This window comes from Dermacentor andersoni, chromosome 5 (genome assembly GCF_023375885.2).
Source record: "Dermacentor andersoni chromosome 5, qqDerAnde1_hic_scaffold, whole genome shotgun sequence".
NCBI lineage: Eukaryota > Metazoa > Arthropoda > Arachnida > Ixodida > Ixodidae > Dermacentor > Dermacentor andersoni.
The window spans coordinates 166,224,591-166,366,396 of record NC_092818.1 but is presented as its reverse complement, the minus strand read 5'-3'; the positions used below and the strand labels follow the sequence as shown (position 1 = coordinate 166,366,396).

Here is a 141,806-nt window from a genome sequence, read left to right as displayed (position 1 = left end):
GCTTGCAGCCTCAGCTGCTCAGACTCCTTAGACAATGTGGAGAAGTGCGTGCGTTGCAGGCAGCGAAACTGCCCAAGCAGAAGAAAATGCAGGACTATTTTATGCAAAACTAAGCTGTTTCATCAATAAAGCGATTTTATAAATGGTATCCTTCTATGTCATCAAGGTCTTTAGCAGGCTTATATCGAACTATGCTCTATATTGAACTGATAGGCGTTTTTTTTGCGCGTTGAATATAGCCGGATTCAACTGTATCATTAGGGGAGACCCAGGTAATAGTAACCCCACACCGTACCATGAACACCACCCGTGGCGTTGTCTCGGACGATGATTTGCTCAAACTGACAGAGCCTGAACTCTTGGAGGACTTCAGTGAGCAGAATGTTACCATTTCAGAAGAATTAAGATAAGGCGGGATGGCAAAGAAATCGTGACCAAGCACCTGATACTCTCCTTCGGCTCAAGTCTCCTGCCCGAGTCCATCGAGGCCGGGTACATCAAGCTTTGCGTTAGGCCATTAGTGCCATATCCCTCCGATGTTTTAAACGCCAGCGTTTCGGCCACAGTTCAGAGCTGCCAAGGTCGCCAAACTTGTGCGAAATGCAATGCCCATGAACGCACCTCTGAATCTTGCGAGGACTCTCTCCACTGTGTAAACTGTGATGAAAGCGTTTTACTCCGGCAGCCAGCAACTGTGCATTGCGCGTCTGCGGTGCACCCTATCTTCAAAGCGATCTGCATCGGGGACTTAGTTGATGGTAGCTCACACCTTTGTGCGTGCTGCATTCTCGTCGTCCAGTTTGTGTGGAAAATAGTGTTTGCATGTTTATATGGCCGATGAAACTACTATCCTTACTTCGTGTAGCTGTCTACACATTTGCTATCGCAATCTATGGTTGCTATCGAATGATTAATCGTCAACTCATATATTTCCTTGAACTGAACAATATGCTTGATCCCTATCAGTGTGGAATCAGAGAAGGGCAGTCCACAGCTGGTCATCTTGTGTGGAATGAAGGAAATATCTGATGCATTTGTACATAAACAGTTTTTCTTATCGATGTTCCTCGATATGGAGAAGGCCTACGACACAATGTGGCGTTACGGGATCTTGCGAGACTTGTTGGGAATGGGCATACGTGGAACTATGTTAAACATACTAGAAAGCTATATGTCCAATTGTACCTTCCGCGTGAAAATAGGCAACGTATTGTCGCGACCTTTTATACAAGAAATTGGTGTACCCCAAGGAGCCGTGCTTAGCTGCATGCTCTTTATCGTGAAGATGAACACGCTTCGTGCTTCATTACAACCAGCCATTTTTTATTATGTCTACGTAGACAACATACACATAGGTTTAAAATCCTGCAACCTTGCAGTGTGTGAGAGGAAAGTACAACAGGGCTTGAACAAAGTGTCCAAATGGGGAGATGAAAATTGATTTAATGTGAACCCCAACAAAAGTTCTTGTGTGCTTTTCACAAGAAAGGGCTCACTGCAGATCCCAATATCGAAATGTATGGGCAACAAATACCTCTGAATAAAGAGCATAAGTTCTTGACTCTAACCTAACTTTTATTCCACACATAAAATATCTCAAGGTGAAATGCTTAACAACAATGAACTTACTGAAAATTTTATCCCACACAACATGGGGCAGCAACAGGAAGTGTTTAATGAATCTTTACAGGGGCCTCATTCGTTCATGATTGGACTATGGTGCCATGATGTGTCATTCTGCCGCCCTGAGCACGCTAAAGATGCCGAATCCCGTCCACCATCTGGGTATCCGGCTGGCCACTGGCGCTTTGAGAACAAGTCCCATTGAAAGTTTATCCGTAGAATCAAATGAGTGATCACTCCATCTGTGGAGAGCATACATCAGCCTAACATATATTCTGAAAGTTCATTCTAATCATCAACATCCGTGTTCTAATACTGCTAATGATATGATGTGGTCTGCACGCTTTCGTAATCGTTCTTCTGTAAGACAGCCTTTTTCACTGCATTTGAGGGAGCTTAGCGTTGAAATGGATGTCCCATTCCTCGAACATACCTCCAGCTAAGCTGCTACCGCCTTGGGAGTGGCAGCTGATAGAATGTGATATATATTTTCTACAAATTACAAAGCACGCTCCAGAGATTGAAATCCGAACGCATTTCTTTGAACTCCAGTACAAGCACTCCTGCACAGAATTCTACAGACGCATCGAAGTCACATGCCGGGGTGTCCTATGCAGCCGTTGGTCCGTCCTTCTCAGAATCCGGAGTACTGCACCCGGAAACAAGTATCTTTATGGCTGAGGCCCATGCTCTGCTTTGTCGGCTGGGAAGCATATGAGGAAATCAAAACTCCAAAAAGCGGTTATATATACAGACTCTGTAAGCGTCGTGCAGGCCTTCATGTCACTCTGCAAGCACAAAAATCCAGTACTTAAATGAACTATTTTATCTTATGTAAAGCGTATATATCTGACCAGCATGTCATATGCCGGGCGCCTGGCCATAGGAGCATCGAGGGTAATGTTCTGTCAGACAAGATGGCCATGTCAGTTGCATCACAAGCTATTAATCCTACCGCTGCTGTACCTGTGACAGATCTGAGGCCTTTCTTACGAAGGAAACTGCGAAACCACTGGCAACGCTTTCGGAACACAGAAACAAATAAGCTACACTTAATAAAACCACAATAAGGTTTCTGGCCCTCCGCAACAAAATCACGCGTAACAGATGTCCTATTCTGTCGTCTCAGAGTAGAACACTCATTTGGCACCCATAATTTTCTACTCACTGGAAATGAACCTCCAACCTGTGGTAGATGCGGGGAGAGGCTGACCGTCCTTCACGTCCTCCTGGAATGTCAGGAACCTGGGAGACATTTTCCTCTAGCATACCGGCAGCACATCCCTCTTCATCCTGTCATGTTTCTCGGTCCAGAACCGTCTTTTGATACTAATACAGTCCTAGGTTTCCTAAAAGATGTTGTCTTGCATGTTATTAGCCCCATACATTCGTAGCGCTTCGTCTCTTCAGGGGATGCCACAATAGCACATGCCTTCAGGCCCTTCTGTTTCAAGGGCCCTGGTGAAGCGGTAGTGCTCCAGCCAATTTTTTCATCTGACATATTTTGTATATTGTATTATTTTTTAGCAATGCATTTTCATGCTCATAGTACACGTCATTATTCATTGCCATAGTCTTGTTGGACGTAGATTTTACGCACTTTACAGCGACTATTTTTAAGGCCCCTTTACAACCACGTCACATCAACTTCGTAGAATTCATCACTCTACTGCGAAGTCACTAACACTGGTATGGCGCTCTTTGGCCATAACTGGCCCTTGCGCCAATAAACAACTCGCATTCATTCATTCATTCAATAACAGGATTTCACATTGCTTGCTAACAGAATTCTATGGTCATGTGTTATGGGCAGTGTGTGTCACGACCTTATAAAGCCAGCAGGCAATGAAGCCAAGGGAAGCATAGAGGTAATTAGCTATGGTTAGGTTACAGCTAATTACCACAGCTAATTACCCCTATACTTTCCTTGGCTTCACTGCCTGCTGGCTTTATATGGTCGTGATTAACAAAACTCAAGCCCCTTCGTTCCAATTCTCCAGGTACAATGTATGGTAACAATAAAAGTTACTTCAGTGTAGACATTTCTGGCAAAACCTCCTAGCATTATTGCTTCTTTGCTGTGTTCACTGGGGTCTGTAAAAGGTGTACTTCCTAAATTTCTATGCTTTTGCCTTCCGACAGTGTGCTGTGCTGCCTGGATATGAGACATTGTAGGGCAGTTCATAGGTGCCCACTTGATAGTGTTGCTACATTGCGACATGTGTCGAACTGTGAGCAGCTGTGTGTTGCCAACTTCTTTTTTAATACCTGTCTTTATTTTCTTCTTTGCTCATTGCAGCTTGTGGAAGTGCATCCAAAAAGGATAATTGTGGAGCTTCTGCCACAGATGATGCCTGTTTTGCTTAAGGTAACCCTTATGACATTTAACTCCCATTGTTTTAAATGAAAAAGCAGTGTAACAGAGGTGCCCAATTTTTGTAAATTACAATCATAAGAAGCCAAGAGACAATGATACCAAGGAAACCTTAGGACAAATTACTTTTTTAATTGAAATGTAGAAATGATACATAAAGGGAATAAAGTGGATGAATAAACTGGCCTCAAGTGGCTTACGAACCCATGTCTTCACATTATGTGTGTGATGTTCTTACCAATTTAGCTATGTTGTGCCTTTTTCCCATCCACTTTCTTGAGTATTATATGTGTGCTAGATCTAGGACATAGGAGTGTTAGCCAGCACCACAACTCATAGCTTTGGTGGGGGATGTAGAACATCCTTTAACATGTGTTGTCAAGTGGCTGTCAGCTTGGTTTTCCCTGTTAATGTAGATGGCCCTGCTTTCTAGCCAAAGGAGAACCTGAAAATGCAAAATATAAAAATGATGATTAGGTAGCACAGCTGACCACTTACCAATAGTAAATTAAAATTTAAAATTTTTTTTATATATGTAATGGTAGAGGAAAGGAATGTGGAAGTTTCTTGTAGGCTGTCCAAATACTGTTATTGTGCATGTGTTTTGAATTGGTCATGTCAAATTAGTGTATGCATTTTTTTTAATATATGCATTTCAAAGTGGCATGCCAATGGCAACCAAACTAATGCTTTGAAAGAGCTGTCATATAACTGTTGTTCTTAACTTTCGTTTGTGGATTCCACGATTAAGTGTCGTGCTGTTGACCTTGGACTGTATCAGGCCATGCCCCACACTTAAAGCGGATTGCAGTGATTTGCAAGTTGAGAGATGAGAAAACACTCATAATTAGTGAAGCAGTACATATGGCTATGAAACAGTGCGCATGTGTCAGCAAGCCATTGGTGGCCCTATGTAATAAGGAAGTAAGATTCTTGTAAGAAGGAAGCATGTACAGTGAAAGTCAGTGATTGGTCAGGGTTTTTGTGAGATTCTCTTTTCATGTGAACTTTCCATGTAATCTTTTTGTATGCATGTATAAGCATTGCATACCTACCAATCATTCGTCAGTTGTAAGTTGGCACTTGACTTATCCCATTTTCATCCCCATGTTGCCTCTTGTGCTGGTCATGCTCAATATGGATTACCAACGAGCCCAGTCAGCATCCTTGCTAAATGACCGAAGACTTTCTGAAATCTAACATGAGCACAAATCCTAGGTGTAACATTTGAAATGCTTAAATATTGAGTGTACAAAGAAGGCCTGCACTGATGCTTTCCGGAGAACCTGCATAATAAATTGTTTTAGGTATGAGGTTGGCAAATACCCTAATATCACCAAATCAAATAGTGAACGTTCGAATAATTGGTTTTGCGAATTGAATATCTACTATTTGATTTTAGCAAAGAGCAGGTGCAAATGGGGCTTGCTCTTTACCGTTGGTGCCTGCTACGTGCAGAGCGTAATCATGTGATGCACGGTCGTTTCATCTGTCGCGCAGATTTGCCTTACAATAACCCACCTGCCATAAAGTTGGTACAGCCCGTCGTCATCTGTGGACAGACTGGACAGCAAAAGTTTTCATGCAATAAAAGATTACCACAATACAGGTCCACTATTAAACTGAGAACCCCATTGGTATTCAGCATAACAGAATGTCCCTAATCCATTTGACTCGGTGAAAAGCACCAGATTCTATTCAACAGAAATTATATTAATAAAAGAAAAATCCGGACCTTCATATACTGTAACTGAGCTCTAATCAGTGGTGGCATACTAATTTGGTGTTGCCTTTGATAAGAGTAGACCATACTTGATTTCTATGGGCCCAATTTACGGATAGCTTGCAACACTCCTGTTATGCAGTGCTAGGAGATTCCCAAGCATGTGCTGTTAGTTCGATCCCAACCTGTCTATTAATGTCTATTAATTTGATACCAACTGAAGCCAATACATTTCTATGGATGAAACTTTCATTATTTTGATCCTGACATTAACCTTCTCAGGGTCATTGAAACTTGGCTCGTCATCATGCACATGTCTGGCCCTAGTGGTTATCGCAGAGGTGACGTCAATAGTGACAGCGTCAGTCTCAGCGCCATTTCATTGTCAGGTTCAGCGTGGTTTGCCATCTGTCAAAGATTCAAAAATCTAGAGGGTCATGGCAAGCTTGCGCAATGTTGCTCCTCGAGTATTCCCACACCCCTAGTAAAAAAGTTCGGTGTTACTCCCCAGTTGTGGTCTCTGTCTTGCCCATTTATTGTGTTGTAACAATAGAAGAGTCATTCATGTTCGGGCATCGCAATTTTGGGTGTCTAGTGAAGCCCCATTTATTGTGCTTTCTTTTCATTTGCAGGCGTATGATCACAGCGAGAGTTCTGTACGGAAGGCGGCAGTATTTTGTATGGTGACGCTGCATGGCGTGGTCGGCTCTGAATTGATGAAGCCACACTTGGCTTCCCTTACGGGATGCAAGGTAGGCACCCTGTTGTTCATCTGCTTATCAATCAAATCAATCAATCAATCAAATGTTTTATTTCCAACAAAGCTTGCTGGGGGTCCTCCCGGCGAAAAGCTGCGACATACAGCTTGAATGTGCCTGAAGGCCCTGTAAGGGTTGGGGTCGGGCATGAAATAAATGGTAGCTGGCCCATGCTGTCGTCCAACTCATCCATGCTGAGGATATTGTTGAAGGGAGAGACTTGTTCTCATTGAGAACGAGGAATATGGGATTTATTTACAGTATCTACATGAAGGATGGAGAACATTACAGTTCATCAGTCTAGCATGACTGAAAGAGAATGCACACTCAGCAGCCGCACAACGGCTGCTTAGAAACACTCTGTCCTCCCTAGATCCCTAGGTGAGGGAAAACGGCCGTTCAACCTTCATCCAATGGGAACGTCCAAAGTCATCTTAGTCGACCTGCCTTTGAGGGGGAGGGTTTACACACTCACTTCCGCACAGGTTTCACTGAACACACCGAGGTGAGAGGGTTCTCGCAGGCAGGGGTTGATACACTTGACCTAAGCAGAGCTCTTGATTTCAGAGCTGACCCCGCAGTTAGACGCCACGTCTGTCCATTGACTGTGACGATTTCTGGGGCCCGTGAGAAAGCACTGCAAAACACCCTTTTCCAGGAGTTCCCATGCTCCAAGTAGACTGTGAAGGCGACAGCGAGCCAACTAACAATACTCGGTCCGCCAAACGTGTCTAGACTTGCCGGCGCCGTTGAGCTGTCCGAGGAGGCGCATTGTTGACTTTACAAAGGGACTCATCGCAGTGAGCTGGGAAGGGTTCGAAGGTCACTTCTCCGAAGATCGCCACCCCTGTAGGTCTAATAAAATAACTGCAGCGGGCTGGGAAGGGTTTGCAGTTCAGTACCCCTGCAGGCCGATCGTAACAGCCCTCACATGGCAGCAGTAAGTCAACATATGGAAACACTGATCTATTAGGATATACAAATACAATGGGTCACATTTACCTTAATTACAAAAATCACATTTCAAAAATATGTTTACAAAAATACACTCTAATTTGTTTTTGAGTCAAGGTACTTATGATAACATTTTCTTTACCAAATTTATTTAACAGTGAAGGTAGCGTGTGTCTTAGCTACTGCATGAGGTAATTTGTACGCCTGTATGGTACTGAGCACCTGTCTTCGCTGCGGGTACGCGCATCATTTCTTTCACGTTCTAGTCGTGACATATGTTTCAATATGTTTTAGAATTTTTGGAGCCGAAGGAAAAAGAATACAGTAGGCAGTATTCATTAAGGTTAGCTACTCGTATTATGTTATAACTAAAAAAGTTGCGCAGTAGAATGGAAGTAAGGTACATTCGCTACATGTCAAAGTGCTCGTTTTTTAGTTGAAGAAGTGCATGAAAATTACGTTTCGTGGTGGTAACCGATACAAGTGCACAATAATTCAGATATGATTCAAACAAAGCATAATATATATCTGCAACTTTACTTTCTCTGGAAAAGAAATGACTGCAATGGGACAATGCACCTGCGGCAGATGACAATGATTTCATAACTAGTTCAATGTGATATGTCCAGTTCATATCTTCTGAAAGCGTAGTGCCCAATACTTTGTATTTGGTCAGAGTCTCAATGGGCGTGCCATCCAACAATAATTCTTGATTTAAGTAAGACTGCCTGCCTCTTGCCTTGAATAATATGGCCTTTGATTTGGAGCTATTAATTGTTAGAGCTTTATCACAAGACCAACTCGACAAATTTCAAAGGATACTGCAAGATCTCTGTAGCAGATCACCAAGATCATTGCCACTTTCACAAAGGTGCCAAAGCCAAGTTCAGTTGAGCCTTGATATGATGAATACGGATGTAGTGAATTATAGGTTATAACAACATACACTAGAACCTCGTTCATACGTTATGAAAAAAAAAAATGTGAGACAAAAACTTGCCAACTGGGAAAACATACAATTTGAAGTAACTAAAAATTTGACATTCAACCATTGTTGACATCTACGTAATAGAACGCGCCGTGCAGATAGCTGTGGCATGAGATACCAATGCGTGTCAGACCGGTGGTGCTCTGGCAGCCAGAGACGTGTTTTGCTGTTTTCCTATTGCATGGTGTTTTAAGAGGGCGATGGGAAACCGAAACAAAATCGAGCTGGTGGGCGAAGCCAGATGCCGCCGCGCCGGTGACATTGCGCCGCCTGCAGCAGGGAATGGCAGCGCATTTCTATTATTGCCTATTAACATTGTGCGATACACTACCAATGGCACTACGCACCATGTGGTGTAAAACAGATAGGTGAAGATAGGTGGAGATTTGCTGGTACCGGAATAAGAAACTGTGTGCGCTGTTATTTCCATGCAAGACGGGCGGTTATATACTGTTTTCATCGCACGCACCTTGTGCCTTTTCTTGTTCACATGGGATCTAGTGGCCGGAAAATGTATATAATCGCAGTCTGCAGCAGGAAATGGCGGTGAGTTTAGGTTATCGCCTATTAAAAGCGTGCACTACGCTTCTGACAGCATGACATGCTCTGAAACAGATAGGCAAAGATGCTTATCGCAGTAGGATTGCCGGTGATAGCCGTAAATGCCACATGCGACAGCCCCAGAGAAGTTTTGCTGGTACCGAAATAAGAAAACTGAGTGCACCCCAGCATTCTCAAGTGAGACGGGCAGTCAAGTATTGTGGTGAAGCTGTTGCAGTGGGCAGCTGTATACTGTTCTCAATCGGGCGCACCTCTCCTGCATTTTCTTGTTAACGTGGGATCTAGCGGCCGGGAAACATATTATACGATCACGGTTTGGCGACGTACTGAACGTTAGTGCCGAAAAAATTGTATTCTGGGAAGATGTGAACATATAAAGAATGAGCATAACTCTGTTGGATAATTTTTTGTTTAGGCTTATGCCTCAGGAGCGAAGGAGAAAGACAGCTGATCCGAAGTGATGCTGGAAAAGAACCGCGAGCTGTGGCTTTGCGTGCCACGACTAGGCACAGTCTTTATTTTCTTCTCGTGCGGGCACGCTCTATCAGAGTTCTAGGCACTGTGCAAGGGAGGGCGCTACATTTGTGTGCTCGATTGAGAATGTTGGCACTGGGAATACGTACATAACGGGAGCATATCAAGGAGGTTGTTCTGTATATGTAAAATTTGGAAGGCTATGCTTTGTCAGAGCATTCTACTGCTGTAACGAAACTGAAAATTTATGATCCAGTACAATGTTGGTTAGAGCAAAGTGAATATGTGCTTGCTCGCAGCACAATAGTAGTATATATATTCTGGCAGCAAAAATGTCAGATACTCAAGAAAGGCAACGAGATATGGCACTTTCTAAATGTTCATGTGCATTATGGCCAATGGCTTGGCTTGGCTGACCATCAAACGGCAAGCCAATGTGACTATCCCATGTGGCCACACTACGGAGCAAGAATTTTTCAGGAGGCAAAACAGCACTCCTTCCAGCATCCCATTGAAGTCACCCGGAGGCTCGCTGGCTCAAGGCTAGACACTTCTACTCGTCAATGGATGTGCTTGTTTGTTGCACCCCTTTGCCAGCTCCAAATGCCTTGAGATTTACGAAACAAGTGTGTCATTTACGAAGCAGTTATAACATGACATTTGTTAAAATGATAAATGTAGTATTTGGAAGAGGACCTTAATGTTTTGTGATGTTTACGTAAAGTGTGATGGCAATGGTTCTCGCAGCCACAGTACAACTCGTTCGCCTTGGTTGGTAAAGTATCTTCAAATGTGGTATAACAAGTGAAGTATCCTTTGTTCCAACAAATGGTAGTACTTACCCTCTCTGCTTTAATTTTTATATGAGTGGTACTTGGTGCTATCTCTCCGTGCTTTATATGATGGAAAGAATTGTTAAAGGCCTGTGCCTGGAATCATAAACGCCTGCAATAGTGTAGCATCACCTGAAGCTGAAGGTGTTTTATGATTTGTACAACGCTGGCAAAAAAAAAGCAAGTCCATTATATGTGCTCTGCCTACTTCTGTATCATGAGCAAATTTCCGAACGAATTGATTCATTTTCTTTATTGTTGCTAATGGACTAATCACGCATAGTGCAGAAAGGCAGCAAATTTTGTCCCAACCTTCCTCAGCCCTCGATGCACCATACTGCTGGCAGAAGTCTGCAATATTCCAACACCAACCAACCTAAATGAGCCTTCCTGGTAACTGCATAACCATGTCCATTTGGTAGTCCTTGTCCCATGCAAAAACCGCTATCATGAGAATATTTAATGTGAACACATCAGTCGATAAATCAGCACATCCTAGACAGACACACACAAACATAGAAATTCTGAATGATATATTTAATGTATGGATCTGCACAATATTTAAACCAGAGGTGGGAAGGAGTAAAGAATCTTACATCTTGATTTTTGGCTCGCAAGTGAAGAAAAAGAAAAGGAAAGAATTAACCAAAATGGCTACCTTGCTCACAAATCCATCAGTCATTTTCTATCCTTGACAGCTGCTTCTGTTGGGATGTGTAGCCACTGCGGGAGTTCAGCACGGCACATTTCTGCCCCATCCTCAAACGGCATGAATAGAAAGTGCTCGCCTTTGTGGCAATGCAAGAAGCGTGTGCGTAATATCTTAGAAATCTGTGCTACCGGTGCAACACAGTAGCTTGCAAGCACAAGAGAGACGGACAAGCCAGAGAAAAGTTTGCTCGTAGGAACATATCGCACCCTAACTAATCAGAGCTATGCATCCCAAGGTCACCTACACGCACACTGCATGCGAGTGAGTGTATTTGTGGCATTGGCAGATGTCATCTACTCAGAGATACTGCTGGTAGCGCGTTTCAAGGGCAGCACAGCATATAATTTCAGCAGTATTAAGAAATTACTGCTGCTGAAATGTCCGCAACTTCTGTTTCTTGACATTATTGAATGAAATCTGGGAAAATTTACAAAATGTGGGACAGTATAACAATTTTTTTTGCTTTTCACCCATAGAAAAGCATGTAAGTGATGGGGACACGTCTGCCCCGTCATCTGTCGTACTGCCACAAAAATACAAAAATGGCATTTTCTCCTCACCCAACCACCACGCTATCACGCCACCTGTGCTCACTGTCGCCGCTAGACAGACTTTTCTGCTAAAATGGTCATGGTCATGTATTATTAGCGGTTTAAAGCACAAGTTTGTAACTTAGTGTTCACGTGCCACATGTTGGCATGGCAAGCCACTGACAGGCCGTCAAAATTGACAGGAGACTCTCTGCTGGACCGTAATAGCCATCGCACAAGCCTGATTGCCAATTCTTCTGGCCATTGTCAGCACGTATGCGATTAAGTTAAGAATATTGGATACAATTAATGTATTTTTATGTTGGATCCGACTTCATTATAACAAGATTCAGCTGTAATGTATAGACCGTTTTATAGACGAAGAGGAATGTAGCCTCAAACCGGCATGCCACACTGTTCTACTCCTCGTACTGGTATGTGCGGATTCCGTTTTCTCCCAGCAGCAGCTTGCAAAGATAGCGATTTAATTGTGAATTAGTGCGATTCTAACATTTTCTGTCTGCGATTTCTGTGATGTCAGATGAATCAAGGTCAACTGGCTACCACTCTGCTGTATTCGGCTGCAAAAATAACTTTGTGAAGCAAGGGTGAAGTGCGTCCTCAGCTGCGGTGACACCACCGCTGCGATAGCAGAGAAGCGTCCGCTTCGTATTGCCAGCATAAACAGAAAGGACTTGATGCCATCGCGTGTATGTTCGGAAGGTTTTGTTCCCAGTGAGCGCTCGGCAATGAACTAGGAATTCAGGAACCATGATCAAGCTGGAATGTGAAAGAAAGGCGAGTATTCGAGTCGTCAACTACTGTGAATGGATGAAGTTATTTCTTCGTGCACGCACATTAAACTTATTCTGTTCAAGTGTGTTTTAAGATTATCATGCTTGGCAACCAACGTTCTGGTGAAAGTTGACCGAGGACCTATTATGAAAACAATACATGCCGACTAAGAAATGCAGGTGTTTTTTTCTGTTTAACCAAAGCCACGCCTGTTGTTGTTGTTGTTGAGAGTTGTCAACAGCTTGTTGACACCTCTCGGGAAAGCGTGAAAATTTGCCACTCATCGTCAGCAGCACTTCGCCGTACACCCTCCAGCACGATCCCATATACCGGACTATAGACGGCGCTGTGGTCGCAAAATAAATAAAATAAAACGGTCTGTAAAGCTTAGTGCTTGAAGTTCGTTCTTTAAGATCTTCAGATTTGTGCAACAGTTGCCTTGAATCTCTTAGAGCCACCACTAGCTTTGAAATTGTGTCAATTTCTAATTGTAGGGTACTAAAGGCTGCACATGTTGAAACATCTATGTTGAATGTATGCAAACGATGTTTACTTCCACAAGTATATAGTATTACTCCGCAAGCACAGTTCAACAATTTAGCCGAACCTAATTTTTCGAGTGCCTCTAAAGAGCTTAGGCAGCATACAAATAGGGCAGGTGTGCTATAGTGCTGGTGAAGTTCTAATTTTGCTTTGACGCTGTGATGCCCAAACACAGTTCCACATGAAGAAAAATTGTAACAGTTTGTTCTTTTTTTTCCCCCATGAAGAATACACAAGGTGTCTACCAACCGGGAAAACTGAGAAAATCGGGAATTCTCAGGGATTTTGAATAGTCTCGAAATACTCAGGGAAAACTCAGGGAATTTATGCTTCTATCAGGGAAAATTAGCTGTAATTTGATTGAAAGGGAACGAAAGTCGAAAGAAAGGGATCGTACTGAATCGTCTTTTGACGCCGTGTCGTCGGCTGGAGGAGCTTGCAGTCAATGGCCGACTTTCCGGACGCCCGACGGCTCCGCGGCTATAGTGTACTAGAATAATGTACACTATAGTACACTATATCCGCGGCACTATCACGTACCCCATAGAATCAATGTTGTTAGGAATGGCCGTACGGGGTGGCAACGTGCCAGCTATTTCAGCCCGCTGCACGTGTTCCAATCCAACCAGACGGGGCGCACTTCAGAGAACTACGAATAACCGGCAGCCACGTGGCGCGGGGTCAGCTCAGGAATGTGCTACCCGCCAGCGCCACCCTTGACGGAGCAGAGTTCTACAAAGCCCCCCTGACTTCGGCTCCGGACCTTTACACCTGTGTGTGTGTGTGCAACACGAGTATGTGAGCCCGCCTCCTCCAAAAGGACGGGTCATCTTCGGTGACGTCGAACAATGACTGGACGAACGTTTCCGTTCGCTTGGAATCAATGGGGGGGACAAGTGCTTATAAGCTGCGGTTGTCGGCTGCGTGAATGTGCTCGTTGTCGTGCTGGAAATGTACTAGTGAGCTGCGTGCTCGTTGTCATGCTCGAAATGTACTCGTGAGCTGCGTGCTCGTAAGCTGTTTGCTGTATGTTAGTCTTGCGGGTACCATTTGGGAGTCACGCTAGACTGTCGATGTATGTCTTGTCTACGATGTAAATCCTGTAAATAAATCCTGCTCGCCTAGCTCCTCCCAAGTTCATCCCTACAGCTACGACTGCCAAATCTGACAATGTCTAAAAACATCTGAAATTTCGGACGCAAGAGCCCTCCGCCGTCCGATTTTCCGGACTTTTTGCTGTGACCGCAGGTCCGAAACGGCATTAATCAAAGCCACCACTGCCGCCGTTTTGATTACCTCGCCACCGTGGCAAACACTAGGCCTAGCTGCTTCAAAGTTTGTGATAAAGCTTCTTGCCGTTCGGCGCCGTGTTTTTGATTGAAATAATTCGCCGCTGTAAGCAGTGGCACTGACTCCGTCTTGGTGGTCCTCGCTATTGGCTTCGAAGCTCGGAAAATACGGCGCGTTGCATAATGCTGGTTCCCAAAAGTCAGCTTTGTCTCAATACAAAGGTGTTACGCGGTGAAGCATAACAAGCGTGGGAAGGGGCAAGTGTCACGGGGCACATCATCTATTCCTTAATTATACGCGCGTCCATCCATCATCTCCTGTCACAGTACGGGCACCGATATGCCTAATAAGCGTCTTAGTAGGCCTTCCCGGATATGCCTGTGGCGATTTGAGCCTTTAATGGCAGTAAAAGACATGCATTCATTTTTACGGACTGCCCGATTTTACGGACGCTTTCGCGGCCCTTAGGGAGTCCGAAAAATCAGACTTTGACTGTACAGGTGACGAAGAGGATGTTTCGAATGGTCTGTGGCGCGAAAGTGCGGTAGAAGGAAGACGAGAACAGAAACGACCGACGCATTGAGGAATGAACGGGAAAGGAAGCCTGCCGCCGCTTTTTTCAAGGAGCTTGAGCTAAAAAAAAAGTGTTGGCTGACACTGGAATACAGGTGTTCCTCATCCAAACCGAAATAAACTCGCTAAAGCAGTGAAATGCAACACTGAGGTGTTGTGCGCAGGCTTGAGAGTATGTCAGGAGAGTTGAGGTTGACACACCAGCTGTTGAGAATCTTATTTGTGACAAAGTTCGGGCCTCACACCAATGAGCTTGCCAAAATTGATAAAAGTAGCTCATATCACCTTCAATCACGGCGTGCACATTTGTAGACGCAACCTATCTTTGTCATTTCTGTGCAGTGGCAGCAAGGAATAAAGCATGAACATTAAGCTTATAGCAAATTGAACATTCTGTTAACCTAAATTCCATTTTGATTGTGAGTGATATGTATTGTTACAGAGTATCGCTTTGGTGAAGGCACTACCATGTTTTACGTGATGCTTGATATGGGACATGTCGGTAGCAACCTTGAAATATATTTTTTATTTTTTGAAATGCTTGAGGCTAATGAATAACTTGTGCATGTAATTCGAGCGGGGGATTTAATCCTTTTTATGAAGTGTAGCTTGACTGACTTTACAATAATCAAATATTTAGTTACTCTGTAATTATGACTCATTGTAAAATGCTCAGTCATTCTATTACCTTGATTTGCTTTCAGTGGAGTCTCAAGCACTACCTATGTTTCACACATATGTATCGACAGTCTATCATAATTCGTCACTGAAGGGGATATTCGAAAATGTTTGTTTATAAATGCATCTCATTTTCATTGATATTTAAGAATGTTGCACTCGATTTGCAATGAGATTTACCTTTTTCTTTTTCAAAGTTATTTTATTCGCTTTGTATTTTACTAACCCTTCGCTACAGATTTTATTTATATACAAGATAAATGATACTCCTTAATATTCAAACTGGATTAACTCGTTTTTTAGCATGCTTACTAGAGAGTGACAGCATCGGGTGACATAGTGTAAGCCTGTCTTGACATAAAACAGAGTTCTGTGTCACTCAGGGAATTTTTCAAAGGCACTCGGGGAAAACCTAGAAAACTCTGGGAATTTGTAAATGTCAACTTGGTAGACATCCTGATACAGTCGTGGAGAAAAATTTTTTTATTTGAGTAAAAGGTATCGGTAAAGAAAAAAAGATACATAGTGTTAAATCTAGCATAATAGTAAATCTAGCAAAAACTATAAAAATGTTGGCTGAGGCGTAAGTTATTTGAAGTGTCCTTCTGGATGAAAAGTTTGAGAGGAAGTAACACCGCTGTGCCATTTGTCACGTTGGTAAACAACTTGCAGAGGCCGTGGGCTGACGGCAGCTCACAGCGCTCGAAGAAACACAAAAACTGAAGATTCCTTTTACACAAGGGGATGGGGAGGGAGTTCACACTTTTACATGATAAAGCATGCACTGTTCAAGATATGGGCCACGCGCCCTATCTCGGAGGTAATCTCTGTGGCAATTGTAAAGTGTGAACCGAGAAGTTTGGTGCTTTGATGCGCATTGCGTTCCTCGTTTCTAGTGTTGGTGGTCACGATATCTCAAGCTTCCTAGACACTCTGCGAAGCGCTCGCGTTGTGAAAGAGTTCGTAGTCATTGAGTGAGATCTGTTACCCGTGTGCATGTGACACCGATAAAACTACAAACCTTACTTCATGTAGTTGTCGCCTTTCTGTGACTTCTTTCTTTTTTTCCAGGACGGATATCCATATCTTCTTACACATTTGTTTTTAATTTGTGGGCGCCGGCTGCAAGCATAAAGTGCGGTCAGCCATGGCATCCAAGATGCAGCACACACAAATCTCAGACGCCGTGAGCCATGTGTATGCATTGCTCTCAGCGCGATCCTCACCGCACGCGCTGTCACTCATAACCGTGCTATTATGAAGCAGTCTTGAGATTTGTTTATAAGTGCTTTTATAAGATACTATCCACCGGGAATGCTGTGGGAATTTGTGAAGTTGTTGATAATGCTGAAACTTCAACAAAAGAACTTCGAATTAACGAAATTCGTCATTTAACGAAGTTTTTCACTGCAAGTACAACTTCGTTAAACCGAGGTTTGACTAATCTCAAATTATTTAAGGGCACTCTGGTACGTGGCAGTATTTTTGCTAAGAGTTATACCTGTGCCACACAGGCGAGGTTAATGCCATTAAAAGTTTAAGACCTTAAGTTTCTTAATGCCATTATTTTGATTGCTGCTACACGTGCATACTTAATGACATTAAGCGTTGCGATGGCAATAGCTGCAGTGAAACGGCTAAGTTTGCTTGCCAATCATAATACAATAAAAAACAGTTGTCTAGGGAGAAGATGTTTAAGAAATGGCATGAGAAACATTAATCGGCGTATTGTATATAGTTTACTTCAGGAATGTCATTGTTGCACCCAGCTGTAAACTGTTTGAAGCCAAAGCTATAGCTCGATGGCCAATCCATAGCATAGCCAAAGCATTGAAATTGGAAAAATAGCGCTCACAGCTTCAAAGCTGTCAAGCAGCGATCCTGAAGAATTTGACTATGTGCTCCAGTTTGTTCTGGCGTATGTGCTTCTCCGAGTCAAGCATCGTCAAGAAATTCGAAGGCTTCAGTGTGAGACCAACAAGGCAAGGAGCCGCCGTCGTGCAATCAAACAGCTTCTCCTGGCTAATGTGCTCACGATTAGTGCTCTAGCCGTGACTAGCGGCAAGATCGCCTGCTGATCTCTACAAAAATAAGGAGCTCCTTTTAAAGAAGTGAAGAATATATTAGTTCTTTTTATCTACAAGTTTGATTAATATTGTGAGAATATGATCACTACGGCCACAGCGGGGACATTGTAAACAAGAGTACGCATTCGACGGCCAAGTGAGTTGTAATAATTGTAAGAATGCACTAAGCCGCGAGAAAGGGCGGTTTTTTAAAGAAAGTGAAGAATATATTAATTGTTCTTCACTAATAATTCATTTAGTCACGTCAGAATGTGGAGACATTGGGAACGAGAGTATGCATTTGACGGCAAAGTGAGTTATGAGAACGTACTACGTCGGGAATGACATTAAGCTTTAATGCCGTTAAGCATGTCAGTGTGGCACCCCACGAATGGCATTAAAGTTTAAGGCATTAGCCAGTTAGTCATTTTCTGTGCCCGTGTGGCAGGGGTATTAGAGGGTTTTGACCTTCATATATGGTAAAGAAAATGACAAGTCGATAATGTCATGTCCGTAGGTAGTCTTCATTTGCCTGTTTCATGCCACTGAATTCGTATGTTATTTTTTCTTTTCTTGTGACAGTTGAAGCTTCTCAACCTGTACATCCAGAGGGCACAGGGCAACAGCAGTGGAAGCACACCTGGCTCCCCTTCCAATACAGCATCTTCCTCCAGTAATCCCTAAAGTGGGGATGGCCCAAGCAGCATCTCACAAGCCATGCTTCCCTTTGGGCTGCCACAATTGCTTCGCTGCTGCTTTGCAAATAACTGTGGCCCCATGCTGAGCTTTAGTTATTGCAGCAGCTCAAACAGGAACTTGGTTTTTATGTGCCGTGTGCTTCCTTCTTCTTTTTTTTTTCTTTGAGTGTGTGACTACAGCACATTTAGCTGTAAAGTACATGTCTTCAGGTTTCCATTACAATAGCTGTGAGAGAGAGCAGTGCTCCACTTTTATGTGAACAAGTTGGTTGCTTTCAGGGACTTCCATTTTGTTTTTTTCTTGATGTATTTACACATGTGTACACAACATGTACTTCAATGTCTCATTATTTTTGCCAAGAGTTGACTAGCCCTCAGCAGGGCAGATTAGTTGCACCAGCAAGTTGCTGCGGTGCAAGACTTGGCAACTGAGGGCAAAGCGTGCTCCCAACTTATGAATTTTGCCGCGACACTCATGCTCGTGCACGAACTGTGGTTCAGGCCAGTTACACTTAACATTCACCCACATTGAGCCACGTAAGCAAGCAAGAGCATGACTGCTTCACCAGTGCTACACCTACTTTTGTCCCATTAGGCAAGTTTTTGTAATATTGGACTGTGTCATGCGAGACTGCCACAATGCAGGGACAGTCTTCAGATAATGTTGTGTTCATGCGGATCACGTTACTAGTAGCCCAGTGTGCTGGGCCTAATTCTCGTCTAGCAAAACTTTTCATGTAACATGCAACGTTGGTAGCACAACTGCTGCGTCTTCTCTTCTTTGATTGCCTTTTCATGGTAGCTCTACAGGGGAACTCTGTGGCCACTGCTGCGTAGTGTCCTACTAGTTTTGTGCCAGTAAACTAGGTGCCTAGTGCTTGTGGCCGAGTGCTGATGCTGGTACCATACATTCAATCTACAGGATGTCCCATGCAACATTGACTTTGCTTTATGTTTGCTTGCTTTCATTTTGCTGTAATCAGAGCATGAAATTTCATGCCGATGGCATGCCTCAACGTTTACGACAACTCGCAATGTTCTGTGAAAAAGACTCGGTGATCAGTTATAAGTTAACCCCCTCCCCACCATCTCACCTCCCCTTCTTTGCCTGGAAGGCGTAACTTTACTTGCTGGGGCTTCAACATGAAAGTGTATGCTTTCCTACAGGTAGAGTTCTTTAAAGCTTTGTTCATGTTATATGGGACACCCTGTATATATATATATATATATATGTACACAGGTGGAGTAAGTGTGATGCAATTAGAAAAGCTGAGCCATCTAACATGCTGCTTTTTCGTGTTGAAATAGAAACATTGCCAAAACTCTCATGGCTTTCGAAGCTGCTGCTGCTTTGATCATTGTATGTTAGTCTTTTTTTTTTCTCCCTTGTTGCTGCCTGCTGCCAATGGAATGTGAGGCAGGTGAAAGAGTGATGCCATTTTTTGGTGGCCCATGCGTGTGATTGTGCAGAGTGTTTTCTACAACATGATTTAGGTTGTGGCATCTTGCCAGGCTGCCATACAATGTAGTGCCGTAGTCCTTTACCTTCTTTTTGTACTTCTTTTTATGTGTTGAGTGCTCGAAGATGCCGTATTAGAAAAAGAGAAAAAGATGGCTGTCACAAATCAAGGGCGCTGCTTTAGCCTGCATTCAGTAAGGTTGCATCTGTGTAAGAGGAAATAACATTTGTAATTGATGAGAATTGCTGCTGGCAGTTGAAGGCATTCATCTTGTGTAACTTGCACAATGCTGCTTAATGAATTTTTGTAGCTGCTCGAGTGGACTATTTATATTTGTAGTGCCAGTACTTTTCTGTTGCTTGCTTTGTCATTTTTGTTTAGAGAGGATCAAAAAAGAAAAACCTTTCATTTGCAAAGGTATTACTTGTATAGTGTACATTCCCATGCAAGTCCATGCTTCTTTTCTTTTTTTTCTACACAGTGATTAACACTTCACTGTTTGTAACACTTTGAAAGGCATGTCCTAACATCTGTTCCCCCCATTAAGACCTTTGTGCTTTTAAGATTTTATTCTGAAATGACAAGTCAGGAATAAACATTTTTACTGTCTTGATTTTTTTGGGCCTGACATGATCTTTTCTTTCGTTAGCTTTGTCAGTCACTGTCATCAATTACTTGTCAGGCAGAAATGTAGTGCGAATAAACATTTCTTCACCAGAACAAGTTAAATAATGCATGGGAGAAAAAAAGGACATAGCACAACTTGCATGTTGCTGCCTGAACATTGTTGCATGGTCAGCTGCAAGATGTGTCTAAGAACAGTTGCCATAACAACTTACAACAAACTTACGCCTCAACAGCCGTAAGTTTGCAAATTCGAGCTACAAAATAGCATATCCACACACGCGTGCTGCTCAAACTCAATGAATTTGCCCATAGTGGCTGTCTTCGAATCGGGGTGGAGTGCAATAAAATTACATACTCAGATTTTCACTACACTCTCCTGTGGTGCAGGTGCCACTTTAAGATAGTACTAAGTGCTATGAACCAGCCTAGCTAAGTGAAGTTTGTATCAAAAGTTGTTACCCTAGAATGCATTCGTAGAAGACCATGCATTACTATTTGGCAAATCTTGTATTTTATGCATTTAATGTAGTCTTTGTGCATCCGATTCAACAACATCCCCAAGAAGGATTCGTATGGAAACGACCAGAAAATTTTAATTCAGTCATTGCTACCAGCTTGGCGCCCATTTGCCTGTGGGCATGCAAGGCACATTTTTATGCTTGGAGGAAGAGAAATTAGGGCAAATTCTGGTGGACGTGCATGACAAGAGGTGGCAATCACCCCTTCAGGCACTGTGTGCACAATTATGTCCACTAATGCATCAAAAGCCCAGATGTACAGTAAATATTTACATGTTGCATACATGTTGAAACACTGATTGCACCTATGCTGCAAGATTGATATATGGAAAGGATTTTTGTAAAATGAGTTGGAAGGTACACGGCTGGGTGTTTGTTCTCCAGTGTTAGCTAGTATGTCATCAAAAGTGAAAAATGGGCGAGTTGGCATGGAAGCACTTGGATCGCTTTTGCAAGCTTTCTACTGAACTAGACATCCAACGACAATAAAAACAAGATATGCTCACCTTTCCTTGAAACAGAATCGATCAGCCTACTGCACATATGGGGTGGAGGACTTACTCGTGAATACTTTTACTCCTTTTACTATACTTTTACCAGATCAGCTGCCTTTCACATACGACACACAGCAGTAAATCCTAATTTCCCCTACGACATTAGGCTATCTGTAATCAACTCAAAAAAGCTAGATTATCCTATGAATCTTAAAACAATTTTCCAGTGTCTTACGGAGGCTTGGAAAGGTAAATTTATGCCGTCGATCTAGCATTGCAGTTGCCACCTACGCTCGTTGTTTACATTTCTTGCACCGCTACTCCTCTTCTAGTTTCACTATTCAAAGGCAAAGCATTCGCAAATATGTTTTGTTTTGTATATTTGTTAATTTATTCATTTACCGCCAATACAAGCGCTTTGTGTCTGCCGAAATGGCAACACGACTGTTGAGCAGATCGCAAAAGCAGACGACAGCGAACAGGTTATAACTAGCGCCACGCTGCTCGTAGGTTCTGTCCCTAGTGGCAAAAGGGCGAACTAGACCAGGCGTGCTGGAGCAGGGATATCTGTGTAGGTTTGGGGTTCAGTAGGTCTTGCCCATAGAGTTTCTCACTACATTATATAGTCGTGTTGCCATTGTTATAGTGAGAAACTCTATGGTCTTGCCCCATAGAGTTTCTAAATAAATACCTAGAGGGAAATGTGGCGCTAGTGTCTACGGGGGTTCTCATGAGCGCTAAACCTGGTCGGCGGAAACGTGTATGGAGGGGCTTTAATGAGCGCTGCCTCAACCTACATGGCATAGAGTTGCTAAATAAATAGCCTAGAGGGAAATGTGGCGCTAGTGTCTACGGGGGTTCTCATGAGCGTTGCCTCAACCTACATGGGAATGATGGGAAGTGCAGGCTTCGGATTGACTTCGATCTTTAGACTAATGGCGTTTGCTTGCGGCGCAGTAAACAAAGCTACACTCAAATATTATCGCGTAAAACCTAATTTTATTTCTGCAGTATGTTATCTAATGTACAACACGCTACATAAACTTTGTATCACTTTAAGATGGAAGCATGGTTTACTATGGTTTGTCACCAGGACACACCAGGGTATGCATACTTGTGCGATTATGTTCCCGATTTAACGCCAAAGAATAATTATGTATTTGTTTTTGCAACAGCAATAACAACCGTGCATGTACTTATGTAAAGGTACTCATCAAGTATTTCTGGAAATAAAAATGTTGTATTGTGAGTAAGTGTTGCGCCCTTGAGCGGAATGCTAGAAGTGTCGTCTGCTACGACGCCTGCTCGCTGCAAACGCCAGACTTTTCTCGCAGACGACAGGCACTTGCGAACTCTCTCGCTCTTCCGAAAGGCTGCGTCGGCTGTCACGATTGCTGAACGTCTTCGAGTACTTTTAAACACATTTGCTGCAGTGCTAGCTAGGACGCTAGTGGCCTCCTACGAGTATTTCATCATCATATCTTATATTGACGTACCGCTTCCGAAGCGTTATGGCGTGGCTTTGCATTTACCCATTTTGCGACACTAGACTACAGCCAGGAAGCAGCAACCTTTCCTACCACAAGTAAGTTTGTGTTCTGAAAGCCGTAAAGCATTTCACTGAGCACATAAACGAGCAATGCATAATGAAGCTCTCAATAAAGTTTGATTGTCGAGCCACTAGAAGTACAACTGTCTTGTGTCAGTAGTGCCTTCTTTTTCCTATTCTGAAGTTTCATAAAGCACGTAACGCTACAGTGTCAACCTAACACACTTAACAAACCAAGGTGCAAACGCTCAAAACATGTTCTTTCAAAGTTTACGATGCCGTCGCTTTCTCGTCAGGGCTTCTACGCCACACCGCGAAACAAACATCGTCCCAGTCGCTGGCCCAGCGCGCTATCGCCACTTCGAGCAACATAACAAAGGCAGAGAGCCTTGCGTTGCACTGTCCCACTACAGGTTACAGCAATTGCGCTTGGAGCGAAACCAAAACTGCCAAAAAAATATTTGTAGACTAGTTCGCCAGTCAATACAATGCCAATCCGAAGCCTGTACTTCCCATCGTTGGATCGTTTCCTCGTTTGGTCATTACCATGATGGTTGAACGATCGCAGCGCCAGATTTCCCTCTAGGTATACTAATATGAAACTCTATGATGCCTTGATCCTGGATGGATGGATGGATGGATGGCGGCTACACCCTTTGTAACTGGCGGCGGCTAACGCCACCTAGCCTTTTGCTCCCCCTCCTATTTTTTTTTCTTTATATCTCCTTCTCCTTAACGTTGTTGATGATGTCAATGTTTATTGACATCGTCAGGTTTTACTTCATGTATCGCTATTTAGCATTTTGCCTATCTAAGCAGAAGCGGCGAGAGAAGTTGTTTCAAAAACACGGCTGCCACGTGCGCTAAGAAGAAAAAGAAGAAAGAAGTCTGCTTAAATTTAATAGAGCGAGGCCTTCTAGATTGAAAATGCAGATCTTTAAGGTTATTCGTCTGCTAGTTGAATATGGCGGAAGCAGCTTTTTGCGCACAAGACGAGGACAAAGAAGAGGCTGAGACACACAAGCGCAGACTTCAAACAGTTTACTGCGCCCGTGAGTCTCAGCCTCTTCTCTGTCCTCGTCTTGTGCACAAAAAGCTGCATTCATGTCCTACATGGAGGAAGGAACTCTGTCCTACCAACAAACATGACCAAACTATGGTGTGCCAAAACAGTCACCTTATTGGCGGAAGCGATTTTGGAAGCCGGAAACATGTGTGGCATAGCTGTGGATTCTCTATGCATGAAACCCATGAAACTCTATGGTGGATACTACCTGTAGCAGACGACCTTCCCGTTCCTGTGCGCTCGCGTGCAACATAATGCGCACGTGTATCTTTTGCGATTACTTTGCGCTAACTTATCGGCACCACGTGGTCTCCTCTAGAGCGGCGCACTGCGATAGAGTGGGCGTGGGCACAACAGGCCACGATATTACCCGAAGCAGTGCCAGGTATGTTGCCGTCGCATCAACTAATGGGTCGACTACTGCGACCAGGAAATCAGTGGTACGTATCAGTGGTGAGAGTTAATTACTGATTAATACATTTCTGGCGCCAGGAGGCTGAAGTTATTAATGAGGAAGAACTATTTAAAATGCAGGAAAGTATGCAAGCTGAAATCTCCCCGGTGGTACTCCCAAGAGTAAGTATTTATGTACAAAACCTATATTTATTTACGGCTGCAGTACCAGTTCGTCTGCTGCACGAAATATTGCGCACGCGCTCAACATTAGCGTTATTAAATAAATAAGTAAGCAAACAATCAAACCGTGTCAAATCAAAAGAATTTCAATGAAATATTTAATTGCATTCTCCTAGCTGATATTCCTGATATCATCGCAATGTTTTCTCGAAACTCGCTCATATGGTGCCAAATAAAGGGTAGTCGATATAATTGGCCCTGCACTGGCCTCAGGAGCCAGCCACAAAATCCACGATGCCATTAAGCAATTGAATATAGGCACAATAAAACTGGCAGCACATTAAGGATACAAGTTTTAAAGATGTCTCAAAAAGATGTGAAGTTGTGCAAGTTTGGTTTTTGCTCTTGAATATTGGGCATTCTGGGTGCAAATATTAAAACTAAAACAGCTAATACAGGATGTAGTTGTATTATTTAATTTGCACTGAATTACCACACTTGCTGTTCAAGGTGATCTTACATTAAGTGATGAAATTCACTAACAAAACCTTGCCTTTTTGTTTGAAGCACTGCCGATAGCAGTAACATAATATGCGATGAGAAAGGTGAATACCTTCTCTAAGGTATAGTCGTATAAGTGTGTATTTAGAGCGAAATGGAGTTTAGTGCCAAATGTTGTGATTCACGCAATCTATTGAATGTCAGGGATACACATTGTATTTTTCTCAGTTGGAACCAAATACTTATCAGCATTTTGTGAGTACCAATTATAGGTCCCACTGAATTAGGTTTCTACTCTGAAATTGCCCTATGGTGTTATTGGACCAGAGGAGTGAAGGATTGAAGAATTATATGCAAGTGTAGTGAAAACATTACCGAAAATATATTTCGTTAGATCGCATCATTCGATACAAAAATTATGCTAGACTATCAAGTAAAAGTTTGTGAAGTAGTGAAGCTTCAGCAACATGTAATTATTGAGCAACATATGTACTTCCCTGCAGTGATGTACACTCTTGCTGTAGTCTTCTAATTCTGAAGTACAGTTCTTGAACCATAGGTAAGAAGCCTCAATGCCCCTACAACTTTTCTGTTACATTTATACATCCTGTCAGAGTGCTAAATATATTGCAAAATAATGCAAGACTGTTGCTATAGGTACTCCTGTAGCGAGTCTTTAAATATAAGCCTTATATAAGATCCTACTGACCTTGCTGCATGCTTCATTTTGTGCATGAAATGCACATATTTATTTAAGTTGAATTGTGTGAATAGTACATGTCCTAACTTTCTGTACATATTTTTCACTAGACAAAGACTTTAACAAAAATGTCTCATTATCTTCAGTGTAGCAACAGTCACACAATATCAGAGATATGAGAAGCAATGTGCTTGAATATTAATGTCGGTGCCTAATGATGGCACATCTACAGCAATTAAAGAAGAGAGAAAGCCCAAAGGATAACAGAAAATTTGCCCCCCCCCCTCTTTTTTTGACACCAAATGAAGAGCACAAGCCAAAACTGCCATCCTTTTGCACAATATGGGAGACTCCCATCACACAGAAGACGTTGCAGCTTACCTTGAGAGGCTGTTCACTGACGAGGACATCATGTCTCTTCCTTTTCAGAGGTATGTTTTATGTGCCACATATATGACTGATGCGACACAAATAACAAAAATATTTGCAACCAAAAAGTGTTCTAGGCCCACTGATTGCCAAGCGTAGAGCGCCAAGACTCATGCAGAAGTACAAGGAAATGGCTCCTGGAAAGGGCCTCTTGGAGTGGACTGAAATGCAAGGAGCACTTCTCACCAACACACTAGACAAGACGTCGCCTGAAACTGGTGTGCTTCTTTCCTCTCAACATATGTATGCACTCACAGTTAACCTATATTGCTAGTTATTGTGGCTGGCTTCTCCAGAGGCATGCAGAATGTATGGCGGACACCTTTTTGACTTACCATTAGAAAGTGTTCGCATTGTTCTGCACAGTGGCAGTGCATTCGAGGTGTCTCTAAAAGGGAGGGAGGGGGGGGGGGGGGGCAATATGGGAGGGCGGCCGACCCTCCAATATTTTCTCCTGCACCCCCAATGAAAATGGAGGGCCATGCTCTGCCCCCAAACAGAAAAATCTATGGTGTTGCGCCAGATTGTAAAAGATGCATGGAAGTTCCGGATTTAATTATATGGCTTTGCCAAATATGTTGGAGGTATGCCATCTCCATTTTCTACTTTGCCAACCACTGGGGTTCCCACATTTCGTCCAATCTGGCATAAAGAATGATTTAATTTAAAAAAAGGCTCATTACACTTGTGATGTTTAAAACACAGAGGGATGTTCAACATGAAGCTGTACGTGCTAACTAAATATTTTCCTTCTTGACTAGACCAGGCTGATGCTGTGAAATATAGTTCCTCAAAACTTGCTAAATAACTCTGCCAAGACCTCCCCGCTCCCTTTCATTTTTTTCGCCATAATTCATTGCCTCCGACACTGGATAAGAAAGATATGATTCTTCTAGCACTTACAAATTTCTTCAGAAAAGTAGCATGCTTTTAGTTGTAACCTTTAACTTCAGTGATACTTTTGTCACAAGTTGGCACACAAGCAGTGACAATGAATGCTTTAGTGACCACATGAATTCTGAATTACCCTTGATGACAAATTAACTGGTAAAAGGTGTGCAAATATTTGAAGTATAAGCAACAAGGTTCAAGCTTGGAAAAGGCAGGAAGTCATACTCAAGTCAGTCATGCAGATGAAGACAGAGGTCATATGTTAATTAAAATGTCGTTGCATTCATTACATTTATCAATTTCTATCAATACCTTATTTTGTGTTGCGCGCTGTGTTAACATGCACATATAAACCCAAGCATATCTTGAAGATTCCTTGTAGTTGCATATTAACAGTATAGTGTTGTGCTTTAGGCAACACAAGTAGGCAGCACGTTTACTGAAAGCCCAAGATTGTGGTAGCTGCAAGAGCCAGCAAAATATAGCCCGCTCAACTACACCGCTTTTTGTTGCCGACATTATACAGAATTAAAATTGTCTGTAGCATGCAGCACGAAGCTTGCAGTGTACAAGAAAGTATTTTCCAAAAAGTAACAGGCCTATTTTGCAGCCTATTTTTGCGACAAATAGCTCAACATCGATCATACTCTCACAATGTTTCTTAAACGGGCATGACTCCAACACTTGTGGGCTTCAAATTCCACAACTGAAACAGGTGCCCTAAAGTGAATAATTATAAACTGGCAGAAGTTTCTTAACTGGCTAACTGAACATTGTGATTCGTCATGCAAGTAACATCTGTATCATCCATCGAGTTATGCAGCTTAGGTGGCAGAATTGTGCTATGCAGGCAGTGGAACTCCTAAGTACTACACTTGTAACATGGCAACCTGTCTAGCAAACTCTGTTTATTGGTGTTTTGGCAAAATTATTGTTGTGACTTGATTACAGTTAAAGCTAAAACACATTTCATTTTTTTCCCCTCGGTGTCTGCCAGGACCGCACAAGTACTTCATTGGCTTCCGTTATTCCAAGCCACTGATAGAGGATACTTTGTTGGAGATTAAAAGGTAAGACTCTGCTAGTTGCCTAAACGAGATTGTACATCATTGCAGTGCGCACCATTGCACAGATTGCACACTATTGCATTGGAGTTTCACCAAGATCAGCCTTTAAGCTCAATGGGGAACTGTCATTCACAGTGGCTATAGTGACACCATAAGAATGTTTATTGTTCTATTCCACTGTACTGCACGACTGTTATTTGCCATACAAGCTTTTGTGTCCACTTATGTGCAACGCTGTGTTCCAGAGAAGGCATTGAGCATGTAGTGGCCTTTTCCCAGTACCCCCAGTACAGCTGCTGCACTACTGGAAGCAACCTGAATGCCATGTACAGATTCTGCAGCAAGCAGCAGCTGCTAAGCAAAGCAAAATGGATCTTCATTGACCGATGGCCTGTTCACAGTGCCATCACTCAGGTGAGTAAGAATGTAAGGGAATTCATGACACATGCTTCTACTAGAACACCTGTTGTAGCCAGAACATATTTATTGGTACTATTCACTATTAAAATGTTGTGTAATCCTTTTCTTTTTTTATAGTTGTGGGTAGAACAGAAGCCTCTCCAAGTTGATAGGCTCATTTTGTCTTTTAACTGACTATGATAGATTTGCTTTAAAAAAGAAATAACACACTTTTTTTCCCCTAGAATGCTAGCACCTGCTATGCATGAATAAAATTCTGAGTGAAATGAACTTTCTTTGTAATGAGCACTTTTTATTTTGGTAGAGTGGGCACAACATATATATGAAGTCACAGGCTATCTTGTCTGATGTACAGGCGCCGACAAAAGTGGTATACTCCACGCAGTCCACGCAGCGGGAGCCGGAGCAACGGCAAACTGCATCGCAATGCCATCTACAGGCAGCATTTGGGATCATGCCTGCCGATAATAAAGGGCACCCATTGGCTGTCTCTATCCCAGATGCCGCCTGTAGATGGCGTCGCGATGCAGTGTGCTGCTGATCCAGCTCCCGCTGTGTGGACTGCGTGGAGTATACCACTTTTGTCGGCGCCTGTACATTACCATGGAACTGATCTTGGATAACCTGACAGCCATATTGAAACAGGTCAACAGTGTAAATGGCAACACATAGGGTTAATTTGATTTGTCCATGTTATCTATTATAACACTCTCTCTCTTTTTTAGGCATATGCAGACATAATTAAAGAAGAGCTCAAGAAGCTTCCAGAGGATGTGCGACAACAAGTAGTTCTCCTGTTTTCTGCGCACTCTCTTCCACTGAAGGCAAGCACTAGGATTATGTGATAAGGACATATAAGTAATACTGTCAGTGCAATGGAGAGGATGGGGAACAGAAAGCATGCAAAAGTACAGTAGCACTTCCCTTATACTGCTCAAAAAAAGAAAAAAGAAAAAGAAGTATTGTCTGAGCAATGTGCTATCGAAGTTGTGTGACCTCCATTTAATTTTCAATATTTATCCACTGTGCAGATATGAACTGGGAAACCACATGAACCATATAAACACATAAACAATGTTTTCTTTTTTTATTTAGCTCTTACAAAAGTCACTTTGCCATCATTTTCACTGCAAATACTGGTGCATTACAACAGCTGCAATGAGGTTATATGAAATAGTATGTTTGACAGTTTCTGAAAGTCCAATCTTATCATTTATGAAGTTCTTCAGGGACTATTGAAAGTAAACTCATATTTGGCTTGTCCGAACCCCTTCGAAAATCATAAGTAGCCAGCAAACAATGACACCATGGACAGCATAGGGGAAATTACTTGGAGTTCCTAAATTAAATAAAGAAATGATAAATAAATGGAAATGAAAGTATGAAAAAACAACTGGGTGCTGGTGGGAAACGAACCCACGTCTCCACATTGCGCATGCAATTCTCTTACCAATTGAGCTATCGCACCGCCGTTTTCCAATCAACTTTCTCGGGTATCTATGTTTATCTTCTATAACCCCAGGAGGGTTAGCAAGCGTCACCACTCACAGCCTTGGCAGTGAATGAATTTTTTTGGGTGAAGGCAGCTGGTCAATAAACCCACACATGCTACCTGAAGGCATCAAAGCTGCTGGATTTGAGACCCTCACTATGTAATGAATGAGAAGAAAGGAAATCGAGGGGCCCAAGTTTTATTAGTCATATCATAAAAAGTCAACAAACAATGACACCAGGAGACTTAGACGGGCTAGTTGGTTTCTGGCTTGATGGAATATAGTTATAATGGCATGTTCGATCAATGGCACCAAGGATAGCACGAGGAGAATTATGTGTAGTAATTCCCTGTAATTTTACTGGAACTACAAGTAATTTCTTCTATGCTGTCTGTCCTTGGTGTTTGTTGGTTTCTTATGATATGACTAATAAAGATTGAGCCCCTCGGTTTCCTTTCTCTCTTTTCAAAAATATAATATCAAGTGAATCAGACCTTTACTGAGTCAAGCTGCTCACACAAGTTTTCAAAGCAAGGAGTCCACGAGAAAGCTGTATTTTCTTGCAGCCTAATTAACCCTGCAGCCAGGAACCAAGCAGTGCACATGTGTGTGTGTATTGCGTAGTGCGTGCATTGATTAAATTAAAGTTGTAGACAACCTATGAATAACTTTTCTTTGCATGCTTGTACCTGTACTAAATTATGCAAGGCCAACACTCACTACCTTATAGCTGAAAAAGGTAAAGGAAAAAGGTTTCACCAGAGACTGCTCACATCATTATGAAGACAACAAGAAAGAATATGAAATAAAAATTTCTTTTAATGGCTAATCAGTGGTTACACATTCTGTTCGAAAGCCTTGACAAAGCATGCGAAGCAAGGAGGTAGCCAAAGCTTGACTGACGCATGATCAAGACTTACAGTCTGTAAGATAGCAACAAGAAAAGGTGCAGGCCTCACTCTAGTAAATACAATATGTGGCTTCTCTGCCACAAAATCTTGTCACCAGCAGCAGAAGAAAAAGAATTGTGGGCTTTAACGTTCTTGAACTGCAATATCGGTTATGAGGGATGCCGTAGTGGAGGGCTCTGGAATAGTTTTGACACTCTGGGGTTCTTTAATGTGCACCCAAACCTATGTACACGAGCATATTTGCATTTTGTCCCCACTAAAATGCTGCTGCAGTGGTAGGGAATTGAACGAATGACTTCATGCTCAGCAGCAGAATTTCATAGCCACTGAGTTACCACAGCAAGTGAACAGAAAGTTGGGCTAGCGAGTAAGCATTCATGGTGCCAGAACAGCGAAAAAAAATGGAGAGTGCATAAGTCAGCCTTCTGTCACACTATCACAGAAAGAGGTATGGTTACCGGAAAGGACTTCTATTCTCTCTTTGCTTATTGTTGCTTTTACTATCGCTATCATAGTGATAGTGGAGTGGTTTGCAGGCATATTTCTGAGTATGTGTGTGAACAAGCTTACGTCAAATGTCAGCACTTTTGTGCTCTTCCTTCCCTCCGTGTGCCTGTTTTTTTTGTACTGTTTAGCTGCCATGTACTTCAGGAACCAAATGTCAGACTGCACATGCTACCTAAGTCTGCTCACATTAACTGGTGCTGCAGTGTCAAATCTGTACAATTTTCAGTCCACATAAAAGCACAAATTTCTACTTACATGCACAAGGGCTACAATGTTAACAGAGCTTGCAAGCGTATGGTACTGGCTTAATGTCCATGCTGAGGTAAGATATGTTATTTGCATGATGTGCACTCTCCAGTGTGTTCGCTTCACCCTTTGGCTCTGGTTAAGACTGTCATAGCTACTTCCTGCATTGCAGAATAAAGCTGATAATAAAAGAAACAGGCCCCCAATTCTCAGCATTTCATGTATGTATTAGCCAAACAATGTGCGTTCCTTTTATTCGAGCAGGTTGTGGACAGAGGAGACACGTATCCAGCCGAGGTAGCTGCCACTGTGGTCAGCATTATGAGCAAGTTGAACAACAGCCACCCTTATCGCTTGGTGTGGCAGTCCAAGGTAAATCAGTGCACATGTAATATACTTTAGTTTACAGTTACTATAAAGGTTTAGTTGCTGCAACTGCTGTGCTTAACAGAACACACATACACACACAAAAAAGAAGAAAGTAGACATGTTACTGTGGCCAAAGAGTACTGTGATGGTACTTTCAGGAGTCAAGTTTCTGAAAATGTTGTCAAGACAGCTAATTCAGTAGGATACTTGAAAACTCTGAATGTGCAGCTTAAGTGGCCAGAATCAAAAAGTGAACATATTGGCCCATGTTCACACAGTAAAGTGGCAAGCGTGAAGCAACACAAACATACACTAAGACATGCATCAGGCACATAGTAATTCTTAGATAAGGCTTTGCTGGAAAGGGCCACTTGTATCCAAAGTAGTGAGAGGTCAGAAAAATGGAAAGATATAAATTGGTTGCAACAGCAAAACATAACAATAAGCATTGATAACGAATACACTTTGGGTACAAGCAAAAGGGTGAAAAAAGTGCCAGGCTACTAGTGTTGCAGACTCCCTTGGCCAGATTTCCCTCAAGCATAGAAAATCTGTAAACGTCCTTAGATTTCTGTCAAATATAATTTTCTAATTTAAAACTGCCTGTTTATTACTATCATCTCTATAAAAGTGAACTTGCATTCACTTGTGTACAAAATGAACACAGAACATACCTGTCCATACTTCCAAATTTTCTATACTAAGTTAACAAATTTGAGCTCATTTTAAGCTATTACAAATGCTTATTGAAGTTTTATGAAAGATAAATTCTGTTTGCAAAAAAGTTTCATTCGTTGGTCTCTGAACCTTCAGTTGGAAGGTTCAGATTGTGAAAGAATGCCAGAAGTTCCTGAAGCAGGTGAAATTGGCAACAACAGTGTCACCAAAGAAGTCTCTGTTATCAATAAACAATGTGCTGCTTGCCTCATGCCTGGAAGAATGACAACACAAAGGTGTTGCAAAAAAATAAAAGCTGCAAGCGATTATAGACCAATTTCACTGACTAGTGTCTGTTGTGAAACGATGAAGCATATTGTGTACAGTGCAATAATGAAACACCTAGAACAAAGCAATTACTTCAGATCTGGGCTCTCGTGTCTAACACAACTTTTAGAATTTAGCCATGATCTTTTCTCTGCATTTGAGCGATGTGGTGTCATACAGCATTGAACACGAGGTGGTGCTAGTGATCAAACACTTCATGCAAGTTATATTTTCTTGGCCCACATCACACCATCACTAACTGGATTAGCGACTATTTGAAAAACAAGCTGCACAGAGTCGTCATAAACCGGCGTCAATCCGATTGTCTTGGGATAACCCACAGAGTTCTTTTTTTGGGGTTCTTATCATTCCTGATTTACTTTAACGACGTTGTTCGAGACTTAATGTGCAAGCTTCAACTGTACACAGATGATCGTGTAATCTACTATGCTGTAAATAGTTTGTCAACACTTTCTGCCATTAGGGAGACATGGAATCTACACAGTGCTAGTGTGTAAAATGGAATATCACTTTAAACACCGCAAAGTTCCATTTCATGTTGTTTATGCACAAGCACACTCCAGACATACTTTCCAGACACAGTGCCTATTGAAAGGATTAAGAAAATGTTTTACTTTCTGAATATGCATACGAATAATACTGCAGCGTGCATGTGCTGCGTGGGTCCCACACATGTCTAATCTTATCAGTAAGCTGGAGTGTGTCGAGAACCGAGCCACCAGGTTTGTTGCTCATGAATATGATTTTTGCAGCAGTGTGCTTTGTATTAAGGGTCACTTGGGTTGGTTCGCTTGTAAGAAGTGCAGACATCATGTGAAATAGGAGACAATATACAGCTTATAGTATTTTCACAAAACTGGGATGAGCCGAGAACTGTATATTTTACCACTGTACTTTGTCTCTGTGTGCTGTGATCATGACTGGAAATAAGTGAGATATCTTGCTGTACTTCTGTTTTTCAGGCGTCTTTTTAGAGCACAGCTCTTAGGTGCCCATTTCTGCGGCAAGCAGCAATGGCAGCGTAACCGAGCGAACGAGCACAGCGAAAGATGAAAGCAAACGTGGAGCACAGTGGGGATAAAAGAAGCGAGAAGGAAAGCAGAAAGGAGGGTGCAGTGGAACCATGAGGCGGAAAGTAGAGGAGGGTATGGCGAAAGCGTGAGAAGAAATGCGTAGTGCAGTGACGAGATGTCACTGGAGTAGTGCGCATCATCTGGGAGGTCTGTCGGCAGTGGCTGCTGTGAATTGCGCCCGCGCATGACCCAAGCGCTATCTCTTGTGATCTCCAGATTAGTGAGGCAGTCGTGCTGTACTTCGCTCAATTTGCAACATGCCGCATGAGACAGATTGTCCGTGCCAGCCAATATATTGTGAAATGAAAGCATGTACAGAGCTGTGCTCAAATTTCTCATTAGGGAGTATCGTAATTGTCGTTGATATTTTTCCACGCACAATTGCAACATGGAACCAATTACTTCGGTGCATGACTGTCAAACCCACGCTTCTTTCAAGGCCACATTGCATAAGATTGTTAATTAGATGCCACCTTGCTTCCTGTGATCATGTGCTGCATTTTATTCTTGACAATGTTTCACGACATTACTGACTAGTTGCTGTCGACTCATTCTTTCTCTTACTGTTACCTTTAAATTGTTATTTCTTTATGGTGTTTGTACATTCATTTATGTAATGATCAGACATATTCATACACATATATTCCATATTACAATGCCCTATTGGCACTGCAGAATATGCTAAATAAATAAATAAATAAATAAATAAAATAAATAAAATAAATAAATATTTATTTTATTAGAGCCCGAAAAACAGCCAAAGAAGATAGCAAAATGCTAGTTAAAATGCCCTTACATATTTCCTGTTGCATATTGAAGTGTTTCAATGAACCTCCACATTCATCAATCTTTTTCTGCACACTGAATCCCAAAGACTGTGCAGTTATGTTTGAAGGAATATTGCGTGCTTGCTGTCATACACAGAAAGACCATTTAAAATTCTTTAGCGCGGTACTTTGTTGGATACTTCTTGGCCATAGTCACAACCTGCAGTATTTTCCATGAGTTAAAATAGGTTTAGTCAGGAAAGTTTTTAGGAATATCCTCTGGTAAATGTGCTACGGTTAACAAAATGTCTTAATATATAACTAGAGAGATGACTGCGCCAAATGTAACCTTTATTTCACAATTACTGGTCTAGGCTGCAAATACTGGCATGAAAACTTTAAACATCACCAGATTTCAACAAAGTTTCTTTTTTCTTCCGCTAACACAACTGTGCTTTAGAGATAAAAAAAACAACAAGTTAAAGGATATAACAAAATGCATTATCAATAAGAAGTAAATAAAGACAACCTAGATGTGACGAGCCTCAAGAACAAGCGTGCAAGGATTGGTGTTGAATAAAATATTCCACTGTAAAACACAAGGCTTTCTTCACTTTGTATTGGATCTTGCAGCAGAAGTAGCAGGGCAGTTATTTAGAAACTCAGTAAAATTTTATCAGTCTTTCCCAAACTCAGAAACACAGTGAGCAATTACAGTCCAAAAGCCATGTTGAAAGCACATTCATATGTACTATCTGTATCAAAATTTTAAGGACTGCTAGAACCAAGTAAAGGCTCAATACTACCAGAGACTGGATGTGCAGCCTGTACTAGTCTATGTGATCAACATAGTACTATTGTATTATTTCTCTGGATACAGCCACAAATCACTCCAGAAATTAAGTTTTTTCTTAGATCCTACAGTCCGTAATCTTTTGACATCGACTGTACATAGTGCAATATCCAAGAGGGATTGAGGTTACAGCTGTGGACAGCAAAAGATGAGGAAATTTGCAGTCATGGGATGGGTTTGCATCCCACCACATGCATCACATGTGAAAACAAGTTAAAAGCAGCAAATGGCAACTTTTACAGGTGATTTCAGCAGAACTCCTTGTAGATACAAATAAAAGAAATTAAAACATGGGCTGCTATTGAGAAATTTACAACAAGCAAAGCAGCTGTGCTGCTTGTGTAACACCAGAAAAAAAAAAAGCTTGCAGCACATGGTGCTACAAGAACGTCACAATGACACTCGCTCGCTGCAGGTTGGCCCCATGCCTTGGCTCAGTCCCAAGACTAAGGAAGCCATGCGTGCGGTGGTGAAGGAAGGCCACCGGCACGTGATGGTAGTGCCAGTGAGCTTCGTGAACGAGCACGTGGAGACACTTTACGACATGGACGTCGAACTGGGAAGGGAGCTGGCACCCGAGGCAAGTGCAACGATGGGATGATTAGCGCAATGAGTGACAGTCTGCAGCAAAGTTAAAGTGTGGAGGCTGTACTTGAAAGTGACAGTTCTAAGGCATAGCATGGAAATATCAGAGCTAAAAGTTTTCAGCTGGTTAGGCTTTTCAGAATCTGTTGTGCAGTGGTTCACTGGTTATCCTTTCGTGAAGGCCACAAAATAGATTTGCAAACACTTGGTTTAAAAAAAAACATTCATGCTATAGAATTTAACTGCTTGCTGCTACAGTTAATGGCAGATCTTTTTTTGTGTGTGTATGTCATAAATGAAACTGGCAGTACAAAAATGAGGGAGAGTGACTCAATACAAATGTGTGTGCCATAAATGTAGCTCCTACAAATTTGTTGGGTAAACAACCTTTTGTTGAAAGCATTGGGATTGACATACATGCGAGTCAGCCGGTACACAAACTGCAGACTTTGTTAATAATTTAAAAAGCTGTAGAACAACCAAAGAGCTATAGTATATTCAAATTACGTCATGGTATAAAATATTTAGCTCTACAATAAAAATCCGAGTTACACAATTTAAATGTTCTTAAGACTCTGTCCTACAGTGAAAATAAGTTTATGATGATGATGCCTGCATAAAACCAAATAAAATTAAATTGTGGGTCTTTACGCATCAGAAACATATTATCTTAAGGCATGCCAGAGTGGACTCGAAATTAATTTTGACCACTTGGGGTTCTTTAATGTGCACTTCAATCTCAGTACATGAGCGTTCTTGCATTTCGCCCTCATTGAAATGCTGCTGCCGCGGCTGGGAAAACTACTGCCATAAATCTGTAACGAAATATGTGTTCATGGTCGCTTGCAGATTGGAGTGCTGAATTTCATTCGTGTGCCAGCCTTGAATGATCACCATGTCTTCATCCAGGCTAGTACTCTTTTTTTTAAATAATAACACATTAATGCTGCCTTTCTTCCACATGTACCAGCAATTGTCATATGTTATCACATGCAGAAAATGTTTTGTTTTTGAAGCACACTGAATAAGATAGCCCCCTCACTTAATATCTCTCAGGGGCATGTGAGTGCATATGCATGACTGACCTTTGAATGCTGCTCTCTGCAATCCCATTCAGAGATCATGAAAGGCACATGAAAGAAGACCCATAGCTTCCATTTCCAGCACAGGAATCGGCAAGATCAAGTAGAGGAAATTTCAATATCTCATGGCATCTATGACCACAGTGTTTTTTGCTTCAGGATATACGTAACGAACGAGAATGATTATTGTGGTCCAGAACTGAATAACAGCTAAAAAAAAAAAAAAAACTATGGCAAAGCACATGCATAGATCTCTAAATGAAGGGAGGATTTGATATACCACACAATATACAGCACTGTCGTGGGCGTGATGGTAGAAGGTGCCTATGCATACACCTATTTCTGTATGAGGAATAGGTATTTTGTTTGAAGGTGTGAAGTTTTGTTTCCATGATGCACATCTAAAGCCACATACTTCTAAGCCCCATTTTTCAGCCACTTGAAATTCCCAGAACAAGCAAGCTGCAGTTATGGCAGCATTTACTAGTGCAGTGCTTCTTCAGTGGTTCACAGAATGCTCTTGCAGTTCAGAAAGTGAAACATTTTCGCATCATACAGGAAGCTCTTTTATCAGCCCACACACTCGCATGTCTTCTATGTTAAATGTCAGCAGTGTTTCCGGTATTTCAGATCCATAAGCACTTGCATAAGGCAACATTTTTCCATCTTGAATCAGCCAATAATGAAAACACAGATACTAAATGAACAACTGAAATAAATTTGTGGATATACATTTCTTTATCAAAAAAACAACGGTGCAGACAGAGGAGGCTACATTTCATTTAAGAAGCAAATATAGAAAATTGTATCTGATGGGTACATCATTGCCTGAAGATATTAAAAAAACAACGGTGCAGACAGAGGAGGTTACATTTCATTTAAGAAGCAAATATAGAAAATAGTATCTGATGGGTACATCATTGCCTGAAGAATCCCCAACCCACAACATCCTATACAGGTTCCGAGGCCAGCCCCGTTACCTTCAGCAGGATTGGTGGCAGTGAAAAAAGCTTTACCAAACTACTAATATTGTGCTTGGGGCCTTGTTGCCATTTGCGATGAGCTATCTCAGGACAGTCACAATCATCACATTGGTCCCGATAAAGTAAAAAAAGATAGGGTTGATGTTGAACTAGATAGACCAGAGACATTGTCTTCACATCAGTTTGGTGTCAATACCTTCATTAGCAAAAGCCACCCTATACCTTGATATATGTAGGCTTTGATGACATTAAGGCTATCTAAAATGAAATCCTGAGATCTGAAAACAAACTATTCTATTGTCATGGTATTAGCTTGACATTTGCTCTTCTGTGCATGTTCATGTAATACAAAAAAAAGGAAATCGGATCTCCTGTGTGTCCCTCAAATGACCGCTGGGCTGCCAGAAGGGCACATAAGCCTCTCGACCATTGTAGTTGTGTATGGCACTCCTTGCATGTGACATGTAAACTAATAATTTCCACCCCTTTCTTTCAGGGCATAGCTGATTTAGTGAAGGAACACCTGACGCTCAAACAAAAATGTTCTCCACAGCTCCTCATGAGGTGTCCCATGTGCACAAGTGACACATGTAAGAACATGCGGAGGTGGATTGAGGCATTACCTTGACATTCTATATTGCCTTTACTGCAGAAATGAAGCTCACACGTGCAGGGAGTTATAAAGTCACTCAGCATACAATAGTTATGGTGCAAAGAAAGCACAAGAAATGCGTTCCAGTACATTATGGTCACTGCAAAGCTGGTTGACTGAAGCCATGTTTATTCTAGCGTTGGCTGCTTACAGCCTAGGCAATGCTTACACACTGCTCTTATGATGATGGCCTCAAGAAATTTGGTGCACGGCCAGTGTTGGGGAATCGCTAGGCATTGGTGGCACAAGGAAATTAGATTTAAAGTGTCTTGTAAGTTAAACATGAAAGCTTTGTGTGCAGTCCCAGCTGCCCTTTGGAAAACATTATTGTCCTTGTCTTCCAACTTAATCAGTACAGTGCCATCAAGGTTCATTATAAAAAGCATGTTAAATGATTAAGTTACTTCAGTGTTAGCTGCCACTACTACAAGAAATGGAAATGTGCATTTTTCTCTCTCCAATTTAATTTGTGCAATTCATATTTGTATTTTTCACTGTTAAAAATCCTCTTTGTGATTTTACCAATAAATGAAATAACGGTCTACTGCTTTTGTTATGTGTATTTTGTTACTCTGCTAAAAATTTTGTTTCGCTCACATTTGTTCCTTGCTATTAATGCTACAAGTATTAGTGCATTATAATCTCTGCATTATTGTGCATCCGGCTCTTACTTCTTGCCCTATAAATTTTATGCTACTGCAAATAAAGCATCAGTTGTTGCCACCTATACTGACTTCCTTTATTCTGTTGCCTGTTGTCTATGTTGTTCAGAAAGTTGACTTGCAGATATTCTCAGTCTTTACCATTACAGTATGAGTAACCCCTACCTTCTCGGTGTGAAAACTTGTTTTCACAGCAAGCAATATAGTCGGGCACCTCTGCAATGAAATTACTATTATAATGACGGAATCATTCGGTACCGCTTCTATTGCGAGCGGTGCATGACCTTTACATCAAAGTGACCTGTATAATGAATGATTTCGAAGACTGCCAGCACTCAATGTAAAGGCGTTGGACTGTATATGTTTCGGGCTAATCGATAGTACCAACTTGCAGACTGCTTTATGTGCTGTAAAGTTGTGCACCGGATATACCATGACAGAGGACATGGAAGCTGAACATGCTTATTCAAATGTGGGGCATATGCTAACGCAAGCAAAGCAGGAAATGCCACTAGATCAGTTTACAAAAGATGCGTCTGCATGGAATAGATATGACAAAGTACAGTCGAAGACTACATGGAAAAACAAAGAAGTAACAAGGCATCTGGTGCAAAAGTAAAATCAGTAAGCATAAACTACGTTTCGGTATTTTACATAGTTGCAATGATGGGATATCCTGTAGCTATCAATATTGAACGGGTATATGCATCGACTAGTATTTGGTCAGAGTAACTAGATCTTCGACAAAAATCACTGTCAATAAGGAAGGCACCACTTCAAAAGCTCAAGCAATAGTTTTTTGATAACAGGGTCCCAGATGCGTGCCGAGTCCGAGGAGTTGCGTTCGCATTCGACATGAAGCGCGCGTCGCTTCTACGAATTGGTGATCGGCTGCGAGCACGACAAAGAAAACGCGCAGTTACCCCGACCTCGCGTTACTACGGGGAGCACGTGCACCGTCACTGTGAACCAAATTATGGCGGAAGACAAAAGGCGTGCGTCAAAATTGAACGGTAAGAATGTCTGAAAGCGAGAGCCGAGCCACTTTCTCCCATCTAGCCTACCTCCTCACGTCGACGTCATGGGACAAATGCGTATATTGTTTCGAACGCACTGACACGAACGGTAAGTGCTCTGCCCATTATCTAAAACTAGTAGCCCGACTTTACCGTAACCTGAGCCCCTTCTTTCATGCAGTAAAACAAAGTTTGAAGCTAAGTTCAAGAAAGACATGTCTGTCATGGTTGGGGTTTTCAGAAACAGGTTGTGACGTGAATCACTTCAGCGAAAAAAACACGGCAGCGATCGAAGCCGAGAAGGTGCGTATTGTTCGCGCTACTGACGCACATGTGGATTAGCATTTCGAATGGTCGACATGGTTTAAAGCTGGCAATGAACGTTAAAAGGCAAGCGCATTAGTTGCTAAGCTGGCAAGTTCTTTGCGGGCACGGCGTTTTGCAATTCACCTTGAGAGCGCTCCTCAGGTCGGAGGCGTAGTTCCGTGGTAGGGGGTAAAAATTAGAAACTCCCCGAGATTGCAGAAGTCAACGGTCTTGCGTTCCCTGTTATTGCTTCCTAGAGTTCTTCTCGAAAGGTATTTTTTTTTTCTTCTTTTTTGTTTGTTTGCCATTTTAGAGAACCCGTCACTCAAAAGTAAACAGCCATGACTTATCGGAGGTGGCTGCCCTAAACGGGTTCAACACTACGCAATCACGTGCGGTGCCTAGTGATCTGGTTAAACACCATGAGTTTAACGACCTTGATGAGTCGGGTACGTGTAGTCCATATGATTTCTAAGCGTTTCAACCCTTTCAACTACTACGACAGCCGAGGCGAAGATGAAAGCGCTTCTTTTTTTTCTTCTACAAGGGCTTGCGTGCTTGCGTCACCGCTACCGGAAAGCCTGTTAACGTCACCGCAGGAAGTGAAATAGTTGTTCTTGGGCAAGGAACGCTAGCAGCGCCTCCAAGTCTCATCCAATCAAAAGCTAGGTTTGTCGTCACGTGACAAAATTCTGATCTTTGATTGTGGCAATCTGCTGCTCATCACGAAAGCTACGAAAGGCTGAGCATTGTCCGCTCTGGCTGTGGGCTGTTGTTCAGCGAGCGGGATGCATCTTATTTCATGAACCGTGGAAGACAAAGAGCAGTGACTCCGACGACATTGTCTGCGAGTGATGCTGTTGTAGGCTGGACACTGTTTGGCTGTGAAATCTCGTCGGATAGTTGTCTAATATACGTGGTGGACGCCATTTTCTCCTCGTCTCTCTGGTGGTGAATGTGCACTTCTCCCACAAGGAAGCGTTCATTAAACCAACCTTGTGGTTTCCTTCGGACTGTCTGTGGCTGCAACGGACTCTTCGTCGGCACCCTGTTGTTGGGATAACGGTTCTGAGCCAACGTTAGGTGAGAAAACCGCTATCAGCTGGAGAGCAAGTCAGGCCTAAAACATTGCTACGCCCAGGCGTCTAATAACGAGGCTCTCGACATAATGACGCAGCTGTATGCTTAGACGCGCGTTGGCAGTCGCGTTTTGCTTCGGTGAATCTCTTAGGTCTTTCGCGAGCTTTTCTGTATTCAAAGACTTGATGAGCAACACCAGGATATCGTAATTGTAGGCCTATTGCGCAGATTCGCTATCATTGGGGGCATTTTGGACTTCGTGTAGTGTGCATTTGTTTCGTGTTTATTACGAACAACTTTAAGGTTAGCCTTACTTCACAGCTGCCAATTTAATCTTACGGCTTTTAACTGCTAGTAGCGCCGTGGATTACAATTGGGAGATAGTGTTGAACCATTCAGCATACATTTCCGTCGCTGCCCTCGCCTGTCGCGCGTTTGTGGCCTCGCTGCCTACGTGCCCTGGACGCTGCTTTTCGTGCAGTAAGCCGCCGTTTTGCATTACGCATTCCTCGCCTACGGTGTGGAACGCGCACCAATAGGCGTGAAATGGCAAAAACTCGGAAGTGCATGTCCTGGCCTCATTGATGTGCGAGCCTTTGCTTGTTTCCTTGTTCACGTGCACTGATGTCGATGTCCGTAAACTTTTCGGAGATGCTCCTATCGCTTCTCAAGGGCAATGACTCGGTGGGTTTTGCTCGCGCGGCTGAAGAACGCATTTTACCAGCAACTTTCGATGTTGGACGAGCGTTTTGGCTGGAGGGGTCACGCTAGCCATTGTTCGTTGTTTCAGATCAGGTGATGTCCTTCACCTTGTCCTCGTTTTTCTTTGGACGCCTGTTGTCAACCAGTTGCTATGCGCTACTTATAGGAAATTTGAATTTGTTTATTGACAGATAGTTAACGTCTATGTTCTGCGAGGTACGATTCCTGTCAGTGCTTTGTTCAGGTGCGGGAACGATTGCGTCACATCAGGGGCTATAGACGTAATCGAGTTGCAGCAGAACTTCGAACAGCGGTGAAAGGACTCTGTAAATGTTCGCCTGCTTTTACATTTGCTTGCGTCAGTGCTTAAGGTAATTTCTTCGCGAAGCGGAATCTCGTACGCCACTATCGATGTTCTCAGCATTTTTCTTCGCGTCCCGTTCATTTAGCACAGGCAAGCGCCTTTCGCTACATATGGGGTGGCTGTGTGTAATTAATCGAATCAAGGGTGCTTTCAAGAATACTAGCGGATAAATTGTGACCCTATTCTATTGCTGTCAATATTGCACGCTAAACGCATAAGGCACAGCCGTCCCTGCCATTCTGTGCAGCCTTCAAATTTATCTCGATTTTATCTGAGGATATGACGGCACCCATGGAACTTCTTTATTTAAAATACCTAGCTGCTGTTGCACGCTCGATGATTTTGGCTACCTAAGCAAAGCCAAGTATACTTTGTGGCGTCTGCAGATCAGGTTGTGTACTGTGTACTTTCACATCGGTGGCGACTGTTCCACTGCCATGTGTACACGTGTTGACAGCCTGCGTGGTTTTGACAGGGGTGCAGGAACAGCATATTCCCCCTGTGCGGACGTGACTAGCGACGCTGGGTGGAAGAGGTACCATGGAGCGAGACACTAATCAGATGTCGCAAAGTGGGGCCTTGTGCCGGTCTGGTTGTGGTTTTTATGGCAGCCCAGCCACGGACGGTCTCTGTTCACAATGCTACAAGGATGCCCTGAAGCGCAAACAGGCAGCTGGTAGGGGCAGCCCAACAGGTGAGCTTTGTGCACAGTGCCTCAAGAACAGAATAAAGCTTGCTGATTGGCAGCAACCTAGAGTATTCTGGTCTCCTTGGCCATTTCATTTAAAAACTGTTGGACCTTGTTAAAGTTGTCATCTGCATATTTTGTTGTCATTGTCGAAAAGGGCAAGTTTTGCACACTACGAAACTTGAAAAAATGTACACAAGTTAAAAAAAAGTTACTTGATCATGCTGCATAGCAGTTCTTATTCCAAAGACAAAATAACAAGCAGCAGGAAATAATTGCTCAACTAATGCCAAATGTTATGTTTTGTTATGTAATAGGTGAGTGGCTATTACTGGACTTTTCATGAATGTTAGCAAGCCAACAGTCTGTTTCACTTGTACCACTGTAAGTTTGCTCACGATTGCCATTGTGCTTGCAGCTGAAGAGTGTGCCATACAGAATCCATGTGGCATCGCTGGTGCCTTTATTTACTGTGTGTCTGCAACAGATTCTGTCTGCACATGCTGTTGGTAGCAATGAAACACTTTTAACCAAGAGAGCAAGCGCAACTGTGGAGTACAGGCCATCGTAGTGCCTTCATACCAAGTGATAAAAAGCAAGAGGTTCAAATCTAGTCACCTGCTAGCTTTCTTCAAACAGTATGTGTAGGTTTTTGGGCTTGCTTTGGATTTCGAAGCTAGAAATTCTCTCCTGTGTTGTTCGCTTGTTCAGTATAAATGCAGTCGGGAGCACAATGCTGCGATGTCTCCTGCTGCTTTTGTGTTGCTTGTTTCGCTGGCTCAAGCTTTTCAAGCCCTACCAGTGAGCTTAATAGCTTTCTGCCGTTTGTAGCCAGTTGTGGCCACAGTTTCAACTCCCAGCAGACGTGAAGCAGGTTGCCATGCTCATTGATGCTATGCTGCTTGCATATTGAAGTTACCCGAAAAAAAAAAAAATATGTCAACTTGTGCTTTGGTTTTTGTGGGATCGGTAAGGATTCATAAGCAGGAATCTGACGCAGTGCCACTGCTGTAGGTAGCATTCTCTTCCTCAGCACTCCCCCTCCCCTAAATAAAATGCACACTCAATGTAGACCACGAAGGAGCAACAAAGCTTTGCCTTTTTCTTGTTGCTTTTGCATCAAATGAAGCTTGCAAGTTTGTTTGTTTTTTCTTCCTATGGGTGCCACTGCAGTGTCAGGAGTGATGTCTTCGCTTGGGCTTGCAGCTTCGTCGTCTTCTTCAACCAGCGAGAGTGCCTCTTCCGCCAGCGTCGTGGCAGTGTCTGACGCTGCCCTCAACACAGCTAGCCCCACAGTTCCTCCCGTCCTGGCCTCCACTTCCCAGGATGCAGCCGTCAGCGAGGTGGGCATCACTGCTGGCATTCACTCACTATGCGCGCATTAAACATCATATTTATTCAAATAAAAGATGCTACTTCTAGCCAGTATCTTTAGCCTCTAAATGAGCCATTGCTTTGTTTTGCAAGGTTGATCAGTTCACTTAGTTTTAATGTGGCAGGGGGGCACAGTATTTTAGTTGTTTTGCTTGCCATGGCAGTAGCAAATCACAGCTGTGAACTTTAATCAGGTGAGGCAATATTTTTCACCGCACCAGGGTAAAGGGAACGGCTTTTATTGTTGTCAACCTACTGAGTAGACAAAAAACTTCCTTGACAGCTTGTAGAGCAGTTGTGGAACATGCCAGCAAGTAGAATAACACACTATGCCACTGTAATGCGTTAGCATTAAGAATGCTCGTGTGAATGAAAACGTGGGAGGAAAGAGTGGAGAAATAGTTGAGTGGTAAGGTAGGCATAGGAGAGGAGAGGTAGTTGGAGGAGGGGGAATGTGGTGCGACTTCGTACCTTAGAAGCCAGTAGGAATACACGTGGTGCCTGATGTCGTGCTTCAGTGCTCGCAGCTGGCGTCCTGCCAGGGGAGTAAAGAGAATCATGCTGTGGTAGACTTGGCAAATTGCCCGTGTCATTTGACAAGTTCAGACATATCTTTGTGAAGGCACGTCTTTGAGTACAGCATGAAATGACATCCTTTGGGCATCTTTAATGAACCTTGTGGTGTTTTTGTCTTGTTGGTTACTTAAGGCTTGCAAAGCGTTGATGCTAACACATTTCTGTCAGATCAATCGGTTCTTAGTATTTACTCACGGTTGTTATTCCAAGGTTACAAATGAACTGAAGTTAGTCACCTATACATTTTCCAGACATCCTCATGGTGCCATTGCTAGCCCGGTATCCAGTGTGTATACAGATTGAAATTTAAGACATCTTCCAGTGCACCATTAATTGTCCCAACTCTGCATGCGTGACGACATGGAAACATGGATGGATGGATGAACGTATGTGGCATGGCCCTTTGGAACAGGAGAGCTCGTGTCAGTCCTAGCTGTTCGCCTCTTCAAAACTGAAAGTAGCAAAAGGTTGCTACCTGGGGGTCTGGCCTAGTCAATCCAGTAGTTGCCTGCCATGTCCAAATTATAATTAGATGGGCATAGCCATCAAGTTGCCAAGCTTGCATTTCCATGCACAGGCGTGGCCACTGCTAGTGGTAGCACGTGGCAGTGCTGTGAGTAGCGCCACCACTGGCAAATCGTGAATTGTGGCACAGGCACAATCACAGCTATAAGCAGAGTGCCCGGTGTGCTGCTGGCTATGGTTTCTCCTACATTTTGTGTGACTGCATGCAGCATTAACTCAGAGCTGCGAGTGCGCGCGGCAGAGGGGCAGAACTGTGGCAGACGACGCACCAGGCTTTTCGCCAAGCGCTTTGATTGCGCCTGCACCGCAACACTCCATGAGGTGCCTGTGGTGGCGTTCTGTGGAACATTGCCGCAGGCTCCTATGTTCCCACTAGCAGTGGCCGTGGCCTGTACATCGTGCACATCCACACCTCCACTGGTTGTTGCTTAATATGCAGAATATTTAGCGACAGTCTCTGGCAACTTTGTCTTCTGCTACAAGTTTTTATTGCTTGGAATTATCGGGAAGCTTCAAATCCAGTATTACCAATTCCATCCTCGCTGTATGTTGTGATGAGGTTTACAATGAAATGGCCGGAATAGTAGATGTGAAGAACGCTGCAAAACGATTTGCAGGGAGCAGTCAACCTTGGTGTACAGTTGCCAGCAGATGCAGATTTCGTGCAAGCACTGTCCGTGCTTCTGTGTTGCGGCATGGTGATAGTTGGAATACAGACTGATGTGGTTGCATGCATGTTTGTTTGTGTGCATTACAGCATTGTATTGACATTTTCTTCGGGCCATTAAGAACTTTTCTTCTGCTGACAGTTCAGACAGCAGAAAAATACAATCGAACCTCGATATATCGAACACCGCGGTGATCGCAAAATAGTTCGATATAGCCAGAATTCGATATATAAAATCACGTAGAAAACGCGTCACAAACTAGCACAAATCAATCAATGAACCAATCGTGGCGCAATAGTTACTCACATGAAGCTTCAAAGTATTTATTTCGTTTGCTGAAAGTACTGAAGCAGCGTAGCCTGCTTCATATTGGCAACCGCGTGCTTGACCACGGCGTCCTCTACATAGTCCAAACGATCCACAAGAGACAGTCCAGTGCCTTCTATTGCGCCGCAGTAGCGGCGTACAACGGCCAACGCAGCTACAGCCTCAGTTGCAGTCGGGAGCGGGGCAACATCAGCGCTTGCTGGATCAGCCTCGGCAGCGTCTTCGTTTGGCCGCTCAGCAGTCACTTCTGCCGCGATCTCCACGTCTGTCAACTCCGCCACTGTTCCGGTGCTGTCGTCACCGCCAACGAAGTCCTCAACGCACATGCTGTGTGGCTCAGCACCGACAAAGCGCTCCAACTGGCTCCAGGTTTCTTCAAGCTGGCATTCTTCCTCTGTGCCATCCAACGTCAAATCTTGGGTTGCTTCCTCGGAAGCTTCTTCAATGCTGCTCACGAAACCCGCATGCCGAAAGCAGTGAACTATTGTCGACTGCTTGACGTTGTCCCACAAGGCCTTCAGCATTTGAATGGCACCCAAAAGGTCTATCTTTAGCTCTTGGCCGATCCGCAGCTTGAGTAGCAAAATGTCGATCAGCCGACGCTTATAAATGGACTTGAAAGCACGAATAATGCCCTGGTCCAATGGCTGCAGCTTCGACGTCGTGTTCGGCGGCAAAAAATGAATTTCAATACTGCTCAGCTGGACATCTGTGTGGTGTGCTGTGCAATTGTCGACGATGAGGCAAACCTTCCCGCCTTGACGCGCCAGCTCAGAGTCCCATGCCTTCAACCATTTTTGGAATATATCCCGAGTCATCCACGATTTCTTGTTCCAGGCATATGTAACCGGAACGCTGAGGCAGTTGCGCATGCACCTCGGGGTTTGAAACTTGCCTATGACAAGCGGCCGCAGCTTCGTGCTTCCGTCCATATTAGCAGCCAACAGAACTGTGATACGTGCCTTGCCTTGCTTGCCGCCGTGGCACTTGTCTCCGCGGGTATCGAGCGTTTGTCGTGGAAGCATTTGCCAGAACAGGCCCGTTTCGTCAGCATTAAATATCTGATTGGGCTCATACTTGGCGAGAATCTGAGGCCACTCTTGTTCAAGCCACTTCTTGATCTCGCCTTCATTGGCGTCCTCACTTTCCCCCGCGACTGTCTTCCCGACAATGTTAAAGCGGGCCTTAAAACGTTGCAGCCAACCGCTGCTGGCGTTAAAGTTCTCAGCGCCGAAAATGAACGCAAAGTTCTTGGCCTTCTGCTGTAGCATTGGTCCCGATAAAGGAATATTCCGGGCCCTTACGTCGACAAACCATTTGTACAGCGCCTTCTCGACGTCTTCAAAGGCAGCTTTGCGCACCCGCCGCGCGCCTGAGTGCTGGTTCTGTTCCGCCTTGGCCTTTATGTCACTCTTGTTTTTCAGCAGAGTGCTCAAAGTACTCCTTGGCATGTTGAAAGCTTCGGCGACGCTCGACTTCTTTTCTCCATTTTCATCGCGCTGTATCGCTTCCAATTTCGCAGCAAATGTCAGGGACGTCCGCTTCTTCGCGTTTGCAGCCATCACACCAGCCACACACGCACCTGCACGCACTAACAACGACTGGCGTAGCACAAGCGGCAGCACCGAGACGCACATGTCGTTGACGTTGTCAAACTAGCCAACCTAACCAGGCCACGCCAAGCCGCCGCGTGCGTACGCCGCTACGTTCAAATGGCGCCCTCGGCGCAACCGATGTGGGCCGCTGTTGTACGCAGCAGTCTGGAACGCCCATCGCGCCGCCATCTTCGAGAGCGTTGCGGGAAAGCTCGCCTCCTGTCAACAGAGCGCACTTGGTCTGGGGCGGTGGAGTTCGATATATCCATTTTACATCCGGCCCCGTCCGAAATAAAAAATAAAAAATACATGCGATTTTCCACGTGATATAGAAAGTGTTCGATATACGCAATAATTCGATATATCAGTGTTCTGTATATCGAGGTTTGACTGTATAAGGCTCTAGGTGAACACTGACGAGTGTGAACTTGCAATAAATATGGTATGCAGTAGTGATTAGAGTTGCAGCCAGAGGCAAGTTGGTATTGGGGAATAATATACTAATGTGGCAAATCAGCTTTGCAAAAATTTTACTGCTATTTGCTACTCAAGTTCACAAAGATTGCAGATCGGTAAAATGCAATCTGTAATTGAAAGTTTACATGTCAGGTCTGCTGACGCTGCAATGTTGAAATCAACATGCCAAGGTGCTGCAAAAAATTCAGATAAACATGTGCAAGACAATTTAAGAGAAAGCAGGATGCAGGACTTAGTATAGTATTAGTATTAGACTTAGTATTAGAGATTAGTATTGGAAGTTGAAATTACATGTGTGCATGTTTCAAATATATCCAGCAAATTTAGCAGTTCTGTGTTAAAAAGATCCTCTCAGTAGCTTGCAATGCACATTTTAATCTGGCCTTTTTTGTGCTGTGCCTTCAAGGGCGTAAAATAATGAAATGCACAGTTAAATATCTCAACGGCCTTATATATGAAGTGCCATGAAAATTTCGTTCTGCTGTTACCATAGGGAAGGTATGGGCAGGATGATTAAGATGTATATTTGCTTGTTTTCTAGAATGCTGATAATGTTTGCTTTTTACCCTTTCTATCCCCCCCCTTTTTTTGTTACTGCTCCGCTCATCAGCTGTATTCAGATTCAGTTTTATTCCATTAGTCTGTTGACTTCTTTGCCTGATTTTTTCCTTTGGCTTTTGAAACCTTTGACCTTTTAGGCGGTATCTCAAAAACAAGGTGTATCCCTGTTATAACCAATAAGCAGCTCCACACTTGCTCCACATTTTATTTTTTTGTGTTAGTCAGAATTGCAGCTGCTTCACCATTTGCAATTGCTGTTTTTCGTTACTTCCACCTCAGCTTTTATAAAATATTGTTTGTGAGGCCTTTTTTAATGCAAACGAATGCAGACCACTGTTTTACTGTCAGTGGTAGTATCAATACTCGGCTCAAAAAATGTTTTGCTCATTTTATTAGGTGGTTCCCATGCCCTGACCTTGTTTTAATATCTTTAGGTAGCAAAAGCAAAGAGCAGTGTTCGCTCTACCCGCAGTGCCTTTTACTTTTGCTAAAGGTGCATCTCCCAGCTACACAATCTATTGCCAAGGATTTGGGAAGAGCGATTGGTGTTGGCCATCGTAAGGAATTCCCCGTACACCACCTCCGCTCACATGGGTGAGACTGGAAAAGGAGATGACCACTCCGGCAGCTTCCACTCCTGTCGTCACACTTCATCATTTGCTGATGACAGCACCAGTGCACTATATCGAGTGTCTACAAACCAGCATTGTCTAAACAAAATGGGCACCACCGCAAAGTGGCATTATCATGTTGGCTGCTCTCCTCGGAGAGAGAGAAACGTTGTTACCTTATTTTGCCATCACAGTACTCTCATGTGGAACTTGTTAAAAAGTGACAGGGCCTCTCTGACTGTGGCGACAACGAAGTGATTGCGACATGGCTGCCATTGAGTTATATTTGCTAGACACAAGCCCGAATTAATCACCCACAGAGCGGCGATTGTTCACTTCCTCTTGGTTAGTAGCTCCTCTCTCCTGCAGGGATACACGGTGGTGTAATGCCATCTAAGACACTGTTACATCGCATGATGTGCACTCCCCACTCGATGGGCAGTAGTACAGTGAAACCTCGTTAAACCGTAGTTTGCTGGAGCTCAGAAAAAGTATGTACTAAACGGTAGTACTGCTTAACCGAAATGGTGCGATTGCCCACTTGCCTATCAAAACTTGGAACACTGAGAGAGTGCAATGAAAGGATAAAAAAACATGGAGTATTTATTCACTTTGCGCAACAAAAGTCTATTTTTGGTGGCCTAGCAGCGACAACAGCAGCTATTTTTGTTTGATGCCACGGTGGCCTAGCAGCGACAACAGCGGCCTCAAACTCTCTTGAGCTGCAAGCCAGCTTTTCTGCCAGCCCCTTCTAGGCAAACACCCGCATGAGGCTGACATAACATGCAGCTTTGCCGCGGTCGGGCCTCACGCACATGCTGTCGCTTTCCTTGTCATCCTCAGCACTGTTGTTAGGCGATACTTCGGCAATAACAGAGGCAACGATGGCGAAAAGTTGTGACCTCGCGAAGTCGAACCTCGTAGCTGCCACATTGTTGTAGCAGCACTGCTGAGCAACTTCTTCGCATGCCAAATGCATCGCACCATAATCAACGGTAGACCCGTCCTGCGTGCCAGTGCTGAATTCATGTGATGTTTGGTGGTACGAACAATGTCCAATTTTTCTTCTATGCTGAGCACCCTGTTTTTGTCAGAGCTTCAGCATGACGCGAGTCCTAGCTTGCACGACACCGCAACACAGGCCACAACGCTCTCTGGCACAACACTGAAGTGATGTGGATGTCCTACCTATGTTAAAAAAAGAAAAAAGCAGAAAAAGAACCCCACGATGAATTCCCATAACCAAAGTTTCTGAACCCCTATAGTGAACTTTGTTTTTGCATGCCTCCATTGTTTGTCGTTTCCCTACTTCCACCATACCTCCAATCTCCTTTTACTAATCTCTATCCCTGCTATCTCTGAACCCAAGGGCTTCAAGGAAGCCAGAGGAGCCTAAACCGACAGCTGGGTAGATATTTTTACATTCTACTAAAACGTGCTCAATCGTTTTCCTAGCTTTACTGCAGCAAGCACATGCTTCTTCTTCCTTATATCTCTCTTTATAAGTGCGTTTTCTAAGGCATCCTGATCTCGCTTCAAAAAGTAGTGAGCTTCCCTTTGTGTTATCACAAATTGTTTCTTTCCTGATTTCATTTTTTCCTCTTGCGCAATTACTCATGGCAGGCTTCACCCCTCCAAGCGCCCTCTGTGTTTGCGCTTGAAGGCCTTTCTGATCTTTAGGCTTGTTCTGCCAGGCCGACCTAACACCGTGATTGCGATCGCAACCTACCGCTATGTTTGTGCAATGGAAAGTGGAAACACTACGTATTAACTGATACGTATGCAATAAGCTTGTACTGTTTATGCAGATACAAAATGCACTTTATTCAATGGCCGCTGGGTTGGGAATTTGACTTTAGTACTATTAAAACGAAACTACTGTTCAAGCGAGTACCGTTTAACGAGGTTTTACTGTATTCCTTTCCTGTGTCAATACCCCTTTGAGGACAACTGGCTTTGTCATGCTCATGCACTTTATGCTCATGTGGTCCATCCTGACACGTCACACTCCAGTAAGTTCTTGGCAGTGATAGCTAGTGAGCTTACTTGGAATGCACTGTGAATGGGATTGCCATGTAGGCAAGATAAGCTTGCATTTTAGTGCATAGTGTTCTACAGACTGATGCTTGCCATCCAAATTTTAGAATGTAGATGTAGATTGTCATATAGTTGTGCTGTTGCTCATTCAAGGCTAGCTTTTATTGCATTTGGGGCACCAGTATTATAGTGCATGTTGCATAGTGTGAAAAGCTAGGCGACAGTGCGCTTAAGAACTAATAAACATTACAGCTTGAGACTTCCGTAAGCATGCAGCTGCATTACTAGCTTATCTTTCTAAAGTCAGTGTGCACACAGCATTTGTGACTTGTTGCAGAGTGTGTTCTGAATTCTTTGTATGTGTGTGTTGTGAGAGTAGCTGATACCTTGTCTTTGTATGGGTCCTATAAGGCCTGTTGCTTGTTGCAGAAGGCAGACCTGAACCTGGATGCATGTGGTGCAACATCAAAATCGGCAGAGAGTGTGACCTCTGAAACAGGCAGCCAGCAGGATGACCAAAAGGACCAGAAGAAAAAGAAGAACCGGTGTCGGATATGCCGCAAAAAGGTCGGCCTCACGGGTGAGTGCTGGGTTTTATTTTTGAGCAGTTTTCCTCATGCAGCTTACATACACTTCAGCAGCAGCTGTGACATTGTTGAGGTCCGAGTGGAACTAATTACCCTTGTTAATGTTGGGTGGCCACTTTTTGTCAGGTTTTGCACTCGTACCTAGCGCTGTTCCCTTTGCTTCCTCCAGCGCAGCTGCCTAGGTTAAAATAAATATAGTGTCACGCGGGCACAAGCAAACATGAACACGTCCCACTCAATGACTGCAGAAACGCTATCAAAACGCTGGAGTTGGGAAGTGTAGTAGCTGGTGCGAACGAATTTACCTCTGTGCAGCCTCTTGCCTCTATGCGAACTAAACGAGAATGCAGCGTGGTGTGCCTAGATGCGTAGACTGTATCTCCATCGCAGATCGCTTTCAAGGTACAGGCTGCGCTGTATGCAGCAACCGCCAAATGAGAACGCCTCTGCTGTTAGTGTCAGTCCCGCATGCAAGCTTCAGGAACTCTGATCACCTGTGATACGGCCCAATTTCTGTCCGTCTCTGCACATGTGATCAGTTTCCTTTTAATTGCGGTATTATGGTGAACTCGCCATGTCTTCGCAGTCAGCATTTCCATGCGGAAGAGCAAACATAGAAAACGGGGGGACGGACGGTGGACTAAAGCACACATACTACAGCACATGGAGGAAGCTACAGCAGCTAGGTTCGAAGCGTGTACGAGGTGGCCATTTTGAAATGCCGATGGCGATATGGTAACACAGATTTAGGGTCATACTCAATTCTAACGTGCACGCAAGCTTTGGACCCGTTCTATCGGAAAAAAAGTTCGCATTAGATTCGAGCGAATTCAGTATTTGCCTGAACAACTTCGGCACTGCATATGTGATGTTGATAAGTGCCCATTCCTAATTCCCTGGAATGGGTGTGCCAAGTAGACAGATGTGGAAACCTCGATATAATCAACTTCAATATTACAATATTATAGACATAATGAGGTATTCAAGTTTTCATAACTTGCCCATAGAGTAGCATCATGTATTTACAACCTCAATATATAACGAAGCATGTTTATGCACGATTTCAACTGAACACATTTTCACAGCTGTCTGAGGGATACCGAGACAATAAATGGAATCTATGGACGTAGGTGGTCAAATGGTTGAAATACAAACAGCAGGTTGGCATGCGTCTCCTTTTCTAGCGGGGGGGCCATGGCTGCTCATGGCTGTCAGCACGCCCGAGAGCATGCACAGCCCTCTCACTGTTTTAGAGGTAATCTGTCGCATGTGCAAAGAGTGGGCGTGCCAAGATGGTGTGGTGTCATGTGCGCTGTTTTCCTGTGTTTAGTACTGGAGGTTGCATAATCTTGAGTTTCGGAGACTTAGTGGCAGGTAAAGCATTCACTTCTTGCTGCTGGTGCTTTGCATGACAGCTTTGTCCCACTGCAGGCGGCACTTATCAGCCATGAGGGTGGAGTGGACACGAAAATGTGGCTGGCTTCACATAATTCGTACAGCTGATGTGAAGGTATAGTCTGCGGTTTCAAGATGTCAAGACATCAAGGTTTAAATATATTAGAATGGTAGCACCTCATTTGCAGCAGATGCCCCCACAATGAGCGTGGCAGCCAGGATACTTGGGATAGTGGCGGTAGCTAGGGAGTTTGGAACAGGGGTGCTGTGATGACAAGTTGGACGATGTAGTAGTATCATTTGGCATTGTGGTTGGCAGGGAAGTTTCCACTACGGGTGTCTGCTTATGTGCCCATGAGGTTTCATGAATCGGATGGCATGGAGATAAGGAGCAGGTCACACAAGCTATTGCTGACATTGATGATTATCTTTGATGGTTACTGCCACATTATTGTGGGGGAAAACAGGCTTCATTGGCTTGCCCTTGAAAGAAGCCATCCAGTGGCCTCCGGATACACAAGTATGCAGCAGTCATTTGCTGCCACGCTTTAGAAAGCCACGACACAGAGGCTGCAGTTAGCTCATGGCTAAACTCTAAATTACATGACTCCTCCAGCAAAATGACTGTGCATAGAGGTAGCGCATTGCTGTGGGTTGTTTATAAATACCGTGCTTGTGGGCATTAGTACTTGTCTGATAAATTCAAACTATGCATTGTCTGCTGCCTTCGAAAACACTGTGTATGAAGTGTAACAACCAAACCCTCACATTATACCCTGTTATCAAGACACGTGAGGTATAATAAACATATCTGCCACTCCTATTTATGCAATGTTTGGTCTAATAGCTCTGACCTTGCCTGATGTTGCCGCTTCTGCCCTTGCTGTGTGCAGGCTTCCAGTGTCGCTGCGGAGGCCTCTTCTGCAGCCTGCACAGATATTCCAACGAGCATGACTGTACGTTTGACTATAAAGAAATGGGTGCTCAGGAGATCCGAAAGAACAATCCTGTGGTTGTCGGGGACAAGATCCAGAAGATTTGAGGGCCTGCACGTGTAGGGTGCTGCATCCTTTTTTGGTCCGTGGGGGAGGGGTCGTGTGCTCACAAGGAGAGCAGAAGAAAAAAAAAAGCATCACGCAAGCAAGATTGCAGCCAAGTTTTTCTTTTCCTTTGAAACTTTGTGGCCCTCTTTCCTAGCCTGTCTTTTGACTTTTTCTCTTCCCTTACATTGTCGTATGCCATTGCCACTTGCTGCTGCCATTGCTGCCACCGTCATGACAGCCACATACTTTTCTTTCTTTTTAAAAATATTGTGAATGTAAAGCACATTTCGTTTTGTCAGTTTTCGCTAGTGCTGCTACTGCTTTTTCTACTCTCTGTCTCTCATCCACTTGACATGATTTTAGCAGGAACAAAAGCAGACCAAGAAGTGTTAGGTACATTTAAGAAATTAATAGTGTGCCCAGCCTCCGGTGCACTTATTGTAAAGATTTGTCTTCTCCTTTTCTCTCTGCATGTCTTGCTTCTTCTTGTTTGTGTGAAATAGGTGTGGTTTTCTTTTTATTTGGAGTGAATGCATGTGTGTGCGTGTGTATGTGTGTGTGACAGGACTGACTTGCCCTCATGCCCCGTGCCCTGCCGTTGTGCTTACACTAGTGTGAACGTGTGTAGTTGGATCAGCTTTTTTTTTTTCTTTATCTTCGTGGGCACCATTGATGTGCAGGTGTCACTGCCTGTTCGAAAAATATTTGGCAGTACACTTCAGGATTTTAGCTTTTTTTCCCCCTTCATAGACCTGACTGGGTTGTCCCAGTGTGATGTGTTGCAGTGAAAAGGTGTTGCACTGTTGTGTAATGTTGGTGGCTCATCCATACTTTTACGTTCCCTGCTTGTTAAGTGAAAGTGGAAGCTACGCATAGCGACCAGGGCTGCTGGAAGCCAGTGTTTCTTTTTTTTTTTTTTCACAGCTAGGCCGAGTGCAGAAATTTTCCACAGCATAAGTTTTTGGGCCTTTGTTTCTTCCCAAGTGGTGGTCTGTTCGATGGATTAGTCACAAATGCAGACTTGCATGTCACTGGTTAGCAGGGCTTGGAGGTTTAACGCAGAAGTGGCGAGCTTGTAGTAGCAAGCTGTCGAAAGATGCAGAGTATATGATTTAAAACGGCTGCTAAGATGTTTTATGCAGTTTTGGTAGCAAAGGTGTAAAGCAAGTCTTCGGGTACACTGCAATTTTTTTTGTACACTGTGAACTGTGTGTTTTCTTCTGCATGGTTTATAGTCCGAAAGTCTTCTGACTGCTGTTTGACCTTGGCGGTACAAAGTTAGCACAGTAAAATCTGCCTATACTTTTTGTGTGTGTGTGTGTGTGGTGTGAGCGCTGTTTTGGCGCTATGGCCGGTCATTCACTTGGTTATTGGTAAAATTATACTGTGCAGTGGTAACTGTCGAAGTTGAGACTTGTTTCTTTTACTAGTAATAGGCAGTGGTTACGGAATGCGGAGACCACTTTGTATTATATCTTCTTGTACAAATAAACATTTCGAAATCATTTGGTTTGATTGGACTCCATGAGATGCTGCCATTAATGCAGTAATACACTTGGGACTGTCGATGCTCAAAAGAGCACCCCTTTACTCTGGAGCGAATGCTTCAAATCCTTCCATTATACATGGTCTACTTGGGAGTTTGCCATGAAGGCTATGAACAGTGGCACATCTAGTGAAGCACTGCATCTCATTCAGTATAGCATTGAAGCATGCAGGAAAGCTTTAGTACAGGAGCAGCTTAGTGTTAAGGTGCTTTCGGTGGCTAAAGTAGCATTGGTGCAGTAGTGCATCGGGAAGTAAGAGTAATCGTTTTTGTCCTCCATGCCAGCGTTTCCTTGGCACACATTTGAAGTGCCGCCTTTATTCCGTTTCCCCATTCGCGTTTCTGCCGGCCGCATCTTGCTCTTAGTTAAAGGGATTGCTTAAGTGCAAGCGTGTCGACCTATGTGCACAAATGATTCACAGTGCTTCTCGTAGAAGTAGTTATAGCTATATCAAGACGTTTATTAGGAAAATTTATATGCTGAAAGGCAACCGTTGCGTTTCCGGCGAGGTGCGCAAATTAGGTTGTTTAGCTCGGCAAGCTGTCGTATGCCGCTTTACGGTGGGCAGAGTACCCTTTTGAAAGGATCCAGTCGCTAAGTGTGACGACTGACCTCTTCAGAAGGGGAAGGGGGAGGCAAATTAGCGTACATTCACAAACGGAGTAGACTGGACTGGTGCTCGTCCCATCTAATTCGTCTGTGTGCGTGTCGGGCGCCACACGGTGAACTTCCGATTGATATCAAATTTCTCGGTTGCGATTGGCTCCTTTGCGCAAGCTGCGGGAGGCAGCCAATCACGGCGGAAAATTACAATCCGGCTCGATCGCGATCGAAAGTGCCTTGCGCCTTCCCTTGATTGACGCGGCCTTGGAGAGGCCGTGGAGCTTTTGCCGCTTTCGACGAAAAGCCGAACGTGACGATTGTTGATGATCAAAGACCGAGTTCAAAAGTATGACTCGAGAGAAAGTATATGCTGGCAGAAAAAAACTCTGTGCCCTTCCACTCTGTGAAGAATGATGACCAGCGAAACTGTGTATGTGGGCCCCCAAATGGTGAACCTCACCTCCGACGCGGGTCGGCCCGGCATTTCATTATCTTCGGGATCGGCCCACGTATGGGGAGTTTTTTTGCTTACAACGACACGAAAATTTTCTTGGACGGTAGAGGTATACAGCTTCGCCGTGAAATTGGTCACAGGATGTTTACGCAGACTATCGCAACGCACAAGTACCGCAATAACGTCTGCACCGAAACCGAAACCTTTCGTAATGCAGCGCCACTACAAAAGCCACTAACACTTAACCTCATGCACTATGGCTCATGGCTGTTCCTAGCCCCAACTTGTGGCCCTGGCTGTTTCTACTTTCGCAGGCATCGTCGATAGGCTAAAAATCGTTTCTTACTTCATTACGAAGTTTATGTAGAGGTTACAGTTATGTTTGGTTATACTGCTGATGTGAGCTCATGGCTCCTATCACTGGTGCGCGGGGACAACAGTCTTTGTAAATAACTGCGCCATACAGCTGAGGGAGGGCCATCTGCGGATGCTAGTAAGTCTTTATTGCTTCGTATTTGGTGCGGGAATTAGTGCGATTTTGTGGGCATTCTGTGCCGAAATCCTGACCCAACAGAATGAACGCTGATTATGATCTTTTGGTGAAATCGAAGTTCCAAGTAGTGTGCCTTTCTGCATTTCGCAGAGAAATTGCGGGGTGTAGCTGCATCGACGTGCACGGCTTCCGCCTCGTTTAGTTTCAGGGAGGTCGGCTCCTGCTTTCAACTGGTAATGAACTAGCATTAATATTAGGTAGCTAGTTCACTTTTAAGAATTCCAGAGAAACGCTTTGGATTTGTGTCCACGTCCTCAGCTGTAGAACTTTAACGGTTTGACAAGCGCAACGGCTCTTTCATCTTTTTTTTTCTAGTCGCCACGCAAAATTTTGGAGGCTTAAAATAACAACTTGCTTTCGTTCTACTCGTTAATTCTTAGTGCGAACTAACCTTCCGACTTTGTTGAGTGTTGTGGCGAACATTTAAAATAATATATATATATATATATATATATATATATATATATATATATATATATATATATATATATATATATATATATATATATATATATTGCATGCATTAAGAATTAATATCGAATATACAATTTCGGTAATGGTCATATGTATGTGTTCTAAATAAATTTTCTTAATGGGCTTTCCTTTGTTCGTTCATAATATTCCTGTTGTATTTTCAATTTCGATCATCATTAAAATCAAACTGTATTAGACATTTCGACCGCAAGTAAGAGCCGAATAGAAAAAAGCTGTATGGCTTGCGGGGCTTGATACGCATAGAGTTCGAGTTGCGTTGACTCGAGCACACTGGAAGGTGCCTGTGAGATGCCTACCACGTTTCCTTGATGTTGCACGAGACTGGCAAATTGCTCAATACTACTTTCACAAGCAAAGAAGTACCTCTCGCTAATCACGTTGAAAACATGCCTAAGGAATCCTATTGCTGTTTCGTGAAATGGGTGTAGAAAGTACCGGAAAAAAAAGCAACAATGGAAATGATACCGGGAGGCTGTTTATATGACATTTTGAATGAACCATAAAGTGTGGCTAAAGTTTTATGAAATAATGATGCCGCATCAACAATATCACATTGTTATCACACGCATCGAATGATCTCCATATGCCAAGTATAACTTTGTGAAATATGTGTATATTCAGATGTAGGCAAATCTCTTCTTATTTCTAGAAATATTGTACATGACTGGGGTTAATGTGTACCTGCTTGCAAGGGCAGGTTTACTATCACTTGTGACTGTGGTATTGGTAAGTCAAACACAAAACAAAGCTGATTGCTATCTGAGTTAACAAACCTCACTCATCGCCAATAAGCCCTAGGTTCAGAAAAAGATTCTTGGAGGAAGTGGCATAAGGCACTATTCTTTCAAACCAAAGCCTGCGTGATAAAAACCATAGGACTTGGTGTAGGCAGGTCAGTGAAGTAAAGCCAACAAGAATATCTTCTTGGTTGAAGTATTAAAGGGGCACTGCAACACTTCTGGAAATTGGTAAGAAAATTATCTTGATCTGTAGATAACAGTGCAGTGAACATGTGAGCCAACCAAATTTTAATTTGCTGCATGCAGCAGGAAGCCGACAATCTCGCATGACAGATCGCTTGCTCTCTCATGTGGCTTCCAAGCCATCCTCTGTAATATCCCTCTATCATGAGGTTGTGCCTTCCTTTCTAAAGCCATTCACAACACTGGTTTCCACCCAGCACAAGCTCACCAAATCGTAATCAGCTCACCGATGGGCTCACGCAGTGCTTGAACCATACTTTGACAAATGCACATTTCAAGTACATGTTGGCAGACAACTGTGATTGGGACTTTGCACTACCACACCTGACATTTGCATGTTATTCCTCCTGCTATGATACTGCTGGATCAGTATCATATTTTACCTTTTGTTCGGACACGAAGCAACTCCACCGTTGGACACATTTGTTCCTTTCACTGCAGCCTCAATCATTGATTAGGCGCGTGATGCCATTGACAGGACCACGGAGTAAAATATACAAGAGGGACAACTCGCCTGTCTTGCAATGCACTTGGCACGGCCAACTAATGTCTCAGCGATAACAGGCGCCCAGTATTCCACAGTTCTCTCTGCCTCTGCTCACTTCTTTCTTTTTCGTCGGTTTCCAAGGTACTCTTTTCCCTTTCTTCCTTCCCTAGTTGTGGGCACCAAATATTCGCACCATGCTGTGGTCAAGTTGAGAAACGGAACGTGTTGTGAGCCCCTTTCTGCTATAAAAACGTCAAGTGGCCAGACAACACGCTTTCGCTGGTGTCGCCACTTGAATGTTATATCATTACGGCACGTTCTTCAATTGCAACTGCAATGAGCAAAGATGCAATCAGCCAGTTTCCAAGAGATAAAAAAAAAATTAATTCTGGGGTTTTACATGCCAAAACCACGATCTGATTATGAGGCACACTGTAGTGGGGGACTCTGAATTAATCTTGACCATCTGGGGTTCTTTAACGTGCACCTAAATCTAAGAGTGTAAAAGTATTGTGTTGAAGTAGCCCATCACTGTTATACTGGCGCAGATAAAGGCAATAACAGCATGCTGTTTGAGTAGAGCAGCAGGAGCATATTTACTTGGATGGTGCTTGTAGGCACTACGCTAATATTAGCAGAAAACAACATGAAATGCTTTGAGCCCCGTAGGTGCCATTCTGCTGCTACATTCATGAACGTTACTTGAATAAAATTGAATTGGTTTTGAGCAGTGTTACAGCATACAACAAAAGTGTGACGATGTTCCTGAAGGTTTGTGGTATGTCCTTACTAATTTTGGGGCACCGCTGCCACCAGTCACTGAATTAAGTGGTGTAGCAGGGGATGCTAGCCTGGTGGCAAGACTTGTATGAAATTATAGCATGCCGACTGAAGCATGCTACGACACAGGCTGAAATGCCGTAAATTGGAACTTAGTGAACACAGACACGATACAGAAATGCTCAAGTAAGCAAAGCTATACATGAGGTTTTCACTCATTGATAGTCTGAATGCACATAGACATGAGGTAGTTTACAGCTTTTCATGTAAATTTTGCATTAGCAAATGTAACTTTAGTCAATGAATACCAATGTAAAAATTGAATTGTTTAATAGCCACTTCAATGACACAGGCACTTAAAGTAGTAAATTTTATGCATTTAGACGCAGCAAATTATCCTGCGAACTTTGGCAGAAGATAGGATGTGCTTGCTAGTGCGTGCAGAGAGCGCCACATGGGTAACAGCAGAAATGTGTGCATATCTCTACAATAAACGAATTAGTCAAGAAACAGAAATTGCCACTAGCCATGCCGCACTTGGGCCGCTGCAGGCAATGTAGTTCTGGGTGCTAGTAACAAGTTTCCGTGCCATCTATGATTTATGCCACAAAGCAGCTGGCTTGCTGGAACACAATTTGGAAGGCCTTATCAGGCAAGTTGGCACTCTTGTTTATCTTGCTCCATGGCCCTGACTGAGCTTGCATAGCAGCGTGGTTGTAGTGGGTTTGCTGCTTCCCAAGACAACCACAAGTGCCTTTATGATTGGTGGCACTGTGATGCAAGCTTTGCCCCCAGTTCTCTCATGCGTCTTTGGACCCACCCACAGAACAACAAGGCTTTTTAAAGAGCTCCTTTCTTGTTAAATGAGGTCATATCATGTGCTTTGATGAGCGACTGGCATCATGTATGAGATCGTACTTGCCAGTTCCACTATGTCTTCTACGCCATTGTCTTGTGACGTCTGCATCTTGAGGTTCAAGGTCTACAACCTGTTCATTGCTGCTGCTGTACAAAAAGATGTGACGAGGCAGAATTTCTGTTGCTGGGGGTTGTGCTATGTGACACTGTGCTGTGTGAAGGTAGCGGCCAATACATTGAAGATAATGATGTGCCTTTCCTCTTGTGCGCTGGCCCTTATCTGGGCCAGTGCTTGCTGAGCCCAGATGTGTAAATGCACCGTGTGAATCGTTTACTGCCTACGTTACTTCTTTGTAATAATACAGTCTTCTTTCAAATGCTGTATTTCAGCACATTCTTAGTGCTTGCTGACTGAATAATTGCTTTACATGTGCTTAAGCATTGTACAACATAATGCCTCTGTTGGACAAGCTTCAGTCCAATTACACAGATTATTTTTGTTTAATTGGGTCAATAGAAAATCAACCAAATATTTTTGTACTGCCCAGCATATATTGAAAATACAGGTTTTTGGTATTCATTCTAACAAGTCTTCTGTACCTGAGGGACTCATTGCCGAGTTTATGATGTGATGCTAATGTGCATATTTGCCGATTTCAATATTATCTATTTTAAGATATCGAAATGCAAAAAAATTGTCATAGCAACCACAGGGTATGAACGTGAATTTTGTGGATCAAAATGGTTCTGTCTTAAAGGGCCCCTGAAACGGTTAGGACAAATTTTGTAGACACGTAGGGTACAGCGAAAGTTAATCATTCGCACCACAATTTGTGTGAAACGTCTCATATTAAGAGAGCTATGGGTGATTACAAGTTACCCTCCTCCATAGTCATGCGTTTTCTCCTCAACTGGTTCGCCGAGTGATTGGGGCTAAGCTCCGCCTTCACTGGCTCTGCGTCATGATGGCACGTTGTGTTGTCGACTTCTGGTTCTCTAGGAGTGAGCGTGTGAAGCCTCTCCAAACTCTCCGCCAGCTGCTCGGTAGTCGACCCCAAGCGAGAGCTATCGAAGCAGCATGCGTTGCGAACATCCTGTGGCAGCACCAAACGTGTGGGGTATTCCGGTAATCACAGGCGAGCTGGGCGTTCTGACGGATGGCTGGAAGCATAAACTCAAGACGATGAAGGAACTTTAGCGCAGACATACATGAACGGCCTGATCGGTCTGCGCGGTCCAGCCACCTGTTGGCGCAGAGCTTAACCAGCCAAACAAAGCGCTAATATTGCTCTAACCAAGTGTAAAACACTTTAAACATTTACAAAAACAATGTGTTAACCATTACACTCCTGCGAAAAATTTACACCAGCAGCAAAGAAGAATACATTTCATTACTGCATTACGCGCATGGCTGTTGCTTTGTTAGTTCAACCTTCTTTGTTTAGACTCATCCAGGGACAAGGAAAGGGATTCTGTTCATAGTCAGCTGGTCTGTATTCTTGAGGAACGAGTTGCAGCCGGAGAAAGCGCCAGTTGAGTTTAGCTTTTCCTTTTGCTTCATTATTACCTCGAGTGGCGGCTCGCCGCAATGCTGGCAGATCGTCGAAACCATATACCTGCGATATGGGTTAAATAAAGTGCAAATTAAAATAGTGCGAAACAGTGTCCATCATCAAACCCTGCAATAACCCTTAAACCCATAAGCAACATGACTGTCACCTGTTACCTCGTCTGGTTTTTCCCTAATTGTACAGCACTTTTTGTGCAAAATTGGCAACTGGAAGCAAGAGTCACAAGGAGTTCAGAAATTAAGCCAAGGCAACAGCCAAACAGGGAGGAAAAGCGAAAATTAACGAATTTAACCATTGTTTATGAAAATACTTATGGATCAACACCGTTTTATTTAAAAAGGAAGTAGAGAAAACGCTGCTGGAAGTGGAGAACAATTCTGTGCATTTTGAATGACACTTCTACAGGTACCAGTCGAGCCGCCGGCAGTAGGCACTTCTCTGCTGTGCTTACGTAGGTGTTTTTGTAACCTTCCGCAGTGGGCGCAGTACGTCTAGAAACACAGCGTCCTGCGCTCTACACGGTTGTACAGGACTGGCGGCCATGCATCGCTGCGCAACCTCCCAAATAACAATACGAGTCGGTTTTGGCACTTCACTTGGTAGAGCAGTAAACAAGGGATGCAAAAGAACTGCGATTGTTCTGCATATGTATGCTTCTCTATAATTCTTCCAGAGCTAATAAAACAAAAAAAGACGCCACTATAGTTGGACTTAAGTCTAAAGTGAAGCCCCGCGTATACCCTCATAACCACAAGCCACTGTCCCCCCCCAGGCTGCAAATAATTCGTACTTCAAACTTTTCCTGTTACCCAAATATGGCGGTAACCACAAAAATAAACTTATTAGCGTGTAATTTTATACGTTTTCCCTCACCTATTATAGTGGAGTAGAGAAAGCCTAATTCTTTATTAAAGTAAAATAAAATGCTTGCTTCGCTGCAACTATTTAATGTCAAGTTTGACTTCCGTTGGCAGTGAAATTTCATGAGTAAAACTAGCTCAGCAGTGAAATGAACTGTACTGCAGACTTTTGAAGATTTAATTAATTATGGAGTTTGATGTGCCAAAAACCATGATCTGGTAATGAGGCACGCCGTAGTGGGGGACTCCGGAAATTTGGACCACCTGGGTGCACCAATTATGTGCACCTAAATCTAAGTAGACTGGTGTTTTCGCATTTCATCCCCATCGAAATGCAGCCGCTGTGGCCAGGATTCAATACCGTGACCTCGTGCTTAGCACCCCAACACCATAGACACTAAGCAACCATGGCGGGTAGACTTTTGAAGAGTGAAATGTTCAGACTCTACACACTTTGTCCATGTCTGTTGCACACCTCATTGCTTCAATCGATGAAAAGACTCAAGAACAGCAGATGCGCCAGAGGTATCAAGTATGATGCCATTTTTAAAAGGCCGCATGACGACAATTTTGTTTGCTTCTGTGATTGGCAGGCGGAGTAACACAACCCCATGCGGTTCGTGTTTTGCCTCGGTTGCCAACTGTTGTTTTTTAAGTTGTATGCTACTATAAAAATCTACTATAGGGAGAGGTCTTTGTCCTGCAGTGGACATAAAATAGGCTGATAATGATGATAGAAATCTTTATTTTGCACTTTCGTTGGTTTACTTGTTCTTGGCAGTGTTCTTCTTGTGCTTCTTTCCTTTGCAAGTTCATTCGATGTGGTTCCTTGTTTACCAAGTAAAGAAGAGGTGCATCTGACAGGCGTACTATCTGTGAGATACACCTTATTTCATTTCCCTTTTGCCGGTTTACGCGTCTTTGTGGCGAATGGCGGGCGTTACTCACATTTGTACTAGTAAAGGACCCCCCCCCCCCCCTCATTTGCATAGAAAAGTTACCTTGGGTTGCCCCCCCCCCCCCCCCCGCCCCCCGAAAAAAAAATCCTGGGTACGTGCGTGCGCTTGCATTTACCCTAATACCGGACTCGCGAAATGCTATCGCGTTAGTAATCTTCTGGTGTAAAGTGACGCCCGCAAGCGTGCAAATCCTGGCGCTGATCGGATGGCGGCAGTCAGATGCGCTGGCCAGTCCACTCGTCTGCTGCCTTGCAGAGGGACACGATGTCTCAGCTTGACATATTGCCAGTCACTACGTTTGCAGTCCACAACACAACAAAGTCGAATCGTAGTGCTCGCGAAAAGACTGAGATCGACTCCGACCGCGGAGCTCTCGTCAAAATGTAGCACATTGTAACACAAGCAGACGATGCCTGCTGTGTGCCGGAAGTGCTTAAGTGTAGTGTGAAATTGTTCTTGTGCATTCTCTTTCTGTTACTTTCTTTTTATAGAAACAAATTAACTAACATTCCAACTATTACGAACATTATTTGTTCACCATAAAGGCGGAAAAATTATCGATGACGTGCCCAGGGCAGCCAATCGGGTAGCTCGCCCTACTGATGTCAATTGGGTGATTTACGTCATATGGGTAGGGGTGGCTGAAAATTCCGTTGAGCAGTGTGCTGCGATTGGCAGCGATGTACATTTTTAAAACCTTATAATAAATTACACACTTTAGGCGGAGCACTTAGATCTGTCAATTAATGATCAAAAGGACCTACTCTAACGACTGAGTATGTTTGTACAAAATCGTCAAAATCATTTCAGAGTCCGTTTAAGTACCTGCCTTTGAGATATAGGAAAAAAAAAGCTATTTCTGGACGCAAAGAAAGAAAAAGAAAGCACTGTTTTGGCAGTGTATGTATCAAATGTATCAAGGCACAACGTGTGAGTGAGAAACAGTGATAAAAAAAAAATCTGCCTCCATTTTACTCTGTAGAGTGAATGTATAGCGAAGCTGGTGCGGATGTTAGACAAGTGCGAGTGCCGCAGCTGGCGTTAAATGATGTTACAAAAGCAACGTATGTCACACGCACATGCTCGTGTGCAGAAGGGCAGCATACATCCCCATTCTTCTAGGCTGTCCACCAAGTGCAAGTGCCTTATTGTACTAAATTGATGATTAAAAGTAAATTGTGTCAGAAAATCTGATAAGTACAACTTACACACAAGCTGCAGACATGATAGCTTCAGATTGTTATTCGAGTATACGCGAAAACATCTGTTATGCAAAAACTGAAAGACAAAGCCCTTTTCAAGCTGCTGTTCAAGGTCTGTGTCTGAGTTGCGGCGGCCGCTAGGTGGTGGTACTGTTAACACAGCATACATCCTCATTTTTGTAGGCCCTCTGCCTAGCGCAAGTGTGTTATTTAACTAATTGAATTTCTCAAAGTAAAATATGTCTGAAAATTCGTGAAGTACGATTTACACACAACCTGCAGACATGATAGTGTCATATTGTGTTTCAAATATATGAGAAAACATAATTCTGTTACGTGGAAACTCAAGCGCAAGCTCCTTTTCCAGCTGCCGTTTTTTAACTGAGCACACCACGAAAAATACTGACCAACTAGAGGCTAGCAGCTTCGCTGCAACATGAGACCACGAAAGGTGAGGGGCGGGGGGATGGATTTCTAGAATTGAGCTAGGTGTGGTTGTCACTGCTTCACAAATTGGCTGAAGCTGCTCACAACCTTTTGTGGTCCTTCCTGCTGCCTTCGTGTGCACATTCTTTTTGACCTTGTTTTAACCAGTTTTGAGTATAAGCCCTGTGGTGCCGTAATTTTGGGCTGTGAACACAAAAGCTTTCGAATACACTTTCTGTCACACAACATGGCATATGACAATGTTCAAGGAGCTGGACAGTTGCAGACAATTGTTTTATGTTGTGAAAGTGTGTCGGCTTACGTCACCATGTGCAGGCAATGAAGTATGACACTGAAGAAAATATTGAAAGGTGCTAGCAGGAAGGTTGCAGAAGAGGAGAAGGAGGTTCGACTGCCCTGCGAGTGGCTCCTGAATAACTTGGGCACCTCCCCCTGTACCTTTCGCAAGCCACAATATTAAGTTTAGCTGGACCAATAAGCTTTAGGTTGGAATTGCATACAGCTGATTTTAACCAAGAGTAGTGCTTTGTTACCACCAGATGAGGACTCTGATAGGTGCTCGTTAAAAAGCCACAAGCGTTCAAAATTAACCTGATGCTTTCCACTGCAGTGCAGTCTCAATGTTGCTTTGCAACATCGAGTGTTTTCAGTCATAATTGAAATGATATAAAACAAAGAGCCTTTACATTTCCACATGAGCTCCTGTCAACAACATAAATTTGGTGCCATATGAAGGTTAGTTACTTGCCTGATTATGAAGAAAAACAGAAAGCTACATTGCATTTAGTAATAAATGAAACTTCAACCTGAAAAGCTGTGACTTTCTTTTTCTGCATGAGAAAGACCCAAGTGCACAAATGTACTGCAAAATTCATGATATCGTAAGAATGTTGTCAGCACCGTGGTTCAGGTGACATAAAAAATAAAGGATGAAAGAAGTTCGACTTTTTCTTTCTCTATTAATAGCAGTTTTTTTGCCGATCAACATGGGCAGGGAAATTTCTGATGTAATTTAACAATGTTAAGGGCAAGGACCCCTTTCACAGATCATCATGTACCTCTGTCCTGCGTCAACTGATTGCCCTCTTAGCCTAATGTCCCTATAGGTCCAATATTTTTAATGAGACATCCAGTGACCAGAGTTTTAGTTAAGGCCTCTAAATGATGCGGACGAGCCCATCTGCAGTATGTGACTGTCAAATGGGAGTTCTGACAGAAGCAGTTTGTGCTCTCGGCAGGGGGCAGAGAGAGCTGGCCCAGTGCAGCTGCTGGTGGTTCCTGCCCTGTGCTGAACATGGAGACCTCGCCTCTTCCACCTGAAAGGTCGCTGCCCCTGGCGCAGCCCTTCCTCTGCCGCCATGGCCACGAGCCGTCATCACTGAATGCCTCCTCGATGCACAGGCATGGTATGTGCCTGTTAATTTGACCTTTTTTATGCTGCAGGAAATGAGAAAAAAGCTAACCAAATTTTCCAGAAGTGTGAACAGACATGCCATGTTTGCAATAAAAACGTTTAAGCAGCCCATAATAAAGAGAAAGACTTCACACAATGCCACATATGATGATGATGATAATAGTGTGGCTTTACTCTTTGAAATGGGGAACTGCTATGCTGTGCGCCAACATTGACAAACAGTGTCATCTAGTGTAGAAAATTGGAAGCAAATTGACAGATTTACTTTTTCCTGGTTCAAAACGAGTTAATCAACCAGTCCTTTGTGTCCTGTACCTTTGAAGGCGTTATGTTGGTCATTGTTTTAAAAACCATGGCAGATACTATTAACGTAATTTCAAATTATGGTTTACAATTCTGTATGGTATTGATGTAGTGCTGGTTGAAAATTTAAACCTTTTCACTGTGATGGTGGTATGCGTTTCCCACATTTTTTCTGAAGGTGTGAAACAGTTATCTGTACATGCGTGTAACCTGGAAGTATCAAACAGCAGCAGTGAGAACTGGCCTGTGATGTTTCTTTTACTGGGACAGCAGTTAAGAGCTGAAAAATTGACTTGCTGTGCCTGTTCTATTAGTCTGTTCGTCCTGAACTCATTCGAGTTTTTTCCATTTGCTGCTGTTGTACGCAGTAAATGAGTTCTGGGCTGGAGGAACCACTGAGGCCTGCTGTTTCTTCATGTTTTGCTTCTTTTTTTGTAGTGCAGATAAGTGTAATACAGAAGGGCCTTGATGATGTGAATTTGCTGCAGTCAGACAAAATGTCTGTAGCATTCTAATTTTATATGATCTAGAAACATACAATCATTAGAGTGAAATGCAACTTCAAAGCAGTTTGTGTATGGTATTATCCTGAAATTTCTGCCAAGCTAGCTCACATTTCTGAAATTATACTTCGTATGATGCTGTGTCGGTAATAATGTCTTTCTGTTTATTGGCTTATCTGGACCTGAAAGGCACATTAGGTGCAAGCCATTTTTTTTTTCTGCCATGTTGGCTGGCTCTTCACTTAGTGTTGGAGGAGTCTACCTAGCTGCAGAAATTGGAGCTGGATGCTTTGTTTGCATGCAGCTGATGCAAGGTCATCCCTATGGCTGATATGGCTGCGCAAGTATGTCATCCTCTGCCTGGTGTGCGGTGGCTCTGCTGTCTTTGTTGGGGTGCTATTCATTGCTATCTACTTCACTCTGAAGTCGTACACTTCGTCCCTGCAGTTTTTCGAGACCATACCCACCTATGTACCTGCTGCGGTGGTAAGCACAAGGATTTTATTGCATTGGACAAGTACAGCTAGTGCGATTTAAACATTGTTCAGCATGAAATGTGTGGAACATTGTGCAGTGGATATCACCGAATTCAGTGAGCTATTTGGTAGTGCCTCTAGACGGGCACACTGTGCAGACCTGTGAGGTCGGGACTGGCTCCTTGGTGGGGGGGGGGGAAAGGGACGCTAAAGAAAAAGAAAAGTTATTAAAGCTTTATTGGTAAATTACACTTCTGCCAAAAAAGCCACTCTTACTGAAAGAAAAGTGGCTTTGCATCTTTTCTGGCTTGGTAAGCCAGAAAAGATGCAAAAACGAAAGACGAATGGCAGTGGCGCCTCAGAGTTCCCGGACCGGCTTGCTGTGAGGTCATGGATTTCAACAGCGTCTGCTTGGGCCCAGTTAATTCTTTATTGGTAAAGATTAACTGCATCATATTCTAAAAGAATCAAGGCTGAACTTAGCAAATTTCGAGAACCTTTACTGAGCCACAACGGCCCACACATGAAAAAATACTCTAAATCTGACCTGCTGTTGTGGTGTAGTGGCCAAGGCATTGCACTACTAAGCCTGAGGGCGTGGGATCGAATACTAAGCCTGAGGGCGTTGGATCGAATGCTGACCATGGTGGCCGCATTTCGATGGAGGTGAAATGCAAGAACGCGTGGATATTGTGCCTTGGGTGCACGTTAAATAACCCCAGGTGGTCAAAATTAATCCGGAGTCGCTCACTACGGTGTGCTTCATAATCAAATCATGGTTTTGGCATGTATAACGCCAGACTTTAATATCTTTAATTCTAAAGGGGCCCCGAACCATTTTATATTGAAGGGGGAAATGCATTTGAAGTTAAATTAGGATATTTAAGAAATACCTTGCTGCAAAAAGTACTTCAATACGTTCAGCAGAAGTGGAGTTATTCAGAATCAGAATCAAAAATTTATTATTAGAAGTTGGGTCACAATTACAAGTACTTAGTATGCAGAAGGAGGTCCCATAGTCAAAGACTGTATCGGGACCTCCTGTACAAGAACAGTTATTGTAGTTAACATCTAAAAGCAACAACAGCATATAATAAGGAAGTATACAAGCAACAAGAAAAGAACGGTTACAGAACAAAATACATGATTGATTACAAAAAATAACTAGGTTTAGCATATCTCATGGTAGCAGCAAAATTGTGCGCGAACAAAATATCAGCAGTTTATTTACAACAACAAAAGAAAAAAAGAGGAAAAAGAAAAAGAGAAAAAAAAAGCGAACAATGACCGACTACAGTAATCCTTGTCGTTAATATGTCAATAAAAAATGCCTTTTTAGTTCTCTTTTAAAATGTGATAAAGATCTTGTGTTTTTTATTGTGAAAGGAAGCGTGTTCCATATTGATATGGAAGAGAATTCTACAGTCTGTTTACCATAGTTAGTACGGATTCTTGGTAAAAGAAAATTGTTATTGAACGCAAATCTGGTGGTACTATGAATCATCAGGTTAGAAGGCGAAAATGGGATCGATGGTAGCTCATTATTCACAAATCTGTAGAAAAAAATACCTAGGTTGTATTTAGTGAGTCCAGATATGGAATGTTATTCTCGTGTAGTAGGGAAGTGGCATTAGAAAAGCGTGGGCTGTAAGTAATTATTCTTATGGCTCGGTTCTGAACTGTCTGGAGAGATGCAGTATGAGTATTATGCCATGAGTATGAACATATTATGCCATAAGTAATGTGAGAGTGGACAAAAGAGTGGTAAAGTGAGAGTAATGTGGCACGTGAGAAGTAAGGGCGTGTTTTAATTAAGATGCGTATACCATAAGCTATTTTCTTTTTTATGTGAGCAATATGATTGTGATATTTCAAATTACAATCAAGTAGAATACCAAGAAAAGATGAACATAAACTTGGAGGAAGGCGGTGAGAACCGAAAGTGATAGGTGGGATGGATGGTATGTTTCGCTGATGAGAAGAGAATACAACAAATTTAGTCTTAGTTGCATTAATAGATAACATGTTAACATTACACCACCTTAGGATATTTTCTAAGTCAGCATTTAACTTATTAACGAGAGATGAGATATCTTTATGAAATGTGAATATAGTGGTGTCATGTGCGTACAGAATGCATTTTGTGGAAGAAAGACAGTTAGGTAAATCATTAATATAAACCAAGAATAGAAGCGGCCCCAGGATAGATCCCTGGGGCACACCAACGTTAGTAATTCGCTGTCTAGAATAAGCGTTGGAAATGGAAACAACTTGAACTCTGTTATATAAGTAGCTTTTTAGTAGTGAGAGGGCAGGCCCACAAATGCCAATAGCTTCGAGCTTCGAAAAAAGGATATTATGATTTATACTATCAAATGCTTGCGTTAGATCGATAAAAACTGAGGCGGCAAGAAGTCCTTCGTCGATTAATTTTTTTAGTTGATCAGTAAGATGAATAAGTGCCATCTCTGTGGAATATCCATGGCGAAAACCAAACTGGCATGAAGAGAGAATATTAAATTTAGAAAGGTGTTTCGTTAGCCGTATTTCAATTAGTTTCTCAATAACTTTCCCAAAGAATGGTAGAATGCAAATAGGTCTGTAATTATTTAATAATGAGCTATCGCCTTTCTTAAAAACTGGGATTGGCAATCAAACATGCCCTTCGCACTGCCTCCACTCCTTCAATGCCTTGCTCTGTGAAGGTTACGGTGGAGTGAGGCCTGCCCACAACGCTTCGTCTACCTAACATAACCGTGGTGCGCAGTTCAAATTTGGTTTTGGAAGTTCACATAAATGCCACTATTTTTGATTTTGGTGCCTACGACACACCAGACGTAACCAAACGTGCCAAGTGCTGTTGTTTTCAGCGAGCCGCAGTACACTCAGCCAGTAGACGGCCGCAGTATCTATCGCTACGTGGCAGACTGCAAGCTAGAGGCAACAGCACCGTTTGCTTTGTACATGACTAGAGTGCGCGCTCGCACTCATAGGCTTTTGTCTGTCTGTGCTACGTAGTGTGGACTGGCTTTGTCCTGCACCAGCTTGACCGACGGATAGTAGGCACTTCCATCTTGTGCATTTCGAAATGCTGTTAATAGCTTGATCATTAATAAGCGAAAGCTTCCAAGGCATCCAACCAGGCACAGCCAGGAGTGAGCGTGTGCTGCAAGCATGCGTGTGATCTGTCGCATGGTGCGAGGCTAGTTGAGTGTTCAAAACTAGTTGAAATTAGTGAGACCCGACGGCTATGACACCCATAAGTAGAGTGGCCAAAGTTGAATACCTACGGAGGCAGCCGCGGCAGAGCGTGAGCATGCGATAGTCGGCCTCTTCCGGAAGCACGTAATTATTATCGAAATTTGAAAGCATATTTTTGCCTACTTCAACCTGTTTATTAAACTGCGTCATTAAATATACACAGTAACATTAGGAAGAAGCGCACCGATTCAAACGCCCTTCTTGATTGACGTCAGCTATTGGCCAATACAGCCACATATGGGAATCCACTACATTATAAAATGAAGCGCCGAGAAAATAGCGAAGAACAGGCTTCTGTTGAAAAGAGAGCGTTTGAGAGAAGGGTGACTTTGTGCTCCGCGTGCGAGATCCATGCACTGTTCATGGCTGCAAAATTTGGCCGAGATGTTCATAGCTGTGTATGCTATCCGTGGACTGAGTTTTTTCACCAAGGCTGAGGGGTGGTTCAGGGCCTCTTTAAGACATTAATTTTAATTTACTCTGAAATCTGTGACATCACACTGATGCACTGGGACTGGTGTTCCAGTGTAGAATAAAATAAATTAAACATTGAATTTTATTTTCTCTTCTAATAACGAACCTATAACTGCAAAAGTGATTTTTAAATATAGAGGTTTGAAATAATACTTTATCAGTTAAACTTATTTAGTGTTTCTCCTTAGCTTCTCTTTAAACAGCCACACCAAAGGGTTTACAGAAATGGAAAGCACATGATAAATAAAGGCCTGTTAAGCTGTTTGTTTATTGTACATATTGCTTCTGCTTAGCTTCGTCATGTCATCCGTGAGCGGGGCCACAGGATTTAGACATTTAGCTCTTTCTATGACCTACTATCACCTTCATGCCATGTTGAACTAGTTCGTGTCCCACATATGTGAGGAAGCCCACTTACAAAATGTAGCATAATGGGTAGGGTTGACTTTTTTCCAAAGATCAAATACTTGGTGGTCAGGCCCAGTGCATTAAAAAAAATATTACTCCATAATATTAGATATTTGTGATTTGGCGCATATGCTGCATGTGTGCAACCATATTTTTCTTTTTTTCCAAATTAAGGAGAAACTACTGGGATGTTTTTATTCATTGCTGTATATGCTTCTGTTGTACTGTTTCCATTGTGTGATAAGTGTGTTTACCCATTTTTTTTCTAGCTAATTCTCACGGGACTTATGGTTATGTGCTTTGCCAAACGTAGAAACCGGTACACTTACCTGGTGAGTATGCTACAGTTGTTTTTGTTGCTCTGAAGGCAAAACTATGCTGCAAGAAATTTGCATATATAAAAATTTTTCTTAGTATTGTTGATTAACCGATGCAGTACTGTCCCTGCTCAGTTTTTTTTTTTTTTTATTATGGAGAAGAAAAAGACACACGAAAAATGTACCCTCCATACTTGAGTGCTTTGACCTTTAGCACTGCTTTCTGTGATCGAATTGACCTCTTCATTTGTAAATAAGTCGCCAGTCAACTTACATTTCTTTTAACCAGTTGAGTACTTTATAGCTATCTGCATACACAGCACATAATATGTGTGCCTACTGGTAAATTGTGCACATAAAATTGTGCAGCATACTGAAATACTCTGCCATTGACTCCATGCAGAATTTTGCAGGATAGTGTTGGTTTTGCACAAGATTGCATGCAGTGTATGCTGTGTATGCAGTGCTGTGTATGAGCCTGTAAGCACTAATATGTGCACAATCATTATCATCGTCAGCCTATTTCGTTCATGTTTGCTGCAATATGAAGGCTTCTTCCACCAATCTACAGTCACCTCTGTCTTGTGCCACGTGACTCTTTCCCACGCCTGCAAATTTCCTAATCTCCTCTTGCGGGGATGCTCGAATCTAGCGCGTCCCCTGATATTGTTTTCCACCGCATAACTTGAGTCTCATGTAATCTGGCTTCCCTGTGTGGCTGTGCGCCGCCAGTGGTAGGCGTAGTTGCAGGATTGTACAAGAGATGGTGCAAGTGTTGTGCTGCTAACGCCACCTAGTGGCAGGTTTACTAGGGTGAATAAGGGAGTACCCTCTTTGGCTGGAAGTCAACTTGGTGACGTTTTGCCCACCCGCTAGCACACTTTGCGGGACCGTCCTATGATAAGCTGAGATGGATGAACACCGTCGTTCGAGCTCACTACCGTTCGTGTGATTGTACATGCGAGCGATTAGGCGTTGGTGTCCTGCATGGGGGCGAAGATATTCGCTTGATATCCTGTCACGGTGAGTCGGACTTCCCCGATTCATCAGTGCACATTTGCATATTCTATTGGTAGTAATTCGGCTGACTAGATTGGTGTATTAAAGGTGCAATAAATGCCCTTATGATTGTGCCCACTACTGTGTTGTCGTTTGTTTGTCCTGAGAGCATGTTTGAGACCCACATTCTTAATCTGAGCTAGAATATCAAGTACTCTTGTTTACTTTTTCATTCATACCGCCATCCTTCTGCCTCTTAGCAATAAACTTATCATATTCTTTTCTATTGCTCGTTGTGTGGTTCTTAGTTTCTTAAGTTTCTTTATCTTCCAAATTTCAGCTCCATAGCTCAGTACTGATTCAATGCTCTGATCGTGTACTTTTCTTTCTTCTTTTTTCAAAGACAATGGTATGTCGCCGTTCATCACTTGAGAGTCCCTACCACGTGTGCTGCAACCCATTTTTGTTTGTCTTGAAATCTCCTTCTGATGAGTTCGGTCACCTGTGACTGCTTGGCCTAGATAAATATACGCCTGCACAACTTCAAGAGGCTAGCTACCAATTATGAACTCTTGTTCACGTTAGTATTTTGCATAGTAATTCATAAACCTACCCTGAGGTTTTGCTGGTTCAAGTAATTTCTTGCAGTATATTTCCACTGTTGCCGAACAGGTCTGTGTCACCTGTCTCTACAGCTCTGCGGGCATTTTTATCTGTGTCCCTGTCCAATGCATCACCCTTGCGCATTCTAAGTAATGCTCACTTTCTTTTGGTCCAGGTGAAGTTTGCTGGTGGCTGCTGCCTCACCTGTGTGCTCCTCTGTGTGGTCATCACGGTCACCACCACAGTGGTGCACATGAACCGGCTGCAGACGCTACACAAATGTGACTACTCATCTAAGGACAGGGCCTGCATGTGCTTGTCGGCTATTGCAGAGTCGCCTGCTCAGGATGGTGAGCAACACTGTTCCCTCATAAAACGATTACCCAAAGCAACTAGAAATGGCTGTCCATGTTTAATGTTGAGCTCGCTTAATTAAATCCTGTAATTACCAAGTTCTCTTCTAAAGAAGTGCATCGTTTACAGCCCCCCTCCCCCCCTTTTCTCACCACAACTTTGTGCTTGAATGCCATAGGGCCGTATTGAGGATCACTTTTGGGGACCAATCACTTTTGAGTGTGCACCAGTTGGTTAAGCCAGCAGAAGGAGATTTGACGAAAACAGTGGCACACATCTCATCTGTTTTATCTTCACATCACATACTGTAAGAACCCGCATATAATACGAGGTTTTTTTCCTATTATTAGCCTCCCAAATTTTCGTCTTATACTATATGCGGATCCGAACAAAAATTTCCGTCAGAAATTTGGGCTAGAAGTTTTGGTTTCGTTATTGCTGTGTGGCTATGGCTTGGTTTCATTATTGCTGTGTGAGTACAGCATCGTTTCTTTATTGTTGAGTGCGCACCTTGGCAGCACACGTGCAAACCAAGCTTTGCGAAGTGCATCTTTTTTATTCTGCATTGAAGGACCAAAATGTCCTGACCACAAAAACAGTACTCAGCTGCTTTCAAGAGAAAGGTTATTTTAGCCGCACAGGACATCGGCAACAGTGTGGCCAGGAGGCAATTTGGCGTCAACGAGGGAAACATTTATGGGTGGTGTCAACAGAAGGAAGCTCTTTTTGCGTGCAGCGGAACACGGAGAAGCTTTTGCCGCCTGAAGAGTGGGACATTCCTGGAAATCGAACTCACCCTGATGGAGTTCGTACGCTAACAGCGAGCCGCGCATCTAGCTGCGAGTGTGGAGCTTGTGCAGGCAAAAGCTAAGGAGCTTGCAAGAGAAACAGGGCTACCAAGCATCGCCTTCAAAGCAAGCAAGCACTGGATTTATCACTACGTGTGCCGTGCTGGATTTTTCTTACGCCGCCAAACTTGATTTCGCAAAAGCTGCCCGAATCATTCGAAGAGCTGCTTGTGGCTTTTCAGCACCACATTATTTTGCTGCACAAGTCCAAGAAGTTCCAGCTAGGGCAAATCAGCAATGCTGACCAAACGCTGATTTATCTGGACATGCCATCGCCCTTTGCCGTGCACGAAAAGGGCTCTAAACAAGTTTGTCCGGTCCACTGGCAACAAGAAAATGCGAGTTACTGTCATGTTGTCGTGCACGGCCGACGGACGCAAGCTCCCGCCCTATGTCGTCTTCAAGAGCAAGACAGTGCCTAAAGGTGAGGAGATGCCAAAAAATGTGGTCGTGAGATGCCATGAGAAAGGCTGGATGAACGAGAATCTTGTGCTGTTGTCGTGAATCTTGTGCTGTTGTCGGCGCACTGTTGTTGTTCCCGTCCATCCTCGTGCTGGACGCATTTCGTTTCCAGTTTGCCGACTCGGTGAAGAGGTTGTTGCGTGAATCCAGCGCTGAACTCGTCGTTATCCTGGGTGGGATGACGTCTCAGCTGCAGCCTTTAGAGGTTTGCATGAACAAGCTGTTCAAGGACGGGGCAAGCAGTGTTACGCAGATTGGATGCGCTCAGGTGAGCGTGCAGTGACACCGACCGGGCAGCTGAAGCGGGCTTCACCAGCCACGCTATGCAAGTGGGTTGTGGACGCATGGGCCAGCATACCAGAGGACCTTGTGCGTCGTGCATTCAAGAAGTGCGGCATCTCGAACGTGCTTGATGGTACAGAGGATGAGTACCTCTGGGAACATATGTCTGACAAGGAACTATTCGAAGAGAGCGCAGCTGAGGAAGACAGTGATTTAAGTGCGGAGTGCAATTTAAATAAATGTTTTCCTTGAGTTTTCATGTCTCGCATTATATGCGGATAAAACTTTCTTTCCATTTCGCGGCCGAAAAATTTCACCTTGTACTATATGCGGGTTCATATTATACGCAGGTTTCTATGGTAGTTCTTGAGTGTGTAGGCAGGATGGCTGCTGAGGCGCTGCGCTGGACATTATGCAATGAAGATATGCATGTGTCCCTGAAAGTGATCGATAGAGAGCATGGTCCCCGATTTGAAAAAACATGTCACTCTCTGTTTCATATTTTAAATTCAGACAAAATTTTGCACTAGAAGTCTTGTTCTGAAAAAGAGTTACACTAGAAGCATAGCGCGGGAAGGACGATCGACAAAGACTAGACAGGACAAGCGCTTGTCGTCTAGTGTTTGTCGACCATCCTTCCCGCGCTATGCTTCTAGTGTAACTACGTATTACCAACCAGCCCAAACCTATACCCTTCTGAAAAAGAGGCTTTATTTTTCAACATGCATGTTAGTTTTAATATGAACGCATGAAAATGAAGGTAAATATAAGCTGCAAAATAAAACCCGTAAGTGTCAATACTCAGCTGGATATTATGAAATGAAATGGAGGGCATAGTTTGTGTTAGCAAAGCAAAATCATCAGTGGTCTGAGCAAGCAGTGCTGGTGCAAATTGACTGTGAAGCACTGATCGCAAGGAATGCATTTTTAACATATAGTCACTGCATTATGCAATTCTTAACCTTTCAGCTTTTGGTAGCTGCCTAACAGAAATAAAAAGGCCTATTGCTACATCTGTCGTATGACATGAATGGGCAGAACTGTGCCCTTGCCCTGACAATTGCATTCTCTTGCCAAGACGGTTATCTGTTATGATAACAGATAACAGATATCTGTTATGATGGCAATTGTGTGCAGCAGAATGCTGCATGTAGTCACACAATACACTTCAGTACTTGTGATGTAGGCCCGTGCACAGGTGCCAGAGAGTCAAGGTTATCAGTTGCAGCAATATGTTAGTTGCCACAACAATGTATGGGGCCACTTTCAGATATGATTCCATGCTTGGGATGTATAGGTTGTTGGCATCTTTTTCACGTAAACGACAAGATTTTCTTTGCTTTCCTGGGATGTTTCGCAGATAACTGCAGCTGATAAAAAATGAACTTCGTAAGTATGAGGACATACATTCCTCTAACCTTAATTTACTCTTATCTTGCTGAAGCATATTTTTATTGTCTGTTTTCACTCTGATTACATTTACATACCTGCCAACTCTCCCAAATTTTTCGTAACGCCTACGAATTTGGGCTCACATTAACATTTTACGAATGTTGTGACATCTACAACAAATAAATTCTGTTCGCAAAAGAGGTTCACTCGTTGATCTGCGAGCCTTTCATTCGAATTCTTCTAATAGTGAAAGGACGCACAAGGGGTACTTGCTTTGAGCAAGTTTATAGAGAATAGTTGCTGATGCGATATCGACAACAGAATAGTTTTACAAGAAGCCATTGCGATTTTAAAAAAATTTGTTGCTTGTCAGTTCTTGCGGTGGCAAGCTTGCTGCTGCTTGTGTGTTGTTGAAAGGCTGTTGATAAAATAAAGTCTGTATCCCTTAAAAGGTGTGCGTCTAGGGCAAACTACTGCATTTACTCAAATCTAACGCGCACATTTTTCCCGATAAAACGGGCCTGAAAATTGTTTGTGCATTAGAATCGAGTACGACCCTAAATCTATGTTACCATATCACCATCGGCATTTCAAAATTGCCGCCTCGTATGCACTTAGAGCCTAGCTTATGCCTAGCTGCCCTAGCGTCCTCCATGTGCTGTAGTACATGTGCCAAGGTGCGTGCATCTAAATGTCATACAAAAATCCCTCGCGTGACCTGATCCTAGATACTTAGGGACAGGATCGTTTAGGGACTTTTGAGAAGGTGTGATAGTGGCGCCAAGCGATGCTGTGGCGTGTTCATTGTCAGCGTGATAGCTCTCTGGCCCGCTCCCCGCGCCGGCTGTTCAGCGTTGCTTGTGTGATTATGCTTGCGTTGCTTGTGTGTTGGTTGTGGGTTCGATGTTGGCGGAAATCCACGAGTAGTGGTGGTGTGGCAGTGTGGCTTTGGCCTTGGTGAGCTCTGGCAGTACAGAATCTGCGTTGTGTGACCAATGTTCCTTGAGAATCCGGCAGTGGGGATGATTGAAATGTCGCAGCGCAGTTCAGTGAGCTGCAATGCGGCATCGCCGTGTCTGCCCTTGCTTAACGGACATCGAGGGATGTTCTGCTTTCTACAAGTCACGTAAATGTGACTGTGTCATGCAAACGATTATCATGCAAATGACATTTGGTACGGAAGAACGTGAACAAGCGGTGTGTTAGCATCGTAAATTTCATGCTAGGCAAGAAACGCATCACAATCCCGCGACAGCCGCTAATGAGATCAAAACGGGAGCACATGTCTGTGAACGCACAACTGGAGCTCGAAAGCCACCCCTTCTCCTCCACCACCCCGTTGCACGGCTGCACCACTCATTACACAAACCACACAGTACACAAACCAAACATTCGGCGCTGAACAGCAAATGGTTGATGCAGTCATATTTACGTGACTTGTAGAGAGCAGTATCATAAGAAGCCAACAAACACTGACACCAAGAACAACATAAGGGAAATTACTTGTGCTTAATAAATGAAATAAAAAAAACGATAAATTAATGGAAATGAAACTGGATGAAAAAACAACTTGCCGCAGTTGGGGACCGAACCCGCAACCTTCGCATAGAACAGAACATCCCTCAGTGTTTGTTAAGCAAAGGCGGACACGGCGACGCCACATCTCAATTCACTGAACTGTGCTGCGACATTTCAATCGTCACCACCACTAGATTCTCAAGGAACACAGGTCACACAACGCAGAATCTGTACTGCCAGAACCCACCGAGGCCAAAGCCGCACTGCCACACCACCGCTACTCGTCGATTTCCGCCAACACAGAGCCTACAACCAACATACAAGCAAAACAAGCACAATCACATAAGCAACGTTAAACAATGCACGGTCGGCACGGGGCGCGGGCCAGAGAGCGATCATGTCTACAATGAACACGCCACGGCGTCGTTTGGCGCCACCATCGTGCCTTCTCAAAAGTCCCTAAACGAACCTGTCTCTAGGTATCTAGGATCAGGTCACGTGAGGGATTCTTGTACAACATTTAGACGCATGCGTGCTAAGGTTAGTCCACCGTCCATCTTCCCGTTTCTGCATTTGCTCCGTCAGCATGGAAGTGCCGACTGTGAAGACACTCCTAGTGTTCCATCACGATGCCGCAATTAAAAGGAAAGTGATCACTTGTGCGGAGACGGGCGGAAATTGGGCCGCATCAAGGGCATTCCGAGTTCGCGAAACTTGCGTGCGGGACTGGCACAAACAGGAGAGGCGTTCTACTCCACCAGATGCTGCGTAGGCACGGCTGCGCGGCCCCTACCTTGAAAGCAATCTGCGATGGAGACAGTCCACGCACCTAAGCGCACCGTGCTGTTTTCTCCTCTCGTCGCTTAGTTCACACTGAAGCGAGAGGCTGCACAAAGGTCAATTCGCTCACTCCTGCTGCCGGACTTTCTCACTCCGGCATTCTGATATAAAGTTTCCATATAAAGTTTATATAAAGTTTATAAAGCGGTCATTGAGTGAAACGTGTTCGTATTTGCTTTTGCGCGCGTGACACCATGCTTGTTAATTAGTAAGCGAATGTTTAAAAGTTTATACAGCCGGTAAAACTACCATCCTTAATTTTCGTGTAGCAGTCGATGCTTCGACTTTCGGGTAAAACTGCTACTTTTTTAATTTATCGCAACTTTAGTGCATTGCGAGTAAATCTTTGTTTTTCCATATGAGAGAGAGTTTTATTTCTGTATGAAATGATGAGGTGCGTGGCACTGTAAAGGACTTTCCTCCTTTTAGGTCACAGCAAACAGGTGTAAGTTACAATTGAGTGCGTGTTAGAATAGAGTAAATACGGTATTTAAAAAATTCTCATTAACCCCCCCCCCCCCCCCCATTCCCCCCCGGCCTCATCCTCGGTATAGGATCTGTGGGATTTTATTAACTTGCATGTTCACAGGTAGGCAGGTATGCATTTCAACCATTGCAGTGCAGCGCATATTCTGTTTGCAAATGGCCACAGTCATATTGTGTAACTTCGATGCAAGATGACAATTTCATACTGCTTTTGCTCATAACCTCTTGAATGCTTTTTCAGCCATAAAAATTATTGTTTAAATGTGTGATGCCGCCATCATGTAACAGTTGTGTGGCTTCTCAGGTAACTGAAAGAACTGTAAGAACTCTCCGCACCTGCTACAAGAGGACCTGAATGTCACCATTGTGTGAAAGGTGCTGATAAATAGAATGAGGAGCAACAGCAGCACATTATACATGCTCTCTGTTTAACAATGTTTTAGACTATTTTATGCAGTTTAAAGTTTAGTTAAGAGAGCCATGCTACTGTGATTGTTACACACATTTTTCACCTCAAATCTGCTGAACTGCTGTGCTGCTGAGCTTGAGGTTGTACGTTCAATTCTGGCCACGGCAGCCCCATTTTGCCCCCATGAAAATGCAAGAATACTCATGTGCTTAAATTTAGGTGGACATTAAAGAACCCAAGGTGGTCAAAATTAATCTGTTGTCCTCCTCAACTGCGTGCCTCATAATCATATCCAGAAAAAGGGGGTTTAACTGAGGGGCCCGATTTTTATTAATCGTAAGAAGCCAACAAAGAAACCAAGGACAATGTAGGGGAAATTACTTGTACTTATTAATTTAATCAAAGATGTGATAACTTAATGGAAATGAAAGAGGATGAAAAAGCAACTTGCCACAGGTTGGGAACGATCCCACATATTTTTTTCATAGCGCATGCAATGCTCTTGACAATTGAGCTACCGCGGCACTGTTTTCCCATCCGCTTTCTGATTAATCAAAATCGGGTCCCTTGGTTAACCACCTTTCTTCTCGTTTATTGTATAACGGGGGTCTTAAATCCGGCAACATTGATGCCTTCAAATAGCATGTATGGGTTTATTGACCAGTTGCCTTCTCCCAAAAAGATCACATACTCGCGACGCCTGTGGCACAAAGGATGTTCCATATCTGCCACCAAGGTTTGTGAGTGGTGGTGCTGGCTAACACTCCCAGGGTTAGTTCTAGTAGTAAAACATAAATGCTCTGGAAAGTGGCTGGGAAAATGGTGCTGCGGTAGCTCAATTGGTTAGAGCATCACACGCGTAATGCGGAGATGTGGGATCGTTCCCCACCTGCAGCAAGTTGTTTCTTCATCTACTTTAATTTCCACTAATTTATCATTTTTTTATATTAAATTAATAAGTACAAGTAATTTCCCCATATGTTGTCCTTGGTGTCTTTGTTTGTTGGCTTCTTGTGATATTATCTTGTCATAGTTTTGACACCTAAAACCCCAGAATTTAATTAAATCTCAGCTCCTACCATAATAATCTTACTTGTTAAATGATGTTTTATTAGGCTCTCTTACCATTTTGGTTCCTAAGTATTCACTTTCCTTAGAGAAACAAGTTTCTGTGCATGAAAGCTTCAGGCTTGTTCCCCTACCATCTCTGTGCAGGGGAGCACCAGTTTGTATTCAATGACACGCCCAGCTGTGAGGTGGTGCACGGCAGCCTCTATGGCTGTCTGCGTGCACTTTTTGGCCTCTCAGTGGTTGGCATCCTAGTGTGTATCTTCTCCTCCATGCTTGTCTACCAGCTGCTCAGCCACGAGCGCAAGAAGGTCTACCTCGAACAGGTTCTCAAACCCCTTCCCGTTTTATGCATGTGCTATCTGCATGAACTGAAACACGGAACGGGGTAATTAAAACATGTCTTATATGATCATGACTGACTCGGAAGGTGCTGCAATATGTCACTGTGTATCCGGGGCTGTATTTCTGATTGATCACATTTGGGAATGTCACTTCTAGTTTACTTTGGTTGGCTAATTTGGTGAGGTTGATGTAGCAAGAGCAGTGGCTCATCTCCTGTCAGTGTATGTTTTCATATTGCATAGTTCTCAAGTACACCGACAGGACGCCGATTGCGCCCTTGAGGCATTTGCACTGCGTGAATCGCTCAAGAGTGGAAGCACAGTTAAACCACAATATAACAATGTCTGTAAAATAGGCAGTTTGCATCAGTATATTGAAATTTGGTTATATATTGAAATTCAACCTTTTATGCAAATGAGTACTTTTGCTAATAGAATTATGTTACTCGGAAGGGGCAGCAAAATTTTGAATTATTGGGAAATTGGGCAAAAAAGTATTTTCAATGAGAAATATTTCTTTTTTTTATTTCGTTCAGTTTGAGAATCAGCAACCAAAGATACAGTTTCATGCTGTGTCTGCAATATCTTCACATCGGCCGAATGAAGCAAAGCCATCCACGCTTTTGTGCCTATACCTCCTCCGTGACTGATAGTGCTCCTCGCACTGGAACGCACTATCATGAAAAGCACCCGCAGCAGTGAATGCTTCATCTGCCTTTCACTTCGAGTCTCCATAACTCGAGGTTATGCAGTCTACTGCATTAAACACCTGAGAAGACAGTGCACATGTCACTCCATCTTGACAAGCCCACTCTTTGCACCTGTACCTCGCGATGTCTGATTACAGTATTTACCTGATTCTAGCACTCACCTTTTTCTTTCAAGGAAATTGGGCTGAAAATTCCCTCAGAGGTGGAATCGAATAGAATAGCAAAATTGCCATCGCGACGTTCGTATGCTTTACTGTGTAACACAAGATTATTGTGGCGAAGCTGACTTTAGGAATCAGCCACCACTGAGCAACATGCTTGACCCCTTGCCATTTCTCTTGCTAAAAATAGCAGGTGCGCATTTGATTTCTGCCTTGTTTAGGAGCTTCAATGTCATTTCTACATTAGTTTTCTACTTTAGACTCGTAGAAACTGGGGGCGCAATTGATTTGAGGGCATGTAAGATTAGGGCAAATCCTGCAAAACGAATCAGCAGTGTGTTTTGGCATATTTTCTGCATATTGTTTGAATCGACATGCCAGATAAGTAAATCTGCCAGATAATTCAAACTTGTCAGGCGCGTCAGGGTCAAATTAATGGAAGTTGACTGTATTTAAAGTTTTGCATTCTTGAACTTAGCTAATTAGTTAACTAATCGCACTACAAAAAATTACCTGAGTAACTCGGTATTACTACAAACAATATCCCATAAGTCACAATCGCTTAAAGTGTACCACATCTTCTTAAACCTTGGTTCAAGTAATGTGAAACACCCAGTATGTTGTACGATCCAGGAATACTTTGTTTAGCGCAAAACAACAGACACAAGAAAGACGACAGGACAAGGCGCTACGTACGATGCTGGCTCTTAACCACAGTGCCACAAGGTTTGCTTTTCCTGAGCATTTATGTGCTAACTGCAGAGCCCACCAGTGACATGCATGGGATTTTAAGCCTGTTTTTCAGTGACTACGAAATGCATTACTTTACTGTCCAGCGTGTTCTGCTTCCTTCATTATTTTCGCATCTTCTAAAGAATTGAATAGTTTAAAGATTAAAGGTGCCTTGTGAACCAAGTTAAAAAGAAACACTGCATTGCTTGTAAAATCTTTGTTGCTTCAATAATGTGGACTCGCTGGCTGTATTGCTGGGGCTGTAGTTGTTACTCTATTGTATTTAATGCTGCTTTCCTGCATGGCATATGACTCGATTTACTGTGTCTTGGCAGAATTAACCCCTGCTGTGCCCTCTTGCGCAGCTGGAGCTTCGTCGAAGGCTGCTGTACCGCCGTCATCCCAATCACGGCCTCTGTGCCTGCTATGGTGATATGTGCCACCCATGGCCCTTGTGGGACATGCTTGACTACCGGCTGCTGGCACCGCAGCAGCAGGGTTCGCACGATCGCCCCAGCCCTGAAGAGCTTATCAGTGTCGCTGGCCCCTCGCGGAGTCGCACAGCTGCTCTCCGCCGCCGCCGGCCGCCACTCTGGTGGCTGCCATGGACGCGTCGTGGCACTCGCTCCTCTTCGTCGCAGCCTGGTTGCAACGCGGTTGAGCGGCTGCTTGTTAGAGATGGCTGGCGCTGCAGCTCACCTGCTGAGCTCGTGGGCCCTCCCGGCAGTTCGCCGAGCCCTTGGCGCAACGGCTGTACCCATGGTGGTGGTTCACGTGCAGCTGAAGCCCGGGGAGTGTCATCACGCAGTGCTGCGGCAGCAGTGCGTGCTGCACACCGGCGTACACGGTCCAATGATGGAGTGTTCCACCATCTCCAGATGAACCCCCGGTATGGTCCTCAGTCATTCCCCGACCCACCGTGCAGCTATACAGAGATCCCTGCATACCTGTGGGGTCCGCCACCGCCCTACTCACAGCCGCCGTCTCTGGAAGACGTGGCATGTCTCGGTGGGGAAAATTCTCCACCGGAAGCAAGCCACTGCAGTGTAGCAGAAGGTGCACTCCAGGGCGAAGGCTGCTCCTCCAAGAGAAGCACTCCATCAGCCGAGAGGCATGTTGTGGTCACCATTGGCGGTGACTTCCCAGAGGTGCACTGCCGGGCGACAACAACGGCACGCGACGGGAAGCATAGAACAACGGGGAGCAGCTCATTCATTGTTGAGGTGCCTTGCTTTCTTCACAAGGGGGGTCTGGTGTTCCACACTTTGCCCGCTCGCAGTCGGCGCAAGCGGCAACCAAGCCCATTCAAGTCCTTGTCAAACATTCCACTGTGCATATCAAGGAGGCTAAGTCTTTTGCGGCATGAAAACATTCGCAATGGTGGAAGCCTTGCATTCCTCCGTGGCAGGAAGGCATCAGCCTTAGAGTGGCCGGAAGAGAACACCATAATCTCTGAACTTGGCCACACAATTCGCGTCATCTGTGAGAAGCCTCCTAAGCAGACGTCCATTGAGGAGAGCAGCAACAATGCCACGGAAACAGCCACACCAACTGTTGTGACGCTGCCGTTGGAGACAAGCCAGCTTGCGCCCACAACAGAGCCTTCCTGGGTGCCTGTGGCCAGTGTTAAAGTGTTGGCCCCAGTGCATGCACACTCCATGCCCAACCTCAGCATAACAGCGTCGTCGGGTTCCTTGCGTGTTTCGCACCACAATGAGGAGGAGGAAGAGGACGAGGAAACATGGACATCACGAGACTTTGCAGACACCGGCAGTGATGGTAGCCAGCTCTCAGATGCCACGTCAGCCCCCTCTATTCCCGACGAAGAGGAATATGTCTACGAGGGGGAGTCTAGTCAGGCCAGCGCAGTGCCTCCGCCATTGCCACCAAAGTGTCTCACGTGGGGGGAGAGGCGGCAGAGGTATGTGGTTTTGTCCAAACGTCAAGGCTTGCCGCCTCTGCCCATGGCCAGGGACCCAGTGACATTCCTACTCGAGACTGGTAGCTGTTGTGCGTGCCCTTCACAGCCACAGGCACGTGCTGTGGTTCCGCCACCAGAGACAACGTCTGGCTCAACCGCTTGGGGCACAGAGGCTCAGTGGCTGAACAGGCGTTTTTGCAGTGACGACGTGGAAAATGAATCGCTGAATGGCTCACGATGCTGACGTCCAGCCTCCGCACACCTGTACAGTACACCCTAGCCGGCTTGCACCTGCTTGTTTTAATGATGCAGGGGTGCCCCTCCTGTGACTAGAAGTGCATCAAAAAACATTTTGCAAGGTACAGTAGTGCAGGTGGCAATGGCGGCATGTGTTACGGATTGTTGACCCTCCACCAACCCTCTTTTTACAGCGTAGGAGCTGAAAGCGTTTCCACCATGTTGAGCATGCCAGCACAGTGTTGCCTCCGCCTCTTCCTTGAGTCTCTGTGTGGATCTTCCATATCACATATGCTTTTAAGAGAATTGTAGTACTCCCAACATGGCGCTTGTTGCAGATTACTGCAGTGGCACTGTTCTGCAAACTTCCTTGAGTATTGAAGCATTTTAACTTTTAACCAAACGTCAGCTTCAATAATATATTTCTGTATAGTACTTGAAAAGCTTTTAATTACAGTGCTGTCACACTGATGTGCTGCTGCCAGGTTGTTGTTTTGCAGTTTTAATGAACAACCCCTCACTTTGTTATACCTGAGTATTGTGGTGCTTTTTTGCATTTATTTACTGTTCATAATGTGTAGCATCCAGCATATGCTGTACTTGATGTTAATTGTGCTGATCTGATGGTGCTTTTAGGAAATATGTTGCACTGCTCACTTTTACCTTTCATTTCATAAACTAAAGGGACACTTAAGAGAAACACAAAACTCTGTTTATTCTGAAAAGGTTTTTTTTTTAAATTGATTTTTGTTAATTTCACGGTAATAGGTTGTAGTAGAAGAGATAATTAAAGGGGCCCTGAACCACTCCTCAGGCATACGCTGCTGTGAACATCTCGGCCAAGTTTTGCTGTCGTACACGATGCGTGGAGCTTGTAAGCGGATTGCGAAGTCGCCTTTCTCTCAACGTTCTATTTTTAACAGAAGGCTCTGTCCTCATTCTCTTCCATACGCTTTATTTAGTCATCGTACGCTTTAGTTCATCATTTCCTTAGACGGCTACTATAATCGTTGATAGCTGACATAAAGCTGCGGTTGGCTAACATGCCATAGATACTGCGGCCGCCGCAGGGTGTTGCCAAGAGTCTACTGGCTAAGCGTGCTGTGGCTCGCTGCAGTTAAACATAAGTTGCGTTTGGCTTATGTTTAGCACATCACAGGCACCAAAGGCGGAGCGTTGTGGGCACGGCTCACTGCGCCGTAGTCTTGGCGTTGCAAGGCATTGAAGAAGCAATGGGAGCACAGTGGAGGCTGTGTTTGATTGCCAATAATTGCGCCTGTGCTGAATGCATTGCAGTACTTTTTGTGGCAAAGTATTTCTGAAACAGCTTATATTCACTTCAAATGCATTTCTCCACTTCGATAAAAAATGCTTCAGGGCTCCTTTAATGTCAAAGTTGAATATTTTGGATTTTGTGCTGAATCCGTGGCACTAGTACATCTTTGTGATGGATTTCAAACTATTTTCTCTTATTTGGAGCAATGTGGCTCTGCAAAAAGCCATGAAACTTGCTATGTTCACTATTTGGGTCTTTAAGGATACAGTGTAGACCATTTCAATGGATAAAATGTTGACTAGGCCTGAGCAGATTCAGTCAAAATCTACGACTTCAAGGCGGCATTGCCATCATCTTTTATTTGTCTTTCGTAGCTTACTTGGCCTCCTCTCCTCGTAAGTTTTTTTTTTTTTTTGTATTTTAGTACGGTAACTGACGAATACAGCTCAAATATCCTTTTCTCTTTAGTGTCCTTTTAAGTACGTTGGAGACTTCAACATGTACTTTCTAAGGTTACAAGTTACCCGCCATGGTAGCTTAGTGGCTATGGCGTTATGCTGCTGAGCTTGGGGGTTTGAACCCGGCCGCATTTCAATGGGGAAAAAATGCAAGAATGCACATGTACTTAGGTTTAGGTGCAGGTGAAAGAACCCCAGGAGGCCAAAGTTAATCTGTAGTCCCACACTACGGCATGTGTCACACCATAGTTTGGCATGTGAAACTGCAGAATTAAACAAAAATGTTAAGGTTACAAGTTTGCTTGATCCTTTGACAACACCCGGGCAACTTGCAATAGAGGTTGTGCTATAAACCAAAGATACAATTTGGACGACAATGTGAAAGTTTTTTATTCTGACAGCTGCCAGTAAGAGACAGGCAGGTCCAAAGATCAATCCTTCTTTACTTGTTTCTGTGTGTTTCGAAGTGAAAGAGCCTTGTACAAGGTGTATGTGACAGAGAAAAATGCCACAAACCCCAGCATCACAGTTCTTCTGTGTTCCTATAAAAGAATAAAGCACGGTGTCAACAGAGCTTGCTTGTGTACAAAGCACCAAGGGAAACAGGCTTGCAGGAATATACAAGTCTTCAACAGTGAGTATGTTTGGTTTCTTATTTACGGAAATTTGGACTAGTTGCCATTTCTTAAATTATGGTGCCACAGAAAAACACCAAATGGCACGTGTGTTCACCATGCTTTCTTTTCCCGTTTAGCATTTTTCTGCAGCGCCATCACCTAAGAACATACTCTTGGTTCTTGTTGACAGTGTCGTTTTGCCTCGATTTCAGAGTAACATTTAGACACCTGTCCAGTAGGTCATGTAAAATGACTGATCACTGATCAGGTATGTAATTATTTTGGGCCTAATATCCAATTTGCTCTTGCATTACTGATTGTGTGCTTTAACCCTGTAATGCCCAAGCATATTTCCACATCAAGGAAAATTGGAACAAATTGTTGACGTTCATTTCTGGTCGTGGAGAGTACAGGTGTAGAAAAAAATGTTTTTTTCCAGCTACAACTTAATTACTAATTAGTAATCAGCTTGTTAAACTATCTTCCGCAGAAGCTTCACTGCAAGATATCAAAAATGCAACTATGGTCTTTTCCTTAAGTTTCCTGTGCTTCAATCGGCATTTTGAGGCATTAAACTCTGCGTAGCATACATGATACATTGGGCATTACAGGGTCTATGGGCATTACTGGAGTTAAATTTGGTCTGCATATAGGAACATTTGTTTTAATTTTGGAATTTGTACAAATCTCCTAACAGTGCTACTTTGCGATTTAGCAACAGCTTTTGCATACAAGTAGGTGTGAAAACACTTTACAATGACTTTACTTGCAGCTGAAAAAGGTTTTAATGGTGGTACGTGCAACTATCCGTCGCCTTTTTCTTTTCAACAGTGGACTCTCGAAAAAAAAAAAAAAAAAAAAAAGGCTATACTTGTGATGCTAAAGTAACAGGAAGTGCAGAATTTAGGAGGACACAGTATAAATGATGGTGCTTGTGGTTTGTCGATGCTGCATCCTCGCAAGTTCCACGCTACCCGCTGCCATAGGATCATACCAATTAGCCCGATCAAATTGCCTGTTAGGCTGTACCTGTGAATTTGGTTCGTTTCATTAGCTTGCCATGACTAAACCTTTTAATAATTTGACTAATGTTCACTAGTCTACTTGAATGAAACTGCCTTGTCAAGTCTGTCCCAAAGCATGCAGAACCCTATGGCATAAGCCATTTCAAAATGATCTGGTAAAGTACAAGACTGCAAAGATCATGCAAATGATGGCCACTAGTACCTAACAACTTTGTAACCTCTCCTTTCACAGCTTGCATTTGCTTTTTACAAATGTGGAGACTGCTCTACAATTCAGCACTAGTGAACTTATCTAAAAAACAGTGATAGAGATGTGTGACGTTCTTGTGACATAGTATGAAAATTAAATGAAAAGGCAATGCTGTGATACCAAGGCTTTTATCCTCGTGAACACTCTTGTACTAGAATTAGTATGTGCATTGCCTTCAACCCTTTTCAAATTTAGCTTGAAAGTGATTGCATAAGATATTCACCCCAGATATAAAGTCGGGTGCATGTGGAACTGTGGCAGTGGTTAAAGCACATTCTTGTCACCAGCTCCCGTGAAAAGCAACACTAATATGGTCTACACCGTTGTGTTGGCACAGACGATTAAAAGTACCTGTGAAGTGCATTTAGAACACCACAATTTGACACATAAATCCAAAATGTCGCACCAACATCCCAATTTAAGCAAAGAATATTTTTTTACAGCAAGAGACTGGAGGAAACTTACTTTCTTTACCTAATTGTAGATACTGCCTTCAGCATTAAAAAAGGGCGCATAAAATTTTAAAAATGTGTTTTAAGAGTTAAATAACTTGAAAAGCAATTATGATCCTAAACTGTTACCAGGTCTTTAGAGGTTATAGGTTTACTTCATCTGCATAAGGCTATAAATGCATGCTAGAATTTTTTTAAAGAAGTGCACACCAGCAAAAGCCACACCATGGTGGTTATGGTACACTGTCAGAGCAGTGACTGCTTGTTCAGTCCTTTGAAATTTATACCTTATGCCTTACAAGGGTGCACATTTGTGTAAAGGAATTTGTAAATTCTGTACAAGTGACATTAATTCCTTGGTAACATAGGGACACGGTTAAGCCGAGCCTTGGTCATGGTCTGTCACAGTAAAGCTTCGTTGCAGAGTAAACCTAACTGCATTTATGCTACATGTGGTTGCTGTGATGAAGAGACATACTGCAGTTGGGGTGACTATGCATATATAGTAACTACTGTAGGCCTAACACATTCATTTGAAGTTACCTGTGTCTATATAACTAGGTATTATGTCTCTTATTGTGTTAGCACGACTTCAAGCTTTTTGGTAAAATCTTGCTTAAGGTAAAATCTTGCTTTGGTAAATCTTGCCATGTGGGCCCATCCCAGCAGCAGTGGCCCATAACCCTGTAAGGCAGAGGCTTCAAGCACTCAGGGAAAGTGAGGCGAACACTGCATACATTCTTTGGAATCGCACATACAGCATACGTTTCAATAAAGAACCAGCACAAAAACATCCTGACAAATAACACATGATAAGGTGCCCCTGCACATGCTTTCCGGTAAAGGTTACTGTTGTGACGGCAGCTTGCGACGTGCGGCGTGACGTCCTTAGCCTTTCGTACATAAAAGAACCAGCCTAGCAACTGATTTCAGTGTTGCAGCACCACTATAGGTGGCAGTATGCTGTCAAAATTATCATTACTCGAGTTACAATAAAGCATTTCATAACCCCTTGAGCACTTGTAGTGGTGGTTTTCAACAGCTTAACTGGACATCCACTTTCGCAGGGCTGGGATGGTGAGTTAATTTTTATTGGTAATCATTAACATTTACTTTTTATAATGCAGTAAAATCTAGAGGCCGGTGTCGGGGTATGCAAGAACATAGTGTGTCGCCAGCAAGGTTTCTGCTGGTGACTACGTATATAGATTTGTTGCCTGTAATGAACATTAACATGGTATTTTGCTGGGCTAGTAGCACATGGACTGGTTGAGCTACCATAACGTTACACACGGACGAAAGAATGAAGACGAGAACTCTGCCGACTACCAAATTAATTATTGAATAGATGCAGAAACTCATCTAGTGGTGAAAAAAAGAACAGAAAAAATTTCTTACAATGTATCTAAATGATGTTTCTACCATGGCTTGTGCAACATGTAACGTGAGGCTGGTTGAGCCAGTCTACTGCAATGAACTTTTGCAAATGTGGACAGTACAGCATTTAAGTAGAGAACAATGCTTTAGTACAATTCAGCAGTGAACTTATTGTGTGAAAAGTAGTGTCATAGCACAAGGCTGGTACTTGGTGTGGTTAACCTGAATTTGGAAGGATCCTGGGGGTGCAAACTTGCTTATATAGACATACTAACCTAATCTGAATGCTTTAAGCTCATTTGAACAATTGCTGACTTGCAATATGTCATCCAAAGTGTCAATGGTGAACCAGCAAGGTGAGCAGCTGCAGCTGTTGGCGCGTTGAGCGGCTCCAGCACTCTTCAACACAGCCGGCGGGGCGGAAGCTTCTACGCTTTCCTTCCTCCATGGAAGCAGGTTATACATAACAGTGAATATGGCACACTGACGTCATCCTAGTCGCCATATTGGAGAACCATCATGGTGAGAAGCTGCGTCTTTGATGTCACGTGCAAGCTATCTACAGGCAACTTCCTAGGTTCCACTCTCTATGTTGCTGCTGCTTGTATCCATTTTAGCAGCCATTCAAGAAAGTGCCGAGCTGAAGTTTTGTCTCGTATATAAGTTCAGCAGAACCTTCTTAACATGTTCTTCACTCCCATGTTTTACATGATACGTCACTGAAGGTTGTCCCAGATATGTCACGGTGCATTTGTGATATTTGCTTCATGAAAAATGTTTGATAGGTTCTATGACATTACTTGTACAAAGAAAAGTTGTTGCTTGTTGAAAGTAATTCTATGAATGAAGTGGTCTACGTTGCCCTAGGGAGAAGTATGGTGCCTTCGGCGATTCAGACAGCAGATTTTCAATTTTTTTTTCTGCTTGGTAAATATTCACAAACCAGACAATGTTCATGACACTGTTGCAAGGTTGTGCATAAACTGGCAGCAACTCACCTTAAGGAAGTCTGCAATTTTTTCAACTAACTTGTCGCTGCAAAGGAAGAAGACAGGTTCTTGTAGTTGATCATAGCATCAGAAGAATGCAAGGTGATACGAGCACAAAGGAGGAGTTTATAAAAACTTCTGGAGCGGTAGTCTCTATGTCTTCCTGCAAGGACAAGTGAAGCCACGTGCAAACACAACTTAGCTTGAAAAAGCAGGCCATGCCTGCAGGAACTAGGATCTAGCGTTTTGTTATTTTCTAAATTTTTTTCTAGAATAAATTAAGAAAAATTCCCTTGTTGGTTGCCAGAACACAGATGTTGGTGAAATGTGGTTATAACGGTCAACAAAATAAAATTTGTCTCTATGTTCACTGCTCATCAGAAAACATATGAAACTTATACACATGTCAAGGAAGGTTCACAAGACCCATTTGATGACTGCAGTTGGGTGTACAGTACACACTTCCTCCAGCCAGGTAGGGCTGTGTCCTTCGTTGATCACTTTCTGGGATGCTTTCACTTTTGTGTGATGTAGCATCCGGTGCAACATTTCATTGGAGTGATGTCCAATTCAGCAAACATTCTGCTTGCTGGCTTAGGCAATCGGTGTTCAGTGAAAGTCTCCACTGTGAAAGTCATCAATCCAGAACAGAGAACATCATGCCCACGATATGGCCCCTGGCTGCCATTGCTGCTCATATGAAAATGTCTGTGGCTTCACTTTTCCAAGGGGACATCCACTCTAGAAGGTTATTCTGTAACTTCCTTGAGTGAAACTGTCTTACAATGGTGTCTGAAGCACTGGCACTGGATGGGCCTTCATGTTTTTGTACAAGCCATCCACAAAATTCTTCAATGATTTGATCTCCAGCTTCTTGACATTGTACTTGTACATTTTACCTAACCGGAAGCTGCAAAAGAAAAATTAAAACATGAGTTTGTGCCAAATAAAACTGACCATGAGTTTCAAATGGTTCCTTAGCAACTGCACTAACAAAAGGATGGTGGGGCATTCCTTGATTGAAAACCTTTCCACCAGGCCTGGAGAACGATCAATGTCGACTTTGGCAACAGTTGTGGTACCTTTAACCCTAAAATTGGAGAGGAAAGTGATTGATTATGAGAACAAGATTGAGTGCAATTATCGTTTTATATAGTTGCTCTAAGTGACAGGTGTTAACTTACTGCGACGATAGCCCCTCCAGCACGCCAGTTGCCGAATCTTTTTTCACGCATTTGTCTGTGTGGCTGTTACGTCGAAACAAATGTTAGCTAGTGTTATACAAAGAAGTGCTGGCTAGTAACTGTAGGAGAGCGACTCACAACACCACAAGCCAGTTGCCCGTAGTGGCTCCTGTCGCAGCCTGTGTAAGATGCTCGAAGGAATTGTCATCCAGGGCCTTTACTGAAGGCTCCAAGCTCTGGCCGATCCATTCCAGTATGCTGTCGGGGTCGTGGCGACCTGAGAAGATTGAGAATGTGCTAGTAGGACCAACCACTGCAGCTATTTTAGAAAGATTAACAAGAAAAGTTTTTACGCAAACCAAACCTTCGAAAAGAGCAGGAACCGATTGTCGAAAGAAGAGAAGCGTCGGGCGAGACGTGACGCCGTAACGTTCTTCAATCTGCGGTTTGCTAACCACTTTCACAACACCAACTCCATAGTCTTCGCTTAGCTCCTGCTGTTTTGCATTCAAAATCTGTTCTAGTTCGACGCAATCCGTGCAGGTGCAGCATTCTTGCGCTGAAAATAAGTTGGAGAACCACTACTTACAATGTCTGCAAGCACTCCACTGCAATATCCATAATTTGATTAATAAAAACATGATAGTACGCACTGAATATTACGACCACGCGATCGTGTTTTGCAACAGTAATGAGGAACTTCTCAAGATCAGGGTCAGAGGAAACAGCGAACACGCATTTTGCTGCTAAGAGCACAGTTAGTGTCACAAAAATTTTGTGAAACATGGTAAAAGCCTTAGATACACGTGAGAACATGAAAGTGTTTTGCTTGCTTGCCGATCCGGGCGTCGGGCCATGCGTTTTCTTCCAACGCGACACAAGGCAGCAGGTGGTTTGGTCTCGTTTGTGTTTGTTTTCATAACGAGAAGAGTAGAGATCAGGTCAGTGTGTGTATGAAGTAAAAAATATAGAGAGAGTGCGCTTAGTGTCAGCTTGAAATTTAGCAACGTGCGCCTTTTTTTTTGTTATTTTGAATTCGATAAATGTGGACCACAAGAAATGCAGACGACAGCGCAGAGACGGCACTAGCCGCGTTCTGTCCAAGCTTAGCCAATCCACAGAGAGAGCATGTCGCAGGTGTCCGCGTCTTTTGAAGTATGAAGTTTCGTGGACGAATAGTAGACATCGTGTGCATTCAGCAGCTATCTAGTGAGTTGCGATGCCATATTTGCGAACAAGCTATTTGTTGAATATTATAATAATTCGCAACATTGCACCTTTGTTGTTGGTAAAATGTCAGTGTCATATACGAGTATTGAGTATCGTGCACCTTGCTCTACATTACAGAAATCGTGCACACAGTTTCTAAACTAGCTAAGGATGTCACCTTGCGCATCACTACGGATTGTGTCTACTTCATTCTAAATGAAGACGCTGTAAGCGGCGGCGGGTGGCTTTGGGCTGACATACCGCAGGTAAATTACGTGGTGTTTTGAATTCCTTTCAACAATATGCAGTTAGACACTTGCAAAACATCGCTTTCTCTGCTATTTATTTCCAGGAAACCCTGTTTCAAGAGTACAACATGCAAGGTGTCTCAGAGGAATTTAACGAGATATATCTCGATGTTGTCGCTGACCACATTGTGAAAGCACTGAAGTCAGCAGCAGCTGCGAAGTCGCTAAAGGTTAAGCTGACTAAAAGGCAAACTCCTTGCTTAAGTTTCGAAATAGAATTGGTAAGAGTGCTGACTTTTGATGACGATTTCTGCCGTTAATTTTTTTGGTTGAGATTGTAGCCTCAAGAATATGCCTGTAACTCCCGTTTTACGTACGTCCTGACACTCACAGCCATCACTAGTCTCAACATCTCGAACTGTTGTTCACGACGTGCCAGTGTCCGTGATACCACGAAGGCTGTGGAGTAACTTTGCTCAACCAGATGTGGAAGAAGGCGATGTGAGTTTTGCTTTTCCATGCCTGCTTACAAATCGTGCTTAAGTGATAATTCAGCATCTACAGCTACTACTGCGTCTACCAGAAGTGTTTACTAACCAAGTTATCTGTTTATTTTGCAATAGTGCAAGCTGCTTTTGCCTAATGAATTGACACAGACTGTTTGTGCGTATGATTTAATTTTGCTGAAGACTGCTTTACACATAAGGACAATAATGATGAACATGCAGGGGAACAAGTGGCCAACAGTGATCGTACATTAGGAATGTAGCTGGAGCCAACATTTATTTATTTACTTATTAATTAATTAATTAATTAATTAAGTAATTCAAAAGAACCTTACAGGCCCTATTGACTTGCCTTCCGTAGGCCACAGTTATTCAATTATGAAATGAAATGTCCTGTTTCAAAGCAGGTTCAAGTTGAAAGCTAGGCATTGCAAGCCTTTGCTGCATTAGAGTTATTAAGTCATTTTAAAAGAAACAGATGCTGCTGTGTTAATGCATTTACACTAGTGCATCATGATTATCATTTTGTGCAGATAGTTACCCACATGCCATCATTAAAGGTGATGAAAAACGTTGTGGACAAAATGAAGAACCTGAGTTCATATGCGGTAAGAATGCTGAAATATGCTTAATATTTAAATGTTTAAGCCTCTGATATTAGAGTAGAGTTGCCACTTGGCTGGTTTTTCACAGGCACAGCCAGTTTTTCTCGCACGGTGTTGGCTTGACCACAACACCGGCGTGCCATTTGTCAGTTTTACATTTCTCCCTAAATCTGCACATAACTTTTATTGTAAGTGCTTGTCAGGCATTTGTACAATGCAAATAACTGGATTGTCACAAGGGGATTCATTTCTTTGAACTGTTTGATGTCGTGAAACTGTCATGCTATCCTAAGTGGCAAGACTGACAAGTCCATCTGATCTCTTTCTTTTTTCTTCTGAGTGTTCTATGTGGCCAAGTGCAACTTCTGCTTCCCTCTGATAAGGCTTCTCAGTGGACACCCTCTATTGGTGCCCGTCACGTCAACTGGCATGATCAGTTTGCATCACATGAGTGAAATGGATGTACATTGTTCTTTCTCCTGACCTCATGCAATCTTGGGCTATGGAAATCATGCTCAGCTGTATTTCAGTTTTTTTTTTAATTTTAGATGTGTACCAAATTTTATTTAAAGTCTATCAATAAATTTCATTCGTGCAAGGTTTCCACTCGGCGTATCAGCACTTTATTATATACTAAAGTACAAATACAATTACAATAAAAATACAGAGTGAAAACATATGTTTTCACTTTGTATGTTTTGTATGAAAACATATGTTTTCACTTAGCCCTTAACAGCGAAGCTGTTAAGGGCTAAGTGAAGCTGTTAAGGGCTAACAGGGGCTGTTAAGGGCTAAGCTGTTAAGCTGTTAAGGGCTAACAGCGAAGCTGTTAAGGGCTACTTTCTTGATTATTGTGACTGCATGTAGAAAAAAACATCCCGAAGATAGTGCAATGCCAGGTCGACCCACGGCAGAGTTAACGCCGGCGTTAAGCACTCCCCATACGTGGGCCGGTCCCAAAGATAGTGCAATACTGGACCGACCCATGGCGGAGGTGAAGCAGGCATTAAGCACTCCCCACACGTGCGCGGATCCCGAATATAGTGCAATGCAGGCTGACCTGCGGCAGAGGTGCAGTTTGCCATTAAGGGGCTCACATGCACAGCTTAGCTGGTCACCCTTCTTACAAAGTGGAAGGGCACCGAGTTTTTTTTTTATTAGTTGCTTTTTGTGATGTGTGCTATAAAAAGTGCATTTGTGTGTTTGCTTAGTGTTTATTTCGATACTGAGCTGGTAGTGGTGGCAGTGTCCTGATGGCTAGTACCATAGCCTTCTGCATTAACGCAGAAAGTTATGCTGTGAATGCTAACTTTGTTGTGAACTCGCATAAGTGCTTTAGTTTTAGTATAACTTTTGCTCTTATTAAAGATAACTTGTGTGCAGAAATGCTTATTGTATATATATCCTTGTCTTTCAGTATCATTTGTTTATACTAAACATGTTTGTCGTGCTTAACATTGCTTGAAGGGCTAGTGAGTGTACAGTTGGCCATTATCAGCTATATAAAAACTTGTGGATGTAGTCAAAAAAGAAAGGCTGAACTGGAAGTTCCTTGCAAAGATCCCCTATCGTGACCCTTTTTCTTCCCCTTCCCTTACGTGGAGTAGCAGGCCAGATGCTCCATTTTCCAGCTGACCTCTCTACATTTTCCAATCATTAAACTACTTCTTCTTCTTCTTGTTTTTTCTTCATATCAGACCATAACAATCTCCAGCGATCATGGAATGACTGTATCTGTTCAAACAGACATGGTCACTGTGACTACACATTTCAAAGGACTGCAGTTCCCTCTTTCTCGTAAGTCTGATTTAGATATCGCACAGATTTTGCTCTTGAAGCTCTTATCTGTTCTGATGTTTATGAACAATTTGCAAAATGTGATGGGAAGCTGCAGTGGCACCTCCATCAGGTTCAGTTCAGACAAAATACATTACCAATTGCACAAGGTCTGGTGGTTATAAATAGCATATTTATGACTAACTTCATCAATGTAAGTTTTGTTTGAAAATGAGGATATGTTAAGGTATGCTTTCAACAGTTTTTCTGGCAAATGATATCAGTGATGGCATGGTGGAGAAATGGGGTACCTTGAAGCCTTGCCTAGCGTAAGTGCTCTGGATTTTGTGTGACAGCATAAGATTTTGAACAGTCCCTTCCCACGATGCAGAACAGGTTGTCTATCTATGCTCCAGCCTTTGTGAATGAAGCTCCCTTATGTTAACACATTTTCTTCAGTCTTGGCTCATTATGTACACAATTCTACATAGGCTAAATTTATCTGTTTGTGTGCAGTTATTCTTTAGGGCCACTAAACCGGTCTGCATGTTCTGAATTTCCCACCCACATTTACACTCAAACAGCAATGCTGCCACCTCTGCTCAGCTTGCCTCATCACACCATTAGCTCACATTTCATTTGCTTCTGTCTCTGCTATTGCTAATCCTTTTCAGAATCCTTGCAGTAGAATGCTCTCTGATGACGCTTTACAACATCTGAGGTTAAGCTAAAATTTTTGTAGGGCCTAGTGAGGTACCTTAAAGCATGTTCATGTAAGCTTTACTGATAAAAGTATCCTTGTTTAGAACATCAACACATTCTCGGTCATGGCATTATGATCTTAAGTATTTGCCTAAAATTTGGATGTTGGAGATGCGTAATAAGAAAAAATAAAGAACAGCTAACCTGCCAGCGTTCTTCGCTTGGACTGTTTTGTCGTTGAAACATTTACTGGCAGTGTTATGAGGTGCCGGGCCAGTTTCATGGTTATTTACGTGTGGTGTGACTTAGTGTACTTATTTTGCCTTGTCGTACACACCTGTGCTAACTGCAGCCTCCAGTGAAGTCACATGAAATTTGAGCGACTGCCCCTGCTAAGGCAGAATACCTTACTCATTAGTAGCTGCAGCTGAACATGGAAAAAAAAGAAGACATTGATAGCCATCTTATTATGTGGTGCCACATCATGTTGTGGTGTTGTGACATTTTTAACTGTTAAAGAATAAAAAAATATACAATGTTATTTTCTTGTAATCGTTTTTATATCTGTTGAATGCTTTTCTGGTATCATTGGTTGTATTGCTGTGTGCAAGCATTAATTGAGCATTGCTCACATTACCTTTGCTAGAAGAATGTTGCAAGATTCTATGTTAATTTTGGCTTGCACATTTTCTCGAGTGCGAACAATGCAAAGTTACTTCAAAGATGGAGTTGTCAGCATGATGAAGATAAGATTTCATTAGCCCTTCTTAGCATACTGAATGACAACTTTGGTTGCAACCCGCTGTGGTTGCTTAGTGGCTGTGGTGTTGGGCTGCTAAGCACGAGGTCGTGGGATTGAATCCTGGCCACGGTGGCCGTGTTTCGGTGGGGCCATTGGAATATGACCCTGGCAACGTTTAACGCTAGAACGTTATCTAGTGAGGCGAGTCTAGCAGTGCTATTGGAGGAATTAGAGGGCAGTAAATGGGATATAATAGGGCTCAGTGAAGTTAGGAGGCCAAAAGAAACATATACAGTGCTAAAAAGCGGGCACGTCCTGTGCTACCGGGGCTTAGCAGAGAGACGAGAACTAGGAGTCAGATTCCTGATTAATAAGAACATAGCTGGTAACATACAGGAATTCTATAGCATTAACGAGAGGGTGGCATGTCTTGTTGTGAAACTTAATAAGAGGTACAAAATGAAGGTTGTACAGGTCTACGCCCCTACATCTAGTCATGATGACCAGGAAGTCGAAAGCTTCTATGAAGACGTGGAATCGGCGATGGGTAAAGTCAAAACAAAATACAGTATACTGATGGGTGATTTCAATGCCAGGGTAGGCAAGAAGCAGGCCGGAGACAAGTCAGTGGGGGAATATGGCATAGGCTCTAGGAATAGCAGAGGAGAGTTATTAGTAGAGTTTGCAGAACAGAATAATATGCGGATAATGAATACCTTTTTCCGCAAGCGGGTTAGCTGAAAGTGGACGTGGAGGAGCCCGAATGGTGAGACTAGAAATGAAATCGACTTCATACTCTGCGCGAACCCTGGCATCATACAAAATGTAGACGTGCTCGGCAAGGTGCGCTGCAGTGACCATAGGATGGTAAGAACTCGAATTAGCCTTGACTTGACTAGTGTACTTGAGGAGGGAACGGAAGAAACTGGTACATAAGAAGCCAATCAATGAGTTAGCGGTAAGAGGGAAATTAGAGGAATTCCGGATCAAGCTACAGAACAGGTATTCGGCTTTAACCCAGGAAGAGGACCATAGTGTTGAAGCAATGAACGACAATCTTATGGGCATCATTAAGGAGTGTGCAATAGAAGTTGGTGGTAACGCCGTTAAACAGGAAACCAGTAAGCTATCGCAGGAGACGAAAGATCTGATCAAGAAACGCCAATGTATGAAAGCCTCTAACCCTACAGCTAGAATAGAACTGGCAGAACTCTCTAAGTTAATCAACAAGCGTAAGACAGTGGACATAAGGAACTATAATATGGATAGAATTGAACAGGCTCTCAGGAACGGAGGAAGCCTAAAAGCAGTAAAGAAGAAACTAGGAATAGGCAAGAATCAGATGTGTGCGTTAAGAGACAAAGCCGGCAATATCGTTACTAATATGGATGAAATAGTTCAAGTGGCTGAAGAGTTTTATAGAGATTTATACAGTACCAGTAACACCCACGACGATAAGGTGAGAGAGAATAGTCTAGAGGAACTTGAAATCCCACAAGTAACACCGGAAGAGGTAAAGAACGCCTTGGGAGCTATGCAAAGGGGGAAGGCGGCTGGGGAGGATCAGGTAACAGCAGATTTGTTGAAGGATGGTGGGAACACTGTCCTAGAAAGATTGGCCGCCCTATATACACAATGCCTCATGACCTCGAACGTACCGGAATCTTGGAAGAACGCTAACATAATCGTAATCCATAAGAAAGGAGACGCCAATGACTTGAAAAATTATAGACCGATCAGCTTACTGTCCGTTGCCTACAAAGTATTTACTAAGGTAATCGCAAATAGAATCGGGAATACCTTAGACTTCTGTCAACCAAAGAACCAGGCAGGATTCCGTAAAGGCTACTCAACAATAGACCATATTCACACTATCAATCAGGTGATAGAGAAATGTGCGGAATATAACCAACCCTTATATATAGCCTTCATTGATTACGAAAAAGCATTTGATTCAGTCGAAACCTCAGCAGTCATGAAGGCACTACGGAATCAGGGTGTAGATGAGCCATATGTAAAGATGCTAGAAGCTATGTATAGCGGTTCCACAGCCACCGTAATCCTCCACAAAGAAAGCAACAAAATCCCAATAAAGAAAGGCGTCAGACAGGGAGATACGATATCTCCAATGCTATTCACAGCATGCTTATAGGAGGTATTCAGAGACCTGGAGTGGGAAGAATTGGGGATAAAGGTTGATGGAGAATACCTTAGCAACTTGCGATTCGCGGATGATATTGCCTTGCTTAGTAACTCAGGAGACCAATTGCAATGCATGCTCACTGACCTGGAGAGGCAAAGCAGAAGGGTGGGTCTGAAAATTAATCTACAGAAAACTAAAGTATTGTTTAACAGTCTCGGAAGAGAGCAGCAGTTTAAGATAGGTAGCGAAGCACTGGAAGTGGTAAGGGAATACATCTACTTAGGGCAGGTAGTGACCACGGATCCGGATCATGAGACTGAAATAACCAGAAGAATAAGAATGGGCTGGGGTGCGTTTGGCAGGCATTCTCAAATCATGAACAGCAGGTTGCCACTATCCCTCAAGAGGAAAGTGTATAACAGCTGTGTCTTACCAGTACTCACCTACGGGGCAGAAACCTGGAGGCTTACGAAAAGGGTTCTGCTGAAATTGAGGACGACGCAACGAGCTATGGAAAGAAAAATGATAGGTGTAACGTTAAGGGATAAGAAAAGAGCAGATTGGGTGAGGGAACAAACGCGGATAAATGACATCTTAGTTGAAATCAAGAAAAAGAAATGGGCATGAGCCGGACATGTAATGAGGAGGGAAGATAACCGATGATCATTAAGGGTTACGGACTGGATTCCAAGGGAAGGGAAGCATAGTAGGGGGCGGCAGAAAGTTAGGTGGGCAGATGACATTAAGACGTTTGCAGGGACAACATGGCCACAATTAGCACATGACCGGGGTAGTTGGAGAAGTATGGGAGAGGCCTTTGCCCTGCAGTGGGCGTAACTAGGCTGATGATGATGATGATGAAATGCGAAAACACCTGTGTACTTAAGTTTAGGTGCACATTAAAGAACTCCAGGGGAGTGGGGTATTCTGTAAGAGTCCACGTAATAGGCTCCTACAGTATACGTCCCCAGGTGGTGCAAATTTCTCGAGCCCCTCAGTACAGTGTGCATCATAATCAGATACATAGTAGTTTTGGCACGTAAAACTCCATAATTTAATTTTTGTTTATCTTTGGTTGTAGGCACACAGTTCTTCTGTCTTTTTTTTTTTTCTCATGTTGATAAACAGGCTTATGTATTGCAATGAACGACCAGGTGATGTGACTCAGAAGATTAGGAGAAAATGCTTTATTAAAGGTGGTGGGCTGTCCTTGAAATTCAATTCGCTGTTGCCTTGAGCCTAAGTTAGGTGAGAACTCCAACTCGCCCAGTTCTCGCGACTCGCACAATGAGAAGCAGGTGAAGTCTACCGACAGGAGAGATGCATATATGCTCTGAACAATGCAAGATTAGTCTACTTCAGCTTGTACGCAGGCTAGTTTGCTTATTCATGGAGCCTCTGACTTGTATTTTACTGTATGATTACAATAAACATTTATACTCACTGGTCCCTTTAACCTGCTAAAGTTTTTACAGCTGCACTGACATCAAAGTGGCATCATTAGTTGATCTCTGCCTTACAGGTGATGGCACCGTTTCTCACGATGGTGTTTACGAAGCTCGCATTGATTTGCGAAAATTGGTGCCAGTGCTTTTGGCACAGCAGCTGAATCCAAGACAGGTTACATGCAGTAAGTTCAGCTGTTTCTTATGTGTCAATTCAGCTTCTAAAACGGCATACACGCAGAAAAAAAAAAGCTAAGTAGTTATGTATTGTGAAGGCCATGACCGCCATAGAAGACGTAAGGGGACACTATGATGGAAGGGACAGTGTTGTCTGGAATTAGGCACCAATTGGGCAAAGAAAGAAGTGAGCTTGATTCAATCTGCCTTTTTCATTTTCCTGTGCTTCCCTCTGCCTCATGCTGCTAGAAACGTTTTGGAAGGGTGCCGGGGCTTTTGCCGATTGATTCGTGTGCATGCGCCCACATTGAGTGTGTGTCAGTTGTGCATTTCGTGGATCGTGAATCATTATTAATGGATTCTCCTGGACAGAATGTTGTTCCTTGAAGCCATGAAGCACTCTGTGACTACTGGGTGAGCAGGCCTGAGTGCGCTGTTGTGCAAACAGTGCGGCCTATAAAGGCACGCTGAGCTCCCTTTGCCGACACGGCTGCCTTGGAGTTTGTTGTCGCTGATTTCTGCACTTGGAGCTCGCTTTTTATGTTCTTTTTAAAGATTATTTAGATATTTCGCAAATTCAAGGAGTCTTCGAGCGCAGCCTTCCGTGCCAGATTTATCAAAGCGGTGCACTGGTTTACATCGACATCTACTGACACAGACCATTCATAGCGTCAAATAATGTGGGAAAGATGCATCGCTGATATGAAATAATGTCAAAACATAGCAAAACATACATATATGTGCATATGTGTTGATCCACCCTGAGACGAGTCAAAATGAGCCGCCGAACCACTTAAACAACGGCAACTGTGATCCAGATAACATATTACGGGCTGTTAATTTATTTCTGATTCTCACTTTTCTTTAACTCCATCATACAGTTTGCGCATGCTATAAAACGTTATTAGAGAAAACTGTGCTCGCATAAATTAAGTGCTCTATTGTTCTTTCGCGAAAACGCGGATATCATCACTGATACCGTTGGTATAACTGAGCGAGATGGTTGTTTATGCTGCTGTATACCAAATGCACCGTCTCTTGTTTCTTGTTTGACGCAGAAGTAAACAGTACATATCTTTAATTGAGAAATGTGTCAGCATAACAACACATACAGACCCACCGAATGCGACGAGCATCCTACCGTACGGTATGGTGACGTACAGATGTTGGCACAGTGCTGTGTCGCCGCTTGCCGCTTATTGTGTATGTGCCGTGCAAAGTGAAGTGTAGTTCATTTCAAATCGCTAAGGAAAGAACTGAAATATAAAAAGTAGTTTCCTTAGTTCTAACTGCTTACATTTCACTTCAAGTCCGCCGGTAATGGGTGCATGATGTTAACCTCCGCTCAACAGCATCAACACTGGCTCAAACTTCATGTGCACGGCTTAAGAAAGTTGAAGCTTGTGCATTTAAACTTTGTAGGCATGTTCTGACTTACGTTGAGCACGATTAATTATACATACAAACAAAGGCGCTGTTGCTATCGCATTCTCAGTTCGATGGCCGATCGCACAGAGTTTGGTTGAACGATGGTCGGCACACTGATTTTGTCAGTGCCGTCGACAAGAAAGCCTGTCGCAATGTGACAACTCGTGCTCACCAGTTGCGTCGTTGTCGGCCTGGTATGATAAAATGCTTTCAGCGACGCACTGCACTGAATAGGTCAATCGTTGACGTAAGGGTCTTGTCAATCTCGTATCGACCCAGTGTTATTGTGTTTTAATACGTCAAGTCAGGCACATGCTGCCACAGCCAGCAAGTGAGGACCGACGCTGCAAAAAGACTTCATCAGCAACATAATGTTTTTAAGTGTCGCGCAAGTGTAACGCACGGGTTTTTCGTTAAATATGCTAGCCATCGATGAAAGGCGGCAACTACCTGGCTCACGGTGCAGTTCGAACCACTTGGACGAAGCGTTGGCCACTTTCTGTTTTAAAGTTGAGTTGCAGTCTTACGCTACGCACGTTTTCGGCACCACAACGATGTCGAGCTACCAGTGGAGTTCCAATGTGGTACATGGCACGAGTGTGTGCAGCGGTGCGTGACCGAGCGATCATTTTTTTTTTCAGGGGACTTCTTCGCGTGCCGCGCACGACCCTTCCAAAACATTTCGCGACTAATCTGCCAGGGCAGGGTGCATGCGCCGTCGCGCTATGAAAAAGGCGGGTTAAGGCATGCTATCAAGCTGGTGCAAGAAGCTCCTGTCTGGCTACAGGACCAAATGGCATATTCAGTTGAGCCATGACTGGAGTTTAAGTTGTTGAACCAAATCCATACTGGCATTCTGGCTCAAACCAAACCTGAACCCATATTAGTATACTTGGTTCATATGAGTGGCTCAATTTGTTGGCTGAGTTAGTACATGTTGTACATGTCAGCAAACAGGAAGGAAAACAGAAAAAAGAAAAACATGAGGAACAAAGAGACAACAACACCATTCCTGTCACTTTGTTTCTTCCCTATGGTGTTTTCTGGTTTCCTTTCTGTTTGGTGGTATTTCACCAAGTAATGGTATTTTTAGAACATGCCTGAATGTGAACTTAACCTGAACTGAAAATAATAATGGCTACTGGCTAAGAATGAAGCAGTTCATGCATATAGAGTGGCATGGGAGTCAAGAAATGCATTGGGATAACAGCAGTTTCCTTCAAGGTTATTAGGCTAAACAATGGTTTCCTTCAACAGTCAACATGCCCTGCTGCTTTTTCACTCCTTAAGACAGTTTATATTGTCATCCTGTAGTGATGGTAAAAATAAAACTGCCAAAAGTGCCAGTAAAAAATTTAACTCCTTATTGGGGGAACTTGTGCTCCACACAAACAAGCAACACTCAAGGCACAAAGATAGTGGTGAGCACAGTCGTTGGTTGTTGAAATCTGATTTACGGGTGAATTGTGTCAGATATTTATGCAGGAGTCATCGTACATTCCAGCATGATCAATGGTGCTTGTGTATGTTCCAGAATGTACATGTACACACTTGTTATCATCGCTTACGCGATCTGATTAGGCAAAATTCTTTCACTATAGAATCGGTGATGTTTTTGAAATTTTGGATACATGTAGGCATGTTTTGCTCTGAGCGGTAACTTCGTAAACTAGTTAGACTGTGAAAAATGGTCACCGCAATAAGTATAAACAATCTGTCAATATTTTTGGTACAGGTGCTGTATACAGGGACTGTATTCCCATACAATCACTTTTGGTATATCACTGTCATATCACTTGAGAAATGTTATCAACTTGCTTTTGTGACATGAGTCTTAGGTGGGCAGTGCTTGTAGGTGACGGTAGGCAGTTTTAGCTTATTATTTATGATCCACTTTGCTCAGACACATGTATCCTAACAGGTGTACCATGACTCTCAGCAGAAACCAGACTGTGCTTGTACACAACGCTCATGCCAGCAGCAGAAACCAGAATACTGCCCTCACTTTGCTAGTAATGCTGTGATGGGGCCTATTTGGTGGAACATAATGGCTAGATGTTCTACTTTGTAGTGTAAAAAAGGACAGATAATAAAGTTCAATCTGTGTGTTGGGCATTGCTTTCCTTAAATTTTTTTCTGTCTTCTGAATTCTGTACATAAGCCACATGTGAGTTCGTGCATCACTTTGTCTGTGCATACTTGCCAACATCCCTGAATTTTTAGTAACGTTTTACAAAAGATAAATTCTGTTGATGAAAATGATTTAAAGCTCTTGAAAGATGGGCATGGTGCGACATTACAATATGCATGCAAAAAATTGTGATGGTACGTGTGCCACCCTCTTGTGGCTGCATGCACCAGGCGAACATAAATCATAGAGCACTTGATCTGGGCAAGTTTACTCGAAAATGTTCCTAAAGCAGGTGAAATAGGCCACAGCAAAATCGCTGATAATGTCACCGTGATCAGAAAACATTGCACTGCTTGTCAGTATCTCCTGTTGTAACTCTGATGCTGCTTGCGTGCTGCATCCAAAGATGTGTTCCACCTCCCCCTCCCACATACCATGATCACTGGATATTTACGAATTTTCGCGTTCATAGGTTGGCAGGTATACCTGTGCCACCTTGTAGTTAACCTGTCCTTTGTTGTGCTACGAAGCAGTGCATCTAGCCATAATCTCACTCTACTGCCAAGCTAAATACTGAGCAAATGTGATAATGCAACCTGTTGGCTTTGTTTGAACATCGCAGCCTAGGTGATCGTGCACTGCTGAAGTCCTTGCAATGCAGTTATCACAAACTCAAGTTCAAAGCAGTTATTGCATTGCTTGAGCACACAGAATGTGAGCAGAGTGTACCATAAGTGACGTCAAGCTAGAGCAGTTTATTAATTGCGTGTATTCTACTACAAATCAGCCCTAGTGATGTGTTTGGCAGGATGCCCTAATTGAGGCCTTGTAAACCAGTTGGCTGTGATGGAAGCAGTATTACAAATGGGAAAGAAAGTAAAAAATATGTGATAGAAGAGGTGTCACTAGTACCACCAAAATGAATGCACCAACCGGCATAAGACGAAGTGTGAGTAGTGAAAGCTGCCCTTTCTGTTAACTACCATACTTGTACGTAAATAACATGACCACAAATATAATGCGAGGGGAGACTTTCAGCTTCTCCCAAAAGGAAAAAAATATATATTACAATTATACATGTCACAAACCCTAGGTGCGTTCTGAGGCTGGAAAGTTCTAAAGAAACCTTGTGTTACATTTATACAAATACTGTATACTTAAGTGGGTTGTAGCAGTAAATTATGAATAATACTTGCATTTTCCCTTCAGATCATGCAATGTTATGAAGATTGTGTACATAATATTAGTAACTTATTGTGCCACATCTGTATCTATTCTTGTGGTGCATTTGCAGGCTCTTTAAGTGCCATTCCCATGTTTTCCTCTGCTTTCAGAAATTGCACACAAGAAGTTGTGCCACATCACTTTCAACCATGACTACGGTTCCTTGCAGTACTTACTACCATGCGTGTATAGCTAGGCAAAGCAAAGATTGTACTGTTTTTCCGTCACATGCTACCTGTTGCTTTTTCTAGTTATTTACACATCTCAACTTACAACTGTTTATGCCTATTTTTGGTGTGCAGTAACACAAAAACTCGCATTACAGTTGGATGGCCAATTGACACTGGCAAAGTTCTCCAGAATGCGGTGATACAGTGCATGATACCCTAGTTATACAGGTATTCTAAGCTCACTTATAGCATAACACAGTTATGTTTGCTTACAAGGCATATGAAGTAATTGCTGTATGTAGTTATTGTAGCCAACATAGTGACTGGTTTAGAACGACAGAAAGCTGAGCTAGTTGGTAAGGATTCATTATGCAAGAAAGGGGAGGCGTGCAGACAGGACATAGAAGAAGAGAAGTGGACAACATGAATGTGGCGTTCATGTTGTCCACTTCTCTTCTTTTGTGTCCTGTCTGCACGCCTCCCATTTTTTGCATAGTGACTGGCGCAGGGTGTCTACCAACCAGGAAAACAGGGAATTCTCAGGGATATTGAAGTCTGGAAAAACTTTGCGAAAACTCAAGGAATTTGTGCTTCAATCAGGGAAACTTAGCTGTCATTTTATTGAAAGGGAACGAAAGTCTCCCTACTGCTGGCTCGAGTAAAACAAGAGGAATCGTAACGAATTTTCTTTGAGGCCGTGTCTTCGGCTGGAGGAGTTTCCGGCTTGAGATTTTCCGGACGCCCGATTTTTGTGAGATGCCCGATAATGCGGACGATTTCGCGGCACCACTAGGTTCCCCATCGAGTCAATGTATAAGAACATCTGTAATTTGAGACGCAAGAACCCTTCGCTGTCCGATTTTCCGGACTTTCTGCCGCGGCATTAATCGAAACCAACACCGCCGTTTTCATTATCTCGCCGCCTCGAACCAGCGCTCTCGCACGCAGATCTGCTGGCAGCCGTAGCCATGCTTTTCATTGGAAGAATTCGCCGCTGTCAGTAATGGCACCGACTCCGCCTCTGTAATCCTCGCGATTGGCTTCTAAGCTTAGAAAGCATGGGGCGTTGCATAATGCCGGTTCCTGAAAGGCAGCTTCGCTTCAGCACAGCAATGTTCCGCGGTGAAGCGTACGTGAAGTAGTGCGGTGAAGCTTGACAAGCGTGGGAAGAAGCAATTGCCATGGGACAGAGTACATATTCCATAATTATACACGCCTGCACCCGCCGTCTCCTGTCACAGTACGAGCACCGATATGCCTAATAAGTGTACTGGCAGGCCTTCAGAGCTTTTTCGGACGTGCCTGAGGGATTTGAGCCTTTAAGGACATAAAAGACATGCGTTCATTTTTTCGGACTGCCCGATCTGATTTTTCGGACGTTTTCGGGGCCGCTAGGGAGTACCGAAAATCGGACGTTGATTGTACAACTGACCAAGAGGACGCTTCAAATGGTCCGTGGGTCGAACGTGCGGCGGAACGAGGACAAGAACAGAAATGACCGCCGCATTGAGGAATGATGAGGAAAGGAACTGTGCCAGCTCTTGTTTAAAGGAGCTTGAGCTCAAAAAGCTAAGTGTTGGCTGACGCAGAGATGCAGGTGACGCTCATCCAAACCAAAATACACTCTTGAAAGCAGTGAAGCACGAAACGGAGGCATTGTGCGTGGGCTAAGCATATGTGAGGACAGTTGAGGTTGACTTTCCAACTGCTGAGAAAATCTCACTTGTGAAAAAGTTTGGGCCTAATACCATTGATCTTGCTATCATTTGATAGAAATAGCTCATTTTCGAAAATTTTTGCTTCTGTATACATCTTTTTATTCGTATATGAAAGTGCTCGACTCGATTTACAATAGGCTTTATCATTTTTCTTTTTCGAAAATATTTTATTTGCTGTGCATTTTACTATCTCCTACCTTCAGTTTTCTATTTCGAATAACATAAACACTGCTCCTTACTATTCAAACTGGATTAAGTTTCTTTTTTTAATTTTTTTAATATGCTTACTTGAGTGACAGCATTGGGCGACGTGGTGTCAGCCTGTCATGACATAAAATAAAGTTCTGTGTCGCTCAGGGAAAACCTGAAAAACTCAGGAAATTTGAAGATGTCAACTTGGTAGACACCCTGCTGGCGTTAAGTATTTAGTCTGAGTGGAAATGCTGTAACTGAAAATCACGTTTATTACACCTGTGCAACTACAGTGGTACAAGTTTGTTGGCAAAGGCTACCTGCAAGACTTTGGAAAAGCGGTGACATGCATTGTTATACAGAATACATAGCGCAGAAATAACAAAGGACTGGTTGAGACAGGAAAAGCACCGACTTTCAACTAAGGTTTTATTGCGGATCCTGAGCATATATATACACACATATAAATCTGCAGAACCTTAGTAAAAGATCAGTACTAAGTCATAAAACCTTAGTTGAAAGTCAGTGCAAGTCCTGTCTTGACCTGTCCTTTGTTCTTTCTGTGCTATGTATTCTGTATAACGATTAATTGCCAACATGCCCAAACTTTTTCCCTCCTGAAGTGACATGCATCTTTGCAGGAACGCTGCAATGCTATTTTGCTTTGAAAGCCGGATACCACTAAGAGACCATCAGGTTTTTAGGAATACAGATTGTTGTGTCGAATAGATGTTTCTGCTCATTCAATGTTAAGAGAGTTTGCCTTACAAGAGTAGCTGCTGTAAGTAGTCTCCTGCATTGGCAGTAGTTGTGCCACTACAGTAATGCCTCACAAATTCATTTCCCAGTCTGCTTCCTTCATGTTATCTTGTGCAACTATCCCTTTTCAGCTGGACAAAGTGAAAAGTGATGGTAAAGGTGAATACAATAAAACTAATTAATTTAGAGACTCTGGTAATGTGGCTCTAAACAGTTAGGCTGCCATTTCACTATGCGGCTTTGCCTTTGTCTTTAGGCAGCACTGGCTTACAGAGTGAATTATGCACAGCCACAACTCTTTCATTACACATCGCAGTGGGTGGCTTACATGGCAGGTCCATTGAATTTCTTCGAATTGGGCATAATCTACCCCTCAGGAGTACATATTGATTGCTGGCCTTTTCTGCCTTTTCTCTGAATGGACATTGTAAGATGCGCAAGTCTGGATTTCAGCGAGTTTATTAGTGGTAAACGCATTTTTCTGGCGTGAACAAATCACATTGCTTCAAAATGAGAGCCACATGTTAGATGAAGTGCGAGTAAAATTGTAGAGCTAAAATTGAACTCTCTTGTGTGGTATAGCACATGAAGTAATATTTTTGGCCAAAGCGTATACTCAAATACCTGCTAGATTCAGACAATCCCAGGATAGGTCAAAAACATAATTAGCGAAAGCTTCTGCACGGGCACAAAGGGCGCCCCCAAGCCAATCGTCGAGCATGGGCGGTATGAGGGAAAGCCTAACGAGACCTTAGATGAGGACTTCACTATACAAGAGATTAGAGCAGTGCTGCAAAAACTCAATACGAAATCGGCCCCGGGGCCAAACGAGATTAATAACAAGATGCTAAGAAACCTGGATGATCAGGCAATAGAGATTATTACGGAATACATAAATGAATGCTAGGCCAAGGGCGCCATACCACAACAGTGGAAGGAAGCACAGGTTATACTTATTCCTTAACCCGGCAAACCAATTAATATAGCAAATCTACGGCCGATATCTCTCACCTCTGGCACAGGAAAGCTTATGGAGCTTGCATTCCTTATCAGATTAAACAATTACCTCGAAGAAAACTAAATATATCCAAATACTATGTTGGGCTTTCGGGCTGGACTTTCCACTCGGGACGTTATGCTGCAAATCAAGCAGCTAGTGCTAGGCAGTAAAGCGAGGTCCACCAGAGCTATATTAGGGTTGGATCTTAAGAAAGCATTTGACAAAGCAGCAAATTCAGCCATTCTCAATCGGGTCAGCAACCTAGACCTAGGAGAAAGGGCATACAATTACATTCGAGACTTGTTAACAAATACGAAGTCTACCCTCACCATGGGGGAACTCGAGTCTGAGGTCAGGGACATGGGCAGTTTGGGTACGCCTCAGGGCTCCGTGATATCGCCCATGCTCTTTAACCTCATTAGGTTAGGATTGTCGTAAAAGCTCGAGGACATCGAAGGAATCAATCACTCCTTATACACGGATGATATTACCATGTGGATCTCGCAAGGCAGTGATGGAGAGATAGAATAGAAATTACAGGAAGCGGTAGATAAAGTGATGGAGTACCTTACAGGCACTGGGCTTGAACGCTTTCCAGAGAAATCAGAGCTTTTCCTTTACAGACCTACCCTCAAGGTCAGGCCGCCCAAGGGATACATCAAGGAGAGAGAGTACGAGGAGATACAGATTCATACAAAGAATGGTGGCGCCATCCCCATTGTTAAACAAATTAGGGTCCTGGGACTCAACATTGAATCGAAGGGAACTAACGACAAAACTCTTGGAAAGCTCGTTACCAAGGTTACTAATGCCATTAGGTTGATCAGGAGAATCACAAACAGATATCGGGGAATGAAGTAGGCTAGCATTGTTAGACTCATTCACTCTTTTGCTCTAAGCCACATCATTTACGTAGCTGCATACCTTAACTGGTACAAGGCAGAAAAGGACAAAATCAATACACTCATAAGGAAAGCTTTTAAGCAGGTCATAGGCTTACCCGAAAGCACCAGTACTGAGAGATTAATGAAGCTGGGCATGCATAACACCTTAGAAGAATTGATTGAAGCTGAGAAGATAGCTCAGTTGGAAAAGCTTGCCAGCACCCGGACTGGCAGAAGCATACTCAAGATATTACGAATTAATTACCATAACCAGCAAGGACACAAGGTTGCATTGGCCAGAGAGATTAGAAGCAGGATTCAAATCCCAAATTTACCCCGGAATTCAATCAGGCTGGAGTATGCACCCGGAATTCAATCAGGCTGGAGAACGAGCAGAGCTAAAGCTCTACTCAAACAGTATGGCAATGACAAGGAAGCGCTATTTGTGGACACCGCGGAGTATTCAAATCAGCAAGCATTTACAGCAGTAGTAATTAATACAAAGCAAAAAAGCATACACACGTGCTCAATCAAAACCAGAGTATCTGAGGTTGCGGAGGAAGTTGCCATCGCTCCTCCCAAATATAGATACATAATTAGAGACTCTCAATCGGCTATACGAAATTACACCAGAGGACGGATATCAGCTGAGGCTGCAAGAATTCTAAGCAGTAAAGCTAAACTCATATCATGTGAGGAATTTCACGACAAGAAAATCATCTGGTTTCCAGCCCATACAACGTGCGAATCCACCACCACCCCAAACTTTAACGAGTTTGCCCACCGTGATGCGCGAGGACTAATTAACCGCACCCGATAAGGTGGGGGGGAGGGAAAGGGAAAGGCTCCGACTGAGGAGGAGATGGAATGGAAGGATAGGGATAGACTCTTCTCATTCAGTGACATTACTCAATTCTATAGAAAGTTGAGGTGTATATATCCACCTCCTAGCCCAAAATTGGATACGTTTCAGGCAGTTGACTGGAGGCGTATTTAAACCAGAACTTACACGAACTCGGTACACCTTAACCGCATGTTTCCGGAATTATACCCTGATGTCAAATGTAAATTATGTGATGATAGAGGAGCCATCCTAGAGTGTATACTCTGGGATTGTGCAATAGTTCAGAGGAGAATTGCAATCCTCACCGGATGAACTAGAGCGTGGTGGAGAGCCACACTGACTAGCTCAGGTCTTCAGGACCAACTTTGGGCCATCCAGCAAGCCCAGGAGGCTACCGAGAGACAGGATCTCTCTGCTACCCCCAGCGTGGCCTAGACCTAGGCCATCAATTGCAGGATAATTAATAAAGTTGTCACACACACACAAGCCAAATTTTATTTTGCTTTCAGCCTAATATTTTGCATCCAGTGAAAATCTATTACTGCATGATTGCCTAGATGGCATGGCTAAAGGTTATTTTTGACTGAAAAACAAATGAAAATGTTTCGTAGTGGCCACATGGCACAGCAGACGATGCACTTAAAGAAGCAGAGGCAATAGTGGCGCCAACTTACAACTGATCCATTAGTTCAATGAATGTACTAGGAATTTTTTTAGGCCATACAGAACTTTTATTAAAAATTATCTGTGGCAGATAGTATACCGTACATTCCGGTGTATAACTTGCACCCCCCCCCCCCCCCACACACACACAATTTTCGAGAGTTTCGAAAAGATTTGTATACAAGTTGTACTGGTATACAAGACGCACCTATTTTAACTTGGTCAGCACGTTGGCACTTGTGTGGCTGCTTGCTGCCACTTTGTTGTGACCTCAAGCAGGTGAGCTGAGAGTCGAGTTTCTTTTCCCCCTCTCATCCAGGACACCGTCAGTGATGGATCAGTGTGGTCACACAGTATTAACCGTGACCTTGAGTAAGATTACTGGCAATATTGAGCAGGCGTGATCAGCCCACGTGCTCTGCCCAAAAGAAGACAGCATGTGAAAGATTGCGGCTCTATAAGGATGGTTGCTTCATGCTTGCTTGACGGTGAAGCGCAAATGCCACATCACTCAAAGGTGGCAGCGAAAGGCATGACAGTAGTGCTCTTCCTTAGCCCAGTTTCAGTTTTCAAAGGGAAATTGCGCGGAATTCATTATGATGCAGAAAGTAGCAGCATAGCTTTTTTTAATGTCTCGAACTAGCTATGTTGGGACGACTGGCTTCAAAACGCATGATTTTATGCACATATAAGACGCACTGGTGACAGTTCTGAAAAAAAAAAAGGAAAAAAAAAAAGACTGAACTAGACTTGTACACCGTAAAGTACGGTAATTCGAATTTTAACTCGGTTTCTCGTAGAGGTGGATATTACTAGCACAATAATTTGAAATACACAATTGGTTAAATAAAGCTTTACGATAAGTTCCTACTAGTACTTCATTTTACTACTTAAATTACTTTACAGCTCATATTGCAATTTACAAATTGTAGCCGGTGAGTTGGCGAGGCATATCCAGTTGGAACGAATTCTAAAGACAGCATTGGTTTCGAAATATGCACCATCAAACTTCCACTAAATATGCGCAGTTGTTCCACATTCCTTTTTTTAACAAATGCCATTTTATGAATTCAAGCATGAAAGTAGCGGGACCACCAATGTATTTCGTTGGACACTTCGGGAATTAATATCTCAAACTGGTGTTATCCTGAAAAAGTGTTCCAAGTGGGTATGCCTTGTGGACTCAGTCTACAATCCTTAAATTGAAATATGTCAAAGTAATTAGTTAAAACTTAATTACTAAATTACAAAAAAAAAGTTTTTTTTGCTACTTGTCATCATCATGGTTGCAAATTCCTTCTCAACGAACACTTTCAGTCATAGAAAAGTGACCGACTAGTATCGGTAGTGAACTGACTGCACTTTGTTGTCAACATTATGCTCTACTGTACCAACTTGCATTAAAGGCCATCTGCAATGAAATTTTGGGCCACGTAAAAAGCCTAGTTTCAAATAGTATAGATACAAAGCAGCCCCCTGAGTGGTGTGTCTTGACAGGCTTCCAAAAGTAGATGTTCTTGATAACAAAATTAAAATTTTCCGTCATTGCTGGAGGTGGTACATAAGATTGTTCAGCTATGAGATTAGCCATTGCCTGTGGTGTGCCGAAAAATCTTGGAGGCAATGTGCTGGGACTTTCGTCATACCTGCCAACCACGTTATCCGCTTAGGTGCATGTAAAGGCTTCCAATAAGAAAGTTAAGACAATTACCAGCCCTCCAGCTTCACCAATATTTCTTTAGCAGCATACACAACTCGTAGCAATTTCAGCCCAAGTGAAATTGTGTTGCAGTTGGCATTTAAGGTAGTTGCTTGACGTTGCGAGGCCGAGGCCATATTTCTTTCTATTGAGATCAATGGCTGAGCATGGTCAGAACATGATGGCAGTACAAAATGAGGCAACTTTATTCACGCATTTGCCTTTCCAAGCATACATGATCCCATGTCAACACACTCCTGTGCATATCACAGTTGGAAAGAAATAATGAACAATCACACAGTGTTCACGTTGCCGAGTTGACCAAATTTCAAAATTTGCACACAGTGTGGTACTGTTGCATTGAAATCAATCTGCTCTGATCTTGCACATGGTGCAGTTAAGTATTTTGTTTCTGCTGTTACATGCACTGAAAAAAAAAAAAAATGCCTTTCTTTTTCAAGGCTAGAAACCATTCCTATGCATGTCCGCTGGGGGGCCACCATTATGGTACTGCCACGTAAAATGCTTTGCTGTGGTGAAGAACAAGTACAATGCGCCGTCGTTGGGGACGAAACTGAGAAAGGCTTTTAGTGTTATGTTCTCCAAGACGTTAAGCTCAATTTATGTGCATGTTACGTGGCAGCAATGCTTTCTTTCCACACAGCTGGTGGTCGAACATTTTTAAAGCCTTCCTTCCACTTTCTACCAGCTTTTTCTTTTTCCTGGTGGCACCAAGGAACATCCCTTAAATGAAAGAAAAGGGCCTTCATACTTGAAAGAAAAAAAAAAATAGAGGACAACTTAACAAACGTAACGCAACAAACAAAACACAAACTGTGGTTACTGAAATCAACAGTGCCACTTTTACAACAACAGAGATTCCGACAGAACACATGCCTTTCCACCCAAACACACACTTTTCGTGACCTTGTCGTTATGAAAACGAAGAGAGAACAGGCTGGTTGCCGCTGCATATATCACAGACAAAAGAAATGTGAGAAGATGAAACTAGTGTCCACAGGTCCCATCTTCCCGGAGTGGTAGAAAAAAAAAGTTGTTACACCTGAGTAGTAAGTCTCACCCTGCCCACATTGACAAGTCACAATGACTTCCTTCCCCTCTTTGTTGTCTTTGTATGAGAACAAGGGAAGCAGACAAAAAAAAAGTGCAGGAATAGTTTGCCCTCACATTAGTTAATGTGAGAATCATAGAACAAACAGCCTAGCAAACTGCTTGTGCCCCTCAGTCCCTCCAAGCACAGATTTGGTGTGCCACAGGGAGCATGTCAATGACTTCGTAGTTCTTTCCCTACCTCAGCTTTTAGCTGTGTGTGTGCTTTCTAGTGCTACTAAGCTGCAGCCTTTACAAAAAAAAAAAAAAAAAAAAAAAGAGCATGATAGGCAATGCCACAACACCGAACAGGTACAATGCACCAGGATGTTGAACTACAATAACCGTCATGGCAAAGAAAAGCAAATGTCATTCACTCTGCTCTGTGCAATCTCATCCATGCTGCAGTTTTGTGAAACACAAGGATGCATTACAGCACGACCCATACTGAGGCGGGATGCTTGAATTCACAGATGGAAAAAAATAAATTCCCTTAACAGCACGTAATGTGCTTTTTGGTGTTACACTCAACACAAGACAAGCCTTTTGATCCATTCACAAGCAACCTGCCAAAGTTGCAGATGTTTTGTACCCATAACAATGCCCAGCATTTCATAATCTGTGGGAGGGAATAGCTAGATGTACACACCATGTAAGACAATTCACACTAATGCGGGGAGAGTTTTGCACAGGGTGACATGGAACCACCACAGCCATAAATACACATACTAGAATTGTGTCGGCACTACAAGGCCACTAGCCTCTGCCTGCCGACAGGGCAAACACTGCCCGGAGAACTTTGCAGGGCAGCATCAGGAGGGTGCTGCTTTCCTTTCTTTGCTGATGCGACCGGTTTGTGTGGTTGACTAAACGGGTAGGCAGCCAATGGAGAGTCCCACATCCCTTTAGGAAAACAACACATAGCAGTAGCAAGTAAGGTGGGAAACGTCCTTCACAGCAGCACGCTAGGAAGAGAGGAACCACATGGGGGCAAGATGTTTGGCACTGGGGCACGCACACCCCTCCCAGTCAAAGCAGGTCGGAGCTCATTGGGTCGGCAGCCACGCTCGAAGGGCCACTGCTGCTAGGCCGAGACTTGTTGGGTTTCTTTGCTGAGCTGCCAAAAGGCTGCAGACGTTTGTCCTTCTTTTTTCCCACTGCTCCTGCCATTGTGAACATGCGAGGTGTACAATACTTTAATTTCATTCATTCTATTTCAACATGCCCCCCACAGCATCAGTTTGTCACACCACAGACTTGGAGCATTTGAAATTATTTCCCACAGTGTCCGTGAACACGAATGATGAATGTGCTAGCAAGGCACAGATATCGCATGTGTCTGTTGCCTCCCACATTATGGTGCCCAAGCTTATATCTTTTCTAGCTTTCCTTTGTGCGATAGGCATATGACACACAGAAGGATTCAGACAAGATAAAAACCAATAAAAACATTAAAAGTTGCTACCACAAGCCAAATTTTATTGATCAGACAGGCACTTGACATGCAAGAAGCTTGTTGTATAGTATCGCAAGCAAGAAGCATTTATCAGTTCTAGGAACAGCACTTTTGAAGTAACCGTATTTACTTGCATAACGATTGCACCCCTGAAATTTTGTCGTCAAAAATTTTTTTTTTCCGCATAATGATCGCACCCCAAACTTGCCGCAACGATATGTTGTGTGCCAAGTCTAGCTAATTATGAATGCGCTTACCATCTGTCAAATGCTACGCGAACGACTCTTCAAGACATACCAAGCGGTCTGCACGCACCAAACAGATTCTTAAGCAGGTGCCCCATTTCATTCATTCCTTTCATCACTTCCATGATAAAACAAAGCAAAATCTACAACCAAACTTGCCTTGGCTTTATTATTTGTAGGCTTTATAATGGTTGTGGTGAACAACAACAAAAAAAAGGCGCCTTTCGATTCCTCTCATCTGCACTCGTGCGCATGCAACAAACCGCAAGCGGCAACGATAATAGCCACGTTCATGATATGCTAGAGGTGTACCCTATTCATACGCCAATGCTTGTAACACAGCTAGTATATTCACCCACCCTTAGCAGAGACATGCCGTATTAGGATTGCAGTGATGACAAGTGCCGCAGCTTTCGCAGCGTGCCCGCCATGTGTTTCTGTCACTGGCAGCTAAGTGCGCCCATCTCTGTTTCTGTCCCCTCAGAGTGGACATGGCTACGTTATTGCCGCAAACTTGCTGATATTAACGATATTATTCATTACTGATACGGAAGAAACTGTTTCAATGCACGTAATGTACTCACGAGAAGAAAAAAAAATTGTGTTTGGCACGTTCGGCATGCTCCGCCGGCCACCATTATTGTTTTGGTGTCCCGCACTGTTACAGCGGCAGCCGCCTATTTGTTGACCTGTTGTCATCCTGCAGCAAATGCGGGATGGAAAAAAAAAAAAAAAAAAGAAAAAGGAAATTCTTTTTGCGGAAAATTCACCCCGCGTAATGATTGTACCCCTGAATTTGCGTCAATTGTTTTGACAAAAAAAAAAGTGTGACCATTGTGCAAGTAAATACAGTAACCTCAATATATCGAAGTAAATCTAAAAAGTTTCTTGCTCACAAAAACATGCGATGAATATATGTTTGTAACGTATATTGGATATAACGAAGCTATTTTGTGTTGGATGCAACTGTTATATGCCAACAACTGACCGAATTTGCACATAACATAGTGTGTGCGCTAGACAAAAGAAAAACAATAGATTGTGTTTCTTTAGATTTCAAGAAGGTGTTTGACACTGTACCACACTGTTTACTTCTTGAATAAATGACCGTGTACGGCATTAATTCTCAAGTCATTTCATGGGTTGCTGATTACTTGACATTGCACCACCAGTTCATTAGTGTTAATGGTGCCTGGTCCTGTTCAGCGCAGGTAACATCAGGCATCCTACAAAGTTCGGTGTTGGGACCGAAATTATGCCTAATATATATAAATGATATAACTGAAAGTATATCACATACAGCTGTTTGCAGATGATTGTGTTTTGTACAGGGAAGACGGTGTTACACAGGCCAAAATTTTTATTCAAATTTACTTGGATAAAATTAGCAACTGGTGCACCTGTTGGCATATGCAGTTGAGCCTAAATAAGACAGTTTACTTGGAATTTACTTGTAAAAAGGTACTCTCTGAAACTTCATACACGATTAACAATGTCAATATAATTGAGGTTACTGAAAACAAATATTTAGGAGTTTATTTCACCTCTAATATAAATTGGCAGTGACATGTTGACTACCTAACAGGGAAGGCAAACCAGAGACTATGGTTCCTTCGCTGGAATGCCAAAACTTTAATACGTCAACTAAAGAATTGCTTTATAAAACATACATGCATTCTGTTCTTGATTACGCATGTTGTTTGGGACCCCCCAACAGTGCGCAACATAACAAAACTTGAAATGGTACAGAATTTAGCTGTTCAATTTGTTTCTGGACGTTATGATAGAAACTTCAGTCCTATACGCATGACATAATTATTGCGATGGGACACACTAGATTGTCAATGACGCAGACTTCGATCAAAATTTTTTCATACTGTTTATCATGCAAAAGTTGGTATTGCCAGGAATATTTATATAAAGGAACCTAACTATCATTCCCATAGTGTTGAGCATCAGTATAAGGTATTGAAATTTACGTGCAGAACAGTTATTCCACATTTTTTTCCTTAAAACAATGTGTGAATGAAATCGATTAGATAAGTCTGTGGCAATTACATCGTCTAATGAAATCTTTTTTTGCACTTGTCAAATAATTCTTTTTGAATTTGAGTCGCTGAGCATTCCTGCCACCTCCTGTGATTCGTACTGTATATATCAGGCTTTTTCTTGGGATTTATTTGTGTCTATAGCTGTTCGTATACAATAAGCCGTTGTTCAGTACTAATTTACATTTCCTTTTTAGTGAGTTCATTGTGTTTATTATTGTATACATTTCTACTAATGCACTAGAGTATGCTCACCTGTCTTGACTGATTGTTAAGATGTTCTTTGCCACTGTTATGTGTGTACGTTTTCTTTTTTTGTTCTGCTGCTCGTGCTTGCTACCACCCTGTATGCGTTGTAATCTTTTTTTATCTCCCCCCTCCCCCCACAGTGACGCCATAAGGCGCTGTGGTTATTACGTAAATAAAATAAATAAATAAAGTATATATAATATAACAAGGTTAAGCTTCATAAGCTGCAGCAACACCATTGGGAAAGTGTAGACTGCTGAGCGACCAGTATAAAAGTAAAATATTTCATGTCAGTCATGACAATAGCACTTTAGATGCTGTTCTCACATCAATAAACAAGTTTTGCCTGCTGGGTGACCTCGTGGGGAACTTTTTCAGTGCTTTTTTGCTACCAGCAGGTGTAAATGAAAGTGGCCTGTGCTAAGAGTGGAATTTGTGTAAGTGGTAGTACTAATCAAAACGAGTTTTTCTGCAGATTGCCCGTGAAACGGAAAACACTTTAGCAGACATGTATATTGGTTGCCAGATAAAAGCTACATTTGGCCAAATAAAAAGACCTCATACGTGCAGGTGTTGCAGTGCCTAGGTTGTCATTCATGGACCTGTGGCTTTTTGTTTAGACTTCTACTGATAACCATGCCCTTTAGCTGTAGTTTCCACTTCAGCGCCTCACCACTGTGAAACAGAGTATATGAATTTTCTAAGTGAAAAGGTTTAACCTACCACCAAGTGTTTTTCCCAACCAACATACTCACCATTGTTGCTTTGGAAGCTACCATCTGCAGGGGAGGAATTGGCAGAACTGACGCTTTCCCACATCTGCCCGATTGTGTCATGCAGTGCATGGTTGTCGGCCTCGTCAAAAGTGTCCACGTCAATGTGCACCTCATCACCAGTGTCTGCAGATAGTGTGCTGCTTCTGCAAGAGGATGGGCGGGGAAAGTATGGGGGTGGGGATGAAAAGAGGGAAAATAAGCCCATGCTGATGAGTTTTAATGACCAAGGTTGTGTGAGTGTTTGTGATTAGAAATACTAACTGAATAGTACTTGTTATTTGATTCATATTTAATTTGAAAATTCACTATAAAAAACTTCATTATGGGGTTTTACGTGCCAGAAGCACGATCTGATTATGAGGCATGCTGTAGTGGGGACTCCGAAAATTTGGACTGCCTTTAATGTGCACCTAAATCAAAGTACACGGGTCGCTATTCGAAGTTGTAGCATGTTTGTTTCTGCTGAATATAGGGGGCAGCATTTATTGTAGTCTACGAGGAGAAAGCCAGGTGCAGGTGGCAACTGTTCTGAATGATTCTGCAGCATGGAAGCCGCAGTTGCTGCAGGCAGGCACTAGTAGCTGCACAAACACATGGATGTGCGTCATATTCGACTTATGAGAAAATTTCACTATACAGACACTCGTGCTATACAGACACTCCTGCTAATAAAAAAAAATGTTTAGGCATGCATTACTGCATTATTGCAGCATGTTGTGAACTTTTCAAAAAAAAAAACTGCACCTTTGAAGTGCAGGCAGTGCAGCAAGGTACTGCACACAGACACTATGGTTTTATTAGCTCAACATACAAATGAGGACTTGCCAGTTAGAGAAGAAATATTTTTCGAGTTTACCTAAGCCAATGCACCTATATTTACCAGTTCATTTGCTTCCTCTGAAATCTGCAGGCTCCCTGGAACTCGGTTTGGTTATTCTTCATGTACCATGTCAAATTTCGTGGGGTAAATGAACTATAACAATGTAAAACAAAAGTGGAGTTGGGAATGTGCAATATCAGTGCATGACTTTTAGACGGCCAACAGAGTGTTCAAGATTTTGTTATAAGCTACAATGGCAAATGCACATGGTCCAGCCGTTTACAAGCAAACGTTTCACTGCACAGTTGTGCATGGCAACTATGTTACTTTTAAGTCATTGCAGGCATCAGTAGCTTACTCATCACAGTTGTCAGGTGTAGTTGCAGTGCAGAAAGCTGGCTGCTTCCCTCGGTCTCATCAATGGCCCGATTTGTTTACTTCTAGAGAATTTATTCATGGTTGGCTAATTTTTGTGTTTGATACATGACAACTATGACCCTCATGTTTCAAATTATCCAAATGCACACATGATGCTAATGCTAGTAGCAGTGACTGTGACAATCTAAAAACAAAATGGCTCGTACCCAGTGCCTTGATTCAAAAGGAACTGCCTGACTGCTTTGCGTTGCTCGTCCGTGTGCTGGGGGCAACGCTGAGAGCGGGTGCACATTTTTTTAGTGTGCTCAGAGATCACTCCACACATCTGGAAGCAAAGAGAAGAACATAGAGCACAACTTCTCTACCACTGAACTTGCAGTTGTAAAATAAAGCGTATGTATAAGCCGTTTTAAGACTATGAGAAACATTGAAGGGCTAAAGCAACATTATGTTTTAAAGCATAAAATGAAAACACCATCTCCAACAACCAGCAAATCTTTACTGCATACAAACCACCACCTCAGCACTTCAGGAACCTTAAAGATGGCATTTTGGTATGTAATAGTTACAAGGATTGCTAAGAACCCTGCTATGGGCAGAAAAGACAGAGATGGAAGGCATAGCCAGCAAATGCATAATGACAGGCGATTTAACAGTACAGAACCCATAACACTGCGAATGATGAAGTTGGCATGCTTAAATGAAAAATTAGAATCTGGTGTTTTACGAGTCAAAATTGCGATATGATTACAAAGCACATTGTAGTGGGAGGTTCGGGATTAATTTGGTCACTTGGGGGTTATTTAACGTGGACCTAAAGCATGGTACACAGGTGTTTCTGCATTTTGCCACCACAGAAATGCGGCCACCCGCGACTTCACGTTTAGCAGCGTAACGCTGTGGCCACTAACCAATCATGGCGTGTGGCATGCTTGGTCTTGTTATGGTACAAGAGGGGAACCTTGTGAACTACATGAATGCAATTATGTGTGTGCCATGATCATAAATTGTACAATGTCACAATAACTAAAATAAGAATATTACACAATGATAAATGGGTATGCCAAATATTGCAAATGTCTACTCTCAGGAAAGAGGGAAAGAAAAAGAAGAGGGAATGTAGACAAAAGCAACTTTTATTGACGCCATCTTTTACTTTTAAGAAAGAACAGCCTCCCTGGCACAAAAGTGTTGTCTCTACATTTAAAAAAAGAAGGGGGGAGAAAAAGTGTCTATATTAAACTAATGTTTGAACCTTGGCTTAAAGGCCAACTGCAATGAAATTTTTGATTGCATTACAATCCTAGTTTTAAATAGCGTAAATACATAGAGCTACCTCGGTGCAACATTTTGCATTTCATGTACGAGTGGCTGCAAGAAACTTACAAATATAGGTGTTCTTATAACAAAACTGTGAGGGGGAGAAAATGCTGCTATAACTGCTCATTAAAAACGGTGCATAACTCGAAACATTGAGAACCAGTGCAGCTCCTCAACATGACCAAGATTAGGTGGCATCCATGGCGCATTGGAAATCTCAGAGGTGGTGGGCTGGAATTAGCACCACATCTGCTAACAGGTGCACATACAGTGTGCTTAGATGATATTTAATGTCTGTTAATGAAACAATTAGACACTTATCAGCCACTTGGCCAAGATTGCTTCTATAGTATGTACTACTAATTTATAACCAACAAAAGTGAAATTTGATTGCTGTTGGCCTTCAACTTGCATAGTGCTAAAGGGACCCTGAAACGATTTTGGCGATTTTCTACAAACGTACTGAGTCGTTAGAGTAGGTCCTTCTGATCATTAATTGATGCATCTAAGTGCTCTGCGTAAAACGTGTAATTTATTATAAGGTTATAAATATACACATCGCTGCCAATCGTAGCACACTGCTCGGCGGAATTTTAAGCCGCCCCTACCCATATGATGCAAATAACCCATATGACGTCACGTGGGCGAGCTATCTGATTGGCTGACCAGGGCGCGTGGTCGATAATTTTTCCAACTGTATGGTAAACAAATAATCTTCGTAATAGTTGGAATGTTAGTTCATTTGTTTTTATAAAAAGAAAATAACATAAAGAGAATGCACAAGAACAATTTTTCAGTACACTTCAGCACTTCCGGCACACAGCAAGTGTCGTCTGCTTGTGTTACAACGTACTCCATTTTGACGAGAGCTCCGCGGTCAGATTCGGTTTCAGTCTTTTCGCGAGCACTATGATTCGACTTTGTTGCCTTGTGGACTGCAAACCTAGCGACTGGCAATATGTCAAGCTGCGACATCGTGTCCCTCTGCAAGGCAGTATACAAGCGAACTGGCTGCTGCGCAGGGGACTGCCGGTATCCGATCGGCGCCAGGATTTGCGCGTTTGTGGCCGTCACTTTACACCGGAAGATTACTAACGCAATACAGTTTCGCGAGTCCAGTATTAGGGCAAACGCAAGCGCAAGGGGACAGGGTCTGGCCGCTTGACTGTGCCGGGATGAGCCACGAGATGAGCAGAAGGGCAAATGCGAATGGTCTGCACGGTGCAGCCACCTGGTGGCACAGAGCTCAACCATACACAGTAGCAGCAACGAAATGTATTCTTCTTTACTGCTGGTGTGTATTTTTCGCAGGAGTGTAATCATCAACACGTTGATTTATATATGTTTAAAATGCTTTACACTTGGTTAGAGCAATATTAGCGCTTTGTTTGACTGGTTAAGCCCGGCAAGTGTCTGGACCGTGCAGACCGATCAGGCTGCTCACGTACGTCTAGGTTAAAGTTCCTTCATCAGCTTGAGTTTATGCCTCCAGTCATTTGCCGAAATGACCAGCTTGCCTGTTTTTAGTGGAGTACCGGACACGTTCGGCGCTACGACAGAATGCTCGCAACGCACGCTGCTTCGATAGCTCTCGGTCGACGGCCAAGCGGCTAGCGGAGAGGTCTCGCGCGGGAGGGGGCGTGCTCCTAAACAACCGGAAGTGAACGATGTGACGTCGAATCGTGACGCTGAACCAGTGAAGGCGGAGCTTAGCGCCGCTCGCTCGGCGAGCGAGTTGAGGAGGAAAAGCATAGCTAGGGAGGAGGGTAACTTCTAATTGCTTGCAGCTCCATTAATACGTAACGCTTCACTTAAATTGTGGTGCGAATGTTCTACTTAAGCTGTACCCTACGCGCCTACAAAATTTGTCCGAACCGTTTCAGGGGCCCTTAACCCTGTATACTGCTTTAATTTTTACACCAGGAATGATTAAGAGCTGCTGTTTACTATATCAGAAAATGCCATAAATGAGTTGAAATGGCACCATGCAAATGGCAGCATTGAAAACTTGAAGCTCATAATTTCATTCTTTGAGCCTTTGTGTTATTGATATTTAGATCAGAGCATCAATGCCACAAAGCTTTAGATTCATACCTAACTCAACACAAGCTACTAAGCAGAAAAAAAGAGCCAATATGCAACTGTTTTAAAGGAGTCAGATGGTGAACACAAAAGAGCTGCTCATCAAAATGTGCAATTGACATTTGTCATACAATCACTATTCCAAAGAAATACATTCAGATTTGAATATAATGTGTCAAGAGCAAGTCAATGGTAAATAAATTATTACTGCTTGTTTGGGTTACTGAAACTCAACATCAAAATGCAGAATGTATAAACAAGCCTTGAATTTCATTATATCAAACAGTTGCTTGAAGCATAAGTAAAGCAACTTACCTGTGTCAACAAAGCCTTTCTTTCCTCTGAAATTAATATTGCAAATTGAATTGTACTCATTAACCAGTATTGCCAATTTTTCAAAAGCCATATTTAAGAAAAGATATGTGCACTGTAACAGGAGCATACCCATTGAAAGGCTTTCATAAGTTGAGATGTTGTTTGAGGGTTCTCCTGATGCACTGCTAGTGCTTGCTTGTTCTCCTGAAATTGTTCAGCATAAGTTCATGGTTGCATGTTTAAAAAGACAGTTGGGTGGGTTGCCAAGTGCAAGCCATACGGGGCAATGCTATGTCTTTACAGTCCTTTTTCATGTGGTTATGTATCCATCTTAATGGTGCTTTACAGAGAAATGAGTTATCCTAGACTGGTATAGAAATGTGCATGAGCCAGTCTTACTAAACTTCATCTCACAAATCATTTACAGTGCTGCCAAAGGTACGAGGCATACACGGGCAATATGATTGAGCAGCACAGTATAGTTCACCCCCATCGAAATGCAGCCACCGTGGCCGGGATGGAAGTGTTAGTTGGATTTGGCATGAGACAACTATGCGTGTGTCCAGGGCCTAATAGGTAAAGCAGTGGGCTATTATGCTTGGGGAATTTGGTTTGAAGCCCCCTATCAGACACAACACTCTTTTGTTATAATTTTGTTTTATTCAAAAGATGCAAGACGAGACAGGGATTTATTTATGACAAACTGCCTGGCAAAGACTGAGTCACATTGGTATGGAAGTTGGCTGTGCATAGCACTTTGAAAATTCTCACACTATACTCTGCTCCATACGTAGCACTCAACGCCGTGGAAGCTATGCAAGAAGTGTGGCCAAGAAAAGTTGTCACTCCACGAGTGCTAGAGCTGCACACAAACTTGAAAGATCAGGTCACTTACTAAGTGACCCAATCCATGACATACATGAATCCATCCACGAATCATGACTCAGATTGAAAGGTTCGGTCAGCAACCTAATCTTTCAATCATGCATTTACCTGACCAGACGGTTTACTGTCAAATGCTTCACTTTACCACCAAGCTTGTGCATATGCGTAATGACAATGAAAGAAGAAAGATAAACCTCACCATTTTTAGGTTTCCCTTTGATTCTACGTGTACAGTTCTTATCTTTCCTTTTCTTGGCTGCTGCGCAGTGAAAGAAAGCATATAGAAAGCATTATGCCTTTCTGCTTATAAGCAGCAATGCAAAGAGCTTATTTGATTTTTTACAAATACTGGGCAATGTAGTTCTCTAAATCAGCCACAATCTTAGATTATGTACACTTACCCACATATTCTCAAACCATCCCAGAGAATTTTTTCCTCCACTACACTGAGTTGAGCACAGGGCCACCTCCTGACTGAAGTCACTAGGCTTCTCAAGAATTGATGCAAAGTGTCAATGAAGCGCAGTGACCACTTCAGTTGAGAGGAGGACTGCCATCAACTTTCTCGAGTCAAGGTGGAGTGAATGGACGTTTTAGAATACGGAAGTTAGTATTCATGCCACCACTATCAAATTGTGTTTAAAGCATCAACAACATACCAGCTGTTCTTTTCTTTGAAGCTTAAAAAAAATTGCCTGTAACAGATAGCTCAATTCTTTTTGTTCAGATGGACTGCTTGAAGTGCAGTCCACTTGTATATTACCTGTACAACAAACTCATGCAAGATTATTACATTACATTACATTACATTTTAAATAATTACTTCAGGGTACGTGTTGCCAATGCAGAATTGAAGTCTAGCAGCACTGAATTGTTCATCTAGAGCTAGTTTCAAATGTCATGCCCCATTTACTATTTTATTCAAATAATTATTTGACATAAAATTTTCTAGAAAACAGCTGTACAGCTGCCCCAAAAGTACCACCGGATCAAACCAATCTTTAAGTCAACATATTTTGTAGCACATTTTGAGTAGCACTTGTACTAAAACTGGTGCTGGTCTTCGGTTTACTACTAAATGGTCTTCAATAAAGCAACTGCATTCTAAAGTAACTGATAAAGATGATTAATAAATCACATTCATTGGCCAATTATAATTGGCTGAGCTTACTAACCTCCACCTCCTCTTGAAGTCATTCAAGTGGAATGGTAGAACTGCACAAAGCGTCCTAATCAAATTTTAATAGTCAATTTAAGATTTAAAAAATTAATAAAGACAAGCAGCTGCTGCTAATAATAATAATTATAAGAAAAATATTTTCCTTGTCACCTACAATGCACAACTGCACTGCAACATGCAATAAAAAGAAATTTCATTCCTCACGTTTTCGATCGGACAGGTAGTTCCAGTCACTGTCATTATCATAGTCATCTACGTCGCTTTCAGCTCTTCCGGTGTTGGCAATCCTGTAGGGGAAAGTGGTATTGGTGCATTCATCCACACAAATGTCAAGCGAAATTTAGAGAATGTTTCAAATGATCGGCTAATTAGTGAAAACTCATTTGTTTAATCATGCTTGACAAAATAGCTTTAAAAAAATTCAGTTCCACAGAGCCACCTTCCTCACCTTTTGCTTGCAATCCTTGAGCTGTTTCTTCCCATACCCATGCATTTCTCTAGGTGAGGCGCAAAGCGCGACGCAGCCAAATTTCTTTGACAGTTGGGACACACGCATTCGAACTGTTTCTTCAGAGGAACTTGACCAAATACATCCAAGCCTACTTCGTCCACTATTTCTGCAACGTAGAAAAAAATAGTTTGCATATCTATTTTTGAGCAGTCACAGCAGTGGACAGCAGTATTGACCGGACGGAGTACGTACCATATTTTTTTTCGCTGCAAAGGAAAGTGGACGGAGAGCATCAGATTAGGGCAGTTCACACCACGTACGTCATCGCCAAGCGGACAGAGAGCGGCTATCTAGCTTTTAAAAAATTCAAATATAACAGAATAAATATTGGCTCACTCATCCGTGGCTTCGTCCAGAAATAAGATGCCCAATTTGACAGACCGGTGAACTTCGAAGCAGGTTCCCAGTATGACGTCGTCCACAAGTTCTTCGAATATGCTCATACTATGCTCCTGAAACGCGCAAGTCGACACGCATGTTCACAATACCGCACGAGCGCTGTGCGCAATTTGACGGTGCACACACCATGTGACAAGTCGAGCGCAACCGACGGAGAGCGTGCAACACGTCGGTACGCTTTCAGTGTCAGCCTTGTTCACGAGGACACGGCAATGCGCAACTGTCAAAAGTGCGCTTGTCTGCGCTCTACACTGGTATGCTCAGATCGGTGTGTAAAAGCGCCGCTCAAAGGATGTACAACTGTGTGCACAAGAAACGACCGAACAGGAGAAGCGCGACAACTAAACAAAAGAGAACAGAGCGCTCCTACTCACGTCCAACACCTTGCTGGAGACAGGGGCATTCGCCGTCGTGCTCGCATTTTCAAGGTGAGGTTGCTGCATCCTTCACATCGACAAAACCAGAAAAAAGTTCGGGTAGTGCAAGCTACCGTAAGGACTTGGCGTCGATCCTCCTAACGTATCATATTTGGAATGCATACACTTCCCTTACGGCACCACTTTCACAATACGGTTCCATTTAGAACGTCCCTCGGGAAGAGAGGCAAGCTCGCCAACAGGGCTGGCATCCCTTCCCTGCAATAAATGACCAATTGAGTTCACCTGATTAAAAGCGACCGGTGCAACTAGAATTGTAGTTCACTAGGGCTCGGGCGAAAAGGTATACAATTTCGCTATTCTAAAAAAACACAACCCGGCGTCTCCCATCGAGCACATTACAAAGAAGTTTGCGAACGCAGTATCGACGCCAGCGACGTCTCGCGAACCATTTAGAACAAAAACGAAACCGAAACTGTCCAAACGGTGCTCTGCACTGGTTCGTTTCGACCATTCATACTGAATTCATACTGAAAATAGTTCCGAGGTCAGTACTTTTGCCGTGCTACCCATGCTACTTCGTTTGAGTGGCGTACTTTAGAATTAAATTTTTAGAAAGCGCATTGTTGCATTTTTTTTTCATCTTTAGCGCGAATTTTGTCACATGTCACACAACAAGTCGAGTAAAGAATTAAAATGTAAATGGTGCGCGTCCGTGAACATGTTAGCTACCACATTTAAGTTGTATGCAGCATTTTTGCGAGCATATTTCCGTTTGTGAGCAAAAAGTAAATAAATAAATTGTACCTATAAACTGAGATCTCATGGTATGGGCTGAGCGGTCGTGCGTCCGCGCGGCCCAGCGAAGGTTAGTGCGCGAGCTCACGAAATTTTTCTGCCATTTCTTTTTCCTTTTAGAACGCTGCGGCCCAAAGTAGGCGATCAACTTTCGTCTTAAGTAAGTACTTACTATAATTTCTCCATGGGGAATGATCTCCTTAATACACTGGACAGTCTAACGCTTTTGTTTTTCAACTTCGTACAAATTTGTCGGACAGCACTGGATTAAAGGGGGGGGGGGGGGGCTAAGGGGGCTTCAGCCCAGGACCTCACCTCGGATAGTAGGAGAAGGGGGCCCATTTATTCCAACCTGCTTAGTATACGGAACCATGGGCAACGGAACTTCCAGCGACATGTATGAAGCGAGAAAACCAGAACGAGCAGACGGGGCCTCCCGCCTAATGTAACAGCATGCGCTTAGCCTGATCATTTGGGGAGAGCTTGTCGAGCTGCAAAAACAGGAATTCCCCGCCACCCCGGCGGGGCCCTCTTTCTTACGAAGCGAGGTGCGTTTGCTTGGAAGAGTTTTCGTGGTTTCCTGTCAGTCTGTCTGTCCAGTGCTGTCTGGAGAGGAGGGACAAGGGGGAAACACCTAAAACATGTAGTGTGGGATGAGAACCTAAATCTCCCTTGCCCCTCGTAATCACCACGCCACCCGCCACCTCTCAAACAGTTCCACCGCTGTCCTTCTCATAGAAAGGATGTGCTGCAGTACCCAACAGTGCCTCCCATTCGACTTTTCTTTACCGTGATGGTAATTTGGGCGGGGGAGGATGAGTCCGATAGCAGATGATGATGAGTCTGATGGCAGAGTCTAGGCAGGAAAGGAAGGAAGACGTCACACGTGCTTTTGTCCGCGTGCCGTGGTGCATGAAATGTTCATTGTTCGGGCTAGGGTTGTGGAAGAGTGAAGGGGGAAGTTGGAGAGCTGGACACAAAGGCCTGTCTCTAGACCCCATTCCTGCCTAGTGGCTGCGCACCCTCGCGCGCGCTCGACAGAAAAAGTAGGTCAGACTGGCCGCCGAACTTTCCAGAAATAGTAGAAAAAGATGACTCAGAGGCGACGGAGGGCGCGTAACTTCGCCCGCGCTAGTAGTCGCCCTCTCCCCTTCGTTCTCGTGCTCGGCGTCGACGGGGCGAAAGAAAAATCGAGAACCTCCCAGAACAGACGATTGCTCCTAGCCAATAGGAAGATCAGACCGGAACGGGAGAAGGAGTGAGTTTGTACGGAGAAGGAGGGAATTTTGCAAGGAACTCTATGCGTATGTGAACGCCTGCTTTGGCGCTAGTAACAGACAGACGCGGCGTGCGTCTATAAAAGGAAGTTGATCGCGGGCTGCGATTTAGCCCCGAGCCGCCGGTTAAGCTTGCATAAGCCCGCCCGATGAGGAGCTCCCGGGGGACGCACCACTCTCGGCCAGCCACGGACCATCCAGGCAGCGTGCGCCAGTCATCGGGACGGCCACCGTTGGACACCTGCGGTCGCGTCGGACTGACGAAGTGCCCGGTGAACAATTAGCATCCATTCATGTGAAAATGCTCGGTCAGAAGCATCAAAGTGGTGCGTCTAAACGAAAGGCGAAGTTAGAAAGTGAAGAGCGTGAAAAGAAGCTACCAAAGATGACAAAGTACCTACTGAATGCAGCTTCCGCGGAGCAGTATGATCGCTCTACCCAGAGTCCGTGTCAAACTCCCAATAGTACCGACTGTGCTTCTGTGGAGCACTTGCCAACTCCATCACCACAGTTTCCTGGCAAGAAGCAAGGTTTGACTCGTCTTGGTTGTCTGGATCCTGTGAAAACGGTGCCAACCTCGGTCGTCCATATTTCTGAGCAATCGACGCTAACCGAGGCCTGTCCTGTTCCTGAGTCTGCAACGTCTATGCTACTCGGCCGGGCCCCCGCCACAGAGCTCCAGGTGTCCGGTCCGCCACGCCCGATTTCTACTACTGCTCATCAACAGGTGCCAAACCTCTCCGATGAGCCTCCTTCTACTGACGAGCGCCAGGAAACAACGCTCCAAGAACCGACTCACTTGTTTCCTGTTATTTTAGTTTGGCTTCAAATAATCATGTTCCCACCCACAAAGTGTACCTCGAGAGGACGAATGAGACGGCTTCTCGTTGCGGCAACAGAGAAGTACAGACCCCCCCGCAGCAAGAGGTACGTTGCGAGATTCTCCGAAGTGACTCTGCTAAGTGGCCGGACGTTATTACTGACAGCTTTCGGAGTGTATGCCTTGAGAAAGGGCCATTGTATTTTTAAAATCGGGCAGAAAATTTTCCGTGTTCCGAAAGGCAATACAAAACTCAGAAACGCTATATGTCACCTCATCTTTTCGTGCTGTAAATGGGGAGGCGTACAAGCGACACTGGTTAATGTACTCGGAGTCCAAAGGTTCCGTTTACTGTTTCATGTGCAAACCATTTTCGATTTCAAGCAACCCGAGTGCGTTCACCACGCATGGCTTCTCGGATTGGAAAAGAGCAGAAGAAAAGGTTTGCGCACATGAAAATAGCGTCGAGCACCGGAACTATACGTGGCAGCATGGCTCGCCCGCTCTAACTCGAGCAGCACAATTGACAAAGAGCTGGTTAAGCATCTTGTCACTGAGACCGCTTACTGGACAGAGGTGTCGAAGCGCGTAGTCGTTGTAGTTAAGCTTCTAGCTGAACGCAACCTAGCGTTTAGGGGCAGTGAGGAGATTTTTGGTTCACCGAGACATGGCAATTATATGGGAGTTCTTGAGGCCATTGCCAAGTTTGATCCCTTTCTAGAGGAGCACATCAAACGCTACGGGAACAAAGGAAAAGGTCACCCATCGTATCTGTCAAAAACCATTTGTGGTGAATTTATCGACCATATGGCAAAGGTTGTCAAGGAACGTCGCGTTGACGAAGTGAAACGCGCAAAATACTTGTCTTTAGTTGTTGATTCGACTCCAGAGAGAGAGAGAGAGAGACAAAAGGGAAGGAAAGACGGGGAGGTTAGCCAGTGTAAATATCCGCTGGTTGCCTTGTGCTGGGGAAAGGGGTAAAGGGAATAAAAGGAGAAGGAAGAGAGAAAAAAACCAAGAAAAATGCACACAGTAACGCGATGTTACGCGCAACAGTAGTCAAAGGCGGTCGCACAATTCACATGTCCTTAAGAACTTGAGCAAAGCCCTTATGGACTTGAGTGCCGAAACCCGTCTGGATCAGTGTCCTAGAACTTTCTCTTCTGTGAAGGGGCGATTGTCCAGTTTTTCGAGCGTGGTCACGAGCACTTTTCTTGGCACATTGTAACGTGGACAGTCACAGAGAAGGTGCGCGATCGTCTCTTCGCAGCCGCAGGTGTCGCAAGCAGGGCTGTCGGCCATTCCAATGCGGAAGGAATAGGAGTTCGTGAATGCCACGCCGAGCCAAAGGCGGCACAGAAGTGTTGCTTCCGCTCGTGGCAACCCTGGTGGAAGACGGAGTTGCGAACTTGGATCCAATCTGTGAAACGTGTGTTCGTGAATTCACTGGTGTTCCACAGAGTTAGCGTAAGCTCGCGTGCGAGGGAGCGAAGACCTGTGGCTGCATCTGTTCTTGACAGCGCTATGGGTGTAATCTGGGCACACCATCATGGGCCGACCGGGTAGCGTCATCCGCACTGTCATTTTCCGAAATTCCGCAGTGACGCGGTATCCACTGGTAGATGATGTTGTGTCCCTTGTCGATTGCGTAATGGTGGAGTAGTCGGATGTCTGCGACTAATTGCACATTTGGTCCGTGGTTGAAAGGGGATAGCAGACACTGGAGAGCTGCCTTTGAATCACAAAAGATGGACCATGAATGTGGTGATTTGGGACCAATAAACTCCAGAGCAGCACGGATAGCTGCGAGTTCTGCAGCCGTCGATGATGTAACGTGAGACGTCTTGAATTTGATAGTGACAGATTGAGCGGGAAGTACCACTGCTCCAGCTGAACTTTTAGAGGAGACAGAACCGTCCGTGTAAACGTGGGTGCGTTCGTTGTGTTTTTCATGTAGGAATGAAAGAACGGTTTGTTTGAGGGCGAAAGACGACATCTCCGTTTTCTTTTTGATACCGGGAATAACAAGAAGGGCCTGGAGTGGATGCAGTCACCACAGCGGTAGAGATGGTCGTGCTGCAGGTGTGAAGTTTGACGGTAAACATCCGTGGTTGGCGGCAATAATTCTGCTAAACCACGACCGCTCGATGCAAAGCTTTTGGATCGAGCGGCCGTGGCTAAACGCTGAACGAGGTCGAGCGGCAGGATGGGAGGCGAGATGATGAGATGGAAGTCGGGCGAAGTGCCTGATGTGCATCCTTAAGGAGTCGACATGAATATACGTATTGATAGGGTGGTCATGCGCGATGGCTATTGTTGCTGCCGTTGATGCACAACTGGGAAGGCCAAGACAAATTCGCAGAGCTTGAGCTTGTACAGATTGGAGGGGGCGGAGGTTGGTCTTACCGGTCCCACCCAGTACAGGTAAGCTGTAGCGTAGGAGACCCAGGAACAGTGCGTTATATAGTTGGAGCATTGCACTCACAGACGCACCCCATCACTTTTCTGCAAGAAATCTGAGCACGTCTGTTATCATCACTAGTTTCCTTTTTAGGTAAGAGACGTGAGGACGCCAGGAGAGGTCTCGATCTATTATCACTCCTAGAAAACGGCGCGTCTTCTCGTAGGCAATAGGCTGTCCATTAATTCTAACAACGTATTGTCTCATTGCTTTGCGCGTGAAAGCGACCATAAAGCACTTCTGGGAGAACACCTCCAAACCTCGTGCTTGAAGATAGCTGGATGTTAGGGTGGCCGCTTTTTGCAGTCTGGCGCGCACCTGTGGACGCGTCGCTCCTGATGACCAAATGCATATATCGTCTGCATATATCGACACATGGACGGATTGTGGAAGGGTGTGAACCAGGTCGATGAGCACGAAGTTAAATAGAGTGGGGCTCAAGACTCCGCCTTGTGGTACTCCACGGTAGGTGTTGTGTTTTGATGATGCACCATCCTCTGTTTGCACAAAGAATGACCTGTCCGTCAAGTAGCTGAATATCCATCGAAACACAAGTCCACCTAGGCCGACATCGCCCAAGGCGCCCAGGATGGCTTGATGTGTTACGTTGTCATAAGCGCCTTTAACGTCCAGGAACATCACCGCTGACAGCCTTCTTAGGCTTTTTTCGTGTGGAACAGACGAGACAAGATCTATGACGTTGTCTACTGAAGAGCGTCCACATCGGAAGCCTGCCATAGCGTCAGGGTATATCTTGTAGTGTTCTAGATAACGTGTCAGCACCATCCTCTCCATCACTTTTCCTAGACAACTGGCCAGAGCAATAAGACGATAAGACGCCACATCTAGGGGTGATTTGCCTGGTTTGAGCAGAGGCACAAGGCGGTTGGACTTCCATGCAGCTGGAACCACTCCTTCACGCCATGAATTGTTGTACACCTCTAGAAGAGCATGCCGGGCTGTTTGACGAAGGTTGCCAAGAGCTGCGTAAGTCAACCCCTCAGGCCCAGGCGATGAGGAACGTCTACACGCTGCCAACGCCGCTTCGTGGGTTCGTGGGTTCGAGTGTCTTGATTAACACTATATTAATTAACTGCACTTTAATAACACTGACGGTTGTTCTTCAACGCATGCGGTTGTTCTCCTTTTGTCAGGGTTTGCAGAAAAAAAGCAAAGTATGAATTAAAATCCGTGCGCGTCCGCGCCAACACTGATGCAGTAAGCTATTAGCCACAATAAAATTTTAAGTCGAGGCAAGTCAAAAGAAACCTCAAATTATGTGGGTGCAAAACTCTGGCAATGAAACGTTAGGTGGGGGTGGGGGGCGAGGTTTCGGCATCGCCGGAGAGGGGACTCAGCCCCCTCCCCCCCTTGGGAAACTCCGGAGGGGGCTCAGGCCCCGGAGACTCCTCCCCCCCCCCCCACCGTAGTCGGCGCCTTTGGGGCCAGTAGTCGTAAAAAAGGACTTACGCCATAATTGTTCGTAAGAGATCATTCCAGCCAATGCTGATGCTGGGCATATATAGCGAAGGCCGGCCAATGGCAAAGAGCACGTACGAATTAAAAGCTTTGTGAATACTGGCCCTGCTCGGCGGGAAGCCTATAGCGTGAGTGCACACATAGCGAGAGCAAGACGTGACGAGTCCGCTCTCCACAGCTGCCACGAATGAACTCTGGGAAGGCCAGAGGAGGCGCCAAGGGAAAGGGCGCGTGTTCTTTCGCCTCGCTCGCTCGATCGTTCGTTCGTTCGCGCGCTATTCTCTTACATTGACAATCATCGTCGATGGTTGCTGCATTTCTTTTTGCAGCCGAACGCATTCCGCTTCTCCGCGCGCGAGCCGCACGTGCGCCGTCGATAGCAGGACAGCACGACGGCGCTGTCGATGGCGAGAATGCGCCTCGAGTGTCCTCGTAATTGATACAGCAATAAAACAATATCGTGAGATAAGCCTCATGAGCATTGCTAGACAGCACTGTCTGCGTAGGTGTCTGACAGTTTTAGGCAGGGTGTTTAATTAGCGGAGATAACTTTTTCTCCACGCCTACCTACTTAATGGCGATGACCGTCATATAGAGACCACAGATGGGTCTTCCCGGTGTTTTGTTCGTCCGCCCGTCCGTCTTGGCTCGGACGCTTAAGCTGGGGTGCAGGAGATGCTTCTACGAGACGCTTTTGAACGCATGTGACAAAAGCGTTAAAAAATATTTAGTAAACTAGCAACCACATGATACATCTATCTTTCGCGTTGCCTAGAGGCTCGACAAGTCGATTTCACGCTGCGCGAGTGGCCGCACTTTGATCCTGGTCGCCATAATATGTTCCATATGAGCACTTTTTAGAAAGGACGCCTTATTACGAGCAGCAGAAAATTACCGCACCGAAATATAGGGCGACGAGGCGCCGAAAATACGCTCCACTGGCTGCCATTTAAACGATCTACGCTGCCGCCCGACTTGTCAGCAAACTGTGGCCGCCTCTTCCTGTAATCATCTGAAGAGGTGAAACAGCGCTGTCTCCAACGTGCGTTTCCTTAAAAGAAGAAGAAGAAGAAAAAAGAGGAAGAAAAAACAATGTTCGAGCTAAAAATATATGTCAACAGGTGCGCCCTCCGTTGGCGCATGTGATGCTTCAAGAAGAACCTCTTTCGCCGTCAGTGCGTGCATGCGCACGTATTTCATTATAGGGTTCTGCGATAGCTGTACCGACATTTCTGAAATATGGCGAATTACAGTTTTCTTTTTTCTCACTCCTTCGAAATGTAAAAGCAACAGGTTCGCTTGTATAAACTTGGTCACTTTTCTTTTATTCTGATGAGACATAAGTGATTTTTCTTCCGCGGTACGTGTTAACATGAAAAATTGGCTGTCATTTTGGAACATATTCGCTATGGCTCCATTCAGAAAAATTATGTGTTTCTATTTTGCTTTTGTTTATCAGCTGGAGAATTCTGCAACCGCAAGCAACAGCGTATAGGTCAGACGGCGCAGTCATGACGCATATTTCATACCAGCTGCTTGAACGAAGAAGGCCTATTTCTCTTGAACACATTGCAGTGAATGTACTAATGCTTTTTTTTCTTTTTGTGCCACCGGCAGCGCATTATTTAGGGCTGCGGACATTAGTAAATGTGGAAGCTTGAAGATAAAATTTTGACAGAATCACCTGTCTAGTCGGACTAACTTATTTTAAAGTTAAGTAAAAACGTTGTAAAATATTTATCTCTTTAGAAACAGCATTCTCGTTATGCGGTATGGCAAAACAATGGCGGCGCCTATAAATTGGTTTAATCTTATTTAAAGCGGCAGCCATGTGCAGCTACTAATGTAAAGCTGTTCTCGATCATGTTTCCGTGAAATTGGACATACCTATATGTACTACGGTGAACTCGCCAAGAAGGAGGGTGTTCTAAAATAACTTTGTAGTGTTTAGAACGAGAATACTAAGAGGATTTGAGTAGTGGCTGAATTTTTTTGTCGCAACACCCATAGGAAGTAACATACAATGAAGCCAGAGAAAGCATAAGTGAAGCTAACCGGGCTCAGTTGAAATGTACAAATAATAACGTAATGATATTATGAATATTAACTAAAATTATAAACGTGCACAGATTAAACGCGCGCAGACATGCTTCGTCTTTGCTTGAATGGCGACCCGTGCCACCGATCGGGCAGAGCGCAACGTGGGAAAGCGAACTTAAATGTTGCGAAAGAAGTTAATTTCACTGAGTGGCACCCGCTTAAGTAAGGCTGGTAATAGTTCAGTAACTGGCCTTACTTGCCCGTTACTAGCTCCTAAGTAATTGTATGGTGCCAAAATGACCTGCTCTCAGTAAATGATCTCATTTACAAGGCACCTCTTCGTAGAGCTTGGGCGCCTGCTCAGCCCGCCGTCTATCACGTCACGTGCTTAGTCTTATCGCATTACACTTTTACTGATTAGTTCTTTTACACGATGCTGAATGATCATTTGCGCGTTGCTTTTCGCAAAGCGCAAGCGCAGACAATAAATTCGGCAAATGACCCTTGTTAACTGTGCATTCACGCAATGCACACATACACTTATCAAAACTTGACAAATAACCCTTTATAACAGTGCATTCACAGAAAGCACACAAGCACTTATCATTCATATCGCCACCTGTCGCGCGAATTCTTACCATAAATACTGGCAACGTCGTTCCTGTGATGTAAGATTACTGGGATGTAGGCCGTATACACTTAGTGCCTCTCGTCTCCTCGCCGTTTGTAGTATGTGCCGTGCCGCGTAGTAATCAGTGGTTTAATATTTAGCTGGGAGCTTGATTGGCGTTTACTGATTGATGCATGTAGTGAACGTGATGTAGTGCCGCCATCTCCTATAGCGTATAGACGCACATGTGGCGCAAATAGCGATCACTTGCAGCACGTTTTTGAAGTGCGTGGGGAAACTGCGGTCGACAAACATGAACCGGGTGTCGTGAAACGCCACTGTGTATTTTCAGATGTGAAGTATAC

General features: G+C 43.5%; 8 protein-coding genes across 26 annotated transcripts in view; 5 read left to right on the top strand and 3 right to left on the bottom strand.

Annotated features, from left to right (window-relative positions):
• The window catches only part of chb (chromosome bows), a 217,347-nt gene extending 197,101 nt beyond the window's left edge, over window positions 1-20,246 (top strand). For 6 of the 7 annotated variants that reach the window (XM_050179158.2, XM_050179159.2, XM_050179160.2 and 3 more), the window contains 3 exons: window positions 3,923-3,991; window positions 6,353-6,472; window positions 18,058-20,246. In XM_050179158.2, coding sequence (XP_050035115.1) covers window positions 3,923-3,991; window positions 6,353-6,472; window positions 18,058-18,159 — 291 coding nt within the window. In that variant the 3' untranslated portion in view covers window positions 18,160-20,246. Of the gene's footprint in view, window positions 1-3,922; window positions 3,992-6,352; window positions 6,473-12,071; window positions 12,329-18,057 lie in introns of all 7 variants that reach the window. The other variant, XR_011894844.1, reaches the window with a different exon arrangement.
• A 3,552-nt stretch (window positions 20,247-23,798) lies between these two features.
• On the top strand, window positions 23,799-39,724 carry FeCH (ferrochelatase, mitochondrial). 2 transcript variants are annotated; one of them, XM_055071275.1, is made up of 12 exons: window positions 24,279-24,327; window positions 24,422-24,463; window positions 25,468-25,523; window positions 25,973-26,095; window positions 26,163-26,311; window positions 27,982-28,054; window positions 28,297-28,465; window positions 29,197-29,295; window positions 31,893-32,000; window positions 36,111-36,275; window positions 37,130-37,189; window positions 38,842-39,724. In XM_055071275.1, exons 4-12 carry the CDS (start codon window positions 26,007-26,009, stop codon window positions 38,971-38,973), a joined length of 1,044 nt encoding a protein of 347 aa, XP_054927250.1. In that variant the 5' UTR covers window positions 24,279-24,327; window positions 24,422-24,463; window positions 25,468-25,523; window positions 25,973-26,006; the 3' UTR covers window positions 38,974-39,724. The 2 variants fall into 2 exon arrangements, with proteins under 2 accessions (XP_050035135.1, XP_054927250.1); XM_050179178.3 differs by lacking the exon at window positions 25,468-25,523 and having other exon boundaries at window positions 23,799-24,327.
• Window positions 39,725-40,686: 962 nt separating this feature from the next.
• Window positions 40,687-57,096, top strand: drn (zinc finger AN1-type doctor no). 5 transcript variants are annotated; one of them, XM_050179171.3, is made up of 5 exons: window positions 40,687-40,784; window positions 43,603-43,821; window positions 44,989-45,158; window positions 52,978-53,146; window positions 55,442-57,096. In XM_050179171.3, exons 2-5 carry the CDS (start codon window positions 43,668-43,670, stop codon window positions 55,588-55,590), a joined length of 642 nt encoding a protein of 213 aa, XP_050035128.1. In that variant the 5' UTR covers window positions 40,687-40,784; window positions 43,603-43,667; the 3' UTR covers window positions 55,591-57,096. The 5 variants fall into 5 exon arrangements, with proteins under 5 accessions (XP_050035128.1, XP_050035129.1, XP_050035130.1 ...); XM_050179172.3 differs by lacking the exon at window positions 40,687-40,784 and adding an exon at window positions 40,892-40,978; XM_050179173.3 differs by lacking the exon at window positions 40,687-40,784 and adding an exon at window positions 41,687-42,064 and having other exon boundaries at window positions 52,996-53,146.
• Window positions 45,167-52,971, bottom strand: LOC129385142 (tigger transposable element-derived protein 6-like). Its single transcript, XM_055071274.2, has one exon. It carries the CDS (start codon window positions 48,920-48,922, stop codon window positions 47,282-47,284), a length of 1,641 nt encoding a protein of 546 aa, XP_054927249.1. The 5' UTR covers window positions 48,923-52,971; the 3' UTR covers window positions 45,167-47,281.
• Window positions 57,097-58,473: 1,377 nt separating the features above from the next.
• LOC126531585 (uncharacterized) lies at window positions 58,474-90,169 on the top strand. 2 transcript variants are annotated; one of them, XM_050179164.2, is made up of 7 exons: window positions 58,474-58,688; window positions 68,629-68,796; window positions 69,915-70,096; window positions 74,499-74,561; window positions 76,324-76,498; window positions 83,955-84,133; window positions 86,120-90,169. In XM_050179164.2, exons 2-7 carry the CDS (start codon window positions 68,685-68,687, stop codon window positions 87,917-87,919), a joined length of 2,511 nt encoding a protein of 836 aa, XP_050035121.1. In that variant the 5' UTR covers window positions 58,474-58,688; window positions 68,629-68,684; the 3' UTR covers window positions 87,920-90,169. The 2 variants fall into 2 exon arrangements, with proteins under 2 accessions (XP_050035121.1, XP_050035120.1); XM_050179163.2 differs by having other exon boundaries at window positions 68,613-68,796.
• Window positions 90,019-96,445, bottom strand: LOC126531587 (thioredoxin domain-containing protein 5). 3 transcript variants are annotated; one of them, XR_008612723.2, is made up of 9 exons: window positions 96,194-96,441; window positions 95,905-96,099; window positions 95,679-95,817; window positions 95,541-95,603; window positions 95,351-95,446; window positions 95,141-95,266; window positions 94,366-94,402; window positions 91,762-91,889; window positions 90,019-90,188 (listed from the first exon to the last, which is right to left on the bottom strand). XR_008612723.2 is itself a non-coding variant. In XM_050179166.2 (8 exons), the coding sequence occupies exons 1-8, from the start codon at window positions 96,354-96,356 to the stop codon at window positions 90,078-90,080; spliced, it is 930 nt and encodes a 309-aa protein (XP_050035123.1). In that variant the 5' UTR covers window positions 96,357-96,436; the 3' UTR covers window positions 90,019-90,077. The 3 variants fall into 3 exon arrangements, 2 of the variants coding, with proteins under 2 accessions (XP_050035123.1, XP_054927246.1); XM_050179166.2 differs by lacking the exon at window positions 91,762-91,889 and having other exon boundaries at window positions 96,194-96,436; XM_055071271.2 differs by lacking the exons at window positions 90,019-90,188; window positions 91,762-91,889; window positions 94,366-94,402; window positions 95,141-95,266 and adding an exon at window positions 94,410-94,519 and having other exon boundaries at window positions 95,314-95,446; window positions 96,194-96,445.
• A 187-nt stretch (window positions 96,446-96,632) lies between these two features.
• Hus1-like (Hus1-like checkpoint clamp component) lies at window positions 96,633-110,103 on the top strand. Of its 3 annotated transcripts, XM_055071272.2 has the most exons (9): window positions 96,633-96,749; window positions 96,888-97,015; window positions 97,102-97,278; window positions 97,391-97,498; window positions 98,037-98,111; window positions 99,806-99,905; window positions 104,994-105,101; window positions 105,466-105,507; window positions 109,987-110,103. In XM_055071272.2, the coding sequence occupies exons 1-8, from the start codon at window positions 96,698-96,700 to the stop codon at window positions 105,486-105,488; spliced, it is 771 nt and encodes a 256-aa protein (XP_054927247.1). In that variant the 5' UTR covers window positions 96,633-96,697; the 3' UTR covers window positions 105,489-105,507; window positions 109,987-110,103. The 3 variants fall into 3 exon arrangements, with proteins under 3 accessions (XP_054927247.1, XP_050035125.1, XP_054927248.1); XM_050179168.3 differs by lacking the exon at window positions 105,466-105,507; XM_055071273.2 differs by lacking the exons at window positions 105,466-105,507; window positions 109,987-110,103 and adding an exon at window positions 108,443-108,650.
• A 7,884-nt stretch (window positions 110,104-117,987) lies between these two features.
• Sgf11 (SAGA associated factor 11kDa) lies at window positions 117,988-132,386 on the bottom strand. 3 transcript variants are annotated; one of them, XM_050179179.2, is made up of 11 exons: window positions 131,954-132,386; window positions 131,517-131,632; window positions 131,373-131,386; window positions 131,118-131,286; window positions 130,874-130,956; window positions 129,689-129,748; window positions 128,734-128,808; window positions 128,605-128,630; window positions 125,094-125,212; window positions 123,669-123,832; window positions 117,988-120,078 (listed from the first exon to the last, which is right to left on the bottom strand). In XM_050179179.2, the coding sequence occupies exons 1-11, from the start codon at window positions 132,020-132,022 to the stop codon at window positions 119,945-119,947; spliced, it is 1,029 nt and encodes a 342-aa protein (XP_050035136.1). In that variant the 5' UTR covers window positions 132,023-132,386; the 3' UTR covers window positions 117,988-119,944. The 3 variants fall into 3 exon arrangements, with proteins under 3 accessions (XP_050035136.1, XP_054927244.1, XP_054927245.1); XM_055071269.1 differs by having other exon boundaries at window positions 129,689-129,745; XM_055071270.1 differs by lacking the exon at window positions 117,988-120,078 and adding an exon at window positions 124,570-124,662 and having other exon boundaries at window positions 123,745-123,832.
• Between the last annotated feature and the right edge of the window lie 9,420 nt (window positions 132,387-141,806).

Bases quoted from the DNA above. Each gene is read 5' to 3' on its own strand.
- FeCH (XM_050179178.3), top strand. From the start codon at position 24,275: ATGTTGCCGTCGCATCAACTAATGGGTCGACTACTGCGACCAGGAAAT. The intron at 26,096-26,162 runs GTATGTTTTATG...GCAACCAAAAAG, and splicing joins ATGTCTCTTCCTTTTCAGAG to TGTTCTAGGCCCACTGATTG. The intron at 36,276-37,129 runs GCAAGTGCAACG...GGTCGCTTGCAG, and splicing joins GAAGGGAGCTGGCACCCGAG to ATTGGAGTGCTGAATTTCAT.
- drn (XM_050179171.3), top strand. From the start codon at position 43,668: ATGGAGCGAGACACTAATCAGATGTCGCAAAGTGGGGCCTTGTGCCGG. The intron at 45,159-52,977 runs GTGGGCATCACT...GGGTCCTATAAG, and splicing joins AGGATGCAGCCGTCAGCGAG to GCCTGTTGCTTGTTGCAGAA. The intron at 53,147-55,441 runs GTGAGTGCTGGG...TGCTGTGTGCAG, and splicing joins CAAAAAGGTCGGCCTCACGG to GCTTCCAGTGTCGCTGCGGA.
- LOC129385142 (XM_055071274.2), bottom strand. From the start codon at position 48,922: ATGTGCGTCTCGGTGCTGCCGCTTGTGCTACGCCAGTCGTTGTTAGTG.
- LOC126531585 (XM_050179163.2), top strand. The intron at 70,097-74,498 runs GTAAGCACAAGG...TTTTTTTTCTAG, and splicing joins CCTATGTACCTGCTGCGGTG to CTAATTCTCACGGGACTTAT. The intron at 74,562-76,323 runs GTGAGTATGCTA...CTTTTGGTCCAG, and splicing joins GAAACCGGTACACTTACCTG to GTGAAGTTTGCTGGTGGCTG.
- LOC126531587 (XM_050179166.2), bottom strand. From the start codon at position 96,356: ATGTTCTCACGTGTATCTAAGGCTTTTACCATGTTTCACAAAATTTTT. The intron at 95,604-95,678 runs GTGAGTCGCTCT...TCGACGTAACAG, and splicing joins GGCAACTGGCTTGTGGTGTT to CCACACAGACAAATGCGTGA. The intron at 95,267-95,350 runs GTTAGTGCAGTT...TTTCTTTTGCAG, and splicing joins GAATGCCCCACCATCCTTTT to CTTCCGGTTAGGTAAAATGT.
- Hus1-like (XM_050179168.3), top strand. From the start codon at position 96,698: ATGAAGTTTCGTGGACGAATAGTAGACATCGTGTGCATTCAGCAGCTA. The intron at 98,112-99,805 runs GTAAGAATGCTG...TCTTCATATCAG, and splicing joins AGAACCTGAGTTCATATGCG to ACCATAACAATCTCCAGCGA. The intron at 105,102-109,986 runs GTAAGTTCAGCT...CTCTGCTTTCAG, and splicing joins TCCAAGACAGGTTACATGCA to AAATTGCACACAAGAAGTTG.
- Sgf11 (XM_050179179.2), bottom strand. From the start codon at position 132,022: ATGCAGCAACCTCACCTTGAAAATGCGAGCACGACGGCGAATGCCCCT. The intron at 130,957-131,117 runs GTGAGGAAGGTG...TTTCCCCTACAG, and splicing joins TCAAGGATTGCAAGCAAAAG to GATTGCCAACACCGGAAGAG. The intron at 128,809-129,688 runs GTGAGGTTTATC...GAACAATTTCAG, and splicing joins CAAAGGGAAACCTAAAAATG to GAGAACAAGCAAGCACTAGC.